The following is a 144179-nucleotide window of genomic DNA, read 5'->3' on the forward strand; positions in this document are numbered from 1 at the left end:
ATGTATTCTATCAACCTTACTATGGTTAAAAAAACAAACCTGTAACATTTCAAATTAAAAGTATTTGAGTTAATATTTTTTCTTAAAATCTCTGCATAAGATTAAAGCAAGAAGTGGAAGAAACATTTCCTTAAAAATGAGGCTCTTGTGAATATATATATATATAATAACAAGGCAGCCAAAAAGAATAGAAAGAGGCCAACAATAATTCTATCCCCCAAAATCACAGGGAGTTGACCCGAGCAGATCATTCTAAGAACATGCAGTCCTTCTTCTATAATGTTATGGACCAAATTGCATTGTTTTTGTATGTTTGTGTTCATGTCAATAGGGTAACCTGGTTTATATCAGCTGAGGATCCAATCCAACAAACTTAAGTTTTGTATCTGGGTGTGGTTAAATCCTGTTACCCGTAATTTATGAAGGGACTCCTAGTACCAAATCTGTGTGAGTCCTGTTGCTGGATAAGGCCTACTGTTACCATTTGTCCAGCTGTTGAGAAAGCATGCATTGCTTCTTGCCTTGTGCCCACTTCTGTTTTAAACACCAAAATAACTACCAGAGAAGCAAAAGGGTCTCACACTTGTTAAATCACCTTCGTTTTTTTCCTGCCAATGCAGGATATTTTCCCTATTGAACTAGATTTTTTTTCCAGTTTAATTTTAAATGTTCCAATAGATGTGCTTTTCCAACACCTTCCAAAGGAAACTATTTCACACTCTAATAGAGCTCTCAATCAGGAAGATTTTCTGCTACTTGTCTTATTTATTCTCTTAGTTACATCCCATACATCATCCTAAAAAATTATTTTCTGTTCTCCATGTTTCTTTATCTGAGTGAATCTCAACTGTGTTATTCTCAAGATGCCCCTCATAAAATGCCAGCTCTAAGTTTTCATTCATTTTTTGACTATGGAAAAATGATAGAGCAATTCTCGTGTTGCAACAAACTCAGAAAGACCACAATAGGCCAGAATGGTTTTGATACTATGGATTCCTATTTGAAATATCTAGATTTATCTTGTGAATCATGTGTAGGTATTTTCACACCAAACAGTGCTAATACTGCATGACACCCTTAAAAGAATTTCAGAACCCTGGGTGCTGCAGCACCCTGGTTAAGAGTCATTGCCCTATCATACATGGCCCATATTAGCACAGTCCCTGAGCGTCTCACAACACTTCTCCCATCACCCCTGTGAGCAAAGGAACAGACAGGTTACATTGCCCGTACTACACAGGAAGATGTAAAAGTAATTGAAGCAAGGCCTTATCAATCTTATACTTTTGACCTAGCAATTGGGCTCATCTTCCTCTTTCATTTGCACCCTTCAAAGTTTTGAGGATTCTGTTATATCTCCTTTATTGCTTACATCAGTTTTGTTGGTATAAGCAGGAAGTCAGTTCTGTTCTTATTATTGTAAGTGCTGTTCAATGGTACTATTAGTACTATTAATGGTGGTGATGGAGGCGGAGGATGATGGAAGGCACTCTGTACAAATATATAGTAAGTGACAGTCCCCGCCCCAGAGATTTTAATAGTTTTCTTTACTCTTTTCTGAACCCCATTCACTTCCTCTCCAATATCTTTCTGGCAATAAGACACCCATAATTGCAATTAATTGCAGAACCATTCTTTCTCAGGACCTGCTTTTTGATTTCATTGGACTCTGCGGTGGGCTGCAGTTTAAAATGTACATTTTGGATGATTTCCTTGAGCTTCATTTTTCCTAAACTCAATGCATTTTTCTATCAATATTCCTACTCTTTCTAGGCCCCTTTCTTTCTTTCTTTTTTAATCCTCCCTGCTGTTCACAGCTGTGTAGCATCTGACAGTTTTATTTGCCAGCTACTCACTCTTTTTATTAGGTCACTGATGAAATTATTAAAAGACCAGGTCTAAGCAAAGATCCTCTGAGTGCCCTATAAGATACCTCCCACAAGAGTAATACTTGGCTTACAGCCCTTCTGCCTATTTTCAATCCAAAAAGTACTGTTCATGTTGCTGTTGTTGTAACCAAGTGACAACTAGATGCCTGAGCCAAAATCAGTCTTGCTTTGCAATGTGGTACCCACACTGACATACATGCATACACATGTTGCTGCTGTTATAATGTGTAGGAGCCTCGGTCACAAACCGACACCCCTGTTGTCTGGGTGCTGTACAGACACGGATTAAGACGACTGACAACGGCCCAGAGAAGTTAGAATCTACACATACTATAGTCAAGGAGATGGCTGAGGGTGGAGCAGGGAAGGGAAACAGGAGAGGTGAGTTGTCCATGGTGTCACAGGTGACCATGTGGTAGAGCCACAAAGACAGCTCAGGATTCCTGTCTCCTAACCCAGTCCAGGCCAATACTTCCTCTCAGACAGACAGCGCTCGTATCCAAGTCTCATATCCAAATCTATTTCAAATAGTTTTTGAAGTAACATTTTGTGAGTATCAGATGCCTAAAAAAATCCCAAATATGTCCTGTTTGAGACCCATATTCACCAAGTTCATAATTCTATTTAGCAAAAAAAAAAGCCTTGTTCTTTGCAATCCCTTACCCACTAGTTTTATTATTTAAAAAAAAAAACTGAGTACATTTGTGAAGAATTATATTTTCTTTGTGTATTAGATTTATATGCTTCCCTCCCTAACAAAGTCTCGGCGCAGTTTGAAATAAAAAACAAAACAAAAAAAAGCCAGTCCAAGAGAATATACTTTAATAATTTGTTATAAATCCACTCATTTAAAATTCCATTATCTGGTAGATGGAGGTATTGAGCTTAATTCAAAGCTTTAAAATTAATAGAAAGATTCCCATTGGCTTCAATAGACTTGGGAAAGTTCCCTTGGTGCTTCCCCACCGCCTCTTAAAACCTGAAATATTACTAAGAATGGACATCAAGGCTGATTTTCAAAATTTCCTAATAGATTTCCAGTTCCATAAAAAATAAGGAAAATAGTCAGATGGTTCCCACAGCTGATTGTGAAAAGTCAGAGAAAATTAGAGAGTTAATAGAGGATTGGAAAATAGTAAATGAGGAACCATTTTTCAAAAAAGGGATGGAGAAATGAATGAACTTAGTAATTAGCATTCCATAATTTTGGATTGAATTTTTCAAAGCTACTTACTGGATTTGGAGGCCCAATTCTTTAATAAAACTAGTGATTTTAAGGCTTAAACATGAAATGTATTTAATAGATTTTTAAACAATACGCATACATGGATACTGAAGTTGTATATGGATACCTATGTGTACATGTGTGCATATTTAAAAAAATGTTTATGGTTAAGATTTAAGGTCTTTGGCCTTGTTCTAGACCAGTGGTTTTCAACCTTTTTAGATTTTGGGGCACCCCTCTAAAAATCACAGCTCTTACTCACACTCATTTCTTGACTATGGAAAAATAGTAGAGCAATGTCTTGTGTTGCAAAGAATGTAGAAAGACCCAACAGGTCTGAATGTTTCTGACAGTGTGAATTTTTATGTGAAATCTCTGATTTTTTCTTGTAAATCATGTGCAGATATTTGCACACCTCACAGTACTAATATGGTGTGGCACTCTGTGGCTTCATTAAAGCATCTCACAGCACCTCTGGGTGCTGTGGCACCCTAGTTGAGAATCACTGTTCTAGAAGCAGAACCCTCCTGGTTGTGTGCATGTGTGATGCAGTATGATGCGTGTTTGTGTTTCTTCTCTCCAGGTGTCCTTCCATAATACACGCACATATAAACACATATGTGTGCATGCACCAGAAGCCTTAAGTCTCACTGCAAACAGAAAACAAAGGCATCTCAGTCTGAGTAATTTTCAGGGCTTTTTTTTTCAGATTTCCCCTACCAGGCAAAGCTGTTTGCAAACTCTCCTCTCTAACTCAGGCAAAAACAAACAGGAGTTCTTTGGGAAGAAAAAAAAAATGTGTTGGGGTTGGGGGGGTGAGGGAAATGTCTATTGAAAAAGAAGTTTCTGCTTATGTTGGTTTTATTGGCCTGGTGAAACCCTATAGATTAACAACCAGCAGCACCCCCACCCCCACCAGGGCCTAAAAAATCCAGTAGAAGGTGTGACTTCAAACTTGGTGGTAGGGATAAAGAGAAAGGAAGCCGGAATGTAGGCATTTGTGTGATGTGATTGTTACCAGAAATACCTCGACATATCCCCGCTGTCCTGCAACTGCTGCCAGTGGTCCCGTGGAGCTCAGAGCTAAGGTGCTGACCGCGACTAGAGAGACACTGTGATACCTTATCAGCAAAACTCAGTGGGTCCCCTAGTATACAACCGGAAACGGGGCCAGTGGCCAAATGAAACTGTTGTCAGGGGAAGTGCAGTACTTATCATCCACGGTACTTCTCCCAGGGTGCCGACTCCCTGCACAGCAACACTGTTTCTAAGGTAATATTCTCCCTCCGGGGGTCCTTGATCCTTTCCAAAGGAGACTGGCTGCTTACCTGAGTCGTGGGCGATGAGTGATGGGCTGGCAAGGGGAAGGGAGGGAGAGTGAAATCCCAGTCGGAGGGGAGAGATGCTGGCTGGCTGTGCCTTGCCCCTGGCGAGAGCGCTGGGGGCCCGGTGAAAGCACGGAGTGGGGTGCGTGTCCGCTTGCGTGTGGCCGCACATCTATCTCCAGCTGGCTATAAACGTGTACCTGCATACGTTTTGTGGGGGCATATTTTCATGGGTATACCCGTGCCCGATGTTTGCGTGTGCTGGGGGAGGGATTCGTGCGTGGACCTGAATCTGTGCAGGGTTTTTCTGTGTGTATTTGTGCTCGCTGCATTCCTGGAGGCTTTTCCAGGGCTCCTGTCTCTGTGCAGTTTGCGGGTGGATCTGTCCGTGAGCCTGGTGGTTTCAATGCATTTGGTCCACGAGGCAGAAGGTGCCCTGGTAAAACTCCCACGTTGGCTTTTATAATGTCTGTCTATTCATTGATTCGCTTTAAGTGATTCACCGCTCTCCAGCTCTTGTTTCCGCATGTCCGGGGAGAAAAACAACACGCTGCTTCTCCCTCGTGTTTTTTTCCCCCCAATTTATTTATTTAAATGACTTAATTTACAAGCAGGAGCATAATCGAGAACAGGTGTTCTGATTTAAGCTGATTCCTTAAGAGGCACAATATGGACACCTTTTTTCCCCACCTCCCTAAATTGGAACAAAACTTATATCCCGAGTGCTTTGGTCTAAGGGAATTCATCAAGAACATTTCTTTTTCCTTCTCATACCCATTCAGTGCTATCCGTCATCCGGTACGATTTTTAAAAAGCACAAAGGTTAAAAAAAAAAAAAAAGAGGAAGAAGAAGAAGATGCTAGTTCACGAAATACATTTGCAAACACCGCAGCCTTGTCACTGACTCGAGTGATGCTGTATAAGGTGATTGGGGAGATTGGCTTTCAAGGCTTGAAGACATCTGAAGCTTGAAAGAGACGGGGTGGGCAGGGGAAAGGGTGTCCTTCCAACACTGTAGGAAATCAAAGTCCTCAATGGGAATTCCAGGAGCTCGGGGATATTCATGACCGCATGGTGTCTTTCAGGCTTGAAGCATAAGGTGCTAGGGCTTTAACTCTGCATGTACTGCAGTTTGCAGCCTTCCGCGTTTCTAGCACACGCACTCCTTTCTCCCTTGCTCTGATCTGGAGGTCAGCAGGGCTGGGCGGGCAGGAGTGTCCAAGTGTGTGGCCTCAGGTTGGTCCAGATCCCTATCAGCAAGGGCAGATTTGTACCTGGGAGGGGGACGATGCAAGTGGAGACATTGCTGCCTTTTGCTTTATTACTGAAGTGGATCATTCATAATATCATACAATCATGGAAAATTAGGGCTGGAAGGGACCTCAGGAGGTCATCTAATCCAACCCCCTGTTCAAAGCAGGACCATCCCCAGCTAGATCATCCCAGCCAAAGCTTTGTCTAGCTGGGTCATCTAGATAGGAACTATAGAGAGGCAGAGTATTAGGGCCAAGAGCTGCACATGTGGCAGATGTTTCTGCTGGGACTATAATATGGTTGGGATATAATGGCCAGCCTCAGTGTGGTTTGATCTCTCCCCAGGAAGTTCTGTTGTTGGCTTCGCCCAGTATCTAGACTAATACATAGCACGACAAGGAAAGGGCGGATGTTTTTCTGAATGTAATGAACGCCATTATTCATCTAAGCATGGACCCGGCTCTGCAGCCTTCACTGTGCCGATCAACCGATCAGTTAAGTCAGAGGAGAGGAATGATACCCGGGGAGAGGCTGCAGCACTGGGCTTATACTTTGTGCAGAAATACGTAAATATAAGCATATGTGGGCAGGGTAATGTGAAATGCAGGCAGAAGACGAATGTGTGCTCGGGGGCTAATCTGGAATAGCAGCAGCAATGTGCTTAAGGTGAGGCAAAAAGAAAATAAACAAATACAACGTGATAAACCGTGCTTAGCTTTAGACACTGTATGGTAACTATGTAGGGAGAAACGCTATCACACGCACGCACATTCCTATGACTGGGTGGACAGACAGGGGATAATATGCTCACGTGCCATACAGGATTCAGACACAAGTCTAGTGGGAGAAACACGTGAATACACCCGTTCTTTACACCCATTCAGCTCTGTTAATATTGGGTGCTGGCGTCCTGATACGTCCATGCACTGATTTTCTTTACGGACACTGAATATAATTTAAGCGAGAAGTGCCCTCGCTTTCCCTGTGACCTGATTCCTGGGAGTCGAGGGCGCTTCGGAACATGGGATTCGGGCTCCTAAATTCCTCTGATCTTTCCACAAATGTCACCCAAGGGCTGACGGATCAAGAGTCCGATCCTGACACCTAAACCCAACTCCTAGCACGCCTCTGAGGCAGAAGCATTTGCAGAATCGCGTTGCTGGTTTGTTCTTGCTCTAGGTCTGCAAACCACAAGCAAACAGCCCCGGTTTGGTTTTTTTGATGGCGTTGCAGCGGGGCAAGGGAGGGATACATTTCTGGAGCATCCCTCTCCTGCTTCAGTTGACCAGACTAGTGAAATCGGGGCACTTGGAACAAACGCTTTTAATTTTCCACGTTAACGAGTAAAACGTCCACATCTTCTCCCTCTGCTTTAAAAGTTGATTGCAAGCTGCTGGTTTCGAGGTAACAAACCTGCCACAGGCTGATTGCGATGCAGCAGCGTGGAAAGGAGGAAAATACAGCTTCCAATGCTGGTGGGGGGACCCTGGCGGGTTCTCCCCAGCCCCCCAAAGACGTCCAGGGATCTGATAGCCAAAGGCACATCCATCATGACTTATGTTAGGAAGAGCAAATGCAGTGCGAGATCTCGCAGGCACAGATAATGTCGGTGTTTTACATTAGAGGATAATAAAAGAAAGGGCTTTTTTTTTTTTTTTTTTTTTTTTCGCCTCGCCGGGAAGGCAGAGGGAATGAATTTCTTGGAGATAGAAGCGCGTTTGCTTTGGTGAGGAAATATCGTAAGTGATCTCTCGGAAACCTCTGAACTCGTTGAGGGACCTGGTCACTGTTACACCTTAGAGACGGCCTGAGATGAGGGAGGTTGTGTACCTGGGGTTAGTTTCAGGGCTTTATTCATGCTTCCACATAAATATAATACTTAAAAAAGGAAAGAAAAAACAGCTCCATTGCTCTCTTAAACTCTTCCAAAATACGGTTTCACAGATATTTTAGGGGCACTCGAACAGGAAGAAACCCCCAAGATAAAATCCCATGTAGAAAGTACCACGGAAATCACTAATGCTGGATTTGCCAGGGGAATAAATCGATCATCGGGAAGGTCCAACGGGGCCTTCCCACTTTTCCCCCTTGCCCTGAGAAACTAGCCTCCCTCCAGCCGCCCCGGAGCACGAGCCGGGGGGGATCGCCCTGGGTGCGGGTCACAGCCAAAGATGATTTCTGTCGCTCCAGCCAATAGGACCAGATCAGCGAGATGGGGATCCCAAATTGTCCGACTGGGGTGGGGGCTGGGGGGAACCACAAACAGGGGTGTTTTTTGGTAACCAGACAGAGCGGGGACTCTTAGCGAGAGGGATCCGCAGACATCTCGCCAGAACTGCTCCTCCGTGTCAGCTAGAGGAGAAAGGGTGAGATATATTAGCAGAAGATACGACCTAAAATTACTTCCTCGGCTCCAACGTACTGGCAAAGACAACTGCCTGATACGCTCCTGACCAGATTTCTGGAGTAGATCATTTCAAGTTGGTTCCCAAAGCTCGCGGGCTTTCCCTCTCAGTTTTAAAACCCTTTCATCTGCAAAGCAAGGAAATCTCTCATACCATTACAAAGCAGCCCTGGTCTCGCAAGCAAGCCGCACCAGGTGCATCCGGGGTATGTGGCCCCGATTCTGCAAGCACGTTGGCGTGGGGTAAAACTATTCAGCTGCGGGATTTTATGCACAGGTGTGAGCAGTGTCTCCAAGATCGGGTCCACTGGTGAATGCAGTGTGTGTGTGTCTATGTGGACGTGGACGTGAATTACCTCCCAACAGGGACACGTCCTGTTATTCCAGCTTCTTTGTGGATACCCTATTCTAAACTCACTTCTGAGCTCCCCTGCTACCAGCTACTCTATAGAAGACCGCTCTGCCCACAAGGGTCTACTTTAAAACAAACCCTCCCAAGTTGGACCTAGCTATTCTCTTTCTCTGTGTGTCCAGATACTTTGTATTCATACTTGGATGGCTTTCTCCTGTTGGACCTCCCAGCAGAGACTGGTTACCAGGGCGATTGCTATCTATTTAGTTTTTTTTTAAAGCGCCGTAAGGTCTTGTAGCCTGGCCAGCCGGCCCCTGGACTCTGCTAACTGGCAGATCTTCCCTGCCAAGTGGATAGAAACCGCCAGTATAAAAGTACAACCGCTGCATGGGTCCTTGCAAAGGGCTCGGTAGTGACTGATGCACCACACAGGGCGTTATTACTACTTGAGTAAATCATGCTCAGTGTTTAGTGAGTCCTGCGAGCTGCTATCTGCTGACATTTCAGAGAGGCGCTTTCCTCTATTTCTTGTGTCTCAACATGGAGATTTGCGAGGTAGCCCAGGCAAAGCGAGAGGTGTCGCTCGCTCCTGTCTATGGGAGGCTGGTGGGCTCTGCAAGTTGTTCTGCACGGGGGCTGAGGCTCTGCTGCATTTCAGATATAACGGACCTTACTCAGGCCCGATCCTGAGCCCATCTGAACTCATCAGAGCCACTTTGGTCCTGTGAGCGATCCCACCGGCTCTCGGGTACCGCAGTCACGAGCTCCGCTCCTGAACCTGCTGGGGTGGGGGCGGGAGTTGCACGGGCTTTACTGGGCTTTGGCTCGGTCCCGGATCAAAGTGTGGTGGAATTGGGCCCTCAATTTTGTCAGGGTTATACCCAACCTCTTCCATTTAACCCACTCAATAGCCAGCATGTAAATATAAATCGCACCCCGCTCCCCCCCCGCAGTTGATCTTCAAACGATTTTACACTGAACAACACGAGGGTTCTTTTTTTTAATTCTCTTTCAAGCTGAATTTATGTTTGCGTGATGAAATGCTCCTCTGTGTTTAACATTTCCAATGATCATTTGTTTCATTTGCTACATTTCGCCTTTATGAGCTTGCCTTTCTCCTGGGCATGGTAATCATAGTCACTTACGTAATATTTTCTTTGGGATAGATTCACTCAGCCTACTACATATCAATTATTTCCTTACAACTTCGTTCCACACCAGCTGCCTTGTTATCTGACCTTACCCGCAATCTTGTGATGGGAGAAACTGTTTGTTTTTTCTAGGGTGGAGAAAAAAAATGCATATTGAGTTGAAAAAGTTCCCTGAGCCGGTCTGGAGTGTTCCTAGGAAGCGGCGTGTGTGAGTGTCACTGAAAGATGGGGGTGATTAAAAGGGTCTGGAATAGCCTTCCGATGAGAGAAGTTGTGTTTGCAGGATCGGGTCCGGAGATATGCCATAAGCCTGGCAACACGGCTGATTAGCTTTTCCAACCGCAGCAGACAAAGTATTCCTCCCCCTGCACACCAGAGAAAACAAGATCGCCACAGATTACTACCGAGAGCCCTTCCTCATACCAACAGCTCCCTGCTACCCCCTGGGATTTACTCTCCCGACAGGGATCACTCCACGTTTTGCAAGCGACAGGCCTTCCTAGAGCGGAGTGGACCCTGGCCTGAGATGGACCAGGGGCGAGCTTCCTGCTCCAGGAGCTGTCCCCGGGCAGTTGGTCTTGCTCTCGGCTCTGGGCAGTTTCACATTAACAGAGTCTGTGCTTCACAATTCCCCAGGCCCTAGAGGACATCTGCAGACAGACACCCTTCTGCATGCTCCTCTCAGCATCCGCTCCCAACAAACCGCCTGGTTTGGAGGGAGGGTCGGGGTCAGAAACCTTTTTATATTTGAAATAACTTTACTGTCATTTTTATCAGGATCTTAAGTCGTAAACACACTGCCGCCAGAGCTGGTTTCTATCTGCTGACGTCTCAGAGAGGCTCTCTCCTCTATTTCTTGTGTGCAACGCGGTGATTTTCCCCGCAGCCTGATGTGGGAAAGCTCCCGATGCAATGATGGTACTCATTCACTATTCGTATCAGATCACTACGCAGGTCTCTGCATTGGGTCTGAGCCCGAAACTATTGTTCCCGGAGTCAAACGTTTTCTCCTGTTCTCCGAAAACTTGAGGGTCAGTCCGGCTATCACCTATTTTGTGCTTCCCAAGGTCCGTGGGGACTTTGCTTTGAAAGGTTGTCGCTACCGCTAGAGAGGGCAAGAGAGAGCTGCAGAGGGGACTGGAGACGTGCGGAGAATCCCAGCCTGCAAGGCTTGAGGGGAAGCTCATCGGACCCTTTCATGTCTCTGTCTGGCTCGGTCCACACTCTGGGCCCGGGCCCAGATCCACTGTGTCTCTCTCTGCCTGTGTTCACCTCGGCCCACGCACACGGGCTGTCAGGACACGCACTCCCGCCCCTCTGCCTGCAGCCCTCGCTCCCACGCGCGATCGCCCTGGGGCACGTGTGTGCGAGGAGCCCCAGGCACTCGCCCTCGCATCCACATCTGCACCCACCCGACCCTCCGCCGCCGCTTCCCCGTGTGCTCACGCGCGCTTCTGCACATGCATCCATGCTCCTCCCGCCTACACACCCGTCGGCACAAGTGTTCACACTCACACCTGCAGCTCCGCTCGCTTCCGCGCTCCCCCGCCGCTCTCTCGTTCACAGACGCGTGTACGTGCAGTCACACACGCCGGCACGAGCAAGCACACCTGGCCCAGACGCCTCCCGACACGATTCATCACTGCAGGGGCATGCAGCGCACGGGCCCGCCAGCTCCTCGGGAAACCCTGGGGCAAGGGGCTTCCCACGACCCTGCACAGCGCCTGACACGGTGGGGGCCACCTTGAATGCTGGGCGCCACAGCAGTACAGCTCGCATCAGTCCCAGGCGTCACCCGCAGCATCTCCTGTCATGCAGCGCGCCCCTTTTCGAGGCTGAATGTTGCAGAAGTGCCACGCACGGGTGAAAGTGCCTGGGCGACTTGGCTGACCCATTGATCCCAAGGCCGGACCTCGCTCTGTTACTGTTCTTCAGCGCTCAACTGGGCCATCATTGTCCTAGGCAGGCACAACAGGGGGGCGCGCTCCTTATGGCTGTGTGGCGGACCAATCTCACTCAGGGCATCTCTAGTGTGATGCCCCAAAGGGGCAACACTACCCAAGCCTCGTCCGGTTCATGGCAGCAGAGCTGCTCCGAGGTTGGCAGATTCGAGGCCCTTTTCCTCAGGGAGCCCTGTGATTGCGTGGGCTGACGTCACTGATACCTCGTCACATGTTTAGCCTTTGGTGGCAGATGACAGAGCAAGGAGCAACCATCCCAAGCTGCAGCGGGGTAAGCTTAGGTTAGATATTAGGAAGAATTGTCTCACTGAGAGGGTAGTAAAGCACTGGAACAGGTTACGCAGAGAGGTGGTGGACTTTCCTTCCTTGGAGGTTTTCAAGACCTGGCTGGACAAAGCTTTGGCTGGGATGATCTAGTTGGGGAAGGTCCTGCCTTGAGTGGGGGGGGTTGGACTAGATGACCTCCGGAGGTCCCTTCCAACCCTCATTTTCTATGACGCTGTGATTCACGTGTTACCTACCCTTCCGCGGTGCAGAAGTAGAGGGGCGGAGGAGGGCAGCTGCTGCCAGGTTACCCGGCCTGGGTCCCAGCTCTGGGGTGTTCAGGTCTGAAGGACCTGGTTGAAATTCGCTGATTGAAGATATTCCTTTATGGGGAACTAAAAGCTTTTATGGGTACTATAGTGTGTGTGAGAGAGAGGGAGGGAGTCCAGCGTGTACTTGCGTGTGTATATGAAATAGAGATGTGAGTTAATGATCATCATTGATTTAAAACCATGCCAGGGAAAGGGCTCGATCCTTCCGTTGTCTCTTAATTCAACCCCGACAGATTCAAGAGGCAGAAGCGGCCGCAGGATCGGAGAGCCGCTGTCCAAGTCAACACCCGCTGTTTGCGGTCCGGTCGCAGCCGTCGGTTTTAAGCTCGTGTCAGCCCCCGCCAGCCCTTTACTTGTCAGGAATCCGCCGGATTTAAACCGCATCCATTCGCCGCACAGCGATCAAAGCCCAGCAACGCCGCGCGGGGCCGTCCAGCCTCGTCTCCGGCTCTCCTTTTTTTTCCTGTTGCAAAAGATCGGTGTTTGTGTTCCCTGCCTTTTGCTGGGGGTGGGGAGGGGGGGTCGTCTCGCCAGCATGTTTTAACCCACAGGCACAAACACGCGATTGTATTGGGGAACAAGTGGCCTGGCTCGAGTAGAGCATTGCCTGTGTCCCTGGCGCGTGTCATATAAATATATGAAGGTAGCGCGTGCCAAGGGTAAGTTTTTACTGAGACGAGGTTACTTGATCACAAAGCCGGCAATGTGCGCGAGTGTGTGTATATACATCTGTCTGCCTTTGATCTTACTGCAGAAATAAAAGCCTAATGTTGGGGGGGGGGGGTTGTACTTGGAGAACAAAAGCCCGACATTAAAACGTCCCAATAGCGAATGGGAAGCGCGTGGCAGTTTCCTCTGGTAGCTTCGGCACTTAAAACGGTGACTTTATTGGACGTATATAAATTGCAGCTCGGTTACCACTAACAGTCGCATTATAAAAAGAAAAGGGAATCCACATAACCCAGGCCAGTTCCTGCTCGAGTCCCACCAGCTGTTAGATACAGTCTCCAAACGTGGCCCGTCCGGGCCTTAACACGAGATTGCAAGGAGCGCTGGGCTGCAGATAGCGCTGCCGCCGGCAGGGACTGGAGGAGAGATGTTTATTTTTCAATCCGTGTTGGCTCCCCTCCATGCCATTATTTTATAGCTCTATTTATCCTCATTCCTTGGCAGTGCCTTATGCAAGCTCTTGGGCTCTGCGATTTCTCTTTATCTCGTGGCCCAGGGTGGTGAAATTACAGGGTATAATGGGAATGTGTAAATTATAGATTTATTAAAATGTAGGCAACGGAGCTCTCTACGAGCCCTATCCAACGGATGCAGGATGGCTTTGAGTCAGCGCCCTGACATACTGCAGAGCACAAAGGCAGTAGGACCATAACAAGGGCATCCCCGCAGGGAGAGAAGCAGCTACTTTTTAGACTGGGGGTTGGGGTCATATAATAAGGATGAAGTGGGGCAGGCTGCTCCAAAGTGAGTTTTTCCCTGTTTTCAGTGCCCATGGAACAGCATTCTGCAGGGGCATAGAGGTCTGCAGAGATATCTGGAGAGAGGGAAACTCCCTGGCTCTTTTCCCTAGTCTTAGAAATAGCTCTCGATCTGCTTCTCTGAGTGAAGAATCGCCTGTCAGAGCGCACAGGATCTGCCCAGAGCTTTTTGTTCCTCTTTTCACTAGACCTACCCAATCTTTTGTAATGTAAGAATATCATGCACTCTGTTCTTCCTATGAAGTTATCTGATAGGTACCAGCAAAAAGTCCGGGACAGAAAAGCAGGGGAAGGATCTCTGTCCTCCTTCCTCTGAGGCTGGCGCAGTGATAAGGTGCTGATTTATTTAGGCTAGAACATAATTCTCACTTCATAGTTTGGCTTTCTCCAGAGGTTTTTGTGGTAATCACAGTGATGGTTAAGGACTTTTCTATGGCTACAGAACATTATTGAAAGTACTTTGATTTTAAAACCCAAAAGAAAGTTCCTTCCTTCCTGCCTTCCTTCCTCTTCCACCCTACCTTACCACACCCAGGGAAATAGGACAAAGTCTTATGATTTTAATAGACATAAAGATAGGGAGGGAAACTGTTCTGGGAAATGGAAATTATTGGGAAAATTGTGTCTAAGAAGGAAAGGCCCATGAAAACTAGTAACTCCAAAACACATCCTCCTTTTTGGGGATAGCTCTCATCTTGCTTTCTTGACATAACATCCATTAAACCAGAGGTACAGGAAATACTGGCAATCCTAAAATTCATGGGGCAAGTGAATGTTCATGAGTTGCCCTGATCTTAGGTTGCTGCTCTGCATCAAGGAGCCACCTGGGGAGGGAGCTGTGTTCTTTCCCACTGGTTTCTGGCATTGACTGGCATTCAATATGCAAAATTACCTTTGTTTATTGGCTGTAATGCCACATCTTTCATCCTTATCAAGAATATTTTAAAGCACCTATCAAATGCTACATTACATTAGGACATGCAGCTTTTGGTTGCATGGCAATCAATGGAATCTCATGTTTATACAGAATGGTCTCTGTATCCCTTCTGAATCTCCCTTTCCATTGCCCACTGCCACAAACATGGTGTGTTTTCTACTGTCATTGGCCCCAAAATAACATAGCTCCCCAGCATTCACCATGGGTTGTATTCCCTGTGCAAAGAATCAATGGCAGGGCAAGTCTTTCTTGGGGGCAATTTTGAAAAGTGACCTCAGGAGTTCCCATGAGGCTTTGACTCCTCAGGTAACTCCTCAGATCAGTCAGTAGGATTTGAACTCTTTTGAAGCTTAGGTATCTATGAAAATGTCAAAGTTAAGCATGCTGCGGTCCTTATTTAAATAAATCTATCGACTGGTAAAGTATTGGGTACTAAATTAACAGTTTTAGCCAGTAAGAACTTCACAAAGAGGGGTTGGGCCCCTAATTCCTGCCCTTCAGGGCTAGTCAAGCACTTTTTTATCCAGTAAGTGGAAGCAGGCCAGTGGCCAAAGGAATACCTGGTTTTGGAAACCCTTAAGAACTAGACATAAAGCATCTCAGCAGCCTTAGGACTTGGGTGGTTGCAGGTCTCCACAGCACCAGAAGTCTATCTTCCATGGAAGACTTGACTTGTTGAAACTGAGGCACTTAGGGGAGTCAAGTGCCTCCAGGACTGGGCATTAGTTGAGTGGGCATTTGAGGGTGGGGGGTCTAAATTGTGGAGCTAGGCATTTAAAATAATGTATACTGCACTGGTCTTCCTCCTGCCAAAGTATGTGACCCACAGAATCCAGAGGGATATGTGCTTCTTCTTTTGGGGATCCAGATGGGAGAAGGTGATGAGGAAGACAGTATATAAGACCGAGCAGACTGTGGACAAAGGAATGCTAGACAGCCTTTTGTTCCTAGGGGACAAGTACAAAACCCAGATCTGCAAGCTGGTGTCTGGCCCGGAGATGAAAATGGCCTGCTTCATCAGATACTACACAGAGCACTTGCTGAGACAGCAGCAGGTATTAGGCCTGTGTGAAGCGGCTCGTATTTGCTTCGTATTTGGATTCGGATTCGGCCGATTCGGGGGATTATGATTCAATTCAGTGATTTGAATCACTGTCCCAAAGCAATTTGGCCAGTTGTGATTCAGATATTCGATTGTTGCCAAATCTCTGAATCATGCAGGCCCATCCCCCACCTGCCCCAGCTCCCCGCACTTTGAAAACAGAAGTCCCAATTCGCTTGCCCCAGGGTTTTCCTCTGAAGCCTGGAGGCTGCTGCAGGAGCTGGTGAGCCCCTGGGTTTTTTTTCATTTTTTTTTTCCTTAAAGAGCCAGAGCTGAGGTGGCAGGGCAGCCATGGGGGGCTGGGGGAGTGGGCAGGGGTCAGGGGGCTCATACAGATCCCCCATGCAGTATAGGGCAGTGGGGATTGCCCCCCAGCCCAGCAGTACCCGCTGAGTAGGGGCTTTTTATTTAAAGCACTGGGAGCTGGAGCAAGTAGGGCAGCCATGGGGGGGGGGGAGGGGAGGGCTGGGGGAGTGGGCAGGGGTTGGGGGGGCTTGGGGAGCAGGCAGGGGACGGGGCCTGGCAGGGGTCCCTCCATGGTCCCCTCACCCTTTCTCCAGCCCCCACTCTCCTACCCCCTACTTACCAGCTCCTTGATGCAGCCACCGGGGACTGCCCAAATCATTGAAGCTCTCCCAGTCCTTTCCAAAGATCTGGAGAACTTCAAATCAATTTGTACCTTTCTATTGGTCCCCTGCTTCAATTCAGATTTGGAGATTTGGCCTTCAAATGGGGCTGAGTCTCCTCCGAATCAAATCAGCACCCGAAGCTTTGCACAGCCCTAGCAGGTATACATGCCACCCAATGAGAGGCCATGGGCCATGCTGCAGCCATGGTTCTACAAGGTCCTGGGCAAGTTCTGAATCAAATACGACATGCTCAGAGAAGCCCCTGCAACCATGACCAATGACCAGAAGATGCAGGAAGTGTCCAGAGCCAGAGACAGACTGTCTGTCAACTGTGGACTTACTCCCTGGTGATAGGTGCCAGGCCATGTGGGAGCGAACCTTCCACAAGGGCCTATGGAAAGAGTAGAAACTTGAACCGGCTAGCAGCCCACCGGGCATTCCCCATGAAGGCACTGAAACACAGAACAGGGCAGAGAAGCCAGCCCAATTGCCTCAGGGAAACCTGCCAAGGCAGAGCAAAGACCATTGGCCACCTCTTATAGTTCTGCCCATACACCAAGGTGGTGTGGAGGAAGGAAACTTGGCTCCACTAAATGGCAACAGGGGTCAGGACTATGACCAGAGAGGCTGCAATGTATGGGCACCTGACTAAATAACAGAGGTACCCATCAACCTTTGATCAGTTCATCTCCTACATCAGGAGCACCCTGTGGAAGACCAGGAACCTCCTGATATACCAGCACACAAAGCTCTCAGGGCATTTATACACGTAATTTTTTGTCCAGTGACATGCCGGAGATCTGCCACTTCGGAGCAGTCTCGATTAATCGAGTCTGCTCTGCATGCAAGCTGACATACACTGCTCTGCACCGCGTGCAGTTGTATAAGTGGCAAAATGCGCATCAGCACACAGAAAATGGCAGCAGTGTGCTTTTGACCTAAAGCACCTCTGAGGTGTTTTAGTTCAAAAGTGAACCGTTCCCTTTTCCTTCGCGCTGACATACATTTTGCCGCTTATACAACTACATGTGTGACAGGGCCAGGCACTTCTCAAAGTGCCCAGCGCTGTGGTGTTTACTCCTGTAAAAAAGTCCCCAGTTGAGGACTGTGTTAAAATGGGACTGAGTGAGCTGAGACCTACTACCAGGATGGTAGGGGAAGATGTAGAAGAGATGGCAAACAGCATCTGGCAAAGGAACCACTGGCACAGACTGTTCAAGGCCTGCCCCCCACCCCCACAAGTGAGCAACAGAAGAAAGTGAGGGCAGTGAAGAAGCAAATGGATCAAGCAGCAACAGTGCCAACAAGGAGAGAGAAAACAACAGCAGCAACAACAGTGAAATGGACTAAAAATACAGAATAGACACCAAGGAATGTAACGGAGGAACAAAGTAATTGTAACAGTGAAGGGAATGCAGATGGGTGCACAGTTCAGAGTTTTGTAATGGGAGCACAGGTGCTTATCTTGTAATGAGTATGTGTTTCTGTAATTATGTATTTGAAGACTGTTAGGGTTGTGTATCTATCTATCTAGAAACATTTTTTTTAAATAAAAAAGGGTGTTTAAAGTAGTGTTAGTCACCCAAGACTTTTTGGGATCTGGCCCTAAGTTCTGTGGTACATGAACCATGTTTTTGTTCTCTGCTTGTACAGTTCCCTGCACACTGGGGTCCAGGGTACTAAAGGGCTCTTTAAAGTAGTGAAGAATCTATGACTGTTAGTGAAAGCCAGACCAACTCAAAGAGGAAATAAGGCACACATTTTTAACAGTGAGGGTGATACAATCAGTAGAACAAACTACCAAGGGAAGTAATAGATTCTCTCTCTTGATGTCTTCAAATCAAGACTGTAAGCCTTTCCTTAATATATGCTTTAGGCAAACACAATATGTGTTTTAGCTGAACACTGAGCTATTGTGCTCAGTTCAGGGATAACTGAGTGAAACTTAAGGACCTGTTATACACAGGAGATCTGACAAAATGATCTGATGATCTCTTCTGGCTTTAATTTCTCTAAAATTACAACAAAATTATGAGTGGAGCACCAGGGCACTACAACAATATGTCCTCTACATCTTCTACCTTTTCCTCCTCCTTCTCATCAGTAGTTTTCTAACTTGCATGCTGCAATTTAATAGATCAGCTATCTTGAAGCTAGTTTCTCACCCATTAATGAGCATATGAACCACTTCCTTGACGTTCACAATGATGCACATCCCTATAGGAGCTATACTACTTGTTTCCATGGAAACACAACATTAGGAAAGTATGATATTCAGTGCATTCCTTGCTGCCTGTATAATGCAATTTAGAATCTCTTCAGGCTCCCAGTAGGTCCTCCATGGATCATGAATTGTCCAAAGAAAACAGTCTGAGAATTTCTAGGCTGCATCAAATCATCATGGGTTTTTAGTTCTTCTGAGAGTTCATTTGTCCCTACCTTGCCTTAGGAAGCAAGATACTGATGTTGGCTCTGCAGAAAGCTGTATAAAACTGCATACAGAGAGATACTACCATTTTTCTTGGCTCCAAGAGGCGCAAATATTTGAACTGTTATATTAAAACACAAACTGTAATTTCTAAGAGACCTGAGGAAAGGTACTTGGTACCCAAAAGCTTGTCTATATCCCTGGTTACTGCACAGACATTTAGTACTTGTATAAACAAGTGCTAAATGGCTGCACTGTAACCTGAGTTACTGCAAAGTAGCATCCTTGAATGGCTTTTTCATGATGCTGACTGCATAGTATCCCAAGACTACTGCATAGCAGCGTTGCATCACAGTTGCTGCCATGCAATGCTACTACACAGTAGTCATGGGATACTGCTATGTTAGCATCTTATGTAGATGCGGTCAGTTGGTCCAATTCATGATATCATGGAATCATAGACAATTAAGGTTGGAAGGGACCTCAGGAGATCATCTAGTCCAACCCCCTGTTCAAAGCAGCCCCAGCCCCAACTTGATCATCCCAGCCAAAGCTTTGTCTAGCCAGGTTTTGAAAACCTCCAAGGATGTAGCTTCCACCACCTCTCTAGATTACCTGTTCCAATATTTTACTACCCTCCTACTGAGCAAATTCTTACCTAATATCTAACCTAAATTTTCCTTGCTGCAACTTGAGACCACTGCACCTTGTTCTGTCATCTGCCACCACTGAGAACAGTTTAGCTCCATCCTCTTTTGAACCCCACTTCAGGCAGTTGAAGGCTGCTATTAAATCTCCCCTCAGTGTTATCTTTTCTAGATTAAATAAGACCAGTTCCCTCAGTCTTTTCTCATAAATCATGACCCACAGCCCCCTCACCATTTTTGTTGCCCTCCTCTGGACTCTCTCCAATTTGTCCACATCTTTTCTGTAGTGGGATGCCTAAAACTGAACACAGTACCCCAGATCCATATCAACCACGAAAAGCCTTGCCTTGCATTCTCCCAACACTATCATCATTCCAGCACTACCAAAGTTTTAATTTGATTTCAGTTCATACATATTTGGTAAAAATGTGATGCAACTGTTCCTTTTTATGCCTGGCCTATAACAACACCCCTTCAAGTTGATGATGCCTTTTTGACTGACTTAGTTGCAGACTTGATCAGAATAGTTGCATAAAGCAGGTAGAGAAGAGGCAAAAAGACACTCCATGTGAGTATATTTGATAAGCCCATCTCCTGAGTCCATCAGTAGTTCTGAAGTAGACAGCACTATGCTGAAGAAGCCTTTGTGATTTCAAAATAGCTTCAGGTATTTGCCCAGTTGTTCTCTGAAAGTCTGATACTGGTATTTTATGTTCCCCTTGTAATTTTTGCATCTAGTCTGGCTGATTGAATAGCTTGTTTCATGTCAATTAAATAGTTAGAGAACCTGTGTGTAAACCCTTTATATTTCACTTGCTCTGCAGCACTGGTCATCAAAGTGTAGTCTTTGCTGCCAGTGGTCTGCAGGGAATTGTCTGATCATATGATGCTCTCTTCGTTTCCTATCTACTTTACAGTGAAAGACACATTAGCCCCCATTTTAATCTTCATTTTAAATGTAATGAATTTCTGTAATTGACACAAACAGCAGAGGAAGTCCCACACAACCATGAAAGAAGGGAGCCAGGATAGCAACTAATCAGTAATGAAAAAGTAGGTGGGATTTGGTGGTGGGAAATAAGAGGGAAAGTAGGGCTGACTAAGAATGGGTGAGGGTATGGGTTTTGGGTGATGAGAAATAGAGGGGTGTTGGGTCCTAGGCAGTGGAGTACACTAGAAAGTGAGATGCTTCATGAAACAACATCTGTGACAGTGATACTCAAACTGTATCTCCCAAGCCACAGATGGTCTTTCAGTTTATTATGTGTGTGTCTGTTGTGACTCATTTGTTGCTCATGTGGCTTTTGAGACGACCAGGATTGACTGCCATTGCTCTGTGTTGTGTTATAGGAGGGCTTGAGAACCCTTGCACCTAAAGAAAGCAAAGATTGGTTTTAATTAACTGAGGTATGCTATGTGAAAGAACAGGAAATGATGCATTTATTAGTATAGGAATATCAGCACAGGTTCCTGAATTAAAATGTTTATCCTTTCCTTAATGGAAGCAGAAAGGAGTTGATTAGTGAATGAAAATTGCCCGGATACTGTATAAGTGTAGTTTAGTCACTGAACACTTGCATTTTCAGCACAAACAAGGTCATTTAACTGAAATTGAGAATAAAGCAAGAGTTTTGGAGGAGAGGTGTGCCTAAGAGATCATGTGAAATGAAACAACCACTACTAATATGTGAAATTCAGCAAAAACATGAATTATGAATTTCTGCTTAATCTAGTAAAGAGGGAACATTGTGTGGCATTTGTACTACATCCAGAATCATGACCCTAAATTTCTTGATTGGGGTTTCTAGATACCGTTACTACTCCTACTGCTAGCATTATTCACTTTGTATAGCCAGCTACTGGCTTCTTTCCAACGTGACTCATGTACCATCAAATGTACTTATGTTAAAAAGTCAGAGGTGCTCCAGCTGAGCTTACGTGGTCCACAAGACCAGCATGGTTAAAGCATGCCAGTTTCTGTAGCCAGTGGAGCAACACAGGTAGCATCATGCCCAGCTACATCTGATCCCTCAGCCTAAATTACCAAGTACCCTTTTAGAGCTGGGTCTGCTGGGGGTGGCTTCCATTGTGAGTCTAAGATGAAGCTCAGATCCTTAGTGTGATGCCTTAGCCATACTGCTGTCACATCTGGAACTGGCTGTGCAATGCGGATGACTGCACCATTGCCAATGTATTTCTTGCCATCAGTCTCAGCCTTTGCTCTTATCTCATCAGCTTCTCTGAATCTTTCCATGCTCCACAGGTTTCTCACTAGCATACAGTGCATTGGGTGACATATTCATTTCTGAAAGTGGAGGGAAACTAGGGAAACTGTAGCGTGAACCTACATGTTTAGAAACAGCTATCCACATAGGTTTCTAAAAACAATCTCCCAAATGGCTACCAGTATAGAAATTAACTCAAGCAAGAGTATGAAAGAAAAGGGCCCCAATTTTTACATGTCCCTTTCTGATTCCATCACAACCTGAAGTTTTGCTCATGGTGAGCTCAAGACATATGTCGTCAATGATGCATCAGGTGGAAAAGAATGGTTGTACATAAAGGATCATGTGGAATTTGTATTACTCCATACTAGAGAGATTCAGCTTCAGTCTTGATCAGACCTCATGTTACACTAGCAAAGGCAGATAGCTCACAGACAGTCACCTAAGCTTTAGAGTTGCTTTTATATTGCACAATCATTTTTCTTGTGCCATAGATGCATCTGGCATTTGTTGACTTTTGGTTCACTCCTATGACAAGCTCACTTGCCCAGTCATGTGACTGGAAAGTAGAAAGGTCACACACTTTTTCATTGTCTTTCCCCCTGTACATGGTGCCTCTTTGAAGGTCTGTCTTGCATTTTGATCACCATCCAATAGAGGCCACTTTTGTCACAACTGTAAATATTTATGGCATCAAAGTCTCATAACACCAGGTCTGTTGTTACAACAGTATCTTGTCTCCATGGTATGGAAGCAGTTGTCTCTGCCTCCGTTTCTTTTGCAAATGCCATTTCTTCCCCAACTGAGATAGGCTTTGCGAGCAGGGTAATCTGCTCTCTTCATAACCAGGACAAAATATGATAGGTTATGCATCAACTAAACACCAGGCAGAAGGATGTATGTGTGCACGTGTGTGTAATGTAACTTCTGGTTAATAACTTCTCTGTGCAGTTTAACAATCCATTCTCCAACTAGGTATCTGTCTCTTTTTTGCTTCTTGCCAGGGTTTCATTCACCTTGTAGTCACTGATGATTTGATCTCTTTATTATATACAAAGACAGCATAAACCGAGGGATTTTACTATGTGGTCCTGGATTCCTTTAGAGATACATTGAGGGAAAATCCAAGACTCTTAGTAGCCAGAGCTGATACATAGGAGAGGGGGAGATATGACATGTGGCAGCATAACAGACAGTGGCTTATTGGTTATTTGTTGGGTACTTGAAATCATAATCATGGCTGGATCTAGGATTCTGAAAAGGGGGTATTTACACATCATCACATATAGCACAGCATATTTTCTCCAATTAAAAAGAATCTATAAGCTTTACTAATATGCCACAGGGTGAGCACTACATTATTCAGTTTAAGATCAAAGTAAAAAATATAACTATTAGAATGTACACTAATTTTCTAGATTATAGATTAAATTAAGAAAAAAAACACAAAGTAAAAAAATAGTAAAAAGATATTGTTTCATTGGTCCTGTAGTCATTATAGCTAAATGTACATCTCTTGTTCAGATTCATAAAACAAAAACTAGTCTTCTTGAGTGTTTTGACAGTGCCTCCAGTACTTTAGTGTTACACATTTCTATAACTGAGTTAATATTACCACATCTGAAATAAGGTTTTTAGCTGGACCTAAAACAGTCTTCAGAGTTGTGAACAAGAAGAGAAACATTACCAGGAATGGCTAACACACAGCAAAATTGCAGAAGAAAGTGTAGTTTGAATAGTCAACATCAAGATCATTAAAAAGGAGAGAGGGTTATTAACATCTGTGGAGTGAGGAGAAGTTAACAGAAATCAAGCAGATTATAATAAGCCATGAAGTCAATTGACTCCCTCAGCACTATGTGAATAGAAATGATGCTACCCCTCCCAGACAGTTGGTTTTAAAGTGGGGGTAGAGCAGGAATTAAAAGGGAGCACCACTGCACCCCCACCCCCCCTCCACCCCAACTCTGCCCCTGCTTGCAACAGTGATTTTGTCTTCCACATTTGGAAAGCAAGACATGGGAAGAATATACAAGATTTGGTAGGGAGCAGATAAAAAGAATCAGGCAAAAGAATTAAAATGTTTTTGTACTTAAGCCTTGAATCAATCTTTGCATCACCACTGATAGGTTGGGACACTATTTCAGATACAGTCAGAAATCCACTTTTCAGTGACATTGTTGACCTGCCATCTGATAGCAGGGTGAATGAGTAAAATACAAAATGCAAAGCACTGAGCAGAACTTTTCAAAGTGAACAAGGAAAATAATCAAGTTGTTCTGTACCAATTATGCGAACAAATGAAAACAACCCCTAGGGGCACTTCTACACAAGACGCTATGGCACAGTAGCAATCAGCTACTGTGTTGTAGCTCATTCCTGCCACTCAGTAGCATTGCTAAGCACTAACTATGATATGATGCTACTGTGCAGTAGGAATGAGCTACTGTGCAGTAGCTCATTGCTACTGTGCAATAGCATCGGGGAAAAAGCGTGCAGCGACAGTACTGTGCAGTAACATCGGTTACTACACAGTAGTTTAGTATTTGCTTATGCAAGTACTAAATGACTGTGCAGTAACAACTGCTTAGTCCTCCACACTTGTAGACACAGCCCTAAAGTGTGAAAATTGGCAGAGAAGTAATAATTACACAGCTGTTTCCCTTTTGTGCTAGCTAGCTAATCACTGTGCTTATCTGTCTATCTAACTAGCTAGCTATCTGTCTGTAAGATAGACACAAACTGTAAAATACAAGTCTATGTTATGAATGTTTTGTAAAACTATGGATTATATTTTACCTATTATAGTTATGCCATGAGTCTTGTACAGACAGATAGAGAGCAAGACTTTTTCTAACCTTAATTATAAAAAATGTTAACAGCAAAAAATATAAGTGCAAAGGGCAGAGCCTCTGCCAGGGGCTGAGCATGGAAGATTCTTCAGTTACAAACTTCTGTTACAACCAGAGATTAAAAACCTCTCCCCCCTTCACACTATTCATATGGTCACACTTTTAGGCTTGGCTGTCAGTCTTACCATGCAGAGCCCCCCTCATGGCCCAGCATGACAGAAAATGGGCTAAATTCTATTGTAAGGTGAAGTGTCCAAACTCAAAAAAGACAAGCACTCAGACCACAAACTAGAAGAGGTGAAGGGTGTTGTCTAAAGCAGCCCCTGTGAGCAGGTTCCTGCGGCTTCTCAGGGTCACCATTTTGGCTTGGCCCAGCAGGAAATCGGGTAGATCAGGCTGTCCTCAGCCACTCAGCACAGGACAGAGAAAGTTCTTGTCTCACAGAAGTCCAGGTCTGGAGCACCAAGAGGTTGCTGAGGGCAGCACTTAATGCAAGATATAAACTCAAGCTTCTCTAGAGTGGCATAGCTCAGGGTAGTAGTTAGACCAATTCCTGGCCACACTCCTGCAAAATACTGAGCTGTCTCCACCAAAGGGTGATGTCAGTGACTGAAAAAATTTGGACTTCTAACTCATGCTTTGAGAAACTGGTTAGGCAACACAGGGTTGAATTTGAGACCAGGCCTTCATAATACACACCTATGATCCCTCTTGACACAAACGATCTTGTTCTCTATGACCTTCTTGTTCTTTACAAAGCTACTGAGAAGCTTTGACTGCCATCAGGACCCTTTGGTGCTAGGCTCTGCACGTACATGTGAAAGACAGTCTCTGCCCCTACAATAAGTCTAAACAGACTTGGTTGACAGCAGATAAAAATGGAAACTGAAATTCAGAATGATAATGAGACACACAGCAGGTCAGGCAAAGACAAAAAGGGAACCTACACTTCCTGGCTCAGTCTTCCTTTCCCCACTACCGTTTTGGATTATAACTATCACAATTCAAGAGACGAAAAACAGAGATTTCACGTGTTACTATTACTAGATTCAATTCCTGCCACTGAATTCTCTGCCAAATGCCAAAATCCAAAGCAATTACTCATGGACTTGTCACCATCATCCTTTACAATGTGCCAAAAGTGTAGTAAATGCAGAAATAATAATACAAAGAGACTAGTTACCAAATATTCCTTAGTGAGTTCAGTGATTCCAAATCATTTGGAGTTAGGTGCCTAACTGAAGTGCGCTTGGAACACTGTCTCTGCTTTTTAGCCACCAACATGAATAAAAATCTCCCTCAGGCCTAAGTTACATTTACTAGGCAACTGTAGGGATTTTTGTCCAAAGTCCTTGCCTAAGAAATTTAGCCAACCCTTGAAATGCAAATCACCACTGACTTTACATGCTAGGCTGGCACTGGGCATTTTGGCTTCTTAACACGTATATTTCAGGTGAAACAAAATTCATTCCTGTTCAGGGGCTTACAGAAGTCCAAAGCACCATTTAAGTCCCACTTAAAGACATATTCTCCAGTTTGCTGCAGTCCCCACCCCATTTTCCTTCTTTCCTTCCATAACCCTTCTGATTTGATGTTTCACAGAAACTCAGGGTGAAGTGTGCAATTATTATGGCATGTAGTCGAACTAGAATTTAGATAGGCAGATCAGGACTGTAAGGAATCAATGCACAAAGTGAGATGGTTGCTTGATGTTGTGCCTATAGAATAATATAATTAGCTCTATTGTCAGTTATATCCTGTCTAACTGATTAAAAGCATGGTTATCTGACCAACCAGACAGACAATGGATGAATGGTCAAATATAAGGCAATGTTAATAGCTTTTATTAAATGTATAATACTGAATCTATTTGTTTATAGAAAGCTGGTGAATTCACAGCTCTAGGTCTATAGAAACACATAGCAAAAGACAGTTATTTTATAAATAGTCTCATTCTCCAGAATAAACTGGGAGATTAAGGACCTGTTTGCATGGAAAAATTATCAATACCCTCAAAGATGCCATGCTGCTATGCGTGAGTTGCCTCCTAAACTGGAAGCTATGTAGCTGTGTTCACTCAGCTGCAGGTGACCTAATTAGTACTGCTGAACTACAGTGCTGATTAGCATCCCTCCTTGCTAATTCACCCATCCACAACACCATGCAGACACAATTCTATTGCTTCCAGTTTGAGACAATAGCCACTTCTACACCTGTGCTTTAAAGTGCATTAGCCTATTTTAATGTGCATTAATGTGCAGGTAAAAAGTACTATTTAGTTAATGTGCATTAAAATAGGCTAATAAGGATTTTCTTAGTACCTCACAATGGAGGGTGCTTATGCACGACGGGAGGCTGCTCCTACACATCGAAGCAGACTCAATTAAGCAGGAATTTAACATAGATCACCTGTAGTCCAATCCAGTGACCATTCTTCTCCCATCAAGTTCTACCTCATCCCTGCTTCAAAAGGGACTTATTAGACAGAGAAGGTGAGTCAGTCACCAATGTACATTCAGCCTCCAAACTAAACTTGCCAGCAAGTGTGAGAATTGCTATCAACCCTGAAAACAGACATGAGTAATAAGGACAGTTTTATACTAGGGTTTGTACAGAGGCCATCAAACTAAGCTCACGTAAGCTATTAAAGGTGGCAGTGCCAACTTTCAAAATGGGCTGCTTGCTACATGGGATCAGGAAGGAATTTTCCTCCCTCCTGTTGCTAGTGTCAGGAGTTTTTCTTCACCTTCCTCAGAAGCATTGTGTGTTGGCTGCAGCCATGGCTGGGAGTTTTGACTAGGGTGTGCTGATACTTCTGTTGGGACTAAAAAGCCAGAGGTTTCTGGCTGGAGGGTCTTGCTCTTTGGCTGAGTGTCAGACTGATCATCACATTTGGGATCGAAAAGGAATTTTACCCCCAAGCCAGATTGGCATGGATGTGTGAGGCAGGGTGGTGGGGGTGGGGAAAATCTGCCTTCCGCTTTAGGGAGAGGCATTGTCCTCTTTCTTGGATCTCTTGAGCCTATTTTAATAACTACTCCTGTCCTTGCATTTGCATGACATTGACAGCATCCTTAACTCTCTCCTTTACCTGTAGGAAGTTAGGGTGTTTTTGATGTTTTCAAAAAGTGTCCTTGCTAACTGTATGAGAGGGTTATCATGAAACCAGATGCAGATTCAGAGGAGTTCCAGTGGTATTGTCACATCCCCCCTCAGTTCCTTCTCCACTTTTGCTATCTGTGGGACCCAAAGGTTCAATCCTGTCAGAGTCAGCCTGTCTAGCCCCTCTTCCTGAGCTGGGCAGGCAACCAGCAGTGCTTGCCATGTCCTGCCATCATCGGAGGCAAAGGGTCCAATCCTGAGTCATAGATTCATAGATGCTAGGGTTGGAAGGGACCTCAACAGATCATCGACTCCGACCCCCTGCCTAGGCAGGAACAAGTGCTGGGGTCAGATGACCCCAGCCAGATGCCTATCCCGCCTTCTCTTAAAGACCTCCAAGGTAGGGGAGAGCACCACCTCCTTTGGAAGCCCATCCCAAATTTTGGCCACCCTTACCGTGAAGAAGGTTTTCATGGTATCTAGCCTAAATATGCTCTCTGTCAGTTTGTGACCATTGTTCCTTGTTACCCCAAGAGGCTCCCTGGTGAACAGAGCATCTCTGATCCCTTGCTGCATCCCCCTAATGAATTTGTAGGTGGCAACAAGATCACCTCTCAGCCTTCTCTTGTGGAAGCTGAAGAGGTCCAGGTCCCTCAGTCTCTCCTCATAGAGTTGCCCTGTAAGCTCCTAACCATATGAGTGGCCTTTTTGTGGACCCTCTCGAGTCCATCAACATTGTTCTTGAAGTATGGCACCCAAAACTGGACGCGGTACTCCAACTGCGCTCTGACCAATGCCACATAGAAGGGAAGCATCACCTCCTTGGATCTATTTGTCATGCATCTGCTGACTCCACCCCCTGCTTCTCAGAATCCTAGCTCTACTGTTCCATGAAACGTTAAGAACAGGTCAGACAACTACTTGTCCAGGGTGGTTGAAACAGGGATGAGTCTGCGTTAAGCAGGGGGTTGGATTAGATGACTTCCTGAGGGCCTTTCTTTTAAGAACAAAATGCCCAGACCCTACAGAAACTGAGTGGAGCACCTAACTATCCTAGACTCAATTGAAAATCTTTCCCTCATATCTCAACATGCAGGATCAGCATATCAGTGGATGACTGACAAACTTTTTAGGCCCTGCAAAACCCAGGCTATTAACTGACTGTATAAATCACTAGTAGAAGAACAAACTGCAAATATGAGTGGCTTGAATATGGTCTTCTCAATATATTAAACAACCCACTGTCATAAATTATAATTCTACCTGATCACTTAACTGTCTCTTTGGGATTAGGGGAGGAAACAATAGATGGTTGTGAATATGACTAGCTTAGTACTGTGCCCTGCTTTGACTGAAACCAGTAGCAAAATCCCAATTGGCAAAGAGAGCAATCATGGCCCAGAGTTGTGATAGTTACCATTGGAGTGCCAGTGATTGTTTTGACAAACCACATTGTTCAAGTAATGACATGTCTCCTCAGTTATTTCTTGGCCTGATCTTGCTCCCCTTTGAAATGACTGGCCAAATTCTCATTGATTTCAGTGATAGGAGTATGAGGCCCATTTCCACCCCTACTGATGTCACTAGCATTCTGGCTGCTGGTTTTCATAGTAGCAGGGGTCAAATCATTCCTGTTCTTACTGAAGTCAGTGGAAGCTTTTACCAGGGATTTTAAATGGGACCAAATCAGGAGCATGCCTGCTCCAGTTGAAATCCAGTTGATATTAATAAGAGAAGGTTCTGGTATCTGTCTCTTTCAGTGAAGTTAATGTTGTCATTGATTTCAGCTGGTAGATGGATATGGTCTTCCATTTAGCAACTTCGGTAGATCACAAGGACTTGCCTTTCCAAGAGAATCCACCTACTCCACCACAGTTATAAAATATGATTTAATCATCCTTGACCTGTTAAAGTTGATAAAGATCCAGATGCCATTAAAAGTGTTTTTATTTCCCCCATTTTATGGAGTGGATTATGTATATATATTTCATGAGAAGCAGGTTAAAAGCAAGTGTCAGAGTTCAGTAAAAGCTTGCATTAAAGAAATAAAAATAACCCCAGGAAGACTAAGTGAGGGGATGGGGAGGTTACACCATTTCCATTAAACATGACATTTAAATGGGGGTTGAACTTGAAACTTTGACTGGACAGTGTATGACCTACTTCAGCTATTGCTTCTGCAAGAACAATGGAGACTCATAACTCCTCTGCAGATTGCAGCCAAACCCTGCTGCAGTCCAGACAACCCCTGGCCCAATTGAAATACTTAAAGCCAAAGAAATACAGAGTGGAATGCAAATTGAAACAAAGAAAATAAAACCAAATGTGGCAAATTGTGTGTGTGTGTGTGTGTGTGTGTAAAGCCACACACAGCTCCCTTGTTTCCCGGGACTCATTATTTTTATTGGATAATTTGAAACAGTAATACATTTTTTATTTTAAATGACTACTTTAAACATTAGAATTCTTTATAAAATAGCAACAAGTGGAGCAGATTCTGGCAGGGGAAAACCACACCTGAACAGTGCCTAATCCTGATACCATGAGTATCAATGAAAGTTTGCCATTGGTATTGATCATATCAAGTATTTAGTGGGCATGAGAAAATTACTGCAAAGTGAATTCTCTCTAAAGAAAAATCCCCAATCCTGTGATTTTCAGAGGAACTGCCTGAGCTACAACAAGGAATTTTAAGGATTCTGACTATGTGTGTGTTTATCTCTGCTTGTTCTCTGTGGATACATGTGTTTGTCTATCTCTTTGTGTGTGTGCATTGTATATCTGCCTCTGCTTATTTCCATGTATGTATGTGTGTATCTCACTTTCTGTTTGTGTGTGTGTCTGCCTGTCTCTGTGTATATGTGTATATTTGTCTCTCTTTTGGCATGTGTGTGTCTCTCCCTATGTATGCCTGTTTCTGTTTGTATGTGTGGGTATGTATATCTGTCAGTCTGTTTCGCTCTCTCCCCTTTGCTCCTTCTCTGCAGAGAAGGGCATAATTTTTCAACAAACATAAGTATAAATAGAGAGCTTGATCCTGCAGAATGGGCCCTGAAGCACAGAGTCCAGGCACTGGGGCTACAGAAATCTGGCCTATCTTAAAAAAAGAGGAAACATCAGAGGGTGTAACATTAAACCAAACAGACTGTGGAGTTAATTCCAAATTCATTAATAAGCCTATTACCTGCCTGATAGTTTCCAGGGCAGTGGGAAGTGGTTCTAGCTGTCTGGAGCAGGCCCCTGTTGCCTGGGTGCCCCCAAGAAGCATTTACTCAGTAGTAGGGGTCAAGCTAACTTTACACTGGGCTCTTTGAATTGGTTTGATTCATGCGCATACAGCAGTGATAGGTCAGATAGACCATTAATCCAGCTTTTCCCCATGAAAAAAAATAGGGGGGGGGGGCTCAGAAATTAGTTGAACAGGAAATTTCCAAGATGTCTCTGGGGTTGTTACATGGATTTGTGTGTGGGGGGGGGGGGGCAGTGAGTTTTAGGGAGTAAACAAGCTGGCATTCCAAGAGTGTGAGGGTTTCCTCTTCTTTTGTCCCATTTATTAAATCGGGAGACAGAGAGGGAGAGAGAGACAGTCTCTAATCTCTGCTGTGTTCTTTTTAAAGAGAAAAATAACAGAGGGATAATGAATGATGATGATGGCGAGGATGATGATGATAACAGTAGTAGTAGTAAGAGTAATAATAATAAAGAAAAACCCACGTCGAGAGACAGAAGAGGCTGGAGCTTAGCCCTCTGCCCACCGATTGGCTTCGCGACACGTGCTTCCTGGTGTGCGTGTGTCCGCCAGTAACTCCGCGTGGCTGCGGGTAAGGCGGGCGGGGGATGCTGGGGATGATCCGGGGGCGGGGGCGCGTGTACACGTGCTTGTGTACTCGGAGCTGAAGGTCAGGGGCGCTGAAGCTTAACGGGCCCGGACAAGTCAAGGGAAGGATGAGGCGGGGGAGGAGAGCGACTGCCCGCGGGCGGCACAGGCTCCTTAGGCACCCCCGGCCGAGGGGGGGATGCAGGGCGAGTCCTCCGAGCCTGGGGCCACCTCTTGCCTTTTCTCCACTCCCTCTGGCCTGCGCTGCTGAGCTGGATGGGACCAAGAAGCTGCGGGACGAGGGTTGGATGTGGGACAAGCTGCCCATAGCCCCCAGGTTGGCAGGCGCGTTACTGGGGGTCGGGCCGGGTCCCTCGGGAGAGCTGGTTGGGTTTGATCCTTGCCCCGAATTTGCCAGCATCTGCCCTGCTTGTTCGGCCCCGGGAGAGACCTAAGGAATGACTGGTGATTCCGCATTGCTTGTGGCTTCATACATTAACATATATGACAGCACGTGTGGGCATTTACTCAGGTGCACGTGTGTATGTATATGTGCATTACGTATGGGCATTTTCATTATTTATATGCACATGGGTCTATGCAAATATACGTGTATATCTACTCACATAGACATGCACACATATATACATGTGTCCATGTTTGCACAAATATGTGCATATGTATAGGTATATAAGGGAACATTGTATGCTATTCTGTACTATATACTCATACATATTTACATGATTACATATAACTATACTGTTACATGCGTAGTATGTGTGTATTATAAATGATGTATAATACACCGGATCTAGTATATGATGTAGAACATACATGTTCTGTTATACGTAGTGAATAGCACACCCGCATATAATTAAAGATACATAGTCTAGATCAAATCATTGTGGGTGATGGGCAGAGTTCAGGCTGGTTCGGCAAAGCAACAGGCATTACAGATGCATGTGCATTTCGGGGACAAACAGGATGTCTTGGAGCCCAGACCATCTGCAGAGAAGCAGCCCAGCTGGAGATGGAAAGAAGACACCATTTTCATTATGGTGCCACTGAAGTCAGTGCCTGCCTGCAATGATGGAGGCTGAGGAATCCCTGCCTGGCTGTGCAGTGACTTGGAGGCAGCTCTAGGTAGCGGGGGAGTCGGGAAGGGCGGTTTCAACCCGCCGCAGGAAAGACTTTTGCTCCTTAGACAGTCCTTAGGGATCTGAGCTGTATCATGGATCCCACTTTTTCTCCTTTCCCTCTCCCAAGCCCCCCGATGCCTCCCTTCCCCCCACCGACCTCAGGAATCTCTCCATGTCTTAACAGCAAAACTTTTTTTTTGTCTCCCATGGCCATGCTGCATAAGGGATATCACTAATGAGAGGTTACGGGGTCAGGAGTCAGTAAAGCGCTGGGAATAGAAGCTATGAAGAAAACAATGTGGACACTTTCCCGACAAAAGTGGAGCAAGGGAAGATGAAAAGGAACCAGTCTGAAATATTGTCCCTGGGGGAAAAAGACCCAACCTCATAAGCTAAACCATGCAATCCGTTTTACTGTTATGATTTTAGTGTTCCAAAAGGCCATAAACGGATTTAAAAGACTGCCGAGTGTGGACTATAATACACTTGGCATCATTAAATAGCACGGGAGGCCAAAAGTGTCTGTCCACCACGCTCGAGAACAAGATGAGGGAAAATGCAACACGACCGGGCTTCCAGTTTGGGAGGGAAGCAGGGTAGAGGGTAGGGTGGGGTGCGGGGCCTTTTGGCAGCTGGAAGTAGCGTTTAAGGAGGATCAGAGCTTCAGAGACTGTCCTGGGCAAATGACCAATTAGGGCATCTTTGTAAGACTCAGCAAAGACTTGATAAGTCTGCTTTATCAGCCTATAAAAATACCACTTTCACTTATCTGTAGCTACCTTCGCCACACAGCTGCAAAAAATAAGGAGGGGTAGGCGAGCCGGGACTTGGCTAGAGGAGGAGTTATGGAGTGTATTTGACATCAAGGTTTTGGAAATCAATTTTCTATTTGCAGACAGAGACAGTTTTCCCCTGATCAACGTTTCAGGATCTTAGCTAGCGAAGGCTCCCACTGTTGGTGAGTTATATGCTTATCAGAAGGACTCCCCCAGCTGTACGCTTCTGTCAGGTTAGAAATGTGTCCTTTTCTTCTTCGCTTTCCCTGGTGGACTTGGCCAGTGTAGGGAAACTATTTGATCCCCCGTCTAAAATCCACATACCAGACTGGGAATCAATCAGATGAAGTAGAAGCAGGTGAAGTTTATAGGCAGTAGAAGTGTACGAGATGGACGTGTGTAAGGTACAGCCATTCTATACATAATGTGCACATACACTTGGTAGCAATATATTTACACATACGTGTGCCTGCGCACACATGCCTCTATGTACGTGTGTACATACTGCTCCTCATACAAAATGACACGTAATTATATACATTTGTGGCTAAATATGTATGTTGATGTATGTATGCATATGTACCTAGCTGTATTTACATATACATATACACATTTATATACACACACTTACATGCACATACACATACAAGCAGATATACGTAATATTTACAGCTATAACTTACCTATATACATTTATATACATACACGCACGGTATATGCACAAATACATGCTTATACATTTGTAAACCTCTCTATATATGTATGTATGTACGTATATGTATATGTGGGTGGGTGTGTGTAGAAAGATAGATATATAGATAGACACACACACACACACACAGGTGTACCGTATATGCACATAGCGAGTGTGCTAGTGTGTATATTTATATATATATGGATAGGTATGCAAGTGTGTGTGTGTGTATATGCATGTGCACATCTACATGTATGTGTACATCTACACATATAAATGCATCTACACATATATTTGAATTTGTGTGCACATATATATGTATGTGTGTGTGCACCCGCACTTCTCTCAAAGCCAAAATATGGGGATGAGGCTAGCGTGCATTTACACGGGGAGAAAACACACGTGTTGCACGTGCTTTCTCTGGCCGAGTATTAAGAAACGGATCAAAGCCTGTTTGTCGGCGCTGCCCATTTAATCAATCCTTCCACGTATAACGCCAAGCGCAGAGAACAGAGAGGACATTCCAGTGCCGGGGAAAAATACCAGCAGGAGGTAAACCATTGCTGGAAAATCCAGGCCAAGCTAACATTTTCATTTTAATAACCAACCTATTTGCCCACGTGATGGCTTGTGGTGTAAGCAACAGGAATAATAAATGGGCGAGGGGGTGTTTCGCCGTGAATGCTGCATCCTACCCCTTCCCGGGGTCTCCTGGAACGGACCCGCGGCACCTTACAGGTTGTCAGCACAGTAGCTGGAGAGCTCAGCAGTTGCAAATGCAGGGAAAGGGGAGAGAGATTTTTTCAAAGTAATGTGTCAAACGCTGCTGTGGACTTCTTTCTCCAGCGTCCAGAGTTTATGGCTGAAGTAAGTCTCGGGGAACGCTGAAAAGGGAGAGCTGGATGGAAAATTGAAAGCAAGGTAAGTCAATCTTTCGAAATCCTGCCTCTGCTCTGAATAAAGTCGAGTCTTGATCCCCTCAGGCTGACGCTTTGCTAAATGAACGTCTATTCTGTTGAACACACTGGTGGCCAGTAATAGAAGGAAACCTCGTTGCTCATAGTTTCTTTTTATGCAGAGGTTCAAAGTAAGTAAACAGGGCAAAGGAAGAGCTCGTGAGAGGTGTTAAGGACCGCAGAAAAAACTCTGAAAATCTTTGGCCCCTCTCTGTAATCTAATCCATGAGATTTCAATTTATTTCAGGAGCTCTGTCTTGGGAATCAGGTTCTCTTGGAATCACGGAGAGGCAGGCTAAGACTGGGGGAGATCTCTGTCTGGGCAAAGTGTGTGTAAGGAATCCGCAGGAACTGGAACATCTTTGTTCTAAGACGAAACGTCCCCTTGGAGACGGACAATTGCCAGGGTCCCCTCCCAGGGGGAGGCAGCAGCCCCCGCACGGACGCCCGTGGCATAGTAGGAGCTGCATGTCAGTAAACGCAGCCCATCAGCCCCCTGGCCTGCCTGTCAGAAATGCCCGGGTACCTTTTGCACAGTTTGTTGGAAGGACTTCTAAATTCTTTTCCAAATATAGACCATGAGAGACCCTCTTCCCTTCCAGCCCTCCCCGTGCAGTGCCCTTCACAAATATACATCGCCAGCTCTTGAGGCAGGCAAGGCAATGAGCAATTAGACATCTAATAATAACAGCAATAATCATCGACAAGCAGCTCAAGTCACACAATAAAGATTTAAGTACTGCTGCTTGCTCGGAGAATAGCCTGACCTCCGATTGCTGCCCTCCATACTCTCTTTCGCCAGCAGACATCCACGCACATGCACACATACCCCCCCCCACACCCATCCCCAGCATATGCACACAACACATATACCCCCACAGCAACCATACACACACGCGCAAATCAAACACGCACAAATATCAAACACACACACCATACTATACACATCCAACGCTCTTATCCTCACACATCAAACACATATATCCACACACTATACATACACACACATGCATAAACACACCAAGCATCAAACGGGCGCACCACACATGTACACACATCAAACATACCCACACACCCACCAACTTTGTGGATATACATACATACATATATATATATATATATATATCTCCACCCATCCACCCAAGAGCACCCCCTCCCTCCCACAGAGAACACTTTCCTCCTTTTGGTGCACTGGGGTAAAACTATCCTCAGCTGCTGCTAATGGGGCTGCAGAACTGATTTAGACTCCGGTTCGCCTTTCCTGTGAAATCCGATTTTAAATCTAGGAGGAGCAAGAGCTTCTAAAAAATAGCCCTTGCAGCACTGAGTGAGAGAAGCCTAAAGAGGACGCGTGATCTCAGGTGAAACATAAGGTTTCTTGGGGTTAATGTACAAACATTCACAACTATGACATGCTCTTGTTTTTTTTGCAAAAGAAAATCATTTTAGGTTCATTTATACTGGAAAGCTTCACGCCCTTAAAACGGCCTAGAGCTGCCTTCTCCAGCCAGGCCTCCAGAGTTTGCCTACCTGAGACGAAAAGTCTAGCACTGACCGTTTCTAAACACATTTAAAAAAATTATCTGTAACTTTTCTCCTCCCTGGAAAATGAAGGAAAGGGGATTTGGGGCTGAGTATTTTTCGGAAATGGCGCTTTTATTTCTTTGCGGTCCCCGTTGCTGTTGGTTCAGTTTTGGGGAGACTTTCCTCACATCTCAGATAATTCTTGCAAGGTAGCAAGAAAGGGACATGGTGTGAAACAGGTCTAAATGTCTCCACTCATTCCGACTGGCGCGGCCTAACATAAATGCAAGGGTTGCCACTGCCTACAGGCGAAGTAGGAAAGAAAGAGAAGAGGGAACCAACACATTGCTGGACATTGTGTCTGGGTAATAGCACCGCAGCCTAAAACTCGCTGCTCGCGTTTTGCCGTTTGTTCATGCAGACACACACGAATCGCGGTGTTTCAAAAATCCGATCTGATCTGTGTTAAGGTGGGGGGAAATGCCATCCAGTAAATCAGATCCACGAACGCTTTCAAGTGAAATGAATGGGCCAGGACGCCGAAAACGTCCGTGTCTCTGCAGACCGATACACGCGGTCTTCTCCCCACATTGAGCCGGATTCTCCCCTTTTGCACTTCGGCAGCGGCAAAACACAAGTGGCAAGTTTTAGACCGCGGTGCAATTAACACTGCGCAGGGCCATCGTGACAGTTAAAGTTGCAGTGCTCTCTGTCTTTGGCTTTTCAAATTGCAACGCATCGCAGGCTTTTTCCCTGTGAAAAAGGGAGCGTCTTGTGCTGGGAGGAGAAAGCACAATTTGGGGCTTGCAAAGCAAACAATAAATTGGGTTCTTTTATGTAGCTCAATTTCCAAGGAGCTTCTATGTTAACAATCGTGTTTTTATTTTTCATTATAAAATTATTAGCCTGCATTATTTCCCCATCGCATCTTATAGCCAGATGAAGGGCGAGATTTCTTTTTTGTAAGAGGCCTTCGGATTCAGCCGCTAAGAACTTTGCAATTTGTTTGGTGCAATTAAAAAAAATAGAGAAATATTTGATTGCTTCCATTAGTAATGACCACGGCTGAGTTGGGAGTGGGGGTGGGAATTGATTCTAGATTTCCCTTTTATGTAGGGTCTGGTTTCTGGTGATTAAATTTCTCTCTTATGTGTACTGGACCTATGGACAATTGATTAATAACATGCCAGTTGGCGCCAACACAGAGGCTGCTATGAGGTCCAAGGGCTTTAATCCGCAAGATGCTCAAAAGAACAGAGAAACACAGAGCAGGACGAACCTACCTCAGCCTGCTGGTCTCTGGCTCTTAGAATTTTTTCATCTCTTCAGTATTTCCTGCTAAACTCATAAACTTTATTTGATTTACAGCTATTCCATGAACCCGCTTAAACGAACATGTGTTCCGCCTTGTCCAACTGAACCGTAAAAACCAGTCTGGGATCCAAACGCGAATGTTTTTAATGGCTTATTAATGACAGAAAATAAGCATTGTCTCGAAAACTAGCTACCTCAAAACTTGCCCCTTGCAGGATGAAAGCTCCTGGGTTCTCCAGGCAGGCAGAGGCTATGGGGCAGGGTTGTGTGCGTTGCAATGAAGAAGTGTTGGGCTCAGTTTTTTGCAGGGAAGTGTGGAGGGGTTTTGGTTTGATCCTCTTTTCCAAGACGATATTTTTTCATTAGGAATCGCGTGTGTAACACCCGCATGCATCTACCTATTCGGATGTGCACAGAAAGAAACTCGCACGGGTACGCACAAGTGAATCCAGAAGGCGACCGCCTGTGTACACTTGCACTCTTAAACAAACACACTCACTCACACGTATGCCATAAGCCCACAAAGCAGATGCACACCCATGCACAAACATGCCCAAGAACCCGAACACCTCCGTACAGGCGAACACACGCTGACACATACAGTTACGCTCCCCAGCAAACCCACACATGCACATGCAGATTCTCACACTCAGCTACACGTGAACACAACTATCTCAGTACACTCTTCCGTTCACCTATGTATTCATCAGCACTCTTCTATGTACACACAAGAAATACACGCGAAAACAGGAGCATGCACAAACACAAATGAAGCTAAGTTGAGGATGTTGCCTTGATTGAAAACAAGATCGACCCCCCCCCTCCCCTTAGCCATTGTCCCTGAACGTTTTGTAATTGATTTTTCTTGCACAGCTACTGCCCAGATTTGAGTGTCTGAAAGCGGAAAGTTCACAGGTACAAATGCCCGTGTAAACACCAACAAAAAAATCAAAAACCAAAACCATGAGACAGAGGGGATGTGACTGGTACAAGGAGTGCCTGCTTCTTTAGTAGAACTGTTGCCATCGTGCTCCAGATATGTCTTTTCTGAAGGAAAATAACCTGCTTGGCAAAAGGAAAGAAACGTGATTCCCGCCCCCCCCCCCCCCGCATATAAGTTGCTCAAGGTGGGGGGGGGAGGAATGTCTCTTCAAACGTGAAGGGAAAATCGGCCTTTCCAGAAGGAAATCAGAGGCCAAAAAGAAAAAAATGCCTGTTTGTTGAAGCCGTGAGGATGCCTTTAACGCAGAGATGTTCCGCAGACTGGTATATTTATACAGAAGGAGAGATCACTGCATACAGCTCGGTGTGAGAGAGCACGGACCAGAGACTCCTTCACACGTGCAGGAGACAGAGACATCCCGGGTCCATCTAAGGGGCACCGATCACAAGGGAATAAACTAAACCCGTTTTATTCCCGGGGCAGCTCGCTACACGGACATGTCTGTGTTTTAGTTAACACTGATCGGGGGGAAGAAAGTAAGTTTCCTCGGATGACAAAGTTGCTTGAATGACCTCCCGCTCTAAGTGCCTGTCTTTCAGACATAGCTGTACCGCAAGTGGTATTAAGAGCCGTTCCTGACTCGAGTTATGGGAGGGCGGGGGAAGAAAAATTGCAGGTGTCACTTGGGCAGCGTTTTTCCGTGAATGATTCTGACCGTTTGGGTCGATCCCCTCCACACCCCCCCCCCTCCAAGGTCATTACAGCAGAGATCACTTTCAGGAAAAGGCACAGGGCACTAAAGACTTTACCCTCTCTCGCCCCCTTTAACTTTCTTTCTGGAGCTGGAGTGATGGCCTTATCTTATTTTATTTTCTCCTTTGGGCTAAGATAAACCCCTGATTGACACTGTGTTTGGCAATAGAAGATTAACGTTGCTATTCTGGCATCAATAACATGCTTTTATCCAGCAGGAGCATTAGTAATTGATTAGGAGTGTGTGTGAAAGCAGTGTGTGTGGGGGGGGGGCGGAGGGGAAGAGATGGACCCTGTGCGAGCAAACCCTTCGAGGACTCCGGTGATCCGGGCGCCGGGAGCTTGGGACACATGATCTGTGCCCAGCACTGAGCCTCTGTGGGTTCACGGCATGTAAATATGATCGGCAGGGGCAAAACTCTCGAGTCATGGACAGGAGGGCAACAGGAGCCTCTGGCTTCAAACCAGACCTTTCCTCTTTTGGATTCCGGCTCGTGCACGCGTGGGAATTTCATTTTTGGGAACCCGGTTTCGTAAGAGCAAGACAAAAAATGTTCTCGTTGCGTTGTTGGGTCCGATCCTTTGCCCTGCAGCCCCTCAGCTCTGACTCAAAGAAGCTGCTCCAGCCCCCGCGTCTGATCGCGGCGTTTCAACTGCGAAGCGTCCAGCAGAGATCTTAAAAATCCTGCCATCGATCTTAGGGACGGGTATCTGAACGATCCCTCACCGGGCTGTGGCTGTAAGAAGCCCAGTGGCTTATTCTGGGTGCCAACAGCCTGTTGCATCCCTGTCTCCTAGGTAGATTTCTAATATGGACAGAAGAGGCGACCGAGCTACATAATCAAAAGATATTCTTAAGGGCTGATTGCTGATACCGGAGGATCCTGGTCTCTGGATCTGTCTGTCACTACAGTGAGCATGGTCTGAAACTCCTCATTTTCAGGTTATTAACACAATAGCCCTAGCACTTTATATCATTGGGAGTTCATCAAGGCTTGAAAAATTCTGCTGCCTAAACCCCATTTTAAGCCCTACCACGCATGTGCAGAGTCACGAAAGTCCTGAGAAAGTAACTACTATGTCTGCACAATACGCTCTTTTGAAACCCCGGTGCATTTGCTATTCTGTTTATTTTTCATTTTCGTGACCATTTTAAAGCCTTTAGTTCGCAGGGGAAATTAATGGGCTGCAGGGGGAAAATGTTTTTAAATGGAAAACTTTTTTTTTTTACAGTAACAAGAAGGCAAAAAAGCACCTGAAACCGCAAAACTGCTAAAAAATGGTGTCCACCTGTAATATAAAACTGACCAGCTCCAGAGTATCCCCAGAAGTTTCACCCAAGAGTAGCCGAGTTAGAAAGCAATGCAGTGAGTCAGTGCCTCCTTAACGGTGAATTTATTAAGAAAAAAATGTGTGTGTGTGTGTATCAAAAACATATTGCCATTAACATGTAAGCAGGCGGCTACAAAAGAAAGGCAGAAAGAATAAAATTGTCTCTGACCTTTCGAAAACAGTGATTGTTTCGGGGAAGTGGAAAGAAGAAGAGAAATTGGAAAGTAGAGGGGGAGTTATTTTTCTGGTAAACTCCCAGTACTTTCAGACGGACTCTTTTTATTTCCTGTGTATAATGTTGTTACTGAAATGATCAGCTGTCCTCCTCGAAGTGCCCTGTCTGTATATTTTATCGATTGTGTAAAAACTCACTGAGAAATTCTTTAGCAAAAAGTGAATTCCCAGCCAGACGCTATTTCTTGTTGTGACATCTTGACCCATTGCAAGGCATCACCCTTGCTATCTTTCCCTACTCCCGGGAGTAAATATTTGCTTAAACAAGGAACTGATGCTGATGGACACGGTGCAAAGTTCTCAGAGTTGATGCGGGGAGGAAACCGCTTGTTTCCAGTTAAAATGTATCAACCCATTGTCCAATCCCAGTTGGTATTCTCTCCAAGGCAGATCCTCCAAAGACTGCCTGTTCAAAGACAGTATTTGTGGATCTTATCCTAGTTTCCTTCTGTAGGCAAAATTCCCATGGCAATCAATGGGTATTGGGAAAGAAACTATAAGGAAGGAACCCTGTATATTAAGTAAGAACATCGGTGTGTAAGTTTTGGGTACTCACACACAGAAACACATACATCCACACACACGCGCACGCACGCACACACACTCAAGTGTACATAAAGTATGCACCTATGCATGTAGATGTGCATATTTGCGCGTAAATACAAGTGCGGGCTCCATGCATAAATGCAATACAAGCACGCAAGAGAAAGGATTTCCTATATGTATGTGCATATGTTTAAGTGCGTGAGTGGATGTGTCCACACACATCTAATCTCTCTCCCGTTGCTTAGCATTTTTAAGCCTATGTCGCGTTATTTGCAAACCCCAAAGGAAAATCATCAAAAATCTCCAGTTCTCCCTTTTCCCAGTTCCTAGCTTGAATGAAAAGGCAGAGAGCGATTTGTGCCTTGTCAGGAGCTGACCAGTTCATTTTGATTCTGATAAGAGGTTTAAAAAAGAAGCGGGGAAAAAGTTACTGAAGAGTATCCCCCTCATACACCCCCCCCCGCCCCCCATACCCTTCTGTTGGCCGGAGAGGAAGGCTGGCTAATGGAAATCTCTACATTTCAATCGACTGGAAGAAAACATTATAAGCGGCGCCATGTGTGAAGAAGGATTGATTTTTATTTTAAATGAAGCAGCTTCAAAAGGCTGCAAAGTTAAGGTTAAATCTGCCAAGTAAATGTCAGTCTGCAAAACGGGAGGACCCATCCTCAAGAAAAAAAGAAACCTCCTCGCGCTGTTCCTCTTAGGTTGCTCTGAGGTGGATCCCAGTAAGAAGGAATTAAAAGGCGCTCTAGGAAAACGAGCGATTGTCTATTATCGATCCGTGGCGGGAGCTGGGAGGACGTTTGACGGGTGCTGGAAAGCTGCACTTTCCATGATGGGTAGATTTGAGGGGGGTGGGGGGCGCCCTATGGATTCATGCTTGTTCATAGGCCCTGATTCCAATAAGAAAATATTAGTTCACCCCTTGTTTATTTGCGATGCTCCGGATGGAGCTGGAGTGCAGCCGCCTGCATCCTAGGTTACTTCAGTGCAGAGAGCATCTGGGAAGCTCTCGCCCCACTGAGGCTCCCCAGATGAGCACTGGATATAGTCCTCCTATATATATAAACACACACACACATTCATACATAGAGATACTGTATATGCAAAGTATATATGCACATACATGCATATATACATATGTATATATAATACCCCCAAAACAGGTCACAACCACAAGAATAAGCCATGCCACTTGCTCCAAATGGGAGGATCCGAAAGACAGAGCTTCAGCGAGACAGTAGCCAGGAGCTCATGGGGTCACTCACCATCCTTGGAGTCCACAGATCCTGGAGTCACTTCTTGCTGCTCCCGTAAGGCGTGGAGGGGGTCCTGAATAGTCTCCCTCTGGATGCCCCTCGGCGCTCGCCCTCTCTGGTTGAGGAGACAACAGCTGCTAATCTTTTTTTTTTATTTGTGGGGGGGGGGGTATCTTTGTGGGATGAAAAGCAGAATCACTCCAGGTTAATAGAATTATTTTTATGTTAAGGGGTCTGGCTATTGATCTCCAGCAGGTTATTAGGGCTGGAAAGGAGATGCGATTTTTCGTGTTTTTCATTTGGCAAGTAGTCTCCTCTATTTACTTTTCTTTACCCCTAGCAAATAATTGGCTCCCGAAGCACAGTCGGATCTGTGGAAATAGCCAGGTTATCATTTACTAAATATAGCTCAGCATGCTGGCTTTCCGAGGCGCCTGAGCATTCATTTGACAAGTTTACTGCTCATAATAATAGTACATTTAATATACATACATACATATATATATATATATATATATTTGTTTCTCAAGCTGCACACTGCCAATACCACCGGATTAACTGGCCTGATCTTGGTGAACCAAGGACTTGGCTAATCACTCCCCGCTTCCATTCCAAGAAAGAATTGAACTTCGCTTGAATTTCCAGTTCTCCCCCTTTTAGCTATATTTAGTACATGCTTATTTGGTTATATTTCCGCCACCCCCACGACCCCCAGCCTTTTGCATTGCACTCAGTGGTTTCTTTGCACGGGGAGAATCTAACTGGTAGGGCTTTAAAGAAGAAGAATACAAATTAACCTTCCATTACTGCTGCAGTCAACCATGAGAGAATGGGCCAGTTGCGTGTGTGGTGACGTCTCTGAGTCTTATAGGTGCAAGGGCTGGTGAGATAGCAGCTATCGCCTTGAACTCTCTTTATTTTATTGGAGTATGGCTGGTAATAAACAGTAATATTTAATTTGTCTGAGACCACAAATCGGCTTCTAGCTGAAAGGCTCCTTCGCCTGGCTATCCACAGAGTCCTATAGTGCCTGGACTGGAGATCCTTCCTCCAGTATTTTTTTCCCTGCAACCTGCAGAAGGAAATAATTTCCATTTATTTGCGTCGTTTTCAACTCGTCTTCCAGATTTTCGCCAGCTACTTTGAAACCCAAGAGGTGAGTGTTTCTATTGTCATTAGCAGAGTTTAGGAGCAGAGCATGCCACCCCACACTGTTGATTGCAGCTCCGAACAGATCCCTTCAGCCGCGCATTTCTTTCCGAAGGGGAGTGGGTTTGTTATTTCTCTGTCTCCTGGAAACTCGTCTCCGGGTGCAATTTTTTTTCTGTCGGTGTTTTCAAATTTCCAATAGCATTTCTGAGCCTATTTCTGAAGGCGCGTGTAATTCTGGGGATTTTGAGCAGAAGCTAATGCTTAAGAACAGGGCATGAAACTTGGCGAATTCTCTCCAAATGATTTAGCTTGGAATTCTCACTACTGAGGACGGCTCTTTTGGAGGCTGCAGAGAAGAAACCTCATTCTCTGCTGCCCACCTCTGACAATTTGAATTGATGATTTTTGCACCTTAAATAGCACTCGTGTTCATAGTAAGGCCAGAGATGCGGGTTGGTTTATCCTGGCATTTACAGTATGCATGGGACACGCACTTCACCCCCACCCCCCTTCCCCGCAGCGATCTACAGAAAATCAAATAATGAAAAGGAGACGATATATAAATAATACATATAATACCCGTGTCTATTTGAATGTCTTGTTCGTGACTGAGGGTGCAGCGGGGTGGGTTGTTTTTGCAGCAGTTGCTTCGCCGTTTCTTTTCAAGTTGCTGTGAGGCTGGAGTGCCCGGAGTTAGAAGTAGAAGGCTCCCACCCTCCACCCCTCCATATGCAAACACAGGCTCCCGCTCGCAAACATTTTGCATCACGTTTGGCTAGTACCACTTCGCCTCCAAATTCCCTGGGAATCCGCAGCGATCACTCCAGGGGCTGCAGCCGCTGCATTGGGATAGTTGCTGACGGGACTCTTGGTTGGTTTTTTTTTGTTTTTTTTTTAAGCTTCAGGGAAATCTCAGTTGTGAAAGAAAGTAAAGAGAGAAAGGAGAAGAGAAAGAGGGGCTGGGCAAGGCAGATCTAAGCCATGCCATGTATTCCCAAGTCTTATCAAAAATACAACCCCCCAATCTGGTTCTCTTCAGCCAGAATGCGACAGGGCGGCTGCTTGCCCTGCATTGACCTATTCAACTTTACCCTCAAAATAATACATTAAAAAGAGAGAGAGAGGGAGCGAGAGAGAGAAGGAAGATGCAGATAAAACCACATCCCCGCTCCTCACTGACGGCTTGATTATTTGAATACAGCAGAGCCTCTGAGCTTTTGTATATGTTTGCGCCCTGCCAGGGGAAGGGTTCGCAAATTCCTGGCAAAGGTGGCGGTGGCAGGGAGTTGGGGAGAAGAGAAGGGAGGGGGGGGTCTATTTTTCTTAAAGACCTTTGATCTTCCTGCAGATCCAAGACAAGAAATGCCAGGCTCCATCTTCGCGGTGTTGTATCCCCAGCTGGGTTGAAGGAGGCTGGGGAAGGAAGCTTGCAAGGCTCCTTAGCTCCGGGGATCCCTTTCATCCAATCCAGCTCCCCCCCCCCTCCCCTGTATGTCAAAGGCCCCCAAGAGAACTAGCAGATCCGCACATGTGTATTTTGGGCTGAAAATGCCTACCTTTCTGTTCTGGGCAGGGGTGCGCATGGGGGAGGGGGCTGTATGGAGCGGGTCGCTGTATGGTTTGTGTTAGGGAAGCCAGCGGCTTCTTCGGGGGATTCTCAAGCTTTGACTTTTCTCTCTGGCTGGGAAAGATGGATGGAAGACGGAGGGAGTGGGAAAGGAGGGAGGAGGCGGAGGGGGGGTGCTGGTTAGTTTGATGATTGTCTTTGTGCCTTGTTCTAGTTTGCCTGCCAGAAAAAATAGGAGATGGGGGGGCGGGGGGGGCGGGGAAGGAGGTCTGTTCTGAGAGAGGAGCAGGATCGGAGCTGGTTGGACAGACGAGCTCAGCACTTCGCGAGCAAGGCTGAGCCGCCCCACGTCACGGCCCCCGCGCGGCGCTCCGGGCTCCGCGGCTATTTCCTATGTGCAGCGCGCTCCGCTCTCCAGAGGGAGAAGGGAATATCCACCACCACCAACCTGCTGGGGGAGGCTGCTCTTGCTACAGCTACCGCCCTCTCAACTTTTTTTTAAAAAAAATATTATTTTCCCACTGTTTTCCTTTCCCTCTCACTCTTTCCCTTGCTTTTTTTTTTGGGGGGGGGAGAGGGGTGTGGGGAAGGGGGGAGGGTAGAGATCATCTTCGAGATCAGGCTGAGAAGGGCAGTGGTGGGGGGGGAGGACTTTATCTTGGCCTCAGGAGTCTTTCTGGTGCCTCTGACAACCTGGAAGTGTTTGGAGGGAGAGAGAGAGGGAGAGAGGAGGCAGTGTTGCATTGGAGAGCTTTCCTCCCCAGCCGCGCTGTAACATGCTGGGCTGCGAAAAATAAATAAATTAAAGGACCATGCAAAGGAGAAGCCCGATCCCGCTGTAATCTCCATTGCAAAGGGACAAAACCCGAGCCCCTGGAGATGCACTGATTGCATGGATTTCGCCAAGCAAGGTAACGGTTCTGCTTGTGCTGTGTGTGTCCATCCCTGCCCGCGTGTGCGAGGCGGCGAGGCCGGGTGCTGGCGGGGGGCATTGTTACATCTCCACGCCGAGGCCTGCGCGGGGAGATGGAGGCGGTGGGCTGGGGCGCGGGGTCTCCCCGGGTGCCGGCGGGGTGCAGGGGAAGGGGAAGGCGAGCCCAGGCTGGAACAAAAGGAAGGTGCTTGGGAGCAGCGCAGGATGCGTTTCCAGCGCTCGCGGCCTGGTTCTGTCAAGCTCCATTTCCTCTCCGCAGCTCTCGGGGGGAGCGGGGAGAAGGAGCGCGGATCTCCAGCTGGGCTTCGCGGCGGGGGTCTTCCCCCTTCTCCTCCCTTCCCCTCGCAGTCCTCGCCGCTTAACGCTGCAGCCTGCTGGAGACGTTGTCCCCTCCGCTGGCCTTGTCTTTGTTTTAATAAACGTGCCGACTTCCACATCCCCGCCTGTGCCTGTGCCAGCGCAGGGGGCTGCGAGATGGGGAGAGCGGGTGAGAAAGGGACAGCGAGGCTGCCCAGCGCTTGCCTAGAAGCCCGAGGGAAGCTCGCCCCGGGAGGGGGGCACTGAGAAGAGCGTCTGAGTGTCTCTGCCTCTTGTGTGGCTCGAACAAGGCAAGTGCCATTAGCCTTCGTGGCTTCTGAATGGGCTGGAGAGACATCAAATCCCGCAGCGGTGCATCAGCCCAGGGACGCAACACACAGCTCTTTCACACACCTTCTCTGCACTGAGACCCCCCCCCCCCCGCAAGCCCTCACTACAACCATCCGCCTTGCGTATTGTGGCCTTGGAAGGGGTGGGGGCGGGCGGAGAAAGAGAGATCCTTTCTTAGAAATGATCTTTGCAGTCACATGGAAGGCGAGTCCCTTCGTTTTCATTCTCCCTTTAGATCCTTTTTTGACTCGCTACTGGCAAGACAGCCCCAGCCCTGTCTTCCTCTGCCTTAAAGGGGAATTGCCTTTTTTTTAATACATAGGAAAAAATGCCGTTTCAAATATAGTTACAAGGGGCGAGAGCTCCTTTAGAGTCCTTTTTCTTATATTTAAAAATGGTGTGATTGTCTCCACCTGGCATGCCTATGAAAAAAGGGATCTGGGCCATTATTTTATACAAGCAAGGGATTTTTTTTTAATGCCACCCATGTTGTGGATCCGTATTTTCAACAGGGAATGTGGTAGTTTCACTGCTGTCCTGGTCATTCAGGATGGGCCGAGATGCTTCTTAAATTGCACTTTAAAAACATGCTGTGAAACTCACTTTGCATTTGATTTAAGGGGTTTTCTTTCCCCCTCGGTTATTTTTAAGTAGACTTCCTCCGAGTCCCAGTTCTGCTCCGGCGTTCGAGCTTCGATCAATTTCAAGTGCAAACCACACACACGTTTAGCACTGCGCATTGTACAATGGGGCGATTATTTTGTGCACTCTCCCTGCGAGCGGCTCGCTGCGTGCCATTTGAACTCTCCGAGCCAGTCTCAACAGCCGCTAGCAACTGAGTGGCGAAATCACTTGTTTCCGAGAATACTTGCGGGTTTCGTGTCGTGCATTTGCAAGGAGAATTTTTCGGTGAACGCGTGGCTATATCATTCGCATCTCCTGTTGTGTCATTAAAAAAAAAAAAACTAGGAGGGGAAGGAACAAAATGCAAAGGGCTTCGGGAATCAATTTAACCAGCATCAGCTGGCTAGGAGGCCAGAAATGGGCCGGGGTTAGAAGACTCAAAGTCCAAGGGCAATTATCAAGCTTGCAAATGTTGCTTTAAAAGAAGAGGAAAATTTGGAGATGAGCTGGTCATTTCCCACCCCCTTAAATATCCTGATTCTGATCCACGCTGACCCTTAAAGAAATCTTTATCCAGCAGCTTAGTGTGACTGCAGTTCAACTACGTTGTCAGCCCTTCTCCTATCTCTATATTCAATAAAAAAAATCTATCACCCCTGCGGGATGCAATAATAAGTCTCATATTTCTCCCCAAGAGTTAAAGGCTCCAGAGTTGATTCCCAAGCAGCTGAAGTTGAGTCGCTCCCAGAGGGTGTGTTGGGCTAGGAGGCGGCTTGTCTGTATGCTCAGCCCTCTCCATACACTGTTATTAAATGTCAACTTTGACTCACGTCTTTTTTATCTCCCTTCTCTCCCGTGTCTGCCTGCAGTGGGAGATTCAGCGAAGGAAGCTCGTAACATGGCGGATACCGAGGAAGGCTTTGGGCTTCCAAACACGCCAGTGGATTCGGAGTCGAAAGAGCTTCAGTCTGAAACCAAGCAAGACAGTCAACTCGGGGCCAGCAGCAAGTCGCCTTCCTCTCCCCAAGCAGCTTTTACACAGCAGGTAAAAGAAGGAGAGAAATATCCGCTTCTGTCCTTTCTCTTATTGCCTTTCTGGATTGCGCTGTGCCATATAGACGAGTAATTCTAGTTGCTAGGCTCTAATAATGGGACTGATGATCACGGTCTAATTATACAAACTGTAACTCCTCTAATAATAATAATCAACACCGATATTCACCCAGAGACATACAGCTAAGTACATACATTTATGGATACAAATACACGCATTTCTGTCTGCAGATACACACTCTTACATATGTGCACACATCTATTGACATACATACATTTATAGATATACCTAATACATACACTTACATGTACACAAGCACCCACACATTCACCCAGATATGTGCACATATACATAAGTACAAAACAGGTATGTATATATAGACATGCACGCAAGTAAACACACATAGAGCTGTAGACATTATGTACGCTTATATATATAGGCATACGTCTGGATATAAACGCACACGTGCATAAAAATACATGTACATAACTACACACAGGGGTGTATGCAAATACTTATGCACACCACTATGGGTGTATGTCTGTGTGTGTGTGTGTATAGACATTCAGATACCTATATCTGTATATATCTATAATTTGCATACACATGTGTGTGCGTTTGCATAGAGGTGGCTGTATACCTAAGTGCTTGCATACATTCCTGTGTGTAGCTCTATGGATGATCACGTATACATATATACACACGCACGCCCATCGATTTGCAGGCACACGAATTCGTATGTGTTGAAACACACATGCACACACGGAGCCCTCGCGTGCACACGCGGTCACACACAGGTACAGGAACATAACCCCATCCCTGCAGCGACCGCCTTGCCCTGTCTCCTGATCCCTGTTCCCAACCTGGGCGCGCTGTGCTGGGAGAGGGCGGCTGTGCCTCTCTCTGCGGCTCTCCGGAGCAGGGAGCTGCCTGCGGCTCGCTCCCATTTGCACCTAACCCGGGAAGAGAAAAGTAGGCCAGGGCGCTAGGGTACACTCCGCATATTGTTTTGTCCTTTTAAACTATTACTTCCATTCAGGCTCGGGTCGTGCGGAGTATCAATCACTCGCCACTGCTCTTCTGAAATAGGGAAGGGACTGAAATACCCTCCCGCTATTCGCTTCTAAGGGCGATCTTGAGCGAGTATCGGCTTTTCCCTGCCCAGATCGGCGAGGCTGCTTACAGCATCAGACCTGAAGCAGCCCTCCCCTCGAACCGCTCTCGCTAGCATTGCCCCTCAAGCCGTCGTGCCGAGGAGTGGACAAGGAAACCCCACCTCCTGGGAATATAGAATTGGAAAGGTTTCTTTTGAAACGATCGTGAAATGCCAGGGGAGCATTTCCAGCTAAATGTATGCACGCGTGTGTGTCTAGTCGGCATGTATGTATATGTATATCCTGTGTACAGATAGAATATGGACCATGGTAAGCAGTAGACATGTCTATTTGAAGATCATCACATGCCCAGAATTACTTCTGACAAACACGTGTGCCTGTGTGCGTGTACGTTCATGCATACAAATATGAATGTCTATATAGTGCGTTTCTACACACGTACGTAGGCGTGTGAGTATATATGTGCGTGCGTATGTATCTATAGATTATTCTGCAACGGGGAGTAGATTTGGGGGGCCCGATCCTCGGTTCGTGCTGCAGTCTGGAGCGGGTCGAGGCACGCAGGGTCTAGCTGTGGCCACCAGCGACCGGTGCTAGCACTCCCATTGCAAGCACCCGGGATCCATAGTGAGCTCCGTGGTGTGAATCGGCCCAGCCGGTGCCTGGGCCGCAGATCGGGGCTGTTCCGCAGACGATCATCCCCCTCGCAAGCCCCGCTCCACTCAGGCCCCGATGACTCGCACCTGGCCCGAGGCGCTCAGCGAGGAGTCGCGCTCGGTTTGCAGCAGCCCCCAGACATCGCCGGGCTCAGGGTCTCCTTCTCCCTCCCAGCTCCGCCGGGCGGGGAGCTGCCGGCTGGCGCTGTCCTGTCAGGGAGGGCTCCAGACAAAGCAGAAGCGCTCGGTGCTGACGTGCCAAAGTTCATTCCCTCTCTGGGCTTGCTCTGGCGTTTGAAGCGGGGGAGCCCAGGCAGCGGCTTCTGGGCTCTCCACTCACACACGTATTTATTGATCTCATTGCAGGGCATGGAAGGGATCAAGGTGTTTTTGCACGAGCGAGAACTATGGCTAAAATTTCACGAAGTGGGGACCGAAATGATTATAACCAAAGCTGGAAGGTAGGAGTAAAACAAAACCATCGGCTCGTGTATTCTGAAATGGACTTAGTGAGAGATCAGATGCTTCTGGATATACGTGTTTTTAAATGGAATGAATGGAATATGCACGGATGTATATGTCAACAGATGTATAGCCGTGTGCGTGCATACTCGTGTGATAATGTGTGTGTGTGAATACATATGCATGTGTATGTCCATATGTATGTGTGTATGTGAGAGGAAAAATTAAAATCAAACTCTTTTTCTCCGTGTGTATATTCATATTTATCTCTTTATGCATGTTTTAGGTCTCTCTATATGCATATATATATATGGAGAGAGAGAGAGAGAGACAGAGAGTGTCACAACACCCCTTATGTATATGTGAATGTACAGAACTATGCTTGTGTGCATTGTATGACACATGTGTATTGCTATGTGTCACAAATCCGAGAAAGTCACAAAGCATTTCGGGTTGTAGCCAATATAAATGTTTGCTGACAATAAAACAAGTTACCAAGGCTCTGTCACAAAATAGAATGAAAATAAACAGCAAGCCAGGACCTAAAAATCAGATGATGGTGTATTTGAAGCTGTAGAGCCTTATATGATTTTGACCAAAGACTCAGTAGAAGAGCAGGAAAGAGGGGTTGGACGATTTACAAAAAGAAGCCTCCACTGAAGTATATAGATTTAAAAATGTGTTTCTTTTGGTTTCTTATTTACCCAGGACAGTGTTATCGTTAATCCTAGTTTCAGTCCGTTGGAGTCTTTCCAGACTCATGCTGGTTGCAAAGTGTAGGCCAAAATGTTATACTCTTTCATGCAGGTCCCTGGACGATTTAGCTTATTTTTTTTCACAAAAGGAGCAGTTCAATGCCTGCAAATTTCGAAACATTTTTTCGTCTGTTTCCAGGCTTTGCTTCTGCGAACAGATACAGGCAAATACACACCCAGGCAGAGACAAGAGGCTCCTCGTAGTTAGGCTATTAAACGCATACATGTTCTTGAACTACTATTTATGCAGATGTATATAGTAGTTTGCAGGCTTGCAAATCTAAGTTTATTCCGTGTGCGAGTGTGTGTTTATGATCATTGCCATAGCTGACCTGATAAATCGAATAACTAAAAAAATCTCTTTTGAGACTTGTGCAGTTTAGCATGTGCCTCAGTAATTCTGCAGTGCGGGATCACGAAGCCCATTTAGCCAAAGGACCACTAAGATAAAATTTGAGGCATGGGTCAACCACTGAGACTCAGTGAAATCTAGCCCTGTGCCCAGTCTCAATAAACAAGACCAGGGGAACAGAAATATATTATTTCCATTGCTCTTTTTCATTAAACAATGTGAGTGTAATTTCCTACATTGGATATACGATGAGAAAGCGTGCACTCATAGAAATACTAGTAGTTCAAGATGAATATCCAAAGTGAAATCAGATTTTCCCTACCAACAGCATAGAATCAAACTTCATTCCGTCCGGCCAGGCAGTAGGTGGTGGTACCCCATACAGTGGATGGAAAAAAAAACCATCTACTATATAAAGCCTTGTACTGGATGATAAATAGATTTGTATAAGGATTGGTTTCCCTTTGACCATATCTATTATTGAAATGACGGGGTCCTTTTAAAAGAAGAGTATTTCCCAAGTAAAAAGGCCTGATACAAACACTGAGCTCAAGCATTTTAGAACCATTAGGAAGAGCTCTTTGCAGAGAGCAAAGTTGACTACACTCCGTATCCTACTGGGTGAAGGCAAAAGACCAAGTAGAATCCAGGGCGGTGATATTATCTTCACATTGATTCCTTTCAATATGTAGGGATCACTTTACTTTCAGCTAATAGGACTGTAGAGAGGAGAGGAGGAAGAGAGACATAACACCTCTTGCCTAAAAGTCAAAACAAAAATTAAAGCCCAGGCGCGGATGAGCATCTCTTACGTATAACCCTAAAAAGATCTTTACAATAAGAGTCTTAGTAGGAATGTTACTGTTTACATGTATCGCCATAGCATAAACTAGGCCATTCGCTTATTTATATAAAGCTTAATGTTTATGATGGTATACTTTGTTTCGTGCGCTGTTCGCGATATATTTCTGAACATAGTTCTGGTTCATTGCTCGGTTCATTCCGCCCCCCCCCCCCTTTTCCTCCAACATAGTAAACGTCATCTTTGCTATTTTTCATTATTTTCCTACCTGTCTCCTCGTTTTTCAAACCACAAAACAATTCGAACTCAGAAATAGCCTTTATTTCCTATTGCAAAGGCAGGAAACTGCCATTTAAAAATAAGTACATTTAGACTGTTTTGTTTTCAACTGAAAGACTACACGTCCATAAGCTCATTTTTAAACATTTGGAAGATCAAGCTAAAATAACATTAACGCTTAAGGTCACTAACTTGTAATGGAAAATATTTCTGAATTCTTTTTTCCCCTTCAAGCGTGTGTTTGAATGTTTCAAAGAATTGGTCAAGCGTGTCACTTTTGCGTATGTACATATGTAGTATACTTTTGTGTGTGTATAACCGTTCATATATGTACACACAAGTGTTATACATACAACATTTATACATACTTACACACATACATATGCATTTATGAATATACAGTATGCCTTTTATGAAACAGTCAGCATTTTAGTTAACACCATCCTTTATACAATGGCATGTAAGGCACTTTGTGAAGTGCTATCAGTATATTAATATTCCTGTAAAGTAAGGAATATATTACATGCTGCTGTTTAGTAAACGAATGAAGAGTTCAACTATTGGAATGATTAGAGGCAAACAAGCAATCAAAATCCTGTAACTACAATCACTTCTCCATACATTAATTATTTTGCCTTAGATAGGAGCTATAGCAGCGGAACAATGCCCAGAAGCACCAAAATCAAACAAGATCAAGGGAAAGTTTCATCCTCTGTGTATATTTTTGGAGGGGTGTGTGCGTGTCTGTGGCTCTGTAGGTTAATATGGGTGAATTATCCCCTCGTATAATTCCTTTGCAAATGTTTTAGTTTGGAAACCCTTTTGTAATTTCCCCTGTATTTATATTTGTTTTTTTACAGGCGTATGTTCCCCAGTTACAAAGTGAAGGTCACTGGACTCAATCCAAAAACTAAGTACATACTGCTGATGGATATTGTACCAGCTGATGACCACAGATACAAATTCGCAGATAATAAATGGTATGCATGCATGCCTAGGGGGAGGGGAGAAGAAAAAACTTTGTGTCTGGCCTGTACAGTGAGCAAAATCTAGTTTAAAGGGGTTGTAAAATGCAGTTTAGCCGTCGGCTTGTCCTATTAAGAGCTACAAGGAGTTGGAAAAAAGTTTGAAGGAGTTCAACCGACTATCTCAAGATGGTTCCAATTTGCCAGACTCCTCGACAGAGGACCAGGAAAGAAAATCGATTTTAATTAGCTAACACTAACTTTAATCCTGTTTGACGACCAGATTATTGGTTATGGTGGGCCCAACAACTTAATTGTGTTCAGGGGAGAAAAATGGCCAGGACTGGTGAATGTTAAGAGTTACCACATGGTCCTCTCTTGGCTCCCCGCTAATTAGGAAGGAGGGAGGATGGGGTTAAATAGAAAAAAGAGAGAGAGAGAGGCGCAGAGATCCGACGGGAAATTTGCCAAAGATCTCAATTAATTTTCAGAGCAGTTTGTGTTTGCAAATGTCTCCTTCCCCTAAAATATGACCTGGCCGTCCAGCGCACACTTCCTCCGCAAATGCAGGGAAATGGATGAAAGAACTTGGATGGCCAGAGGGAGGGATGGGCAGACAAGGACTGGACGGATACATGGATTGATAGATACACAGATAGACACATACATACATAGATGGGTGGGTAGGTGAATAGACAGAACAACCGCTCTAAGCCTGTTCTCTCCGTGTTGCACCCTCGCACGCTGCATGGCCTCTGATGCCTGGAGCTGGTGCGATATAATCCTGCTTTGGGTCCTGAGGCTAAGCTGGCTTTGTGTCCCTTTGGTTCAGGTCAGTGACAGGGAAGGCAGAGCCTGCCATGCCAGGCAGACTGTACGTCCACCCAGATTCACCAGCCACCGGGGCTCACTGGATGAGACAGTTGGTTTCTTTCCAAAAACTCAAGCTCACCAACAACCACCTTGACCCATTCGGACATGTAAGTACCTCGGCGAGCAGGGGGCAGGGGCAATCCGCTGGCTGTTCCCCGCTCCCCACGGGGAAGGGCTGGAGGTAGCCCGATCCCTTTAGGGCAAGCAGCATGAAGCACTTCACGTGCAGTCAGCACTGAGCTCCTCCGCTTGGCTCTGCTTTGATTTGAGGGAAACCCACGTGGTTCTTGCCAGCTCCGCGCATCATGATTGCAACAAAAGGCTGTGCCAGCACAGTGCGCAGCCGCCTGCCCGCAGCGCGAATGGGCAGGGGCGCTGCTTTCTTGGCAATCTCTTGTTAATGTTGATTGTCAAATGAAACAGAAAGTCAGAGCATGGATGGGGGGAGGGGAACAACCCCTGGAACTGAATGGGAATAAAGTTACTAGGACTTCAGTTAAATGGACTTGAGAGCAGGGTGGTGGCTGACAGCCGCCCAGAGCCGGTGTCAAGCGTTTGATGGAAGGGAGCTGGGGGCTGAGCGGTGCATTTCCAGCATTCCTGCGCGGCCCGGGGCGGGGGAGATGCAGGGCACGAGTCCGGCTCCGCACAGCGCGGCCAAGGGCTGGGTCCGCTCCCCTCCAGTCCCGGTAACCCCGCAGCTGCGGCGGGGAGGAGCGCGGTGCTGGCGCGGGGCCCGTGTAAAGGAACAGTGCGATGAGATTCGTGGGAGAAAAGGGTGCAATGCAATGCAAACCTTGTGGGCTTGGAAGGAAATTCAAGGGCAGTGCTAGAGGGAGGGCGTTCATCTCCCTCTAGAAACCAACAACCAGCCGGGTGCGTTTTGTGTCAAGGTGTGAAGGAAACACACGCGCGCGCGCGATCTCCCTCTTTCTCACCCACAGCAAGCATCTCTCTAACGCTCATGGCATACACATCTCTGCCTCTCTCGCACCTTTTCTCCCTTCCGCACGAACACACGCACAATCAGCCCCCTCGCACGTAATGTAGCGCATATCCCCTCTTACACACAGGCACACGTCTGCAGCCACGCATCTTTCCATCTCTCTGAACACACGGACACATACTCCTCTCACACATGCAACGTGCGCTCTTGCTCTTACCCAGACAGTTCAACAAGCAGTAGCATTAGCAGTTCTCTTCCACCTGCGTGCATTAGTCATCTCTCTCACTCTTACACACGCACGCGTACACACACACGCGTACACGTTCCCACTTGTGTGCACGCTGCATTATGTTTGCCGGCTCTGCAGATGTGCCAGGAGTGTGCCAGTGGCAGGGAAGCCAAGGTCATTTCAATGTGATCGGTTTAGATCAGGGGTCAGCAATGTTTTTGGGCAGAGCGCCCCAAACACCCACAACCTCGACTTGTAAGATGTTGCTGTGCCAGCGGATGACAGCTGGGGAGCTGCGAGGGGTCTGATCCTGGTTGTGGCAATGCAGCCCCATCCTTTTTCCCGCTGTCCACCCTGAACCATATGTGCCAAGCAAAATGCCTTCATGTACCGCACTCTGGCACCTGTGCCAGGGATTGCCTACCCCTGGTTTAGATGATGATGATTACTCACTCTTCAGATCCCCCTTGAATGAAGCGTCTGTCTCAAAACTCTTGAAGGATGCGCAGCCTCCCTGACTCGGGGCTAACCACACAAATCCTTCCCCAGCCACGAGCAGTGACTGTCTTCTTAAAATAGGCTAAATACGCCGAAGGTAACTAAGTAACTATTTAGCTACCTGGTTTTAACCTCATGTGGAGTCTGAGAGCTTTAAAGTCTGCTTGCTGCCTCAGTGAATTTGGTTAACAGTAAAGTCAATCAGGCATAAGGCAAGGAAATACAACCGAACCGTGTTTCCTGTGCTTCCATCCAAAGTGCAACAACAGCTACAGGCCTAAACATCCCCAAAGCTTCAGGGACACAAAAGATTTTGGCAAAACTCATGTGTGTCCATTCGGGGAAGCAACAGCTCGTGTGAATCCTGCAGCCAGCAACAGCAGTCTTCCAAATCTCCTAGGACAAGTCTTCCCTCGAGCGAATGTACATGATTAGACGGGGGGTGGAGGGGGGGTGTGGATCCCATGCCCCAGGATCCGTTTCCAACAGCATATTTTTCAGTCTTCATTTCAACACTTCGATTTCACGTTTCCCAACCATTTCTCTAAACACGACTTTAAACGACAAAGCCGGGCCATTAAATCCCTGCCCACGTGGTCTCTAATAATAGCACCGATCTGACACGGGGTCCGCTAGGGAAAACAGCAGAAAATGAAGGGAAAGCAACATGGAGAGAGAGCTATGGGGTAGATGTGTGATTATAACCCGGTCTGACTCCAGTTTCCTCTTAAGGGTCGTCCTCACGCACCCTCTGAGCCCTAACATCAAGCATGTGATGTTTCTTTAGGGTTTTCGTGACACGAAAAATGGGTTGAGAAATATGTATTTCGGGACTCCAGATTCTTTTCCAGGCTCCACTACGGGGGGGGGGGGGGTCTGGGGGTGCATTTGAATGCTGAGACTCCAGAAACAGCTCTCTCCTCCTTCAGCTCTCCCACCCCAAGGACACAGACTCCCGGGGAAGGATGGGGGTATGCATGGTGGATATGAGATGCCCTTGCAAGGAAGGGGCAGCCATGCCCCTACTGTGAGCAGGCGGCTCTATGGAAAAGTCTCTTTAAACAAACCTAAGGCGGTGCCAAACAATAGGGACTTCAGAGGAGAAACGGCACCAGCAGACTCTCAGCCAGAGTCGCTGTAATGAAATTAAAAATCATTAGATCGTTCACCGTTGATGTCTGCGACTTCCCAGGACGTCAAAGCAATTTGGCTAAACCTCCAGGATGAGAGGGGCTTGCAAGCAAAGATGACTTCCAGGGGCCGGGGATGGCGCGGGGCTGGCGGGACAGACTGCGTCTCTCTGTCGCCATGTCCTAGCAGTCATTATCATCACGGAACACAAGGGAAGGGAGGGGGAAGGCAGAGCGAGAGGGAGAGAAAATCCCTCCTTTCCCCAAAGATTAATCCCACTTGAGCGCCAAGCTTTGAAAAGAGACGGTCTCCGGCTTTATCTTGGTCACGACCTCAGAGAAGGCTTTGAAAGGAGGGGTAGGACCCTGGTGGGTTGTCCTAGATCACCTCTTCTCCATGTGGGGATGACCTGCTTGGTACAGAGCGATCCAGTCGGACCTGGGTAAGGCTGTGTGATCCTGTAGGATCTCTCTTGACAGCAAAACCAAGCAAAGATCCATTTCAGATCCATTTGTTTCTGGGAGAAAGAGCTCAGCTTCAAAGCCGAGCCGGCCACAAAGTCCATCAGACAGGGGACCCTGCTCGGTTGTTTCCATCTCCCGTCAGACGGGGCAGCCCTGCGCGGTTGTTGCTGCCCATGGATGGGGAGGGATGGAGAGGAGGGGGTTCCAAAACGCCGGGCTTCCTTGACCGCGGGAGAAAACTTGAAGATGAAGGGAAGTAGGGTCAAAGGATTAAGGCTGGAGGAAAGTAGCCCAAGAAATTGAGACCTCTCAGTATCCAGCCAAGTGATGTCTTCAGGGCTGTTTACACTAGCCCCGTGTTTACAACGGGAGGGACATACACTCTCCTTAGTGTGAATGGCATCGGCTTACGGAGCACAGTTTGGCCATCCAGGCTAAGCAGCTGCTTCCAGTCCGCACGGCCCCCCCGGGCACCCCAGCCCCGGCAGCGCTAAGGCAGGCCGCGTGGTAGATCCGGGACCGCTCCAGGGCAGGGCGCCCAGGGCAGGCGGGATGGATGGGGCAGTCAAAACACGAATAGACGGGGTGGGGGGACTTTCCACCGACACACCACGAGGCAGCCAGATCCTGCCGCTGCATTACACCAGGGAGACCGTCGGGCTCTGCGCCTTTTGAAAGGGCACAATACCCAGGCGCCCCCCTCCCCCCTCTTTAAAGCGGTGCTATGCGAGGGGCCGGTTTCCTGCGGATTCGTCGCGCGGGGCAATGGTGGGACACGCGGGTCCCCGCTTGCCGCGGCAGAGGGAGCCGGGCTCAGCATAGCCGCACCCGCCGTGTTGGCTTCGGCCGTGGCTCCAGCTCCTTCTCCTTCGGGGACCCAGAAGGATGCACACGCAGTTTAGAGGGACTAGGAGGCCGTGGCTCGTAAAACCCGCTCGCTGGGGCCTCATCAGGTGTCTTGGCTAAGGAAAGCCCCCCCAGGCCTGCAGGGGAGCGTGCAGCAGCGGGGCTCCAGGCCTGACCCCGCCGTGTGTCTGCTTCTCTTCAAGATCATCCTGAACTCCATGCACAAATACCAGCCCCGGCTCCACATCGTGAAGGCGGACGAGAACAACGGGTTCGGCTCCAAAAACACGGCCTTCTGCACCCACGTCTTCCCCGAGACCGCCTTCATCGCCGTGACCTCCTACCAGAATCACAAGGTAGGGCCTGCCCCGGGAGGCGCCTCGTGCCCCGGCCTGTGCCCCGGCCCCGGGCTCCTCCCCGCCTGCCCCCCGGGAACCACACTTCCTTCCTTCTCTTTTTCCTAGACCCACGCATCTAGCTTTCTTGCTTGCTTTTCTTCACACATCTCTCCTTCCTGGTTTTTCTTTCTTCCTTCTCTAGAATCACACTTCCCTCCTTCCCCCTTCATTTATTCATTCATTTCTCCCCTCCTCCCTTCTGTCCTCCCTTCTTTTTCTCCATCCATCCTTTCTTCCCCTGTCTCCCCCCCCAACTCCGCCCGGACACTCCGAGATGTGCTCCGTTTTGTTCCCTTGGTGTTGTTGTTGGCCGTGGAGCAGATAGAAGTATCTCGCGTTGGGATGCAAGGGAAGCCAAGGGGGAATTAACTAAACAGGATGGTTTGCTCAGAAAGGAGACGACCAAGCAAGGAAGTTGGGTGTTATCTTCTTCCCCCTCATCAGTCAAAGACTTGTAATCTGGCCCTGGAGCTGGGAGCCCCAGCGCTCCCCTTTGCAGCTAGTCTCTGATAACCCAGTCTGGCTCGGTGCAGCGGGGTTGTTTGGAGAAGGGCTCCCTGCTGACAGCTCCTCCCAGCAGTCTGCTCCGCTGGGGGCTGCGGTGGTCGCGGGGTGAAACAATAATTCAGAGGTTTTGTGCACAAGGAAGCCACAGCTGAGGGTGGGATGGGGGTGGGGGGTGAGTGATTTATATGTGCGGGTGTGTGTATGAGGCACACATATACACGTGTGTGTCTGAGCACGTGTGCATGAGGCGCACATATGAGGCGCACACGTGTGTGCATTTGCACGTATGCGTACACACAGGTATACGCACACCCGCACCAGCCTGTTCCGCATTCCCCATAGAGACAGACAGCCTGACACCGAGATGCCGAGCGCATCATCCGCATGGCCTTGCTTGGCTGGTAGGCAACGACACCTGAGAGTCAGACACTGGCAGTCGCTTTTCCAATACAAGATAGATCTCAGCTAGAACAGCTGTGAGTTTTCTTTCTTAAGCGCATGTGATCCTGTTTCTAACCCGTAAGGATACTTTCCAGGGACATGGGGTAGCAAATAGCATGCATTTTTCTCGTAGTAGCACAGTGTTAGGGGAGTGAGAAGAATGGGAAATTGGGTGTAAAGGGTGAAAGGCAGAGGAGAGGGAAACATATCTTTGAGGGGATGATTTTTTGGTGGGATCGATTACTACAAGTTCACTTACAGGCAAAATCTTTCGCCAGATCATCTTTAATTATGAATGCAAATATATACATGGAGCAGAAAAGAGCGTATATTAACATAGAGGCAAACAGAGTATTTCTAAAGTGCAAAGGTCATTTTATGGAAAAATTGCATTCCTTTAACAATACGCCCCCACAAACTGTTTATAAATCAGGTTTAGGACTTTTAATTACAACTTCGGGATGTGTAGAATGGTTTCATTGTGTTTAACAAGTGAAATCATGTGGTTAATCTCAAACCAAGAAAGTGTCACATTAATACTCTGGCTAAATTATAGATGTTTTCCTGGAGCTGTGGTTAGGAAGTGCCAGAAAAAACTTTGCCATTTTCCCCTTTATTCGGTCTCATCGGTCTATTAATTAACTAATTAGGTGCCAGCAACAGAGATAGCCTTGAGAAGAGGCAATCTGCTGTAAGGAGGGAGAAAAAAAAGTAATATACCTCCACATCCTTTAGAAGAGGAGCTGTTGGCAGTGGTAGGACATAACTGCAAACAAACAGAATTTGAGTCTGGGCCAACCTATGCCATAAATTATAACTCTGCTCTGGATGCTGCAGAAAATAATATTAGTATAATAAAAAAGGACAAGCCAACCACTTTAAATGCATTGCCTATAAGTAAACAGACTTAGTCTTCTAGGTCCTTGGATTTAATTGCTTTCCTTGTAGAAACTAGGACTGTTTTGTAAACAAATAGCCTCCTTCTTCCTCCCCATGTCATAAAAAACAAATACTCCACATTGGCAGGAATGGACATATTTCATTATAAATCACCTCTGCCTGTCTGATAAGAATAGATACCTACATATCTGTCTGTCAAAATGTACACACAAGTCACAAAAGACACACACATCCTATGCAGTTTTACATATACCCACCCACACCTAAAGTGCATATCCCCATACCCACATACTTTACACACCCACCCACAACCACACATACACATACACACTTCTTTTTTAGCTGCCCAAATCCAACAATTAAGGGAACTGCTATAGTTCTGAACCCAAAATAAAGAATCATTGAGGAATATATAAACAAAAAATCATGGAATGATCTACCCTGAATGGCATCTCCCTCCAGAAAAGAGAACAAAGTCTACAAATTGCCCAAATGCTGTTTCAAAGTAAAAACCAGTATTCAAGACCACATATAGCTGACATTCTGAAATTCTGATATTCTTATGCTCTGTATGTGTGTGTGAGACAGACAGAGACAGAGAGAGTTTTACACAACATTTTGATTATTGTGAAAAGGAAAGGCAAGGATATGTATAAATGTACATATGTTTTTTCACAAAAGGACTGAAGTTGACTGACTGATCAGAATATCTTTTAATAACACAATATTTGTTAATATTTGCATTTGTTAACATAGTCTGATATATCTAATCTTCCTACCTAGACAGTGTACATATAAACTCCATACTAGTTTACATATATATGTATACTCACAGTTATATTTATGCATGTTTCATAAACATGGCCCCATGGGCACTCTTATATTTTTTCCAGTCTTTGCGCTTATTGCCTATAGAAGGACTTGCCTGATATCAGATCAGTGGATTTATTTCAAGAGCACAGCTGCAATCCCACTGTCGGATTTTGTGCTTATTTCCCCTGATATTTTAGGAGGACTGAAAAAGATATTTAAACAAACTATCTTCACCCCCAAAGCATGGGTTAAGCTATGAGGATGGTTTTTGTAAAATTTTCAGTGCAGTTGTCAATGACTCAGAGGAGATAAAAAAAATCTCCAAGAAATATTTAGGTGTTAAAATAGGTCACATGCACATTTCATTTCCTTGCCATTTACACAATGGATGCATGCAATCAGGTTGATGCCCAAATATTAACTTCCCTTGCATTTTGCCTCAGTTTAAATCATTGTGTGTTTCTAGCTCATATTTATTAGGTACTAGGCTCTGTGCCTAGGACCAGGAAATGAACCCTAATAGACAGAAATAATTAAGGTTCTGCCCTCATGAGGGTGCTTTCAAAAGCAAGAATTCACAACAATTATTCTCATTAATTTTTACAACCTACTGCTCCCTTAGCTCTACCCAGGCTTTATATTGGTCCCCCGCCCCCAAGGATATCCGGTTTTATGCTTATTTTTGAAAGTTATTTAACTTTCTTGATTGCTCAAGCCTTTCAAAGTATAGCCCTAGCTAGAATATTGTACACACACTGGAGTTTATAGATAGAAATGGAATAATATCCAGCCATACACAATATATGTACTCACATGTATTACATACATTGCAGATAAATGCAGAAACAAGTTACATGATAAGTGACTGTATATCTCACCAACACGGCTAAAACCTACACCCCTGTATATGTCTCACACAGTCACAAAACACTATTAAAAGAATCCTATTTAGGTTGCAAAGTCAAGCACACTCAAGTTAGGGTGCCTTTATGACTTTCCATCAGCTCCATTGTGCTTATGAATCTTGACACAGTCTTTAATTATTTGATCATACTATTTTTCCATTGTAGCCCCAACCTATGCATTGTTTTTGATGGACAGTGCTTAGTTTATGAACAGCTATTCAATATACTGTTTTCTCCTCCTTGTTCTGTATGTGGCCCCATGCTTTATTACCACATCACGTTCAAGCCCTACTCTAAAGATAGTGTATATCTTTATTTTATTGTTTGGGAGCTGAAGCATAGAAAGCCCCTCAAAATTGTATTATGATCTTGGATGCCCATCTGATATGCCAGAGAGCTGATTTTTCAGAGTGCTGTTTTCTAGAACATTATATCATACTCAGTGAATAAATCATAGCTCCCACTGACTTTAGATTCATCAGTGAGTCCCCTGAATTTCTGCAAATGTATCCACTTGGGTACCTAAACAATGAGGAACATGTGGTTACTGACTAGCCAGGAAAAATATAGTTGAAGTCACTTGCCAAGTATCTCATGGGAACTCTAGCAGAGGAAGGGATAAAATGCAATTTTCTAGGGCAGTATTGTCTTGCCTTAAATGTGAGACTGTTCTTTCTCTTCCTGCAGTCACTGCACGTTCTCTGACTTCTACACCGTAGAATCCAAGGGTTCCATAGGCATTTTTTTTTCATTATGGTTTATTTCCAGAGCAAGTCTATCCTGTGCTCTTCCTTAAGGCATGGGTCCTGTGGGAAAAAATCATGGAGGTACCACTTCTAGATCCACTACACAGACCTCTGTCATTGGGCACAATAATTTGTTGCCCTCAGCTCCTTTTTCAAGTCTTCTTTTTCCCTTACCCTCCCACTCTGTCCCCCTGGCTCCTTTACCAGTCTCTTTTCCCATTTCCAGCCAGTCCCACTTCTCTCCGGCAACCTGACTTCTTGTCACATCTGTCTCCCTTTCCAACAAGTTTTGTTCCTTGTTTCTGTCCAGAGAGCCCCAAGCTTCCCTCCCTACCTTTCAGGTCCTGTATGGTGACAACATCCTCGGCTCCCAGCTCCCCAGCTTCACTCAATGGTTTAGTTCCAGCATCTCCTTCCTCCCTGTTCCCATATCCCAGTCTTCTTGCTCAGTGAGTCACCAAATTCCTCATCCTAATCTACTTTCCTTCTCTCTGGATTTGTTTTTGGCCTTTTTTCTCCACACAGGTCTGTAGTGCCTAAGCTCACCATAGCCGATTGGAGCAACAGTTTATAGGGAAAGTATTAGTTTTCCTCTGTAGCCTTGCGTGGAGCATTCTCAGATGCATTATGAGAAAGATGCTAACAGCACTAGCAATTGGAGAGGCTCAAGTGTGCTCAGTGAAGATTTTATCTTTAGAAGCTTTAACTGATAAATTTGAAGAAATCTTTACTGAGCAGGTGCAAACTACATTTGTTTCAAACTCATATAACTGCCAAATTTAGCTACATTTTCCCAAGATAGCTAAAAACAGGTGCCTGATACAAAAGCTATCCTATCACCTTTTCTAAACAATGGGGAATGAAAACCTTTCTCAAAAGACCTCCATAATTTTATCATGGGCAAAAGTATTGCAGCTTTCCCTAGATTTATTCTCAGAAATCTCCACCTGAAGCAGACACCTTGCATGGAAAACTTCAGCACAAACAATCAGAGTTTAGCAAAGTTACAACCAAATATAAATAGGATCATATTATTGGAAGTGTTCAGAAAACTTAATAACACATGATAACACCTGCCCCACCTACAATAGACATAAAATAAAACATATAAAAATGAGTGGCTACTGGGGACAGGGTTAGGAGCAATGACTTCAAACTGCAGTAGAGTTAACTTAGGTTTGGAGATTAGGAAGAACTTTCTGCCTATGAGGGTGGTAGGCTACCTAGGGGGATTATGAACTTCCCATCCCTGGAAATTTTCAAGAGCAGGTTAGACAAATACTTGATTGGGTTGATCCTGCCTTGAGCAGGGGACTAGATAGACTACATGATTCCATGAAGTCTGTTCCAGCCCTATTTTCCTATGATTCTTTAAATATCAAAAGGTATGTGTATAACTACTTCGCTGTTCTGGCTGGCTTCAAACATCTAAAGTTTGTAAACAATGTGTGTGTATGGACACACACATACATAGTATTAAAATGACTCTACAATACATACCTAGTTCTAAAATGATATTTGCTTATTCACTCACTCTCACAAACACATACAAATATTCACCTGCAGCCTTTGGAACTTGTGTTCAGAAATACTTTGTTCCCAGTTGGTTGAAATACAAGTCTACAAGAGACCTGTTCACTTAGAACGAAGAGGTCGGGTGACAGACTCAGAAATTTGTCAGGCATGTTTGTGTTGATTTAAATTTACTTTTGAAAAAAAACCAACTTCTGTACAAAGAAGGCTTCTCTCTCAGGTTTGGAAATCTGTTTGTAAATGCAAACATGGACATTGATTTCCTTCAGCTACAAAATAAGTAATATTAAAGCTCTATGTTTTTATTCCATCTCTACTGTAGAGAAACAACTCTGGGGATTTTTCAAGGGAGTCATATTTTTTTAATGATGTAATTGTCACATAACTTTGTAGTAGAATCTTCTACCCCTTCCCTGTCTAAATGATTTATAGTCAATTAGACTGAATTTCATTATGGCAAAATGGATAAAGAAGAAGGAAGTTCCCATCTGTTTGCTTGCTTTCATCCTTTAAAAGGTTTTGCAAGTTAAACAAAACAACCAGCCCCAAAACTATTATCATCAGTTCTCAAGATGCTTCCAGTCCAGTACATCTGAACCACACTAAAGCACTAAGGCCTGCTGCAAAGCTTACTGAAGCTGATCAAGAGACTTTCATTGACTTCAGCATGTTTCAGCTCAGGCCCTTAAAACACACATTAAAGAAAGAGGATCCCAGGAGCTTAGTTTCTATCAAGGCTTGATCCTGCTAACACACATATTGATACCCCTGCTCAGGTGAACATTCCCTTTGAAGGCTTTTACATGCTTAAATGTTTGTAGGGTAAAGGCTCAGTGGGTGGGTGTGAGCGAGTGATAGAAAGTGAATGAATGAAACAGTAAAGAGCATGAGTTGGTCCAAATACCTTGCTGACTAGAGGACTGTACTCATGCAAGCAGAGTTCAGTAAGTAAGCACTTTTCACACTGGTGAGCCATAGCCGGCTGCAGCTAATGAAAATAAACTTTAGGGACATCAAGTAGTAGGCCTTATATATTACATAACTGCCACTACTTTCCAAGTAGAAATTGTCAAGTGATTTTCCGCTCCTCAAAACACATCACTTTAATGCTAATATATTCTGATTGTAAATTTTTTCCCTGTCTTACTGCTGAGCAATAGCTCAAAAAACAAACTAGACCAAACAGGGTGTTTACATTTTTCTTTGCAATCTGAAATGTGAGACAAAATGATGCTGTGTCAGGGTAGTAAGTTAGGCCTTGACTTAATAAGAATGAGCAGGGCTGCAGCAGCCTCTGTGACTGGGTTCCAGTGCAAAGATCAGGGCCCTATTCAGGGAAAATTAATAATGTAAGCAAATGGACTCAAGGAATGTTTTACTTTTGATGACTAGAAGAAATGCCATAGTAAACTGAAAGAGTGAATTCCTGACCCTGCTGCAGTCAATGGGAGTGTTGCTATTGGTGTGGATGGAGCCAATATTTATTTCATGGATACTAGCAGAGGCCCTAATCCTGAAAAACTGCACATATGCTTAACTCTATGTAGATGGCTAGTCCCAGCAAGCTCAAGGGGTCTACTCAGATGCAGAAAGGAAGGCAAGTGCAGATGAAAGGTCAGCTCCAGATCCACAAGAGATGTAGGTGCTGCAACACTGAGTATCACAGTGCATTAGCTTCTAGGCACTTACCTCCTGTAGTGAAATTCATGGCTCTGAGTTAGGCTCTTAGGGTTCCTACACAATGCATGGGGAGATTTAAGGATGGGATGCACAAGAAACAGCACAGAAAGTGGGTAGCTGCCTAAGCTGTCCAGTAATGAAATGCTAAAGCAGTGGTGCTCAACCACTGCCCCACGAAGCCTTGTCATTTTTCCCATGGGTTTGGAAGTTTGATGGTGGGGGAGCAGTGGAAGTGCAAATAACCAAACTGCTGCTAAACTTCTGGACCTGTGAGGAGCCCCATGATCTGGATAATGTGGTACTGTGCGCTAGATTGGGTCACTCTGGAGCCAGAGTAAAGTCACATGGAGTCACTCTGCAGCCAAATCCAAGCATGTGGGATCCAGCCTGTGGATCAAGCCCACACCATTCATTTAGCCCACGGGGTTGGAAGGTCGGGCACAACTGTACTCAAGAGTCATACTCCCTCTTGCACATGCTCTCCTTCTTACATTAGCTCAGTGACTCTTGCATTTTTTTCTATGCGCTATTACAAATTCAACAAGAACAATGGAGAATACCCAGTAGTCCAGAATACCCAGTGGCTTGGTGGGTAGGGTACTCTTATCGGCGATGTGGCTTTGGATCCCCTATGGTAGATGCGGCAATTGAACTCAAGTCTCCCATTTTCTGGATAAATGCTCTAGCTCCTAGGCTGTCATATAAAAGGATGTGGGGGTGGAACTACTACCCCCTCTAGCTGCATTAAAAGAAGCTTTGTGCTGTCTGCGTACATTAGGCCTACTCTGAGAATGCCTACCAGACATAATCCTTCAGGAGAACTGGGTTGAGGACCATCTGCTTTCTGCAGTGTTGTGTGGTCTTGATGTGAGTTGGTCATAGAGCAGTGCTGGGAATGTACAAAAGCTCTGTACATATGGGGGCTTTAAAGTCAAATGGGGAGGGACTTGAGTTTAGACACCTCCAGGGATAGGTGGCAGGTCAGTGGGGGTCTTTTGGATCACAATTGTGGACTGAAGAAGCTAAAGTCCTATGCTAGTTGTGCTAATTGCCCAAATTCAAAGTCTTTTGTGAATTTGAGCTCAGGGTCTAAGTAATTACCCAGTTCAATGAGGTTTTGCACTTTAGGGACAGCTTGGTTTAGTTAAGATAGGAAGCCTGGGTTCTGTCCTCTGCTGTTAACAGTGTGTGTCCTTTTAAGCAACTCTTTGTTTTTTGTGTCTGAACTCACCCACTTATCAAATGGGATTAATATTACCCATCCACACAAAGCACTTTAAGAGTCTTGGAGGGAAGGCATGGTAGGAAATTGTTAAATGAAATAAAGGAAAACATTTCCATTGAGCTCAGTGGTACCTGATCAGCCATAATAACAGTAACTTTTGTCAAAGAAAAAAAGCCATTGTCATGAAGATCTCAGTCTGGTAAGCACTTGCTGATGTGTAAGAGCTTTATGCAGACCAGTGAATACTAAATGTTTTGAACTATTGGACTGCTGTTAATTATCAACATTTCTTGTGGATTACCATGCAACCTTATCTTCAAATCTTTAATTGAGCACTGGGTGCGTCTATGCATTCATTAATGCACCATAGTTACTGCGCATTTAATTTAGTACTTCCTTAATGAAGTACTAACCGAATGCACAGTAACTACATTTACTGCGCAGTAGTGCCAGCACACATTTTTTTGTGACGGTTACTGTGCAGTAGCCTAATAACACTGCACAGTGACTTATTAGCATGGCTTTTGACTGGCACACTACTGTGCACTATTACTAGGCTACCACGCAGTAAGCGTCTTGTGTAGATGTACCGTGTGTGTGTGTGTGTGTGTGTGTGTGTGTGTGTTGGAGTGTCAGTACAGACCACCATTGGTCAGGGGACAACAATTTGGAAGCACTGTCTCACTTAAAAGTGTTTCAGGATAAACCCTAACCATGACGGGGGTTCTTGGGAGAGGTCTTTGTAACTCTGTAGTAGAATTAAGGCACTCACAGTAAATTGTTTGTGGTTCCTTCCTTCAGATCACCCAGCTAAAGATTGAAAACAATCCTTTTGCTAAAGGCTTTCGAGGCAGTGATGATATGGAGCTGCACAGAATGTCACGAATGCAAAGGTAAACTATTTTTAAATACCGCGTTGAACAATGTTATTGCCATCAGAACTATGTGCCTCTCACATAAGATGAAGTTATGCCGACCAGTTTAGATCTCAATCCTGCAAGCGCTTAGATACATGCTTATCTTCATGTTTTTTACTCAACTCAGAACTACTCCCGTGTGTAAAGTTACTCGCATGTGCAAATGTTTCACAGGCTCAAGGTTTTACTAGCTATGCAAATTGTATCTGTAGACAACAAATAATGTTTGTGAGCCTGCAAGCTGTTTAGCATGTGAGTAACAACTTAAATGGACAAATGTCCCTTTGTATAGCCTGCTCATGTGAACTCGTACCCAGGAGTGCCAAAAGATATTATAAGAACACTAATTAGTCTTATCCTAAGTCATCTGTGATAATTAGAATGTGTTCTGGGTAGCCCTATCACACACCTTTTCTAACAGCTATACAGAACCTAGCATGTGGCATAAATATTTTTTCCAGCACACAAAAAAATGAAATAACTCTCCCCCACATATCTCCACCTCTATTTATGAATATCCCAACATTTTTATGTTAAATTACCCTGTAGGTTTGGTCCATGGAAAGACATGAAAGTTTATATTTATTACAATTTTTCCCCGGTGGGTGAAACACTGAAGACTATTAGAAGAACTTCATGCCATATGGAGATTATGGCATGTAGCCATGCTGAGCTGGTGCTAAAAATTATCTGGTATTTTAATGCAATCCTGTGGTCATAGTTGTTGACATGGAAAAAATATGCACAGAATTTAAACACACATATGCAAACGCACACACATGCACACAGAACTGGAGAGGTGAAAGGGTTAAAATACATAGAGTGGGTTTGGCAGCATATTTTCTGATGTTCAGTTTGGGTCCTAGATAACTTAAGTTATATCAGAAATAACTGTACTTTCACAAATAAGTTATTTTGAGGGAGAGTAGGACAAGAAATAAAGACCCAGTTCCATTCCATATTCTTGCTTCAGTGAAATATTAGTAAGGAGTATGCTTTGGCATTTGTGGTGTCTGCTTGTCTGTCTGTCTGTCTATCTACCATTTTTATGTATATAATGTGTTTGTGGTATAACAAAGTTGTTTTTGAAATGATGGACCAAATCTTGTTATACACATCAAAAATGTAGCTTGATATTTATTTAATTTGGCTACTTCAGTGTAGGAAAAATAGATTAAAATATTTTTTTTAAATTCATATGGCCCTTGTACTAGAATTTGGCAACTGAAGGCCATCTTGGTCCAATGATCAACTCAGTAGGAAATATAGCCATGGATATAAATAATAAATCATGTTAAAGCAAAGTCATGTTGACTTGGATGGCTGGAGATTCTGGAGACTGCTGACCATTCTGGAAGTCAATGAAATATCTGCTCCTTGGTGAGCAGCAGGGGTACACGGAGATACAGAGTGGGTAGATGGAGGGAAAGGGTTGTCTTTGAAAGTCATTGTTAGGCCACTGTCAGTATACACTGGGATCTTTGCAGATCTCAGGCACTTTCTGAGAAATCTCTCCCTCTGCATTGCTCCATGTGCTCCATGCAGCAATCACAGCATGGTAGGCTTTGTTGGTTTACTACTATTGTCTTCTGTACAGTTGCATGCACCTTGGTGAATCTTCACCTCCAATGGGAGCTGCAGAGTACACAGCAGAAGCTTATCCTGCCCAGAGCTGCTTTGATATACAAGGGATTGTAGTTTACAGATTCACTTCTTGTGGATTAGAGTATGCTGGGAGCTCTTCTGGGGTCCTTTCCTCAAGTACCTGGACTTGCTTACTTTTCCTTACCAGCCTGGAAGTCTAATGGATGTTTGTAGAGGCAGGAATTGCCAGCAGATGTACATGTGAGTTTGTGAGAACATTTTCCAGAGTTGCTTTCCCAACTGAACAGCACCTCTGTGGTTTGACCTACTCCCCATTTGCAGCAGAACCAAGATTATAAATATGCCCAAATTGAAGACTTCAGTCAATCCTGGGATGGTGTTAGCATCTTTAGTGGAATCATAGAAAACAGCGATACAAGATGCCTTGGGTGTATCGATACAAGATGTCTGCTGTGCAATTGACTAATTCACTGTGCAGTAAAAATCTCAGCATCTACTGCACTTGTAAATACAAGTACTATCCTGCTACGGAGTAAAAAACTCCACAGCAGTACACACGTAGACACTGGAGGGCTAGCTGGGGTACAAAGCTGCTTCAAGGCGGGGGCTGCCTGCTGGCTAGCTCCATGCTGAAGTACCCTTGTACCCCAGCCAGCTTGCTTGCAGCACACTGAGTTGCGGGGAACATGCCCAAGCTGGCAGGCCGACCCACAAGCCTCCTGACATCTGGGGATGCTCTGTCCTGGCTCAACATGCTGCTCATGAATAAACTGCGGAGCTTATTGCTCCAGAGTTTATTGCTCCAGGGTGCATGTTCAAACAGCACACCAGGAGCAATTATTCATGCACCACAATTGCACATGTAGACACGCCCCTCGAGTGGTCATCTAGTCCAGGGGGAGCCAACCTTTTTGGCAAGTATGCCACAAGTTAACTCCACCCTTTCCCCTAGTGCCACTCTGATACCCTTCCTCTGCCTAATCTGTGGCTCTGTTTTCTTCTTCTTTCTTTGTTCTCCCTGTTCAATTTGCTGCTTTTCTTTTTGCTTGCTGCCACTATACTGTCTGTCCCTTCACTTGTCTGCCACATGCCCCACACAAAGGCTGCCCATGCCATTTGTGGTTCATTTGCCACAGATTGGCCACCCCGATCTAGTCTATTTTGTTGCTCCAAAGCTGGTTCACCTATACACACACCATTCCTGATAGACACTTGTGTAACCTGCTCATAAAAAACTTCTAGTGATGAAGATTTCACAGCTTCCCTAGGTAATATATTCCAGTTCTTTGCTACTTTTGCTGTGAGAAAGACTTTCCTGATCTCAAGCATGAATCTCCCTTGTAATTAAAGTCCATTATGTTTTGTCCTATTCCTGGGGATGTGGGGAACAGTACAAAATGTTCCTCTTTTAAGTAACTTTTGACAGTTTTCACAATTATCCTGTGTCCTCCTCAGCCTTCTGGGACAAGAGAGAAGATAATTAACAGCAGATCATTTTCATCTGAAAAAATAGACTAGAATTGAGATCCAAATTCTAGTCAAAACTGGCTTCCAGTTTCTTTCTTTCCTCTCCATAAGCACATGGAACATCCATTAGTGGGCACTGCGTTGCATAAGCATTTTATGAGCACATACCTTCAGTCTGCAAGCTTCCATTTCTGAGACCAAATATACTGCTGTCTGATTAAGGAAAAAAAAGTGTGAAAGAGGTTGTGTGGGGGCATGTGTGTGTGTGGGATTCCTTGTTTGCATGTTTTGCTGATCTCTAAAATCAAATAGCGGAAATTTGTGTCATTGTCATGCCTAGAAATTTAAGGAGAAATGTTCCTTTCAGATTCATTTGTCATCTATCCCCATGAAAGGAATTGCTGCTAGATATTTTGTCCTGGATCTTGGACTACAATTCCCATCAGTGCCAATAGGAATCTGGCATGGAGATCAAGCACAGGATATGTGGCAGGGATCCACAGAGGGTGTAATTGATACGGAGAACTGAGAAAATCTTCATTGAGGATTCTAGAATAGACATTTCCCATTCATGCCAGCCAATGGAATTATATTAATACTTCATAACTATTCAGAATGATTTGGAGGGAGTGTAATGAAGAGTTAGATTTTAATGTTATATCTGTGACAGAAGGTAGGCGGAGGGACTTGTGAGTACTGTGCTACTACACAATAAAATGATCTAATTAACCCCTTTCTTACCTTGAACTTGATTTTTGCTCAGCACTTGTAGTTCTCATTGTCTTCAGGTAGGGTAATATCTATTCAGCACTTGTAGCTATCAGGCTTTAATTACTGTTCATCTAAATTCATCGGATTGTTTTGCGGTTTTGCATTTAAGAAACTCTTGTTTGGCAAGGCAGTTACATAAAAGCAAAGCTGTCAGGTCTTCATGATTTTATTGGATGCCACTTTGTGGCATATGTCATGAGGCATATACCAAAAATCAGTGGAAGAAGCAGCTTGCTATTATGTGCGTACTTTTTTCTTTAATGGAGACAAAGGGTCCTATTTGCTCTCACGGTGTAGCTCTACAGAGCTGAAAAAGGAAATTACTCTGGCTGTGGGTTAGGGTAACTGAAAACAGAATCTTGTTCAGAGTTTTGTGAGGTTTTTTTTAGCATATCAGGGCTTAGAGTTCACCTTTCAAAAATAGTTTACATGAAGAAATAGAGAGATGATGCCAGGCTTCCACAGGATGGAAATATATCAGGATATAAAATTAGTTCAGTGATTCAGATGTGGCACAATCGAGAAGCATATGCTGGTGCTGGGGAACTAGCTGTGTGAATCTGTGGATTCAGCAGTGCCTGTTCACAACAGCTCTGTAAGATCATGTCCATTATGTCTAATGCAATTGGGTTTCATTCTACTGGAAGTCACCGCTATAATCCTATCACTGCATTTCTATATTCATTTGGATTTTCCATGCTCTGTCACACAGAGAAATCTCACCAGCTCCATGCATCGCTTTACACATCCATGTTATAGCCTGTACTGGAGAGATACTATTTGGTCCTTACTCCAGCAGGCTGACCCTACTGGAAAGTTTCCTGGGTAAAGACAGAGTAAAAACTGAAGACCTGATTCATAGTCCATTAATTTCAATGGTATTTGAATCAGGTCCAAATTAGGGCTTTACGGGTTTGGTCCACAGGTATTACATCCTACATGCTCTGCATATCATAGGACAAGGGTCAGCCAATACCAGTTAGGGAGGCACAATCATTGATGCTTTCTCCGTTTCTCATGTGCTCATTGTTAGAAAGGAACTGTCCAACAGAACATCTCCAGAAGATTAATGGAGTGTCAATGAAAATTAATACCAACACTAATAGATAGCACCAAGGTCCCATCATACCTTCCCTGATCCTCCCATTCCCCAAGCACACTCTTGGTAACTTTGGGCACATCTACATGAGATGCTTAATACTCAGTAGATCAAGTCTACTGTGCATTAGTGCATCATGGCAAAAGCCATGCTAATGCACAGTAGAATTAGTTTACTGCACATTAAGCTTCACAAAAAGACCATGCGCTGGGGATACTGTGCAGTAGCACTGGCTACTGCACATTTAGTTAGTACCTCATATTAGAGGTACTAAACTTAATGTGCAGTAACAGCAATGCATTAATGCCCACTAAAGACTAAATATTTGCTAGGAGACTATGTGCCTAGATACATAATTTTCGAGAAGAGGGATATGCCCCCTTACACTTCAGCTTTTCATGATTCTGTTCACCCCCATCTCCAAATCTCCTGTTTCTTTGCGGCATATTTTTATTGAGTTGCTTTTCTTGCAACAGATGCTGCATATGGAAGCACTAATGATACCCATATTTGTCAAAACTGGTGTTATTATGCCACCAGGATAGGATAATGATGGAGACAGTGACAATGTAGAGATGGAGAAATCCCCTGCCATTCCTGTAGCTCATTATACTAGGTATACCATAGGGTATACTCATTTCTTTGGGGAAAGCCTGTGGGCACTAAGAGGAGGCATTTTGCATGACATCAGAGTCATCATGTAAGTCAGGGATTGTCAACCAGGGGGGAGTACCTGAGAAGGCCCTAGGGGGTACCTCCGGGTGGGTGGGGATGGAGTGCCGCCATGCACCATGCTGTGCTGCTGTGCAGCCACTGCTCGCCCGTTTGGATGCAGGGGGTGGGGAAATTCGCACATGGTGGCTGCTGCCACTCCGCATTTGGCCACGCGCCACCCTTCTACCCCGCTCTGCATCCAGTCACCAGGAGTATACTGCTCTGTGTCCAGCCACCAGTGGTACACTGATCCAAAAAGGTTGAAAACCCCTGATGTAAGTGAAGAAAGCATGCAATAGTTCCTTTCCTCCGACTTCTTCAGTAACATAGAATGTCCAAAATCGGATCCCCAAGACTGTCTCCCAAAATGGTTTCAGGGCACTTGTTTTTATTACATTGCACTGGAACATATACTAATAGATCAAAATGCTTACAAATTGTCAGTCTATGGTTTTTTAAAATTCAGGGTTGGTAAATTAATATCAGCGAGTTTCTGTGTCTTTCTCTTTCTGTTGGGTCTAGTCTCCATTCTCGTCTTCTCCCCTGTCCCTAGTAGTAAACAAAACATTGGCCTGAAATAAAATCAAACACCTTTATGTGAACTTTGCATATCTGGACATAAGTTCATACTCACTTCTGGCTCTGCAGTGTTGTATTAGCAGGTGTGGAATTGATAGAGAAATCAAAATACTGACAAGACAGTAGAAGAGTACTTTCTGTCTCTGTATGCCTGATAACCTTTTTGATAGGCATGCCCAAATTAAACCTGCACTCTGCCCAAGGGCCACTCTGATCTCTTTCTCCTGCCCAGTTTGTTGCTCTGCTTTCTGTTTCCTGCACAGTTCCTGCTGTGCTGCCTGCCCCCTCCCTTTTCTGCCATATGCCAAATACAGAAGCTGCCCATGCCTCTTGTGGCAGCTGTACTGCACGTTGGCCACCCCAGACCTAATAAAAGTTAAAGACTTGGAGGTAACCTCAGTGTCTGGGCCAACTTTCCCTAATTGTGCCTTTCTAATTGTGTAGGGCTGTGTACATGTGATAATTCAGTACACATTTCAGGCATAGTTACTGAACTTTCAGTTTATATCTTCAGAATATAGAAATTGTCATACTGCAGTGGTTCCCAAACTGTAGCCCATGGGCCACTGGTGATGCTCTGCAGGGTTCTGGTAAGTAGTCCATGGATTGCACCAACCTTCCACCCTTTTCAGTTGAAAGTTTGGTGAGACGAGGACATGGTAGTCCATGACAACTTTAGTGTCAGCAATGGTCTGTTGGTCCAAAAAGCTGAGAAATCCTGCCATACTAGAGCAGATCACATTAGATTTATCTGGTACTTACCTTGTTTCAGCAGTGGCCAGCACAAGATGATGCGGGGGAAATTATAAGAACTCCTGTGGTCAGCACAGATAGGACCATCTTTCCCCTAGATTAGGTCTCATCTAGGTGTCCAAGAGTTAAAAACTGACTTAAATAATAAAAAAGGACACTTAATAGCCCTTCCAGAATTTTATTATAATAAATTGCAATAATTCTGGATGGTCTTGATACACACTGCTTTGTGGCCTTCAGTGTAAGAGGTACTGTATAAAACCAAATTTTACTTAATGTTCTTCAGTTGGCTTTGCTTAGGATGAGTGGGAAGCAGATATTTTACAGTCATTAACATGACTTGATACCATATTGCAAAGTTCTATATTTATTCAATAGCAGTTTACCAAGTCAAATGATGTTGTCCCTAGTCCCCGGTGTGGCAAACCCTACACTATTCTGAAAATCCAACTGTACTCTTCCTACCTCCTAAATTCTTCAAAGTAATATAAATTCTGGGCCAGTCCTTTACCATGCAAATGATCTTCAGGCTTTTGTGAAGTGTTGCTTGTAGTACTGGTGAATCCTGAGCAGGTCGCAATGCTTGTGTCGGGTTTGAGAAGAGATAGATGTTACGAGAGTGATGCACTCTGTTAATTTCCAGCTGGTGGAACGGTCCTTAGGGCACCATACAGCAGATCTAAACTAGATTAGCTCCATGGCTGCTTTAACTTGCACTGCCTTCAGCTGTCCTAGGTTGAAGCCAGTGTAAACATGGCATAACATATTTTTCATTTCTCAACACTCCAGCTATCCCAAGCATGAATTTAGAGTAGTTGAGAATTGCAGTCTCTGAGCCAGACTTTGAAATGTTGGACTCTATAATCTGTATGTGTCCATGAATTTATATGTGTTCAATGCAGTGCATAAACTGGGCAGTGTCAGCACCAGGAGTACACATGATTTAAGTCCCACTTCACCACTATTTTGGAGATTTAAATGATAGGCAGACAGACCTTGGACTGGCTCTCTATACAGTAGGGAATTTCATCCTGAGTTTGCATGAAAGACATAAGCCAGGTGGTCTGCAAATGTGCACATGTCTTCAGGAAAACCCAGCTCTCTGCAGTCAGAACCTTGTTGACAATTCCCTGATGATGCAGGAGGCAGAATGAAGTGTAGATACAGTGATGACATATGCTGGCGGTTAAACAGGCAGATACAACCCAGAGATGCAGAGACATCAAAGTGAGATTTCCAGAGAATCACTCTTCTGATTTTCTTGATCAAGGAAGTCTACAGCACCTTGGAATAGAAACAGCACCATCTTTCCTCTGATTCTTCTTTCCTCTTGTCTCGCTTACATGTTTGTTTACCATTTCCCTGCCCCTCCGACAGTGATAAATTAAACAGGATATGGGTTGGTAAGCCAGACTAGCATTTTGGATTTTAAAAAGGTAGCAAATCCCAGTGAAATCAAAGCCAGCTCATTCATATGTTTTCCTTTGTTTCGCTCATGATCAGAGGCATTTTCTGTAATTTATAGAGAAAGCCCAATATGTCTTTGAGGAGCAGTTAGCTGTGAGAATGTGTTAAAATGCAACCTGATTTGACTTCATGTGATGAATGAACCCATAGTTGCCCCAGTCTGCAGCGACACTCTTGTACCACTAGCCAGGGAGTAGTGAAATATTTCAAAATTCTCCACTGATTGGCATAGAGCAGGCACCCTCATCTCCTTACCGCTTCTGCTGCTTTTGTTGAGGGCCAGGGGCCATGAAGGAAGACCTCTTCCTCCAGTCTCTCCTTCTTATCTTTCTCCTTCACCTTTTTGTCCTCTGTCCTTCTCTGTCAAGGAGGTACATTTCCACACAGCTTTGTAGAAATCCAGCCAATGGCTTTAGGAGAGGGAGTGTGGCCTTGTGGGTAGGGCACTAGACTGAGACTCAGTCTAGTGCCCTACCCACAAGGCCACACTTAATTCATGAGCTTAATTCACGAGTCTGCTTCAAGCTTCCTGTGTGATCTAGGGCAAGTAATTTAGTCTTTCTGGGTCTCAATTTACCATCTTTAAAATGGCCAAAGGTCTACAAGGTAAAGGCACACACAGTAAAGGCACACCAGTTTGTGTAGCAAGTAGCACACACGGGAGTGATGTGGCTAGCATTGCATCGAGCCACTTTTGTCTCCCAAGCCAACCAACGGGGTATCTATTTGTCACTAGGTCAACCATTGGGTAGGTTGCAGGAGTGGTGGTGTGGCACCCATTGATGCAAGACCAGAGCAATGCTTAAGGTTGCACCTCTGGTTCCCAGCAAGACACCTTATGTACTCTGCCACCCAGTCTGTAATATGGCAGTAAAATAAAATAATGCTCCCATCTGGTTGCCTTGGTCTGTCTGGTTTATTTAGACTGGAAGGTTTGTGTGGCAGAGATTGTCTCTCACTGTATTTCTACAGCTCCTAGCAGAGTGCAATTCCAGTCTTGGTTGGGGCTACAACATAGTCCTGTAATACATCAAACACGGTAACTAGATGTATATCATTAGCCCTATCAAGTGATGTAAGTAGGCTGGTGACACCACATCCCTCCTTGTAAATTCTTTCAATCTTTTTATATTACCATTCTTTAATGTGAAAAAATGTAACACGTTAATATCCTAATGTAAAAGTATAACCCCGGCATTCTGGCTTTAATGCAGTGATGTCCCATTGTTGCTCAAAAGGTTGAATATATTTGCCAGACCTATTCAGCCTTCCACATACTCCCAGCTGCTCATTATGCAGTTATTTTGAAAAACAAATTTCCTAGGCATGATGATCTCTCTGTGCCAGCAGTAAGTAAATGCTTTCATTCCATTAAACCTTAGCCTAGGATTACAACTGGCTATTTTTAGAACAGTGACTTTTAGGCACTGAAAAATATCTAATATATTTTTAAAGAGCAATCTGAAGTGATAGCTGTACACAGTGTACTAAGGGTACTCTGCAAGCAATATAAATGTTTCAAGATAACTATTGCTTTGGAAGGTGCCAGAGAAATCTCTTTGTTAGAACTCAGATACCCTGGTGAAGAATATGGTTGAAATATACCTCTGCATCTCTGCAGAAAGGCAAGTGGGCAAGAGGGAACAGTGGTGTTTTGTATAGACTTGGCCAGAAAATAGAGGTTTTTTTCCCACCAAAATAATGGAGAGGTTTTTTTGGGTATATATAAAAATAAAAATAGTTCAGCTGAACACTGAAGTAGTCAAAATTTGACTTGGCACTGTAGAGCACCAGAACTGTACTTTAGCACCTCTTGCTTCCACTCCCTTTGCAGAGCCTCCTGAGGGTCCATCTCCCAATGGTGGACCCTGGTTTTCTGCCCCTGTGAGGGGGGGTTGTGAATCACAGCAGCCACATGATCATGGTGCGTTATTCGGAAAACATCTCAGTGGGAAGCAGGAGGTATCTGAACTACCACTCCCACCCAGGCATTATACTGAATTTAAAAATAAATATAGTTCAGTTTTCTGGCAGTCAGATTTTCAATGAAAATTGAGTGTTTTCTGTAGACAGCAGTTTTCCATTTTGACAGAATGTATCCATATAGGCTAGAAACTCACTGGAGCAGGGAGGGTCCCTCACTGCATATTTACCCAGTGGAATCATGATCGTGACTGGGGTACTCTTGTGGTATTTTAGTCCATAAAGTACCATAACTAACTTCTGTCTGAATGGGAGCTATACACAGACAAATCCCCTACCTCAGGGATAGCCAACCTGCCACAAGTGGCAGGGGCAGCCTCTGAGCATGACCGTATCAAAGAAAAGATAAGCAGCACAATGGCAGATAGGGCAGGAAATAGAAAGTAGAGGATCCTCAGGGAGGATGCAGGGCTAATTTGTGGCATGCCTGCCAAAAAGGTTGTCCTCCACTGATGTCCCCATAGGAAGATACTGGAAACACTTTGAAAAGTCATCTTCCTGTTCCCCAGAGTGGCCACAGGGATGGAAATTAAGTAATTTCCATAACTTGGTAGCACCGTGTCCCATGTCTCACTCCATATGAATATGCATAGTTGGGTTCTGTGGGTTTGGGAAAGGTGAGCTGGAGCAGAGGAAGAAAATAGCCTGCAGTTTGCCAATTCAAGGAAAAATTTGAGGGGAATTTCTAAGGTAGTATCTCCCTCTCTGCCCATTTCCTCAGTGAAGGAATAAAGTACTGATGTAGCTTTGGGACCTGGTGTCTACAAAATCTCCTCAAGGACTCAGTGGAGAGGTTAAGCACAGCACCAAATGGCAGCTTCCCCTAATTTATAAACTAGAACCTCAAGGCTGGGAAATGCTGAGCTCCATACCATTTATAAGCCATGTCCTCTGCCTCTACATAATACTGCGTAACCTCTCCTGTAACAAGAGCAGAGGTTAGAAACTCCACAACTGAATGCACACAGAATTGAAAGTATGTCTCTGAGTCCATAATACATGTAAAACATCTGCTGACTTCTACAGAACTCATATACTTATAAGTATCCAAAGACTGAGCCTCTGGTTTCATTCCACTTCCTTTCTTTCTTTTTCATCCTGTGGAGTCTGGGTCCCAGACCTCAGACCCCAAACCCATCCCTGAGCTCCTGCTGTCCCTTCCTGTGGTCATTCTCCTGGGAGGAGCAGCTATGCTTCCTCAGGGGAAAGACCCCACCTTTGGACTAATCTCTGCTTGGCAGAGAACAAGAACCCAGATTTTGGCAAGCTTTGTGGCATGATGCAAGACGCACTTATTTGTTTTTGAGCTCTTGGTTGACCCCCCCACCCTCCGAATGACATCATGGCTAGTAATATTTCTGGCAATTACTGAAGTAGTGGTTTGGATAAACACTGCCCACTCTGGGTAGTTTTATACCAATGCTATTGCTCAGTTTTGTAAATAAGTTCCTTGTTGCCACAGTGATTGGTTCTCTCTAAGGGATCTCATAATGGAAACATGCAGGGCTAGATCCTACAAGCTGTTATGCCCAAGAGGCCTTTTCTCCACATGCAGAATCCCATTGATACCTCATTTAAGCAAATTTACCTAGGGATGTAAATGTCTGCAGGAACCAGTCAGTCCAACATGCTGTTTGGGCTCATATGCATGATGTCTGTGATCACAGAAGAGGCAACAAGGTCCAATGGACACAGCACAGGAGAAAGAGATATGAGATCTCAATGCTAGTCAGGGCTCAGTCATGTAGCTTCTATGGGAGTTTGGCTAATCGCATTACTTCCCCGAGTCTCAGTTTCCTCTTCCATTCTTTGTCTATTGTACTGTTACCATGTGGCAGTGGCAGCATCCTAATCCCTGTGATCACGGTAGAATCCTCTCAGTCCCGCTATAAATAATAGAGTGGGCACAGCTGGACTCAATGGAATTACCTCGGTTTCTGTTTCTGTAAAATGGAGATGATAATGCCCAGCCACAATCTAAAGTGCATGGAGAACCATGAATGAAAAATCCCACAGGGCTTTGTCTGTGTGGGATTTGTAGCTAGAATTGTAGCTATAGAGGTATTTCAGCCCTGGTATAGCTTTATGGGAACAAGTCAGAGTTTACACTAGAGCATTATGGGGGTGCTAACTATGCTGGTACAGGCACACCCCCTATTCCCTCCCCATTATGGACTGGTCCTAAGTGTTTGACTAGACCAATGCAGGCCATTCTTTTTGGCAGGTGCTCCACACATTGACCCTGCATCATCCTTGAATGCCACTCTGATCCCTTTCCTCTGCTTGATCTTCTCTTTGCTTTCCACTTCCTGATTTGAGCTCCCTGCCTGACCTCCTGCTCTGCTTTCTGCTTCCTGCCCTACCTGCTGCTGTGCCACCTGTGTCCTCCCTGATCTGCCAAGTGCCAGACAAAGAACCTGCCCATGCCACTTGTGGCACTCGTGCCACAGGTTGGCCACCCCAGACTATACCATGTATAATTGATTGGCTATTACTTATAGACACCAAAGTACCATGTCTGCTTTGAGGGGTTCAGCTTCCGAGGACAGAGAAACTTGTCGAGGCTGGTAAAAAGCAATGGGAAACAACAGGCAAAAGTGATGTATAATTTATATCCAAGTCAGCTCAATTCACTGTCAGCAGGATAGCAGAAGCAGGTCTTCTTATATAATAGCAGTCTTACTGGCTAAGAGGGCCATGTAAAGAGGAAGAGACCCAATGGGAAACATATTACAAGGTATGCTAGTCTTTGCGGAGTATCATCGAACAGACAGCATGAATGGAGCATAGATTCTTTGACAGGATGGCTTCAGTAGAAATTGGAGCAAATCCATGACACTAACATGCTGCATTTTTTGCCTGTGTTTTTCAGCAAAGAGTATCCTGTGGTTCCTAGGAGCACGGTGAGACAAAAAGTGTCTTCTAACCACAGCCCTTTTAGTGGTGAGACCAGAGTTCTTTCCACCTCCTCCAACCTCAGCTCCCAGTACCAGTGTGAGAATGGGGTCTCCAGCACCTCCCAGGACCTGCTACCACCTGCCAACCCATACCCCATCTCCCAGGAGCACAGTCAAATCTACCACTGTACCAAGAGAAAAGGTCAGGCATTGGCAGTTTTCTACCTAATTGTCTCCTTGTTTTTTTCTCTACCTAAGAATGGTCAGCAAAGCCATTTTTCATTCCTCATCCTTGAACAGATACAGCAATTTCCCAGCTCTGGTTTAAAGTTAAGATCTTTGAATGGGCAAGAGCTTGTCATTGCCTTGGGTCAGTATCACCTTCACTAAATCCACTGGGCCAAATCCTCAGCTGTTGTAAATCACTGTCATTTCACTGACTTCAGGAGCTGTGCTGACTGCACCCAGCTGTGGAGATGGCTCTGCCAAGTTAGTATAAACATTATTGATTCAGATGGATGAGAAAAGAGAAGTTCAGATGAAGCACAGAGGTGACAACAAAGTTGAATCCACATCCAGAAAGATAGCCAGTGATGCAGATAAAGATGACTTATCTGTCTTTCTAGCTCTGAGAAGGTTTCAGGGTTAATCTGTAAATGTAAATAACAAGATAGTCTGGATTGCAGGTGGCATTTGGCTAATGCAGTCTTACCCTTCTGCAGATATGCTGTGTACAGACTACACTTCTTTTGAATCCCTAGTCTAGTGACCATGAAACCAGACTAGAGTTCAGGTGATCTAGCTTTGTTGTTTCTTCTTCTTTTTGTGTCTCTATACCACATTTGACCATTTTGTTACACATGTTTGTGCTGGTTCATCATACTTTGTGAGATCTTTCATTGTACATGTTCCTTCAAGCAGGTGTTGCAGCAGGTATTACAGTAGGTGTTGTATAGTCTGAGGCTCTGTGCTGCAGTCACAAGTGATTGAACCAATGGTATAGCCCCACTTCTTCATTAGTTCCTGAAATGTCCATCTTCAGTAGGTAGGTGGTTGAGACATCACCACCTTTGCCATGGTTTGTCAGACCCTGGTGATGAAGACTCAGTTGCTGGAATGTCTATTTTTTCACTGTCAGGTATTTTCTTCAGTCTCCCATTCTACATCTGTAGTGGATGTGTTATAGGTGGGGGCCATAACAGAAGTACTCACATCATGACCCTACAAATTGATCAACTATAACCAATCATAATGCCTTGTGACCGAAGTTTTGTTGCTTACCTCCTGTATGACCATGGCCCAGCCCTGCCAGAACTTTATGGACCGCACTGTAAACTCTACTTAATCAACAGTTACAGGTATAAGTAATCTCATAAAAGTCAATGAGTCCACTTTGGAGGGCAGCTGCTCACCAGGAGGAGTATGAGGTTTGCCACCTGTCCCTGTGTGATTAGCCCATGTTCTCTGCAGTTAGTAGGAATACTTGTATGAGGAATACTTGTGGGAGTGGCCCATAAGGGCATTCAAGAGAAAAGAAGATAGTGACATCCCCAGCTGCTATAGATAGTTACTTATAGTAACACTCAAAGCCTTCCATTCCACATGGGCAGAGTCTGTGACTCTAGGCCCAGATTCCTATATAGGATCATAAAAGCATAACAACTAGTGGTCCCAGCTGAGATAAAGTCCCCATAATTCTAGATGTTGTACATGCAAGTAAGTAGCAAGACATTGGGAAATGCATTATATTAATCAGGGACAGCAGCAACTTGGACCTGCACCTCCACATCCATGGGGAATGTCCTACCCAAATATTATTGCAGGAGAGTGAATGTGGGTGTTGCATGTATGTACGCGTATGTGTATTTCCATGAAAAAAATCTGAGAGGACTCAGTTTCAGCCTAATGCAGAACAAAAGCAAAATCAGAACTTTTCATACAACAGAACTGTTGTTTTCTGGCCAGCATATTAACTGCACTGTACCTATATAGTTTATTTAAGGTATGTCTTTACTATAAGACGTTGTCAGACTCGATGATCTACTAAGGTCCCTTCTGACCATAAACATCTATGAAATCTATAAGTCAAAGATGTGACTGAACTTCCTACAAATCTGAGAAAGTCTTAAACTAGGTGTAGCCACCAAGTATTTATGCAGGGTCCCAGGTAGTACTGTAGCCCCCTGCTGCACCAGTTTACATTGTTCCTAGTGACCAAGATAGCTAGCTTAAAGCCAGTTTAGGTATGACTGTATGAGCTGTAATCATGTCTTCAGATTATAGTGCAGACATATGGTCTGTGGGGAGAAAATAGCACTGTGCCACCCTTCTTGTCCTCTTCAGTTTAGTCTATGTCGCTGATGTTTCTGAGACCAGCTCCAGTGGCCACCATGCTCTATTTCCAAGTTAGTTTAACCTTTGTCAGATCCTCTTCCCTGCCAAGCTCTTAAAAAAAAAGCAAAGAAGGCCTGAACGACAACAAACCCTTTGGGCAATCTCTGGCTGTGGTGTGTCCTGGCAGCACAAAGCAATTCATCATCTGCCTCCACATTGTAAAGTGATAAGGAATCAACAGAGGTTTCCTTCCAGTTTTGGGATTCCCGCTAAGTGGTGTCTCCATGGGTGGTTTCCCTCAATCCCCCAATTATCTCACTTCCTCTTATTGTCACAGAAGAGACGACTATCTCCTCAGCAATAAGTTCATCAGCCCCTTTCTGCATGCATGGCCCTGTGAAAGTGTAGGGGACTGGTAAAGAGAGGCCTTGTCTGTGCCGCCAGTGTCTCCTCATTATCTCTCCAATGGCTTGAGTGGCACAAGCAGTTAAGGGCCTTTTATCAAAGCCGCCAAATGCTTTAATCAGAGAGTCGGCGTCCTGTCAGATACCACTGGCTTCTTCCGTCAGCCCAGAACTGTACGTTTCAAGAGTCTAAATCTCTGCTGCCTTTGCTTTGCTTTTCTCCTCATGCTTCTAATAAATCGAAAACAGCCACCATGGCTTAAAGCAAAGAAACAAGAAGTTAATGAGAAACAGAGAGCTAACATAGCTGCCAAGTGGCTCCTTGCAAAGGGAGATTAATTAAAAGGAAAAGTAACTAGGGATGAGCAGACATGTTCAAATAAATCAGAACCTGATCTAAGCTTTCATCCTGAACTCAGACTGTGCTGGTCACATGACAATGGAAGTCACTTTCCCATAGCACTGATCAAGGACCGGTATTACACTAAGGAAAACCATATCACCCATAAAGCAGGCTTTTTCTCTGGTTCACCTGGAACCTTTCTGTCTCCTACGTGACTTTCTCAGATAGTCTGAAAGAAACAATACATATCTCATCCTAACTGCCTCTGTTCACACACACACACACACACACACACACACACACACACACACACACACACACACACACACACTTTTCTTTTTGAATAATTTTTCAGGAGCATTAATTGAATTGTTGGCTTCACTATGAAGTCAGTTCTGGACATCTTCTGGCCTGGGGCTGGAGTTTCCTTAATTGATTTTCTTGGATCATCAGATCCAAGACTGTTGACTCCTATTCAATAGTTTAGCACTCCTTGTCTGCACTACTTCTATTCAGGAAGGCTGCAGCAAGAAAACCACTGCTCTTAGGGTCAAAGGGCAAATTAGGTTCAGCTGTCAATACTGCCTGTTTTTTATTCCTGTATTAAATTGATCAGTCTGTACTGTGGGGGCTGTCAAGGTATGCTTCCTTAAGCTACAAGAGCTAGTGATTGCCACTATTTAAATAGGAACAGGTCTCTGTTTAAGCATGGGTAAACTTTGGACTGTATTCTAACAATTAAAATGGAAATCCTGAGACATCTCAGTTAGCACCTGCCAGCTGTTCAGGCACTTAAGACAAAGATTTACCTCTGTGGTTGATACTAGTGTTTCTATCTGTCAACCCAAAATGGGTTTAGTCTCGTGACTGAGCTAGAAATTATCCTATAGATGAGCCACAGGACTAATAGGGGGCATTATCAGTGTAGAAGTCTCTGAGCCATCTATATTTACAGTTCAACCTGTCTATCTAACTGTGGCTGATGAGAGCTGGAAACATTAGGAAGAACTCTGTAGCCGAAAAGCTTGGAGTTCAAAGTTTCAAGCTGGGTGTACTTAATCTCAGCATCTGAAAGCCACGTGAAATGATATACTATACGTTTCCATCATAGTGTAACAGATCTTTGCTGCTGGCATCTTCTGAAACGCTCCTTGACTTGGAAATCTCCTAAAATACTAGTTATAGTGATGAGCTCAATAGTTTCTTCAGATCCTGCAGTGCATTCCTGTGCCTTTATTTGAGGTCCTGAAACAGAATCTGTTTAAAGCAGCTCATAAAGAAATCCATCTTCAGAGAACGTTAACTCCATTATGTTATCCTACCAAGGAACTATCTTCAGTTTTTGTCATGATATTTTCACTGATGACATTTCAACTAAAATTTTGTCTTTTCTTCTTATCTGCTCTCAACCTCTCTTTATGATTCAGAGAATGACAAACAGGTTTTCCAGATGATATTTTTTTCTCTTAATTTTAGTTTCACACCCCTGATTGCCTTCACAACCTCTTTTGATCTGGTGTGATGTGCTTTCTCAGGGGTTCCATTAACTAAAATGTCACTTATATAGACTTATATTCCTCTGTCTTTACACCCTTTTGATCATGTGGTGGATTTTTAGGATGCTTGTGACACTGTATGGAAGGTGATTGGCACTGTATCTCCCCAAGGGCATTATGGAGTTGTCACATTAGCACTAATAGAAAGGAGAGGATTTGGCAAGATCCATTAGCCATATCTATCTAGGCAAATCTTGTATCACTTTGGAGCAAATACCTCCCATAGTGGGAAGAATAAACCTTTCTTTCCTTACTGCTTCACTGAACTGTGTTAGGTTTTTAATATGTGGATATACCATATCTTCTTCATAACAGGCTCCATACATGCACATGACAGGTATTTCAGTAATGAGTTCTTGCTATACTATTCTTCTCTATTTAATCCAGGTCTTCTTTCACTTTGGGAAGCACTGAGATTGGTACCCCCTTGGCAGTGCTGAACAAACAGGGAATGGCCCTCTTTTTCAACAGAATCCATATGAATATGAAATATAAATAAGATCTAGTTTTTCCTATACGCATCCCAATTTCTATGAATGTTAAGAACCTGTGGTCAAGTCTAAGGATATAACCATGCTGTAGTTAAAGGGGTAATAACAACCTGTGTCAACATATGAAAACTACCTTTAAACTTGGGTGCTGATAACAGCATGGTTTTGGCAGCATGTGTGCTGCAAACCTTGCTTGGGAACCTGGGGAAATATATGGGCAGCTAAAACTTACTGAGCTGTGCTGCTGTGCCTACAGGGCTATCAGTATCTGAGCTCACTTGTTTCAAGCTTGCTTGGGTGTGACTACTGTAGGCACAGGTATGACTGCAGCTCATGTAGAGTCAAAGAGGTATTACTAATGCCCATCCCACCAATTCCAGAACTAGCAAACTTTGTGGGATTAACCTGATCCCAACAGCTTGATCCCTGATCTATCTCCCTTGGGATGCTCCAATTTTGGACTAAGGATCCTCTACAGATTATATCCACCTCTGCCTTGATTCTATATTCAGTGTAAGGAGAAGCAGTGCAGATCTTGAAACTCTTGGGCCGGTGGGGTAAGAAGATTTACACCAACTAAGCAACTGGCCATACCTCTGTTCCTGCACCCTTCCACTGGGTTAAAAAACAATAATAAAACACAAGCCTTCAGTATAAACTTAAATTGACACCACCTGAATGCTTTTGAAGCAAGATGGATGTGGGTAATTTTTTTCTAAAAATCAAAATAGGGTCTAAATCCTCCTTTCCTGGAATGCAGTGGATCAGATACTTGTACAATTGAAAGGGACAATCTGATTTATGCTATCTGATCTGAGGACCTGGCTAGGTAGTCTATATAGTTTACGTTGTTCTAATTAACTGGATAAGGATGCATGATAGAAATGTGAAAACACCATTTAAAAACAGGTCTTGTGGTATGTATGATCCAGCTGGAAGCAGTATATACCAGAAATATTGGGTCCAATTATGTTAAGTCCCTTCAATAGATGAACATGAAATTCCTTGTGAAGAAGCCAGTTTGTGTGATGTTTTCAGCCAATTTTGCAGTCTTGGTTTTGCTTGGATTCACTTTGAAGAAGCTTTTCCCAGGTGTTGGCTGTTTTTCCACAGTCATCAGACCCTTCAGCTTTTTGAGGTTTGCGTAGAGTTCAGGGATCCACTCAGTGAGGTGATCAACCCCTTTGCTGCAAATGACAGCAGCATTGTTCCAGACTGAATCCCAAAAGAACCACTACAATCAAAAGCTGTCAGGTTATGAGCATCAAAAGAAAATCACAGATAGCCAGACAGTCCACAGTGAAATTGGGCTGATTTATACAACAGGCAGGATTCTCTGCCCTGTCCAGTTTACGGTAGAAAGAGTCAAGGAGAAGAGCATGATGGCCTCTGGATTCTCTGTCCTGGCTCCAGAGCTGTTAGAGCAGTCTGGGGATTGCTCTAAGCTGCATTGGTTGGCAGCAGTTCTCTAGGAATCACTGATGGGGAGTGTCAGAGTGCTTTGAACTCTCCACCTCTACCCATGCCGGATGTCTGCCCCGACACATGCTAATTAGCACACTCCAGCAGCCTCCACATCATGTGTATTCATCCTCCCCACATTTCAAAACGACAGCTAGGGCGCTTTAATTACAGCTCATATAACAAGCTTTAGTTGAAGCACCCTCACCACCATTTGGAAGCATGGGATGCTGAATACACATAATGCTGTGAGTGCTTTAATTAGACCAGTTCTCAGAGCCACTGTAATTAAAGCGCTCCCACCCTGGAGCCCATGTAAAGACACCTCTGCCCACTGCCTCTTTCCACCTTGGACCTGCTTCTGCCCTGACCTGACCCCTATGCTATGAGATTTGTGGAAGGGAGGCACAGGAACAGACTGTCAGGTCTATGTCAGATGGCCGACCCACTTTCACAGAATTTGCCAATTTATACTAGCTGAGGATCTGCCCACCAGTTTGTACAACCACATCTGCTGGTATTTTCAAGATGAGCCTAGCATTTTTTCTCCTTGTTCAGAACTTCAGAGAACAGATATGTACTGCAGGTTGGGAAGAAGGGCCAAAGGGCAGATGGAACAGCTCTAGAACAAATTTTAGCCCATCAATAACCATGCAGTTCTTTCTGAGGACTGGTATAAGATCTTAAGGGAAATGGAGAACTAGAATATACAGCCAATTCTTCAGTTGGAGCTAGATCAGCACAGATCGAGTGAAGTCGCTGGAATGATGGCAATTTACATTTCAAAGAATTTGGCCTGTGCTACTTTGATTTTTCATACTGGAAACCAGATTTATGTTTTATCTTCACCTGACAATAATTTTGGAAATGGATCTGTAACTTTGAGATTGCTGCTTGATTGTGCTGCGGCTGCGGGAAATGTGCCCCAACTAAATGGAAAAATCAACAACCTAGGGTTGTAATTCAGACAGATTTTTAGTACAATGGAAAAACATAAAGTTAAACATTCTTTCAAAGTAAAATAAACAATAAAACAAAGGGCTGATGTTTTCTGGTGCCAGCAGAGCGTGTCTGGGGCTGCGTTGTAATATAATGCTGAAAAATGTATTAGCAGAACAATGGTTTATTTTATGAAGCATTGTTTTTCAGTTTTTGTTACTTAATGGTGACTTCTGCATCCAGACTTCGAAGACATTTGGAGGAGGAGCAAAACCACAGGCTATCACTCGATATTCAGCTCCTCTTACAGGCCCAGATTCCATAAAGCACTTAATGATGCACTTAAATCTTGCATTCCATAATAATGTGTAAAAATGTGTCGTGCTAAGAAAATTCATCAGATCAATAATAGTAAAAAAAAAAGGTTTTACATTCAACTTAATAACTGCTTAAACTGTTTTCAGATGCCATCACTTTTCTTCCAAAAATTGCTCTATTCTCCTTTCTTTCTCATTTAAGTGCAAAATATAAATATCCCCTGAAGTACTGTAGTAACAAAACTGAATAGGAAATGTTGGTGTTATGCCTAAGACCTGAAAACTTTTCCATTTGAGGGCATTCAGTTTTTCAATTAAAAAAAAAAAATTCTGTGAAAAATAAGCACTTAAAAAAATCATTTGTGAAATCCAGTTTCCTGTCACAAAACCCCAAAACAATTTAAATACAAAGTTTTTGAATAGCCCTGATCTTTGCATTCTCTGCTGAAAACTTGGTTCTGGAAAGTAAGTTCTTTATAGCTTTCATTCCTTATTTAAAGTGTTGCGAGTTCTCTGACATTTGGAGTCTTTAATGCAGGGCTGTGTCCTAGCACAGGGGTGGCTAACACACAGCATGCTTTCTAGGCCTGTGCGAAACGGCTAGTATTCGCTTTGGATTCAGCTGATTTGGAGGACAGTGATTTGATTCAGTGATTCGAATCATTGTGCCGATTCAATTCGGCCAAATCTGATTCAGAGATTCGGCAGCTGCTGAATCTCCAAATCTTGGAATCACCCAGGCCCATCCCCCATCCGCTCTCCCAGTCTGGCAATGGCTGCCCTGCCCGCCTCAGCTCCAGCACTTGTTAAAAAAAAAGCCCCAGCTCAGCTGGAGCTGCTGGGTGGGGTGCAATGCCTGCTGCCCCCCACTGCCCCACGCTTGTTCCCCCAGCCTCCCCACGAGTGCCCCACCCTGGCCAGCTCCGGCCTTTTAAGAACAAAAAGAAAAAGAAAAAACCCCGGACTCACCACTCCTGCTGGCGGGCACGATCCCCACTGCTCCCCATTGGCCCATGCCATGGGGGGTGCTGTGCATGAGCCCCCAAAGCCCCGAGGCTGCTGCAGGAGTGGCGAGTCCTGGGGCTTTTCTTAGTTTTTTTTTTTTTAAAGCTTAAAGCTGGCCCGGGCAGGGCACCCATGGGGGGCTGGGGGAGCGAGGCGGCGGTCGGGGGGCTCGTGTAGAGCTCCCCCCATGCAGCATGGGCCAGTGGGGGCAGCAGAGCTTGCCCCCTGCCCAGCAGCACCAGTGAGCACCAGGGGTTTTTTTAAAGTACCGGTGAGCCATGGAGGGTGGGGGCAGCCATGGGGGGCTGGGGGAGCAGGCAGGGATCGGGGGGGGCTAGGGGAGTGGAGGGACTCAGGGGGCTGCCAGGGGTCCCCCCATGGTCCCCTCCCCTGCCTCTACTACTTACCAGCTCAGAGTCAGCTGCAGCTCCCTTCTGCAGCCATGGGGGACTGCCCAAATCATCAAAGCTCTCCGAATCTTTTCCGAAGATTTGGAGAGCTTTGAATCAATTCAGACCTTTAAATTTGTCCCTTGATTCAATTTGGATTCAGAGATTCAGCCACCGAATCAGGCCGAATCTCCTCCGAATCGAATCACCACCCGAAGGTTTACACAGCTCTAGTAGTTAGCCATGTTAGCCTGAAATCAGGCAGAAGGCAGGACAGGGTGGCATTTTAGAGAGCCACCCTGCCACCTGTCCTTTAACCTACCACCTTTAACCTACTGCCCTGCCCTGTCAAATCCCACAGGAGAATCCCATAACCAAGGAAAAGACCCAAAAATACTAAAATAAAAACTTCATTGAAAAAATGTTTCTGACTTAATATTTTGATTATATGCACCAAAATACTGTCAATACAAACAACAGGACTGTCAGGGGGCTGACTATGGTTCAAACCCTAATATAAATTAAACGTGATATTTTAGTATTCTTGTGGAGGAAAAATAAAACAGTAGACTTAATATTAAAACAATACAGTAGTCTTGATCACAGTAGCTGATTTTGTCCCTGAAATCTCTGGGTGAAATTCCTAGCCCCTTTGAAATCAATGGGAGTTTGACCACTGATTTCAACAGAACTAAGATTTCACTCAAGTCTATGAATGAATGAATGAATGAATGTTTTGCATCACTCTTGAGATTCCCACCTAAGGGTATGGGCTCTTGGGCAGATGAACTGATTACTGTGGGGTAAAAGGAAGCATTGCTTTACTATACATTAGCTGCTCTGTAGTAACTGTTTGTGTGCATGCTCTAACTCCAAGGTAAGTGGAAGTTAACCTGTGACAGCTAGCTCTCAGTGATAGAGGGATGGTACTGTGTGCTATCTTTCAGTTACTATGGGGTAGGAGTGTACACAGAACAGTTGATATACAGTAAAGCCCTGACCCATTTCACTCAGCAGAAAGCTGTTTGTGCCTCAGTACCCTAAGTGATTTTCCAGTATCTTATTCCTCTTGCTTGTATGAACAGAGAATGTTATTTATTGTTTACTAGTGACACTTACTTTTACTTTTTTCATCTTTGACTTAAGGGCATAGGCTTAGGTCGTAAAGGCATTTAGGAGCTTAATTCCCTGTGAACAGTTAAGGGTCTGAACTGTTAACCCTGAAACTAGACATCTGAATGCTGCCACAGCTAATGTAAATCCAATGTCATGTTGTAGGGGGGCTTTGTTTTGTGCAGTTAATATTATTATTTGAATGACAGTAGTACCTACAGACCCTGCCAACTGTGACGGCAAACGATTGTGCTAGGGACTGTATATACAAATAGCAAACAGCAGGTTTTGAATCAAAGAGCGTGCAGCCTAACCAGGCAACCAGAAAAAAGAGGGATGTGGAAAAATTAAGTAAAGATTCACAGTGCCTTGTTCAAGGTTACACAGGGGTTAGTGTTAAAGTCAAGATCAGAAAACCCATTGGACACATTGCCTCTCATCAGGTACATAGGTATAACATTGGTTCCTAACTGCTACTGTCCTTTTGTCCATCTGGCTTCTTTAGAGTTTAATCTCACTAGGGCACAGGTAAAGTGACCTGTGGGCATTAGCTATGGAAAATCTAGCACAACAAAGAATTTTGAGTGATGCTGTATGGTTCTGTCCTTAAATTTTCCTTGTAGCCAGTTTCCCTTTCTAGACTTGGGAGTCAGGAGACCAGAGGCCAGATGCTTCCTTCAGTTTCAGGATGTAAATCCAGTCATTCCCTGGTCCCAGGTTCCAGGTGATGGTTCTAGGTAATGACTCTGGATTTGCATCAGTGTAACAGCAGAGTTTAGCCAAGATCTGTGCACCTTGGATAAATCAACACTATGTGCCTTAGTTTTCCCCCCTGTGAAATGTGGGTTCTAATATTGACCCCCCGACCCGTGCAAAGCACTTTGAGATTGATGGGTGGGAGCCTCAACACAGAGCATAGTTTTGTTATTTATTACAAGGGATTTTATTTATCAGCAGATGAGGAATGTTCCACCACTGAGCATCCATACAAGAAACCCTACATGGAAACCTCACCAGCAGAAGAGGATCCCTTCTACAGGTCCAGTTACTCCCAACAGCAAGGACTGAATACCTCATACAGGACTGAATCTGCCCAGCGCCAAGCTTGTATGTATGCCAGCTCCGCTCCCCCAACGGACCCCGTGCCCAGCCTAGAGGACATCAGTTGTAACACATGGCCCACCGTGCCATCTTACAGCAGCTGCACAGTGACTGCCATGCAGCCTATGGACAGGTTACCATACCAGCATTTTTCTGCCCATTTCACCTCTGGTCCTCTGATGCCCCGTCTCACCGGTGTGGCCAATCACACATCACCACAAATAGGGGACACACATAGCATGTTTCAGCACCAAACATCTGTTTCTCACCAGCCCATTGTCCGGCAGTGTGGACCTCAAACTGGCATCCAGTCTCCCCCAAGCAGCTTACAGCCAGCAGAATTCCTTTATTCCCATGGGGTGCCTAGAACCCTTTCACCCCACCAGTACCATTCTGTTCATGGGGTGGGCATGGTGCCAGAGTGGAGTGAGAACAGCTAACAAGGAAATAAGGGAAATGCAAGAAAACAAGCCCTGAAAAATTGAAAACCAACGTATTAAAGCAAAATGAATATTTTGCAAGACTCCTTTAACTGAATGTTCACCATTAGCACTCCAGAGATGGACACTGATCTGATGAGCTGTTTGAAACCACAGATTAAATAGTAATCAACCTCATTGTGACTTTTTTCTTTTATTTTGTTGCTAAGAAAATCAACAAAAACGCACTTCCCCCACACCCCACTCCCCAGCCCTCCCTAGACACATGCACACAAAATTTGTTACTGCCACAAAAACTTGTGCTCTCATTTCTTCTGTTCTTCTTGCTTTCAAGTGAAGACACAATTCCTGATGCCTTTTTCAACACAATAAGAGTGCTTGACTGAAAACAACTAGGATGTTCCTTTTTTGTGGTGTTGATGTTAACATTGTTATAAAATAAATAATATATATATATTTTTTCTTGCGATTCTCTTGAAAAGACACTGTCCCTTTTCACAGAGACATAACAAGATGGATTTCAGAGGTGGGCACTGCTTTACTTATTATTTTTTTAAACAACAAATATTATATTCCCTCAAATAAGAAGACCTACCTCAGTTATGGGTTGCTCCATAATTGAAATTAGTTGCTGCATTACATGATCCATTTTATGTGCAACACGTGCCTGAAATGAGTATCTAAAGGAATGGGCCTTGTAAAATACTGTATTTTCTTGCATACAACATGCCCTGGAATATATAATATGCACCTTGTTTTTGAAAGGGAGAATGAAGAAAAAAGATCTTTCTTTGTAATAACTACCTGAGTAGCAGCAGCTGGGGAGCTGAGCCTGCTCCTTGTTCTGCTCCCTGTTGATTGATGCAATTTTACTTTTGGTATCACCTGGCAAGCTGCCCAGAGACAACTGGAAATCGCGTTTACCATATTTATTGCTTATAATATGCATTTCAATGTCCAGCAGTTGCGTGTTGCATTTAAGACAATATGGTTATTTCCTTGCCACACTGGGCACTGCATTTCTCTCTTTTTCCTTCCTGCCTATCTCTCCTCTTCTTCAATTTATTTTCTTTTAGGCAATTCAAGCTTCTGGGGTACCTTTAAAACAGTGTTTCTGAACCTTTTTAGACTCAAGGCACCCCTTAGACAATGCAGCTCTTAGTTTTCACTTATTTTTTGACTATAGAAAAATAATAGTGTGATTCTTCTCTTGCAAAAAACTCAGAAAAATCACAGCAGGTCAGAATATTTTTAAGACTGCAAATTCCTATTTGAAATCTCTGGATTTATCTTGTGCTGCACACATAACAATGTTAACATTGTGTGTCAACCTATGGCACCATTGGCAGACTCTCAAGGCACTCCAGAGTGCCATGGTACCCTGGTTGAGAATCACTGCTTTAAAGCCTGAAAGTTGCCAGATTGGTCACCTACCAAACTCTTAAAAGACTACAGGAAAACAAAGTCCTTGAACCAATGGGGGAGGGAGCGGTGTGCAGACAGCAAAAACAAAATCCCGTGTTCTTAAAGAATGTTGAACACATTTATTTGTAAAATCAGCTCTCTCTCTTCATTTTTTATTCCTCTTCCTCTATAAAAAAGAAAGAAAATAGAATCCTCTTTCATATATGAGATGTTAAATGCATTGTGTTTAAAAAGTACAGGAAATAGTAGCAGGAGGGGAAGAGAAAAAAATGTGTGCAAGTAACAAACTTCTTTTGCAGGGTTTTTTCAGATGTAATAATTTACTGGTACTATTTATTTATAAAATAGGAATTCTAATAAGTAATAACACACAATAAAACCAGCAGAGTAGCTGGTTGAGAGCGTTTTATTTTATTGATGCTCAAAGTCAAGTTTGGTTCCTTTTTTTCTTTTCTTTTTTCCCTACTCCAAACTGTGTGAGTATGTGTGTGAGTGTGAGTGTGTGTATGCGCACACACATACACACGGCAAATACACACACACTTTTAATGGAAGGTGACCCTCCATTAAGAAAACAGGGTATATGTGAGTGTGAAGAATGAGAATGTGAATATGTATGAATGTTGGGGTGTATGTGAAAGCGATTACAGAAATACCTAACTATTCTTTCCATATTCTTGTGTGCCAATTTATGTTTAATAAATACCACATGCTATGAAGTACAAGGTACCTGGGCACCTATCTTCTTTTGTTCTTTGTACTAAATGACCATAAGATAAGCTGTTATTATTTGTTTGTATTACAGCATTATTTACTTACTCTGATTGAGACTGTATTGTGCTAGAAACAGCAAGCATGTACCACAAGGCAGTTCTTATCTCCAGTGTGCAGTCTGAGCTTAGGAGAAGGGAAATATGATCAATCCTGTTTTACAGCTGGCTCTAAAAGTTTAGCAACTTGCACAGGTGGTTGGACAGTGTGTAGGGCAAGATGGCACATGCATAGAAGGAGGTGAGTTCAGAGGACTGGAGATCAGATCCCAATCATACTTTATTGCTGGTATAGGGGGAACCTGGGTTCTCCCTGCACAGCCAAGTAGCAAGCTGGATGCCCAGTGGGCCTAGGGCTGGGAACGCCAGTCTGCTGATTAGAGCTCCCAGCCCTGGGAGCCCACCGGCCACATCTTCAATTTAAGGTGCAATGGGAACCAGCCACAAAGTTATTACGCATTAACTGGTTAATCATTTCTTCAGTATACCATCTGCCAGGGCCTTAAGAGACCAAATGGCTCTGAGGCACGTGCTTTTACAGACTACATATTTTGTCAGATGCTAGGAATAGAAATTGAACCCAGATCTATCAAGTCCCATATCAGTACCTTAATCACAGAACTTTCCTCCTTTCAGAGTATAAAAGGAGTTTAATAGCAAGGGACATTGAGTTACAAATCACTTTATGTTGCTTCTTACCTTATTTCCTTATCTTTACCTGTTCAAGGCTGAACCAAATATGCATTCCTAACCTCAGACTGGTGGATGGCTAGTAGTGGAAAGCTATCCAGAGGGTAGTTTCTGCCAGTCTTAGTTTGTAGAGCGATCCTATTGAAATTAATGGTACAACTCCTGGAATACAGTGCTGTTCAACATGATTAAGGCTTCCACAATCTGACCCAGTGATATTTATTAGGTGATGGCATGATCTCATTAGAAAGGGAATAGAGCACCATCTCTTGGCAGATTTATAACAAGATAGAAGATAGCACTAGAAAATATAGCATAAAGAGTAAGCTAGCATTATGGCCCCTAAATGGTGATGGATTGAGATGGCCAAAAGTTCTCCTTCATTTCTGGTCTAAGGTGGGCCTTGTTCTGCTCCTGTTAAAACCAAATCAGTAGAAAAGATCCCATTAAATTCAATGGAATCAAAGCCATTGATTCCTTGGTTTGCTTAAAACCTGAACGGGGTTTCCCTATCTAATCTAGAATAGATTCCAAATGATCTATCTGCAATGCAGTCAATATTTCCTCCTATATTTAACTTTAATCAATGGTCAGTCTGTTGCAAGCACTGAATGGTTCCAAAAATTGAAGGTTAAAAGGTACAAGAAAGTCTTTTATGGGCCAAAATTCTGCCTGAGAGTTGTATTTGCATCTCCAGTGATTGGGCTGGGAGCTGTGCATGGACATTATCACTGCATAAAGGGCCAGTTTAAGATCTATACATCATGTAAACCTCATCTGAGACCAATTTAAAGCTATACATAAGGCTTTTATCACTCCTCCTCACTGTGTGCTGAATTCTCCCGAATTACTGACTTTGTACACTATTTAGTAAACCCCACAGTATTTCCTCTAATATTTAGTAGTCCAAAATTAATTACTAAATCCATTGGATTCTGGGTCAGGCAACAAAAATTACCATGTATTTTCTTCAGTTACATTGTACTTTTCAACATTGTTATCCCTACAATGCCATTATCTCACCACTAATCTTATAATCATCTTACCAGAATATGGTAATTTACATATAATTCAATGAGTAAAGAGGACTTAGAAGCAATTTTTTCCATACATCTTAAAGAGCATTAGAGAAAATAAAATGCATGGGAAAATTATTTCTCAAGCTTTAGAAGAGCAATCTCAGGATTCTGACTTGATTAATTATCTTCATGCTCCCTGTTTTGGTTATCTGTCTCCTTAATAGAAAATCTGAAGCTTGGTCGGGAACCCTAAGAAACTGAGATAGGTCGTGCTTTTTATACTCAGTGTTCCATTGGCTCCGACCAATGTATGGGCTATTAAATGTATGGGGGATTTGCTTTATGTTGCGACATTATACTTCAAGTTCCTTTAAAAGTCCATTAATTTATTTCCTTGAAGGGCTTAAATGAAGGCAGGGAAATATTATATTTAATATTAGGAAAATCTGCTTAGTCAAAGTGACAAAAGAGGGAATAGAGTGGACCACAAGCTGAATAGGAGTCAACAGTGTGCTCTTGCTGTGAAAAAAGCCAATATCTTACTGGGATGTATTAACAGGAGTGTTGCCTGCAAGTCAAGGGAAATGATTCTTCTGCTCTGTTCACAATGAGTGAGGCTTCAGCTAGAGTACTGCATCCAGTTTTGGCACTGCACATCAGAAAAGATGTAGGTAAATTGGAAAGAGCCCAGAAGAGAGCAACAAAATTGACTAGAGATCTAGGAAACATGACTTGGGAGGAAAAATTGGAAGATCTGGGATTATTCATTTAGGAAAATAGAGGACTGGGAGGGGAACTGATAGCAGTCTTTAAATACATAAAGAATATCTATAAAGAGGATAGTAATAGACTACTTTCTGTGCTTGAAGGGGACAGGACATGAAATAATGGGGTTAAATTGCAGCAAGGGAAAATTAAATTAGATATTAGGAATAATTTACTAACTATGAAGGTGGTTGAGCACTGGAACATATTACTAGAGAGACTAAGGAATCTCCATCCATCAAAGATTTTAGAAGCAGGTTAGACCAACACTTGAATGAGATGGTTTAGACAGGGTTGATCCTACCTTAAGTAGAGGGTTGAACTAGTTGACCTCCTGAGGTCTCTTTCAGTTCTATTTTTCGATGATTTTATGAAAAGGAGCGCGTGGAAATCTTTGTATTCAGGGCCAGATGAAATATTCAACAAGCAGAGTGCCTGAAACATCATGAAGTTCGCCCTGTGTTGGTGCAACAGATGGACAAGATGCCACAGCAGAAGTCCTTCCCAAATAAATTATTCCATGATGAATGTCATGATTAGCTATTCCAAATTTCTTTGAATCACAATGTTTTCTAAATGAAAATTTCTTTGAATACAACATGTAGTCACTAAAAGCTTTGGTGTTGCAGACTTTCATTCCTCAAAAGATTGTTTGAGGAGGTATAATGAGCTCCTTCAATGCCTTTAGCATAGTGGGTCTCAGGCAGCGGGGAAGGAGGATATTATGCTGACTGCTGGAGAGTGGGAAGTAGAGTTTTACCTGCCACAGTCTTCAGCTCTCCAGAGCCACTACTGTGGCATCACAAGCATGGGCTGTTGTGGCTGGGAGACAGGTTTCCTGCACACTGGCTGCATCAGCCTCATTGCACAGGTGCCTTGTGAGGCACCAATGTGGTGGCTTTCTAAATGGACCCTGCCTGCCCACCAATAGATACATTACTGCTTGTGTGTCACATTTTGTCCAACTTAAGACTACTTGTCCCTTAGCCACCCAAACCCCATTGCCTCCCATACAGGTATTCAGCCCAAGTTAGTGGCATCCATGGTTATAACTCTTCAGAGCTGATGCAAATATTCACTTCAGTTCTAAGTATTTTTTGTGCAGCTCTTAAACCCTGCTTCAACAGTTAGGCTTATAAAGCCCCCTGAAACTCAGCCAAAGCTGCTGAAACTATGAATTTTGATGTGAGCCCATAACTGACACCTGAAAAATAGGTTGTGCTCATGAGAAAACTAGAAACTTGGTGAGTACTGTGTATCTTGGGTTTTATTTAGAACATATCCCAAACCCACTGTCTGTGGTGATAGATAACTGGACAGGTTTGCTTTGATGTACAGACAAATGTTTTTCAGTTATATGCTTTGATTTAGTAAAATTAATCTTTTTATTTTCCCAGAAAACTAGAGTTGAGCAAAAAAAATGTTTTCTCTTTTTAACTAATAGAAAAAGATTTGGCCAAGTTGCTTCATGATTTTTTGTTGAATTTATCTTGTTTTTTTATTGCAAAAAATGAAAAAGTCAGAACATTTTTATAACGCTTTTAGAAGGAAAGGTATCAATTTTTCATTCTAAAACAATGTTTCATTGGTTAATTTATTTCAGATTTTTTTTTAGAAATGCTGAAAACTCCCTAAAAGGAAAGAATATATATGTTTTGGAAAATGTTAAAAGCATTCAGTTAGGATCAACCTGAAATTAATATTTTTCCTCCGTTTTTGAAGTTCTGGCAGTGAAATAAAACATAGATCATTTGCATAGCTCTGTAGAAAACATGGACATAAAATGGAACACAAAAGCAACCATTTTAATGACTAGTTCCTACTATCTCCATTCCAGTTATACACAAAATAGTGTGACAGTTTTTCAATTTGCCCAGAAGTCCCTGTCCAGATGCAAAAGTGGGTAATGGAAGAAGTTCTTGATTGTTAAATCTCAGGATGTAACACATGTATTTAAATGTTTGATTTGATACTGTATAGTGCATAATCATATCTGATGTGAAAAGAGAGTGGATGATACATGTGGAAGTGACAGGAAGCTTACAGTAATAGAAAGGGTGCAAAAACTAGCCTAAAGGTAACATTTCAACTATCTTAATGGTACAAGAATCCCATAGAAATACATTGCTTTTTGAAGAGAGGGCAATTATCACCATTAAAAGGGTGGAGTTTTTATGTAACATTGAGGAGAATATTCTATCTGTCTCCAAAGCTGCTGTATACCTGGCTAAATCCTGATTCGTCAAGCTGTCTAACCTTGCATTGAGTTCCATGCGAGTTTTGGCTGAATGAGGACTTTAGACGTAAGTCCATGGATATTCGGGCCATGAGTTATATTAACTTGAGTAGTGGTTGTAATAGTAGGATGGTATTGCTGACCGCAACTATTCAAAATTCATGAATCAGCCACCTACCCCAAAATCATGATGTAAGTTTTAAGAAGCATAAAGCCCTTTAGTGGCCACTTTCTTAACGTTTTCATGCTTTGCTCTCCAAACACAAGGGCTAGAAATGTGCTTTCTCCTAATGCAAGCTGGGATTCCCAGGTAATCACTTGCCTCTCTGATTTGCGGTTAAGAAAAATATTGAATATTGTGAGACATATGGCACCAATTGCTGTCAATAGCCTGCAGGATTTGTGAGCAGCATCTTCAAATGGACATAGTGTTGGCATAACTGGTCTCCCACTCCATAAACCTCTACTGATTTAAATGGGAGTAGGGTTTACTGATACTAAGAGCTTTTGATAATCCCAGTCTGTTCCTACATATGCTGAGCTGTATCATGAACAGCAAAGAAGAAACATCATTAAGATTTTATTCTATGCATATTCACACACCCCCTCACCTTACTGAAGGCTTACTGGGGGAGCATAATCAGCGTAGCATTAGACTCCTTGCATCCAATAGAATCATACACAAACCAGGAATTCATTGATGAATATTTTATACTAACTCCCCACCTTTAGTTTTCACATTACCCTCAGGCTGCAATTCCAATTAAACTCTAATGTACTAGGTTCTCCTGCTTACTGTGACAAGTTCATCATTATATCAGTAAGTTCTTTCATATTATAAGGCATTAGGTTATCTGGAGTTGGACCATGTTATCTTCATCAGTCCAGCAAGTAAAGCATGATCTCTGTATTGATCCCCTTGCTTGTTAATACAATTTCTCAGCATTGCAAGGCCTTAGACACTTACAAAGAGAAATATTGGGGCTACCATACTAAAAAATGTACCATTATTATAGGCTGTCCTTGACCTGCCACACTCAGGATGATAGATCATGATCAAGATGTTAAATCACTTGGAATCATTCAACTACAGCTAGCAATGTCAAAGAGCTTTCACCATTGGCAACTGCACATAACAGGTATATTCAGTAGAAGTATTTCTTTATTTTATTTTTATTTTTTCCGTTTATATACCACCCTTTCCAACAAGGCTCAGGGCAGCTTACAATGAAAGAAACAGAATACTTGTAAGGCAGGAAAAAGATAAAACAACTTAAATGGGAACTAGAATATCAGTACAAGACAGAGACCTCCTAAACAATATCTCGGTTTACCTTTGGTTGTTAAATGCCTGCCCAAATAAAACAAACTTTTACAGCACTTCTGAAAGATGTCCAGACTTGGGCTCTGGTAGGCCTCAAGAGGGAAAGAGTTTCAGAACTGAGGAAAGACTGCTGAGAAAAAACTCCCATGTGTTTTCACCAAGCAGCCTTGGCATATTGATAATACTTGCATGAGATTACTCTCAGCTGACCTTAGGGATCATGGTAGGGCATGAGGTTTTCTCTTAGGTATGTAGGGCCCAGACTGTTTGGAGCCTTGGGCCGTGTCCAGACGAGCATGGATGCAGTGCTGCCAGGTCTGAAATATGAAATTATTATATTGGAAGCTCAGAATTATTGTATTTGCTGAAAAACTAGCATACACTGAAAAAATATGCAAACAAGTATGCAAATAAGTATTTTTCTTATTTACTTTAAATTGCTTGCTGTAACTCACTAGTGAGCAAGAACTGGGTCATCAAAGATGAAGCACTTCTTTATTTTGAGGCAAAAAATCATAAGACAATACTGATAGCAAGCCCAAACATTAGTTAAAACCCTGAGAATGACTTGGGTTTTACATATGCTGAATTATTTAAGTGCATCAAAAATTATTGTATGTTTTGAGCAATTTTACTGTTATTGATTGCACATTGTACAAGGGCTGAAATTATCATACAAATATAATAATTATTGTAGACCTGGCAACACTGCATGGACATTTAGTTCACCAGGGACAAGAAGCAGCAGCACACCTCATGCCACTGCTACTTGTTCCCAGGGAATGCCCATTGCCGGGCATCCTCTGGTGTGCAGCAGTTTAACCTGGGTGGGGTAGGGGAGGCTGGGATCAGCAACTGTGCTGGCCTCAGCAGCCTTACATGGGGTCTCCTGGGGGGACACTCTTGCAGCTTGGAGCCTGGTTGGAAGCTGGAGCATGGCTCCAGCAGGCCAGGCTCTGGTTTTGGATGGAGCGCTCTGCAGCCATGTGCACTGCCCCGCTTTTTTTCTGCATGGATTTTTTTGGCTCTGGGAACTCCTGGGATCAACTCCCCCTGCCCGCCACCACCACCACACTGCAAGGTAGCAGTATGGGAAACACCTGAACGTGTGGTGTGTGCTGCTGCAGACAGGTCTGTGGTGTCACATACCAGACAGCCATGCTCATCTGGACATGGCCTTATAGGTCAAACCAGCACCTTGAATTGCACCCAGAAAGCTACTGGGAGCGCAAGCTACATTTGAGCACTGGAGTTATATGCACGTTATAGGCTGGAGTTATATGCTCCAGCTGCAACTTCTAGACCAGGGATGGGCAATTATTTCACCGGATAGAATGGCCTGGCAGGCTGGATCCAGCCCGTGGGCCGTATTTTGCCCGCCCCTGTTCTAGATAGTCTTTAAGGAAAGCCCTATGTAGAGCGCATTGCAGTAGCCTAGCCTTTAAGTTATGATGGCATGGGTGATGGTGGCCAGATCTAAATCTGAAAGAAATAGTTGCAACCTTCTCACTGGATAGGAGTGGTGAAAGGTACTCCTAGCTACCACCACCACCACCTGAAGATCCAGGTGCAGTAGAGGATCTAAGAGCACCCCAAGGTTTTGGACCCAAGTAACAAATAGATGCTGAACCCTATCAATGACAGGTGCCACAATCCTCCCCTGCCTCATCTCCTGTCTGGATTCAGTTTCAGTTAGTTCACCTGCAGTCAGTCAGAAACTGCAGCCAGGCACTAGGAAAGTACTGAGACCATGGGGTCAGGGTCAGATGAGAAAGGAAGGTAGAGCTGTGTCCCCTCAGTATACTGACAGCATTTCACTTCAGATCTCCACACAATCTTGTCCAGCAGCCTCTTATACACATTGACAGGACAGGTGACAAGATGAAGCCCTGATAACCTCACAGGAAAATCCTGAGAGGATGAATAGCACTTACCCATCAACACCCCCTGGGCTCTGCCTGCTAGGAAAGAGCAGCATGATATTAGAGTGGTCCTACAAAAACCCATCAGAGGTCACGTTTAAAAAAACAGCTTTATCAGCACTTCATGATCAACAGTACTGAAGGTTGCTGAAAGATCTACTAAGATCAGCGGGGCAGTTTCCCTGTTGATCTCCAATTGAGATAGTCGGCCAAGCTCACAAACACACTTTTTTTTGCTGCATCCAAAATGAAATCCGATTGACAAGGGTCCAGGAAGCCAGTGGCATCTAAATCCACCGGGAACTGGAACTGTCAGTCTCCCCTAGCTGGCTTTTACAAGCCAGGGGGCACAGGTCTAATTCACAGCTGGCTGCCCTCATTCCCCCAAGTCGAATGTCCTTAAGGCTGAGATTTTGCATTCTCAACCTTAATAGGATACTGCTTTGGTAAAATATTATAAAGATGGGTAGTCCAGGATTTATACAACACGTATGTATTTGTCCACATGCACATCCATCCCTATGCTCTATATATTACATATAAATATAAGCTCAGTGTGAGTGAGAATCAGGTGTTTGAGGCTGAGAAGGAAATTGGCTTTTATGAGTAGGGTTTCTATGTTACCAGGGCAATATTCTTACTTATTAAAAAATCAGGGGAAGTCTGGCCTCAGGATGGAACAAATGACTTTTAACCTGTCTTAAGGCAAAATGTCTGAATTCTGGAAGGAATTGTGAGGGGGGAAAGAGAGGAACCTTTATCCACATACAGAAAACCCTGTGATAAAATTTGGCAAAGCTTCTTCCTTTATTCATGGACATGAATCCTGTTATTTTTCACTGCTCTGTAACTCCATATGCCCACTCATTGTCATCATCATTCTGTTTTTAGGAACTCCTAGATTTCCCTTCCCACTCTGTCTGTTTTGCCTGTTGATTTTAAATCCTTCCACTGGAGTCACCTGGGCTCCAAGAAAGCACAGATTAAGAGGCTGGTCCTGTTACTGCAAAGATTTATTCATTTCTAGGATCAAGGCCTTAGGCTGTAAACCATTTGGGGTGGGAATGGTTTCTTAAGACCCTCTAACAACTAACCTCAGACCAGGTTAACAGTAGATAATATAGCAATATCATCATGATGATCATGCTGCCCCATGTATTCAACCAGGCCTCAGCTGGACTTACCCAAAAAATCATGCTTTCATTTTAATTCCTTCAATAAATGGTTCATGTAAATCATAGCAATTGGATGGTATATGGTACATCCTAACAAAGAGAGGGCTCCCAAGGGAAACCATTCACTAGTCTGGTGATAATTCCAGCCATCAAATGGGAAGTTGACATTAAGAAAATATTTGATCTCTTTCAGAGTAAAGGTTTAAAACAATGTGACCAGGCTTTCAGACCACGGTGCCAGAAACTGTCCTATTATACAATCTTTAACAAGCATCTTAAAGGGCCTCAAAGCAAAGAACTACAATTAGAGCTGCATAAATGAGTTTTCAGCTCACTTAAAATATTGAACGGTTGTTTAGCATTTGATAACACAGTGAACATTTCATTTTCTTTTCAGTGTTTTAAATGTAAAGTCAATTTATAAAAATAAATGGTGTTTGTAAGAGAAACAGAGCATGTCTACACATGCATTTATGCAGGCTTAAATTTACTGCACAGTAAGTTACTGTGTAGTAAACAAGAAAAGGCAGGCGTCTACACATGCAGGTATTAAAGTGCATTAACGCTGTGCGTGGACTGACTTGAGACTAAAGTTAGTCCCAAGTCAGTCCATACAGACAGTGTTACTGCACAGTAAGGCAACTACATGTGTGGTACTGCACAAATACTAATCGGTCATAAATTTGATACCTGCACGATGCAGGTATCAAATTTATGCTCAAATCAGCACAAGTCACCATATTTACTACACAATACAGGCATGCATGTGTAGATGTGTGCCCATACTGTGCAGTAAATGAACATGTGTATATGTGTCCACCCTGAAACTTGTTTCAAAAGGGTGGGATGAAACATTTATATTTTTTCCAGGAGTTGTGGAGAATTTTTGTTTTGCCAAAACAAAGCAGAAAATTCTACCTAAATTTGTAAAACTAAATATTTGATGGAACCAAATCTACATTTTTGACAAAATAAGTTTGTCTGAAATGTTTTGCCCAGCTCAAACTATTATCACTATTTTATAGAACAGGAAAATAAAAGCACAGAAAAGGGGCATACTAGGGTCTCATAGCTCAGTCCAGCTATTAAATGCCTGAAAAGAACCTAAAATATGTCCTACTTTCACTTTTCTATGGAAGCTGTAGCCACAGCTACCACTGTAGTTAAATAACAATTTTTAGGGGAGGAATAAATAAATGGAGATATCTCTGTGAAGCTTTTCTCCTTTTAGCTTTGCTCTGATTTATGAATAGCTACCAAACATAATTTGTAAAATATTTTCCCCTTATTTTAATAGAAAAAAAATCTCAATTTGAGCAGTAACCTGCATGTTACAACCTATTGTGATCTCCATACATGACATATAATTTATTTTTTAACAGAACTTTGTTAAGTTTTTTGTTATTACACATGTGTTAATAAAGGATACAAGAAAATCAAGACCTGCTCTGTAGTTGCACTGTGGTACAGAGAAGAAACTGCAACCAATGCCCCCTTCCACATGCTTATGACAGCTTTGAGGCTATCTCCACCCTCCTCATCATAACCACTGTTGTATTTGTCCAAGTCGAACGAAATAAAATGATCCAAGCTATTGGTATTGGTTAAGAGTGCTACCATGCTGACCCACACTGAATATATTTTGAGTATAAAGTAAAACTATGGATTAGCTGCTATCAGCAGATTCAATAAAAGTTAAGTTTAGATTTTCATGTGCACATTCAGCTAATACAGTCACATCTTGCATACCCACCTCTATATATTGTTATTAACATTATTTAATATTAGTATTATTACTACTACTCCTCCTATTATATGCTAGCACTGGATAGCTCTTATCTTAGACTGGCTTGCCAATGTGCAAGGCAGTGTACAAACATTTTTTTTCCCCTCTTATCTCATCACCTCAACCTGATCTAATTTTGGGTGAAATCTTCCCTCCACTGCAGTTATTTGCGCTAGTTTATAGGTCCAACGTTCTTGTCTCCCATAGCTTTTATAATTGACTCACAAATAATGTAAGAACCAGGAGAGAGGACTGACTCACAGTACAGCTAGTTCAGCTAGGAACACATCACCCATGTCCAATGTTAATAGAGGTTTAATGGGAAATAGGCCCTCATGCTTCAGAGCATACGTCTATCTGTAAATAATGGGATGAAAGGGTCATGAAGAATCTTTCTCTGTGTGCCTATTGTAATATTTCTTGCCTGTTCCTCTAAAGCACCAGAGACTTATTGGAGACAGGATTCTGGACTAGATGGACTACAGATCTGATCTGTTAGGGGAAATCTTACGTTCCTGTTAATTAGCATTATTACTAACAAATCTTAACTTGTAATTACCTACAACTTCAACAGATTTTGCTGGGTTTCTTGAGGAATGGATGAAAAATATTTATAGTTTTGCAACTCTTTCTCTCTCCAGCAGTGAAATTAAAGCAAAATGGTAAAATCTTCATGCTACCAGCCTCCATTTCTTGAAATGAAGAAGATGAGGGGAAATGGAGGAAAGCCCCTTACACCACTGTAATTTCTAAAATGTAAAAGCTTTCCTTTGAGAGTAAATCCATTTTTTTCCTTGTGGCATTAAGGCTAAAGAAATTCCTCAGAAAATAATTTGTCAAGGCCCCGACTGATCAAAGACATATATAAAAGAACCCTTTTTTTAGAGGAGGAAAAAATCCCCCTCCAAGCTCAGACTGAATTGGCAATTCATTTACTGACTGTCAGATAAAGTAGCTCAATCCCTATCACATCTTTAGCTGGAACTGTGGCCAGAAGGAAGCAATTCTCGGCCCATGGTGTGTACATGTTTGGGGTATGTTAGTGATTAGGGTATTCCTGCCTGGGGGATGCAGAAAGATATGACTCAGATTCGCAAAAGTGCCATAAATCTCCCTTCTTTTATTCAAAATGTGTGTTTTATAGCCATTTCCTGGCCAATTGCTGCCTCAAATAAATATGTAACATATCTGCGTGTTTAGCTTTTAGGTCCAGAATGGGACTCTGTCTTAGAAGCCAAAGTATATTCATGTTTGCTAAACTGAGGAGAGAATTAGAACAAGGTTCTCTGCTGTTCGTTTAGTTCCCATAAAAATACTCCAAGAACTTGTGTAAACTGACTCAACCTTGGTTTAATTGCACCTGTTAATGTTCTTTCTCCTTTCCAAGTGAAACTGCTGTCTGTAAAGAAGACAAAGCATCACTTAAGTCCTATCTTGAGGGTTGATGGAGGACTTAGGTTCCAAACTGATCTTTGTGGAGGATGAATTTCAACTTAAATTAATATCTAAGGGCATTTTTACACATGCTCTGGGGTGGGAGTAGGAGGGTGTTTTAATTAGAATGGCTCTCAGGAGTCACTTTAGTTAAAAAGTCTACAGTGTCTCGTGTATTCAGCATCCTGCATTTCAAAATGGCAGCAGGGGTTAAAGCGCCTCTGTCCCCGCTGCCATTTTGAAATGTGGAAATGCTGAATACATGAGACGCTGGGGTGTTTTGATTAATTGAGTCTGCTCTAGCACATACTAATCAGAATGCGTTGGAGCATATATATAAGTATCCTAAGGTGCCTACCTGAGGTGCCTTCCACCTAACTTAAATGATAGGCAAACTTCAAGAGTTTCTGTTTTAATGACTCAAAGTTCAAATGCTTGTCTAGTATATAGCTACAACCAACACTCTTGAAACATGGAAGATATCAAATTTTGCCATTTGAAATGGAAACTTCGCAGCACGCAGAAGAAAGAAACCAAAGTCAACAGCGCTCCCTATGCTTGAAGAAGGGTGTTTGTGCCCGAAAGCTTGCAAAGAACAATTTGTCCAACTATTTAGTTGGTCTAATGAAAGATATCACATTTACTCAAAGATCCTTGTCTGCCTATGTCTAGTATATAGTTGCATGAGCCTCTTTGGTCTAGAAAGCAGACTGCAGATCTCAGCAAAAAAAGTTTTGTTTTATTTCTTGGATGTATTTCTGCTAGCCTGGGATGGGATATGTATCTTCTTTCTGAGTAATACACTTTCTTTTTTCCATCAAAACAAGCCACTCCAGATGGGCTGGGAGAACCCAACAAAAAGAAAAGCAAAGGGATTCATTCAAATCCAAAGTGAAGGTGGAGGACAGTTCTGTGATTATTTGAACCAGGCAAACTTCACAGGCATGTTTCATTAATAAAGTACCAAGAAAAGGTACTCAAGAAGATGTAGCATAGTTTCTGGGTTTTGTAGAACCAAAAAACTTGTGCACTGCAAATACCTTCCCCTATGTAGCTCTTTACTTGGAACATTGCTATATAACACACACATCAACTTGTGTCCATATGCCATTTGCAGTTACTAGATTTTTCAACACTTTCTAAATGAAGATCTTTAGAGACATGCCAGATGCTGAGTAGACATGACTACTGTTAAGAACAAAGATACAGAAGCTTAGAGAGGATAGCTGGAGTCAAAATTAGCTCATCAGGAAATGGATGGTGTTGAAATTTGGACAAACTTTTGAAAGTTTGTCATTTTTATTTTTCATTGGAAGAATGTTATGAAAAGCAAATGTCAACCAAATTTAATAAAAAATAAGAAGCAAGTCAGCATTGCATAAGAAGAAATCACAGTAACTCCGGGAGGTGTAGACAGGCTGTACCTGGATCTAAAACATGAAGACAGAGCAGAGATTTGTGACATATTAATACAGTGGGTTGGAAAATTTAAAATGTAAAGATTTGAAATGTTGATGATTTTTCCCCAACATTTTGAATTTCAATGGAGCCTCCCCCACCCCAAGATAAAATACCATAAAAAATTTCACCAACCTGTTGACTTATTCTCCAGCCAGCTCTATGTATAAGTTTGGTTTGTGAATAGGTTCTGATGGGATGGAAAATACATTGTGAACAACTTGTTCACAGATAACAACAGTGCACAAGCTTTTTTAGCACAAAGTCTGGGTTTTCTAAGTCATAAAAAAGGGAAATCTTCTCAGGAAAGTAACAGCACAAAAGCAGGAATGCAGTAGACGTCTGAGACCCTATACTATTCAGCATGTTACTTTTAGTCCTTCCATCTAGCCTGGTATACTATGGTTCCTTTTTCCTTCCTTAAGCAAGGAACTAAAATAATTTTGGTTATGATCCAAAATTTTGAAATCAGTGGAAAGACTGGTGTTAACTCCAATGGGCTTTGGGTCAGTGGTTGATACAACGTCCAGGTGGTTATGTAGAATTCTCTCATTGATCCAAAAGGTAGTTGAAATCAACAGATGCCTTGTCGCTAACTTTGATCATGTCCTTAAACAAACCAGTTATTCTGGTCACCAGATTATTTTTAGCACAGATGTTTCTCTAAATGTAACACATGCACAGTTGAAAGAAGTTTAATACTCTTTGGCTCAAGATTAGAATTGCCCTCACATATGCACAAATAGTACCAAAAATTCAGGATAAAACATACCTGGGGAGTAACTGGCAGAAGGTGGCAATTGTTATTGAGTGATCAAACATAACAGATATCAAAACGTAGTGCAAAGATATTTATTGGCAGCAAAATATCTTTCCACACATCCTTCATAAGCACTTATTTTAAGATATCATGGAAAAGATCCTCCATATCAACCAGAGAATCCCACATTTTCTTCCTTCCTCAGTTTTTCTCAGCTGCTTATTTCCTGCCTCTCACTGAACCCTGCCATTCAATTTGCTGGGCTAGATCATCTGTGCCAGGAGGAGATGCAGTCTGTCCTTGGAGATGTCTACATTTAGGAACCCTAATGCCTAAATTCTAGGTGCTTTGTGTTAGATCCACCTTGGTTTTGTCTGAATGGGACTTTAGGAAGAACTTAGGCACTTAAGTTCTAAAGACTGATTCATTTTGGCCTTGCCTAATGAGTCAGGTCCTTCCAGAGACAAAGAGGATCACAAAGGAGCTTAGATGAAGTGAGGCAATAAGGTGGTCAAACTGAATTACTTTTGAGCGTGTACAAGAGCCAAAGTATAGGTGCCAAGTAAACTTTGCAGTCCAAAATGGAGGCATTGCCTGAACTTAGGTATCTATCAAACTTTGTATTTTGTGGACTAGGGATGGATCACTCTGCAACTGAGGTGTCTAAATTCTGCTTAAGTCTTGTGTAGGCACCTTCAAGACCAAACTGGATTTTGTATCCACTCACTAAAGACTCATTTCCTTGATTTGGCCTTCAGCAACCAGATGTTCATTCAGATAAACAAGGAAGCCTTTGACTTTCAATGCAACCAGCCTGGTTGGAAAAAATTGTTGTGAAACATTTTTATGTGAATTTGGCAATTCATTAACATAGGGGAACAGTGTTTTATTGTCGTTGCTAACTCATTATCAAGCAGACTGTCCTGCAGATGAGGCTTCCAGTAGTTCTGGGCAGAGAATGATGGTTTCATTTCATAGAGAACTTTAAAATTTGAGGTTTCCATTGCAAGCCAGAATAAAACTAAATTTTGAACGCTCAAACCACCAAAACCAGAACAGTTTGCCCATATGTAATCATATTTTCATTTTTATCTCCCTCCCCCACCTTTTTTCGTGGCTATGCTCAGATTTTCACTTTATCAAATCAAACCTTTCTGTAGCATGACCAAATTAAAAGGTCCACCTGAAACCAAACACAAAAGTTAAAACAAATCAAACATTTGCCCAAAATCAACAGACCATGATGAATCGGGGGTCGGACACGATGACCCATTGTGGTCCCTTCCAACTCTACAATCTCTGAATCTAGGAATCAACAAAACATGGTAGTCATGGCCATGGCTTCAGAGTGTCTAACAAGGTGCTGAATAAACATGGTGCCAAGATTAGAAAACAAGACACAATTAAAATACACTATATAAGAAAAAGTCCATAAGATATGTTAATAACCACTGAAAACACTAGACAGCCCCGTTTCCACCCAAATGAAAACTGCAGGCATTCTATAAAGAGTCCTTGGCTCAATTCTACTGCACTACATAGGGGGAGTAATACAAAACATACAAATATGGGGAGATGTCCCACTGCCTGCTCTAAGATCTTACCTGCTGTCATGTAGGAGACACTTGCTACTTGGAATTGGGCATGTTTTACTAACAAATCTTATGTTTAAGGCCTTTGAGCTTTCAGAGATTTTCAGAAGGCTCCTATTAGTGTTCACAGGAGCCCTCTTCATAACAGGGCTCGGGAAAAGAACAGGGGAAGGCTGGCTAATGCTACAGTATCCCTCAGGCAGCAGGAAAACAAATACTATCACAAATGTTTCCTGGTGTCTCCCAATGTATTTAGGCTAAGAATTTCAAAGAAAACTAGTAGACGTAGCAATACTGCCAGCTCCAAGCATTCAAAAATTGAGCTAGGCAACTAAAATTTCTTAAGATTGCCTTAAAAATCTTGAACTAATAACCTCTTTTTGGTTGGGGGGGGGGGAGGAGGGGGAGGTGTGGTGGTTATGTTTTTGTTTTTGCCTTCTGGTTTTTTTGAGACCTGAAAGCACAAAAAATTAAGCCAGTCTTCAGGCTTTTTCTTTGCAGCCATCAGGATTAGAAGCTTGTTAAAATGAAAACTGAGAGTCTTACATAAACACGTGATCCCAGGAGCAGGAGCTTGAAGGAAAAATACCAGATATTGTAACTCTTACAATAGGGTCATCAGAGTTAGCAACACCGTACTAGGTGCCCAAGTACTACTGCAGCTCCCATTTAAGTCTTACACAAAAACCAGAGCACTGTCCTCAACTAATGTAAATTATCATAGCTCTACTGAAATCCACTATCAACTTCTCAAATCTTGAAGCTTTGAGTTGCAAAGAGAGAATTTCTTCTTTAAAAAAAATCACATTTCCCCTTCTCTTTTTACCAGTCCCTGTAGGAAGGAACATTTTACCTTGGAAGAATGTTACAATTCATTACTTCTATCCAAACAGAGTCCTACTAGACCTTTTTTTTAGTGGTGCACAGCAAGAAAGACTCATTTGTGCATGTCTCAGTAACTCAGAAACTGAAAAAGGAATTTGTTTAGAACTGGAGACAGTCTAATTGGCTATCAGCTGCATTTGTGTCCAAGTCAAGCAGATCTTGAATGGACTTCCAGAGTAAAATATCCCCCCTCTCCCTGGCATAGTATTGGTAGAAATGTATACAGAAGCCAGGGAGGGGCATGGGGAAGATATTCCTTGTAGAGCCATTCTCCTTTATGGCCTAGGCTCTTGCAGCCAGGCTTTATGTACTGTGGCCATGGGTTCCAAGAGGAATGATCAGGATGCCTCATGAGAAATGCTGTCCAACTAGGAAGCCTATAAAAGAGAAAAGGACCACGAGGCATTCAAACTGCAACTCTCAGGAGGCTCTGTGGTGGTGTCCCCAAATCAAACTATTTCAGCTTAAATAATTCTGCTTTGGAAAGTATTTCAGCTTTTCAACAGAAATTAAAAATACCATATTTACCTGAATACAAAATGACCCTGAATTTAAGATCACCCTCCCCCATTAATACGATTCTATCCATGGAAAATGTATACATTGATATGATTTCCCATGTATCAAAACTACTTATTGGAGGATCATCTTAAATTCATTCCTACACCATTTTAGGCAATGGCGGAGGTGTGGGGGGAGATGATGAGGAGCAGCAATGGGGCAGGTTGTGGGGGAATAGACAGTGGAGGAGGCAGTGGGGAGGGACATGGTAGGGCAGGCTATGGGGGAGGCAGTAGGGTGCAAGTAGTCAGGGAGGCAGGAAAACTGGACATTAGGAAGAACTTCTTCACAGTTCGAGTGGCCAAGGTCTGGAACGGGCTCCCAAGGGAGGTGGTGCTCTCCCCTACCCTGGGGGTCTTCAAGAGGAGGTTAGATAAGTATCTAGCTGGGGTCATCTAGACCCAGCACTCTTTCCTGGCTATGCAGGGGGTCGGACTCGATGATCTATTGAAGTCCCTTCCAACCCTAACATCTATGAATCTATGAATCTATGAAGAGGGCAAGCAGTGGAGGGAGTGGGTAGGGACAGGCAGCAGGGGGCACATGGTAGGGAGTAGGCAGTGTGGAGGTGGTGGGGCAAGTCGGGGGGAAACACAAGCAGCTTGCTTCCTGCTGCCTGTCCCCTCTCACACTTACCTTGCCTTTTTACTGTCCTCTGAAGCCTCAGGCCCTACATCCCCCCCCCCCGACACTTCTGCCCCCCACAGCATTGGGTTGCCACAGCTCACTTTCTTCCCGTCTCCCTCCCTCTGCAATGTCTTTCCCCTATGCCTGCCCTTCCCTCTCCCCTTTACCTTTGCTCTGGTGCTGGCAGGCTCTGGCCCTGCAGAAGCCCAGGGACACTGAGCACGGCTCCAGCTTGCCATCATAGCAGCAGTGCAGAGCTGACACTGCTGTTACAGGGCTGGGCTGGAGCCATGATCCATGCTCCAGTGCTGAAATGAAAATGGAGCCCACCGGTGCAGACCAAAGGTAAGGGGGAATGCAGGAGGGTGGGAAGAGAGGGGGAGAAGTGGCACAGGGGAGAGAGGAGCAGCAGAGGCTTAAGGCTATGAGGGAGGAGTGGCGGGGGGCACAGAGGTGGCAGGGGGCAGGCAGCAGCTGCAGCTCTAGCCCCAACCCAGCACTGACTGGGGCCAGAGCTAGAGCCACAACAACTGCCTGTGTCCCCCTCCCCCCACTGCCTTGTACTCGATTCTAAGATGAGGGGTTTCCATGTTACATGAGGGCAGGTCATCTTTTAATCGAGTAAATACATGATTCCATTACATGGGGAGGATCATACTCTGACCAGTGCTAATTCTGAGGGATGCTGAGGGTGGTATATTTCCAGTGTTTTAAGAACAAATTAATGACTGACTGGTTGATGCAGCTGTAAGGTTTTGAATTCTTAGTCACTAAACACAGCAGGGGAAAAGGTGAACAGGAGACTATAACTGAGAGGTGCTGAGTCTTCACCTGATGGAATCACAGAATCCTGGTTAGAAGGTATTTCGAGGGTCACCGAGCTCAGCCCCCTGCGCAGAGGCAGGAGTTACTACTCCTGAACCAAGTCGATTGTTGGAAACAAGTAAAGTTTCAAAAGTTCTGTTTAGCTGAACACCCCATTTTTTACTTCAAAAGTTTCAGTGGAAAATTTCTGATCAGCCCTGGAGGCAGATATTAATGAAGAGCCACTCAAGAAGGGATACATATGCTTCCTGGTGTGTGATGATGCAGACGAATGATTAGGAGTCCTGGTTTATATAACATATATATTATTTTCAGATGATCAAATATTGAGGTAGAGAATCCACATCATCATCCATCCAGGATTTATGATGACACCTGCCATTTTAAGAAGGGCTCTAAGGACAGTTCAGCTTTCCATGAATGGGGAAAGTGGCAAACAAGATGTTATCAGGAAAAAAAAAAGTCAAAGGCTTGGAGTGTGGCAGGCAATTACCGTGTTGCAAGGAATAGTTTAAAAAACAGTTATGGCATGTTTTTATGAGGGGACACCTGGAAAAGACTGATTAAGAGACAGCCAGTATGCATGCCTGATTTATGAGGAGTAGGTCTTATTTTAGTAGGAGTTCTTTAGAGGTATTGCTGCCATGGTGCACGAGGGAGATGCCATATAGTTACTTGATTGTCAAGTGTCACTTGATAAGGTACCACAACTATGATTACCAGCTTAGTGAGAGAGAAACACAATACACAGTCAAATAGTTTTCTGAAAATGGGGAATATATGTCTGTCTACGTTCTTACATGGTGCCCATCAGTTTAGGGTCTAAGGAATTGCCTAGATCTGAAAATAACAGATATCAGTCTCTCTCTCTCTTCCTTTCTAAATTAGTTAGCTAGATTCATTCAGGCAAAATACAATCAAAGGGAGCACCTCCAGCAGACAGAAGGTTACAGCTGGGAACCTCCATTTGGTTTAGCATTCATCATATACAAGAAGGTAACTTGCATGGAACAATAATCTGTAAAATAACAGACTGGCTGATGATGCCTGAAGTAGATGGGGTTTGTGTTTTGAGATTCACCCAACATTAATTTTGGAGAAATTTAGATTTTGGTTGAGATCATAGAATCATAGAAGTCGGGTCGGAAGGGACCTTGCAGATCTTCAAGTCCGACCCCCTGCCTGGGCAGGAGGAAAACTGGGCTCAAATGACCCCAGCCAGGTAGGCATCGAGCCGCTTCTTAAAGACCCCCAGGGTAGGAGCCAGCACCACTTCCCTTGGAAGTTGGTTTCAGATCCTAGCCACCCTGACTGTGAAGTAGTTCCTACGGATGTCTAATCTAAACCTACTCTCCAACAACTTGTGGCCGTTATTCCTTGTTATCCCAGGGGGGCGCTAGGGGAAACAAGGTCTCCCCCAAACCCTTCTGGTCCCCCCTAGTAAGTTTATAGACAGTCACAAGGGCCCCCCATAGCCTTCTCTTGTGAAGGCTGAACAGGTTCAGGTCCCATAGCCTCTCACTGTAGGGCCTGCCCTGCTGTCCCCAGATCATGTGAGTGGTCCTCCTCTGGACCCTCTCAATGCTGTCCACATCCCTCTTGAAGTAGGGTGCCCAGAACTGGACACAGTACTCCAGCTGTGGCCTGACCAGTGTCACGTAGAGGGGGAGGATCTCCTCCTTGGCCCTACTTGAGATGCATCTGTGGATGCACAATAGGGTCCGGTTAGCCCTGCCGACCGTGACCTTGCATTGTCTGCCCATGTTCATCTTGGAGTCAACAATGACTCCAAGATCCCTTTCTGCCTCTGTGCTCTCAAGAAGGGAGTTTCCCATCTTATAAGTGTGCTGCCGGTTACTACTGCCCAAGTGCAGCACCCTGCACTTGTCCGTATTGAAACGCGTCCTGTTTTTGTTAGCCCACCCCTGCAACCTATCCAGGTCTTTTTGCAGTCTTTCCCTCCCTACTAGCATGCCCACCTCACCCTGAATTTTGGTATCATCAGCAAATTTGAACAGGTTGCTTTTCACCCTGTCGTCCAAATCACTGATAAAGAAATTGAACAGTGCAGGCCCAAGGACCAAGCCCTGGGGGACTCCGCAGCCCACTTCCCCCCAGGTCGAATATGACCCGTCCACCACCACCCTCTGAGTACGACCCTTCACCCTTCAGCCAATTTGCAATCCATCTGACCGTGTAGGCATTGATGCCACAGTCGTCTAGTTTTTTAATGAGGATGGGGTGGGAGACAGTGTCAAAGGCCTTGCTGAAGTCCAGAAAGACTACATCCACGGCGACACCTGCATCCAGTGCTTTTGTGACCTGATTGTAAAAGGCAATCAGGTTGGTCTGATATGACCTGCCCCTAATGAAACCGTGTTGGTTGCCCTTGAGCATCATCCCCAATGCCGGCCCATCACAGATGTGCTCCTTGATGATCTTCTTAAAGAGTTTCCCCAGGATTGAGGTAAGACTGATGGGCCTATAGTTGCCCAGGTCCTCCCTCTTCCCTTTCTTAAAGATGGGGACCACATTGGCTATCTTCCAATCATCTAGCACCTGGCCCGAGCACCACGTGTGCTCATAAAGCCGTGCCAACGGCCCAGCAATAACCCCTGCTAGCTCCCTCAACACCCTGGGGTGAAGAGCATCTGGACCTGCTGACTTGAACACGTCCAGCCCCTCCAGAAGCACTCTAACCCAGTCCTCCTCAACCTTAGGTCTTGAGGCGTTCCCCTTGAGTCCATCTTGAAACACGGTGGAGGAGTCCCAGTCCCTGCACAAGAAAACAGAGGTGAAGAATTTGTTAAAGATGTCTGCCTTCTCTCCTGGTGCAACCACCAGATTGCCCAGTGCATCTTGCAGGGGCCCCACATTTCCCGGTGCCTTCTTCATCCTCCCTATATATTTGAAAAAGGACTTTTTATTATCTTTGATCTTGGATGCTAGTCCTAGCTCTATGTCCGCCTTAGCTTTCCTAACAGTCTCCCTACAGGCCCAAGCAGCGGAGGTATACTCTTCTTTGGAGATTTTCAAAGGCAATCAAGGGAGTGAGGCTTCAAAATCCTACTGAAATTCAATGCAATTTGCAGGAGGAGGAGCTTAATACCTGATTTTCTAAGGTATGTAGTAGGACTGTGCGAAGCTTCAGTCCCTGATTCGATTTGGTGGGGATTCAGCCCAGTTCAGTGGCTGAATCTCTGAATCCAAACTGAATCAAGAGACCCTTTAATCTCTCGGAATAGAATCAGAAGCCTCCAAATTGATTTGGAGAGATTCAGAAAGATTCGAAGATTCGGACTTAGACACAGCTTTAAATGTTTTTTCTACATACCTCAAGGTACCAGGTGGCTCGTCAATGCTGTGATGCTGGGGTGGATGAAGCATCCCACAGAAGCGCAGGGGGGTCCCCAACAAGCTTGGCAGCAGACCTGGAAGTGGACGAGAAGCATGCTGGGGGGCATCCCCACACCCCCCAGCTCGGCGATTGACACCTCCTAGGTCTGGGGGGGCACCCGGGGTCCCCCTTCAGCCGATCGCTGAGCTGGGGAGGTACAGGGGGCCCCCCAGTGCACTCCCTGGTGGACTTGGAAGTAGACCTGAAGTATTTCCAGTCCACTTCTGGGTTCACCACTGAGCATGCTCAGGGGCAATCAGCATGGGTTCATCAAAGGCAGGTCCTGCCTGACCAACCTGATTGCCTTTTATGACCAAGTAACTAAATTCTTGGATGATGGTGTTGCCGTGGACGTAGTCTTTCTAGACTTTAGGAAGGCCTGTGACACTGTCTCTCACCCCATCCTCATCAATAAATAGGCGACTCTGGCATTGATGCCCACACAGTTGGATGGGTAAAAAATTGGCTGATGGGGCGCACCCAGAGAGCAGTGGTGGACAGGCCGTACTCAAAATGGTGAGATGTGAGCAGTGGGGTTCCCCAGGGCTCAGTCCTCGGGCCCACACTATTTAACATCTTCATCAGTGACTTGGACAAGGGGGTTGAAAGCACGTTGTCCAAGTTTGCTTATGACACTAAGATGTGGGGCAAGGTGGACACACTTGAAGGGAGAGAGAGGCTGCAACTAGATTTAGACAGACTACAAAAGTGGGCAGATGAGAATAGGATGGGGTTCAACGTAGATAAATGCAGGGTGCTGCACCTTGGGAGAAGGAATCCACAGCATACATACAGGCTGGGGAGTTCCCCTCTTGAAAGCACAGAGGCAGAAAAGAATCTTGGAGTCATTATTGAGCCACCAATGCCAGACCGCAGCCAGCAAGGCCAGCCATACCTTGTTATGCATCCAAAGATGCGTCTCAAGCCGATCCAGAGAGGTGATACTCCCCCTCTATGCGACGTTGGTCAGGCCGAAATTAGAGTACTGCGTCCAGTATTGGGCGCCACACTTTAAAAAGGATGTGGCCCTGGAGAGGGTTCAGAGGAGAACCACCCAGTGAGAGGGCAGCAGGACAGGCCCTATGAGGAAAGACTGAGGGACCTGAACCTATTCAGCCTCGGGAAGAGGAGGCTGAGGGGGGACCTGGTGGCTGTCTACAAACTCCTCAGGGGAGATTGTCAGGAAATAGGAAGAGCCCTATTCTCCCCAGCACCACCTGGGGTGATGAGGAACAGTGGTAATAAGCTGATGGAGACTAGGTTTAGGTTAGAGATCAGAAGGCAGTATTTTACAGTTAGGGTGGCCAGAATCTGGAACTAACTTCCCAGGGAAGTGGTCCTTGCCCCTACCTTGGGCAAATTCAAGAGGAGGTTGGATGATCACCTGTCTGGGGTCTTGTGAACCCAGTATTCATTCCTGCCTGTGGCAGGGGGTCAGGCTAGATGATCTGTTCAGGTCCCTCCTGACCCTAGCTACTATGAAACTATGCAGGGACTCCCCACACCTCACCCCCCGGCTTGGTGACTGTGCCTCCTGGGTCTGGGGTGGCACCCAGGGTCCCCCCGTAGCCAATCGCTGAGGATCGCAGCATGCTCCCCAACAGACCTGGAAGTGGACCAGAAGTACTTTGGGGTTCGTCACTGAGCATGTCTGTGGGATGCTCCATTCGTCCCAGCATCGCAGTGTTCACAAGGTGTGCCTGGTACCTCGAAGTATGTAGAAAAAACATTTAAAGCTGTGTTTATGGTCGAATTGATGATTCTTCAAATCAGCATCGAATCTTCAGATTTGGATTCAGCTTACTGGGGACAGTGATCCAAATCAACTAATCGAATCACTTTCCCTGATTTGGGCCGAATCCAAATCCCAATCAAATACAGCCTGCTTCACCCACGCCTAGTATTTAGGTGCCTATAATCTAATTCCCTTTTAAGCTGTTTTGGTCTTGTTTCTCCCCTGTCTTTAAGATGTTTTATTTTCTTATTGTAAGCCTTTGTTGGGAAGGGCTGAAGGGGATGATAGTATTGTTCTCCTTGATCCTTCCAGTCAGGGGGAAGGGCCTGGGCAGGAGTGGACACATCCTGCAGATCAATGCATGGCTGTGCAGGTCATGTCTCCAGCAGGGATTTGGCTTCTTCAACCATAGGATGCTGTTCCAAGAAGAAGGATTGCTGGGAAGAGACGGGATCCATCTGATGAAGAGAGGGAAGAGCATCTTCGCAGACAGGCTTGCTAACCTAGTGACAAGGGCTTTAAACTAGGTTAATTGGAGGCTAGAGACCAAAGCCCTGAAGTAAGTGGGGAAGTGGGAGACCTGGAGGAAACATAAAGAGGAGGGGGCAACAGGGGAGGCCTCCTCATTTTTACTGAGAAAGTAGGGCAATTGGCTAGTTACCTCAGGTGTCTGCACATGAATGCACAGAGCCTGGGAAACAAGCAGGAAGAACTGAAAGTCCTTGCACGGTCAAGGAACTACGACATGATTAGAACAACGGAGACTTGGTTGGATAGTTTGCATGACTGGAGCACTGTAACGGATGGATACAAACTGTTCAGGAAGGACAGGCAGGGAAGAAGAGGAGGAGGAGTTCTACTGTATGTCAAAGAGCTGTATGACTATTCAGAGCTCCAATATGATACTGGAAATAGACCTGTTGAAAGTCTTTGGGTTAAGGTTAGAGGGGAGAGCAACAAGGGTGATGTTGTAGTGGGTGTCTGCTATAGACCACCAGACCAGGAGGATGAGGCGTTCTTCAGACAACTAGCAGAAGTCTCCAGGCCACAAGCCCTGGTTCCCGTGGGGTATTTCAATCACCCTGACATCTGCTGGGAGGCAATACAGCAGGGCACAGGAAACCCAAGAAGTTTTTGGAAAGCATTGGAGACAACTTCCTGGAACAAGTGTTGGAGAAATCAACCAGGGGACATGTTCTTCTTCACCAGCTGCTCAGAAACAGATGTAGAAGTGGATGGCAATTTGGGCAGCAGTGATCACAACATGACTGAGTTCAGGATCCTGACAAAAGGAAGAAAGCAGAGCAGCATAGCATGGACTTCAGAAAAACAGACTTCAACTCCCTCAGGGAACTGATGGGCAGGATTTTCTGGGAGGCCAGTCCAAGGGGGAAAGGAGCCCAGGAGAGATGGTTGTATTTTAAAGAAACCTGACTGAGGGCACAGGAACAAACCATCATGATGTGCAGGAAGAATAGCAAATATGGCAGGTGACCAGCTTGACTTAGCAGATAATTCTTCAGTGAGCTTAGACACAAAAAAGGAAACTTACTACAAGAAATAGAAGAAGCCTGGACAGATGACTAGGGAGAAGTATAAGAATACTGCTTGGTCATGCAGGGATGAAATCAGGAAGGCCAAAGGACAACTGGAGTTGCATCTAGCAAGGGACATGAAGGGTAACAAGAAGGATTTGTACAAGTATGTTAGCAACAACAGGAACATCAGGGAAAATGTGGGTCCTTTACAGAGGGGAAGGCAACCTAGTGACAGATGAGGAGGAAAAGGCTGAAGTATTCAATGCCTTTTTTACCGCAGTCTTCACAGGCAAGGTCAGCCCCCAGACCACTGTACCAGGTAGCACAGTTTGGGGAGAAGGTGAGCAGCCTTCAGTGGTAAAAGAACAGGTTAGGAACTATTTAGAAAAGCTGGACATGTATGAGTCCATGGGGCCAGATTCAATGCACCTGAGGGTGCTGATGGAGTTGGCTGATACGATTGCAGAGCTGCTGACCATTATCTTTGAAAACTCGTGGCAATTGGGAGAGGTCCTGGATGATTGGAAAAGGGCAAATATAATGCCCATTTTACAAAAGGGAAGAAGGAGGAGCCAGGGAACTACAGACCAGTTAGCCTCACCTGAGTCCCTGGAAAAATTATGGAACAGATCCTCAAGGAATCCATTTCTAAGCACTTGCCGGAGAAGAAAGTGATCAGGAACAGTCAGCATGGATTCACCAAGGGCAAACCATGCCTGACCAACCTGATTGCCTTCTCTGATGAGATGACTATCTCTGTGGATGTGAGTAAAGCAGTGGATGTGATATACCTTGACTTTAGCAAGGCTTTTGATACAGTCTCCCAAAGCATTCTTGCAAGCAAGTTAAGGGAGTATGGGTTGGATAGAAAGCTGGCTGAATCACTGGGCTCAATGGGTAGTGATAAATGGCTTCAATGTCTAGTTGGCAGGCAGCATCAAGTAGTGTGCCCTAGGGATTGGTCCTGACAGTAAGGTGCAACCTCAGAATCAGGACTTCCAAGGGCTCTGAATGTTTGAAGTTGTAGGGGTAAGTGGAAGCTGAACTGTGGTAGCTTGCCCCTCAGTGACAAGTCTGTACCCACCATGGCTGACATGGCTGAAATGTCTGAACTAGTCAATTGTACTTGTTTTACAAACTGGATGTTCAGGAGATATCAGTACAGCTCATCAATTTCTTTCTTGGAATGAGGTGGTTTCTGTAGCATTTTAAATATTGAACTTACAAATTTGAAAAAGGAATTGTCAAAGCAGATAAAATATTCTCATCTTGTTCTGGCTGCCATGTGGCTGAAACTGCTTGAATTTGACATTTCCAATGCCAAGATTTGAAAGGAGAGACAAACAGACAGGCAGATCCAGCCAGCCTTACCTCTTATTCTTGTTCAAGGCAACAATCACTACAATGATCTTCTGTTCTACTCATCTTCAAAGTACAAATGTTAAGGTATTTTTTCCCATTACTGGACAAGCAATTCCTCTTTTTAGTACAAGCAAAGTACATACATATGACATCTATATGATATGGCATCAGAATACCTTCCAAAGTTGCATCAAGAAGCCAGCATATAAGGACAAAGGATGAAGAAAGAAAGAAAAGGACAGGATAAGGTCTTTTCATAAATCACAGAAATCTTTTGATGCCTTTAGCTTTGCCTAGGGCTGCAGTGAAAAAAAAAGAGGAAAGAAAATAGGCTATTGGGGCTGCTTCACTATGGGATAAGATGGAAACCTAAAGACAGGGTATGTTTACTGCATTTCCCTGCAAACTGATGGTTTGACCACATCTAAAATAATGACTGCATTCACTTGTGGTCATGAAAAGGATATTGCTACCCTAAGGAGAGGGGCAACTGGGATGATTGCAGGTTCTAAGGAGACTTTAAGGGGATCTGAACAGAAGTTTTCCAAATTAGGAAGGGATTGAACACAGCAGAAGAAGATAAAATTGCTCACACCAGTGCTGGGGAGGTGGGGGAGAAGAGGTTTAAAAGCCATCAGGACACAATCTAACTATTAGTGAAGAGGGAATTCCAGATGAAGCAATCCCCTGACAGGGCAGTAAAACTATAGGGGAAGCTGCCAAAAAGGCCATTGAAGCAACCGATATAAATATGTTAAAGGATGCAGCTAGACATTTTTATTAGAAAAAAGTAGTAGTGGCATGGGATGGGCAATGATTGAAAGAAACAGGAAGGGGAGGATGGAATAAGGTGAGCTGAACAGGGACATGTTTTGGGGACTCCAGACCCTTTTCTAGGGCTGCCTTTCACAGCTGAGATCCAAATCCCTGCTGGATTGATGCTAAGTGGAAATGGATTCTGGCAACACCATCTTAATTTTGCCCATTCTGTGTGGAGCTTTGTGTGCATATAAACTGATACCATTTGATTTTGCCTTAGCTGGCAGTTTCTGCTTTAAAGGGGCCCAAGATTGGATGTTGTGGAAAGAGAGACTGAGGTTTTGGCAGAGTACTATTGGGGGAACTTGCATCTGGGGGTGCTTGCATTGATACGCATTCTACCTAGCTGCAGCCATGAATTAATCTTGACATCCTTTCCCATTGTGTGTATTGTCTGTATACAGAGAAAACCTGACCTTTAAGTCAGATCAAAGCCAAGTTCCCTGGCAGCCAAGATTTTAACAGTGCCAGGATTTTGTCCATAACAGAGCATATCAGCAGCATATCAGAGCATATCAGCATTCAAAGCGTGAAAAGACTGGATCCTAGATACATCACACTGAAGTACTGCAGTGAGTTGTTCTCATCCCATGCTCATCTACCATGGTGAAGCACTTGGGGTCTGCACAGGTTACGAACAAGTTATAGAGAGTTAACAGGAAGCTGGCACTTCTCATATCAGCTGCTCTCTAATAATTGCTATGTGTCTGCCATTATAAACCAAGAGTGAAACCAGTTCAATTTAGCCTCCAGTGAAATAGGGTGTAGATAAAACTTAGATGACTGCAATATTAAGCAAAAATTTTCAGATGAGACAAAAGGCAGGATTCAGTAGGATTTATGTTCCTAATCCCTGTAGATTTTTTAAAATCTCAAGCTAAACAACCAAATAAGCAGAGAGAGTGAAATTGTAGATAGATCCCTAGGTAGATCTGTTTCTACCCTCCCACTGAAATGGGCATGGGCTCCCACTGAAATAACTAGCAGGTCCACGTACCAGGAGCGTACCTGATATGCATGGCATTTTGAATCCTTTAAAAATAAACAAAAAAGAATAAAACAGTAACAATCAAAGCATGAAAAACTAAACTAGTTCACAGTATTCCTGCTGTGACAAGAACTGGTCTTGTATACTGTCCCTTGTATACTGTCATACAATAATGTATGAATTTCTATCCTAATGTGCAGCAGAAAAAGCAAAAAGATACACATTTCTACAATGAATGATCAGCCTGAGGTTTTCCATTTGGCTGATTCTCCTTGCCATTTCAGAAGAATTCACAACACACAGGAGGCAAAGTATCATTCAGCAAGGGCAACAGAAGACCTCCCATGCATAGACTTTCGATCAAGTCTTTACTTAGGGAAAGATCTTTTCTATTTTACTTGAATATGATGAGCTCTGGATGTCAGTGGAACAAATGTTTCCCCAGTACAATTTTTTTTTGCTTAAAGCCTGATTTGGCAAACAGGTACTCCTATCACTACATATGTGTAATGCAATCTGGATTTCTTTATGATCCATGTTAAACATCTAGTCCTTTTAAAAATTCCACTGCACCTGCCATCTTGTGGCAACAAGTTCCACAGGTTAATTGGGCTTTCCAGCCATCCTTTGAAAATGGAGTATCTTTCCCAGAGCCATGCCATCCATGTTTGCTTTCACTCCTGGCTTCTCTGGTCCACTTCTGAACCTAATGCCCATTTTCTTATACACACCACAAAGATAACAAATCCCTTCCAAACCAACATCTGCAGGGACTGGCAAGGATGTTGGAAAGGGTGAACAGGGCATGGAAAGTTTCCTACAGCCTTGGGCTTGAACAGGCAAGATGAAAGCAGGCTGCCAAATTCTACAGTTTCTCTGCATTTGGCCAGGCACATGAGAAAGACAGCTGGCCTACATAATTCAGGAGAACTGGCTGGCCTCCCCCAGGGACTAGTATTAGAGACATTTCCACTCCAGAAAGTCCCAGTCCAAAGAAACCCTTAAAGGCTTGCTTAACTTTAAGCATGTGGGTAATTAAGAGGGCTATTCAGAGGATAGCTTCACAACACAGTGAACCAGTAATTGTAGCACTCACTAACAATGTTAGTTAGATCCAGCTAAAGCAGGTTTTTAGCATAGTCTTTAGCCACAAGAGTACGGATACTACAGAAACCCTGGAAAATATTCTGGCTGTGTCCCAGGCTACAGCCTGGATTGCCATATTTTATTCTTATTTTTGTCTATGCAAACTAGATTAAACTAAGTCATGTTATGCTCACACCTTCATTTTGCTGTCTAGCCATAATCTAAGTGCACTTAAAGTTAAGCATATGCTTAGTGTTTTGCTAGACCCAAGAGATCTGTAACAAGATAAAAATTTTAAGCTTGTGAAAGAACAAATAGGATAAAATGTTGCATATGCTCCTCAGTCATTAAAATTAGATGCTTCAACATGTAGAAAAAAGAAGACCTGCTTTCTCTAAGTACTGTACTGATTTTTCCTGGAAGCCTGGGAAAATCTGGGGAACTTTCTTGTCACTGTCTATAGTAAAGAGATGAAGGGAAAACCCTGTTAAATAGGTGTTTGTTGCAGGAGAACATGAAAAACAGTTCAATAAGGAAAGCATATCCATGTTTATATATACAGTATATAGAATAGTTCTGATATCTAGCACCTGATTCTCTCTTGTCCTACCCCTTAAGGAGTCATCAGTTTACAAATTAGACTCCAACTAGAGTTGTCTGTAATCAGTATCAATGAACACCAAGCCATAAGCCATCCAAGATTTAGAGGGCAATGTGGAGTCTATCATGGTGAAAATGGAGAGTGTAAAATAGGCAAAGAATGAATATCAGACCTGTAGTTAATGTAAATTCACACTCATCCCCTGATGGTGAAATGTTGTGCTCATTTCAGTGCTCGACTTCTCTCATTCCACAGGTAGGGCTTCTTCAAGTGGAAAAAAGGTTTGAAAGTTTTTTTAGAGTGGAAATCCCCGTATAACTCTAAGACAAGATCCTGGGGGAATTTACAGTGGAGAGTTCTGTATAGTGTCTTTGAAAGTGATAGAGTAAAGCAGGACTGGGAAAGAAACTGGTGACTTCAAATTCAATAACAAAGAGCTTCCCTTACCTGGCACCTTACCCCAATCATTGGAGAGGATCACAGAGAAGCTGTCACTTGAGGATCATATAACTGCTCAGGAAAGCAGGGTGTTGGATTAGAAAACACAAAGTTTGATTTGGAAAAGCAGATTCTGTGTTTCTAATACATATGTACATGCCCATAAGTTATATATACACCCTGCTTCTCTGAGCAATTAGTACATTCATATGTAGTATATATGTATGTATGTGCCCACATCTACATGAGATGCTGACTGAGCAGTAGCTTGTTACTACTGAGCAGTAGTGTCACGTGTCATGAAGCGTGACGCGAGGCTATTACACAATAGTAATGAGCTACTGTACAGTTAGCATCATCTAAAAGCCGTTTGGCAACACTATTGCACAATAATTCCAGTTACTGTGCTGTGATTTAGTACTTGTGTATGCAAGTACTAAATGAGTGCACAGTAACAACTGTGCAGTCAGCGTCTCGTGCAGATGCAGCCACTATATATGTATGTATGTATGTATGCATGTATTATGTATATCATTCCTCTGCTCCTGACTTCTATACTTTCCCACACCCCAACTTGCTCATTGTTTCCATAACATTTCCAGGAGTGTCTTGAAAGATGCCAAAGCATTTGCTGTCAAGACCCAAGCGCTCAAAGAAAATGCCTTCCTCTGGGGCTGTTTTATCTAAAAATCACATGTCATTTTTAAGTACATAAGAAGTGACATTCTGGGTCAGACCACAGGTACAGCCAACCAAAGCTCCTGTCTCTCATAGTTCTGGCTGCATTTTCCCCCACACCTTTTATTTTACATGCTCCCCTTCCATAGTCCCATAAAGTCCAGGGACCTTATAGTCAACCTCCTCCTGGTCCTGGCCAAGGTCTCCATCTGCCAGAGGGGGGACCTGGACAACCCTAGGGTTGTTTTCTCTTTCCTTGTCCAGTCACGGCTCCAGGCAGAGCTCCACTGTGTGGTGTCCACAAGCTCCTTAGATGTGTTCAAGGATCAGTGAGTGCTAGCTGGTGTTCTCTGCTTGGCATCCTCTCTTGGGACCCTAACTAACCTTTGACCTGCACTCCCATTCCTGTTTTTTCAACCTTTGTCCCAAGCATTCAGTTATTATACATTTAGTGGCTTCCCTCTCGCCATTGAGGGAGGCTTGCAATTGCTCACTCTGCCTATATAACAAATAAATCTGCCTCTCACAGTGACAGAGAGTGGATGCTAAGGGAAAAGTCTTTAAGGACCTGTCCAGACTAATCCACCCCCTGCCCTCTCCCATTACAACTTCCAATGTTCAGAGGCCTTGGAAGTCCTGATTTTGAGGTTGTACCTTACTGTCATCTTTAATATCTATTGATATAAAATATAAATATTGATTAAATATCTCCTCTTGAACCCGGTTAAATTATTAGCCTCTACAACATCCTGTGGCAACCAATTCCAAAAGTTAATTACTTATTGCTGAAAAAGAACTTCCTTTGGTTCATTTTAAACTTGGTACCTCATAGCTCCATTGCTTGTCACTTACTTCTAGTATTGCGAGACAGAGTAAATGGCAAATCCTTATTCACTTTCTCCAAGCCATTCAAGATTTTATAGACCTCTATATCACATCCTCCCTCAGTTGTCTTTTACCTAATCAGGAAAGTCCTAGCCTAATTAGTTTCTCCTTGTATGAAGCCTCTACCTAACGTTGATCATCCATGTTACCCTTCTCTATACTTCTAGTTTCACTCTATCCTGTTTGAGATAGAGGGAATCAGAACTGCATGAAGTATTCAAGGTGTAGACATACCACAGATTTAAACAGTGGTATAACAATGTCATTTGTTTTGTTTTCAATTCCTTCTGATACTAGCATCACCACTCCTTTCTTTAATGCTTTTGTGGTATCTATGTCCCACAGAAATGTCTGGGATGATGGCTTATTAACTGTCCCTTCTATCCCTTTTCCCTTTGCAGCTCCTTGATTTTTTTTTCTCATTTCACATTAACTAATGAAGTGGCAAGCGAGAGGGCTATAAAAGGGATGACCCTTCTTTTCCTCACTCCAATATTCTATGATCTCACATGTTTCAGTTGCCTCTGACAAGCTCTTTGCCTGCAGGAGGTGGCTGATCTCTATTGGCGAATGCTGTGGTCAGTCCCAAAGCCCCATGCTTTATACTGAATATAGCTGTATCACTAAGTTGTGCCAGCTTCTCTCTCTACCTAATACAGCCTTGTGAAGTCAGTCCAGGAATCTGATCTTGAATTATGAACCTGGCAGAAAGGATTTAATCTCCTGTACAATTAGTGGTAAAGATGTATCTCTAGAGATATAAGTAAATGGACAGGGCTTCCGACATTCATTTTTTTTTCAGTGGCAGTTCAATAATTCTCTAAATCCAACTTGGGATGGCTCTGCAATTATTTTGGAAATGGGGGGAAATTCAAAACTAAGTCTGTGTTGTCCCTTGAAGTGGACTCAAATGGAAATAAAATCCCTTTACAGAGTGTGCTTTGGATGGCCTTTCGCAATTCATGTCCAAAAATTCCTTTGAAAGCTCAAGTTAGCTGAAGTCCAGCATTGACTCTGCAAACTTGTGCTGCAGCCCAAGCACATTCAGATGAAGAAAAGGATTTTAAAATGTGGTTTCAAACCCTCCATTTATTAAATGGACTGAAAAAAAAACTACATAGAAAAAACATACAATATTGCCTTTGAAGAGAAGGAAAACTCTTGGATGCTGTGGCTTCTTGTGCTTACTGTGATAGGGAAGTGCCGTATGTGCCCTAGGAAAGCTACCAAAATTTTCTCTTGGGTTATCTTGGTTTATGCATTAAATGGGGCAGCATGGAGGGAGTGATAAGACAGTGAATTAAATTAAACTTGTTAAGGGAGGTCACAAGGTGGATGATGCTTTTATGTTGGAAATATAAACATAATTGTCATTTTTTAAAATAAAAAAATCATTTTTTGTTAGGCTCTCCAAACTGAGTTCGGATTATAACCCTCCCATACAATGCTGCTATAAGTTACAACAAGAAAAACTGCCTAGTTTTTCATTCATCTCTCTCTCTCTCTTTGTCTACCTAAATACAATGACTATACAGTATCTTTATTCTGACTCCATAGAGTTCAAATCAAGTCTGGTTTTATACACTTGGGCAGGAATATAAATGGGAAATAAGTGTCCTTTAAACTTCTAGGCAATTTCTCTAAACCTTTTATTATGGGAAAGTAGGGAGGAAGGGACCTCATGAGGTCATCTAATCCAACCCTTTGCTCAAGGCAGGATCATCCCTGACTAAACATCCCCAGCTAAGTCTCTGTCTCATCTTCTCTTGAAAATTTCCAGGGATAGTTTCCATAGTCCCTCTAGGTAGCCTATTCTAGTGTTCAACCACCTTGATATTCAGAAAGTTCTTCTTAATTCAACCTACATTTCCACTGCTGCACATTGAGGCCATTGCTCCTAGTTCTAGTCACTAAAGCCAGAGAGAACAATCTATTTCCATCCTCTTTATAATCACTGTTCAGATATTTGAAGTCTGTTACCAAATCCCCCTTCAATCATCTCCTGTTCAGACTAAATAATCTTTGTTCTTTCAGCTTTTCCTCATAAGGTATTTCCCAAGATCTAGGTGTATGAGGGTAAACAGATACTGCATGCCTCCTACCCCAGCCTAACCCTAACTGGACAGAAAATAGGTAGGATTTGACTTTTGCTCCATCCTCATCAATGTACCAGACTGGCTCCAGACTAAAGGCAGCAAATTACTTTTTTGGAGTAAGTGGGATGCAAAAAAGACAGCTGTGCCAAACTGAGGCACAAATCCCATGCTGTCCTGAATGGGCATGTCCAGATGAGCACACGTGCACTCGAGAACCCAGTGTCAAAAAAACCCACGCCTGAAAAAAGCTGGGCAGCACACATGGTAGTAGTGTGCACTACGTGAAATTGGAGCCTGGCCAGCTGGAGCCACACACCAACTGCTGGCCAGGCTCCATGCACTGGATCGCCACCCCTGGAGTCCCAGGAAGCCCCCAGAACCCCAGGAAAGGTTGCTGGGGCCAGCCCAGGTGCTGGCCCCAGCCTCTCCTACCCCACCCAGGGCAACTTGCTGAGTGCCAGAGTGTGTGTGCGCAAGTGTTTCCCTGGGGATAAGTAGCAGTAGCACAATTATGTGCCGCTGCTATGTGTACCCTGGAAAATGCATGTGTGTGCTTCTGGAAAATGCATGGACATGCTCATGTGGTGCAGTTACGGACCATTCCTTGCTCAAGGCAAGAGTGAATAGCACAATATTGCCTTTTGTAGAAAAAAAGAAATCACCTCTGGAACTCTACAGATGTTAAAAGATGTTATTCTGTGTGCATTTAAGAACTGAATCAAACTAACGGTAGAGCCTATTATGAAAACTTTGCCATCAATAGCTACAACCTTCCATCAGCCACCTAAGAGTTAAGTCCTCCCTGCACGTGTACAACTGCAAAAATACCCCAAGAAGCAGCAAAGAAATATTTTCCTCTTAAATTCCGATAAGGAGTGAAAATGTGCAACTCATTCCATATGATGGCTGAGAGCCATGAGCCAAACGGAAAGCGGCTGAGTCTGCCAATGTGTAAGAACTTGCAATCCTGATAAATGAGCATGCTGCTTTGGGAAAGCCAGAGCCGGATTCACTTTGGAACGAAGAAGAAGGAGGAGTCGAAAAAAGTTCGGAGACTCAAAAAAAAAGTTGCAAAACTCCAACCAATTTTTCATGTTTGCTGGCAGCAAGAATTTCTGGAAATGTCTCACTTGTCAAAGATTTAACCAAGCTGGGATGTTTGAGGACAAGACATTATGCAGGAAAAAAGCATGAGGAGGGGGTATCCCTTGTCTCCCTCTTTACATGGAGACAGCTGCAGTCTTTTAGGGCAACCACAAGGGCCAGGATGCAGTGTGAGAGAGCTGGGGGCAAAGTATTCTGGAGTCAGGGGATACGGCTGAACTTCCAGAAGACAGTCAAACTAAAAAAGTCTTTTTACCATAGCAAAAATGACATTTGCTGACACTCATCTCAGGAAGCCTCCCTTTCCATTCAAAGAAAAATCAGAAACAAATAAATCAGCCCACAACCCAACAACAACCCACCCATACTCTCTATCAGCTGGAAATATTACTACTGCTATTAATTTTACATGGAAGGAGCTCAGGATGATGAACCACAATGAGATCAGCACAGGTAGTGCAATTACTGCAAATCGTAAGTGTGAAATTGCACAGCTAATCATGCACTTGCACAAGTAACCAAGTACCTGATGTTGTATTAGCACACCCAAATACCCAATTTGATTACACAAAAAAAGCCAAAAAATGAGATCTGAATGCAAATACCGCATCACTTTTGTGAAGCTAAAACGTTTTTTAAAATGAAATCAATCACCAAGAGTCAGATTACATGACTGTAGTGCTGTTATAAGATGAGGAGGTAAATAGCAAGTTAACTGATCAACACTATCTGCCCAGATGGTAGAAAAGAATCCCTAAAGATTTCTACTTTTCCTAGATACTTGATTAGGTAAGTCAGAAGTGGGCATCTAAGGCCCCAGGGCTTCATCTGGTGCATGAAGAGTCTGGATCTGGCCCGTGGTGGCTGGGGGGATTGGTGTCAGAGATATTGGAGCATTCTTGTGCTGCATTCCACCTTTCATCTCCTCTTCCTGCTTTCTTCTTCCACTTACCATCACCACCGAACTTGTCTTTGGTCAGTGGCCACATGAATCTGTGGCACTTTGTGGTGACAGAAAGTGGAGATTGCAGGGCATGCATGAGCGAGCAGGCAATCAGTGTCCCACAACAATAGCTGGGTAGCAAGCACTAGCCTGCCATGTGGAAAGGCTGTCCACCCCTGTTCTAAGTATATACCATACACTTACATTTGTTTAGCTGCCAAGAGTCAAGTATGATCTCTCACAGCAGCTGCTGATAATACTCGCCTCCAAAATGGTATATGGAGCATTGGAGAAAAAATGGTCCTGGATGTGATTTCCCAATGTTTGTGTTAGTTATTATGGAAGCTTTCATTGCGGTAGGCACTGCATGCATATGTACTAGAAGACAGCCTGTGCCCTGCAAAGTTTGCAGTAGAAGTATAGACAGAAAAATGATGGGCAGAGAAGCCATAAAAGCAATGCCAATATAGCCAAGCTCCTAATAACAGGCACATAGCAGAGGCAGAGTCGAGGAACCCCAGTCTCCTCATTAATAGTTCATTACCCCATCCATTGGACTATGCTGCCTCTTCATGATTATTCATCTCTTTCCAAGTAAATTTGTATCTCTGCTGTAGCACAACAAACATGATGAAGATGCTTGGAAATGTCTCTCTGAATAAGCTGTTGACCTTTGTGGGGTTGGAGAAGGTCCATTCAAGGCTGACTTAGCCCAGCCATTATTATATGCTTCAGTTCATGAAACACTCAGCTTCTCAGTCCTGAATCCAGCAAAGACTTATTTGGCTTGTCCCTGACCTGGACCTTGTAACCTATACAGGAGCCCACAGTCAAGGGTAAGGGAGTCAGAGAATCAAGTGTGGGAGCAGGTCCAAAGAAAGCAAGTGATGTTTTAATATAAGAAAATGGTAAAAAGAAAATTTAGATATTGGCATTCTGGGAATTTGCCTCATTCCTTTCCATTCTAAATCACTCACCACTGAAAAACACAGGCACCAAATTTAGAGCCTTAGATGTCTTGCATTTACTTATCAGAAAAGTGAATGTAAAGTGGTCATAACATATACTCCATAAGTCACAGTGGCCCTATTTCAGGCCTACTTTAATCTCCTTTTGCACAATGTCTAACTCCACAAGCTCTGCCGATTCATATTTTAAAGGTATGCCTAGTCTAATTGGGATTAAGATGCCTACAATCTGCTTGTAGGTGCTTATTGCCCTCCTTGTTCTCCCTTCTTATCTTTAGCAACCTGTGGAGTCCCCAAGCTAGTGCCTAGAAAATTTGAGCCATGGGAACCTTCTGACTGAGCAGGATAGTCTCAATCAATGTTATTCCACAGTGAGGAACCAGTGAGAGCTTTGTAGTGCCAGTTGCACCACCGCTAGTATTAATCCAATCAAAAGCAACTTCAGCAAGGGAGTTCTAAGAGAACAGCCCCTTTCTCTAGTCTATCATTTCAATCAGATGAAATTCCAGGTCACTTAAATATGTTTGTAGGTCTTTTTAAAATGCCTTTCAATGCAAGTAACAAATCCATCAAGGCCCATTCAGGACGAGGATAGCTGTCAGCTCTGCTTAAATGCATACACGTGGTGGGCAGTAAATCTTCCCCCTTGTCCAGCTTTATCCCTTCAGCATAGCTGAGCAGTTTCATGCAGAAGTTAGTGAGCAGTCAAATTAATTCCCTCAAGAGGATTATACTTCAATCTGATATGCCGAAGAGATGTTGCAGGTCTTTTTATGAAGATCGAAGCTCGCAGTAGAGGTTCCCACTGACCCCAAGATAAAATCACCAGCTACTGTCCACCTCTGTGAAATGTGTCTTGGCCTCTTCATTTGTTTATGTTACTAGATTATAGGATTATATGATAGCAATGTTTGCATAAGCAGGGGACTGGATACCAGTTTCTGTCCAATAAGCAATGTCTCTATGAATAAAATCAGAACCGGGCATTACCAAGGATCGTCAACCTGCATCATCAGGCCAACACTGGAGCATGGAATTAAAGATAAATTTGGGGCTCTGTCCTCAGCTGGGGCAAATCGATGTACTATATATGTTCACATACCATGTACTCCTAAATAAAACACAAACTTTGTTTTTGTAAAGCAGAATATAGAAAAAAAGATTTTTCTAGAGTTGTGGCCTACTGTATAACATACGATGAGTCCTCCTGGAAACAAAGCAGCCGCTGACAGATGTGAACCCCTTCCCCCCCAACCCATGCCCCCCCCCCCCCCCCAAAAAAAAAACCCCAATGCTTTATTGAAAGATGAAGCATGTCAGTCTGACCTGGCTTGCCCAATGTCTGCATAGATCGCATGCTTCAGCAGGGCTTTTTGGTGCTTTTATCTAATTGCTGATTCAATTAGCTATTAGATAAACGTGCCAAAAAGCCCTGCTGAAGTGCACAATCTATACAGGCATTGGGAGAGCTGGGTCAGACTGATGCTATGCCTCTTCTGGCATGCACTGTGCTTGGTGATGGGGCATGCTCAGCTGAAAGTAGAGCGCTTTTTTGGTCGTTTTTTTCATGTTTGTAAGCAGCCTGAGTGTCCAGGACGTGTGGCATCCCAGGAGACAGTCTGGGTGAGGCAACAGGAACTTCTGGTGTTGCAGAAGAGCAACAAGGCTAGGTCCCAGGCCCTTGCAAAATTCTTGCTTGTTTACTGTAAAAAGTTATTTACATAATTTCCTGTAAATAAGAAAGTATTGTTTCCACACCACAAACCTCATCAAGATCTCACAGACTGTGCGCAGCAGCTCACTTGTTCTGAGCCAGGTTCTATGACCCCCTGATTCTTTCTGTGAAAAAAAGTCAGCTTCCACACTTAACACATACACTCCCATTTTGGAGGGCTGTTATTTGGGGGGGGGGGGATGGGGGGGGGGCGCGGGGAGGTGCAGAAGCCTGAGCCAGAGCACATTAAAACAGGACCTGTTTCAACTTGGCAAAGCTGGTGGCGGACTTGTTGAGTCCACGTAAATACAGTAGCTACATGTAGCTACATGCTAGAAACTAAAGATCCTTTTCTTCAGTGTCAGTCTAGCCCAAAAATAACTACGTGAAACCAGTGTCTTCTTATGTCACAGGTCTATCAAATGGAAAAGGCTCAATGCAGCAAGTGTCATTACTGTAATGCCATTGTACAGCTCATGAGAAATTGTCTTTCCATGTTGAGTCAATAAAGAAATGATTTTGAGAGGCAAAACTGGGTGTGTCTACCCATGTGTATTTTCTGCGCAGTAACCAAAATGACTGCACAGTATGGGCATGTGTCTACATGTGCACACCCATATTGTGCAGTAAATATGGTGACTTACACTGACTTAAGCGTACATTTGATACCTGCATCATGCAGGTATCAAATTTACGCCCAGTTAGTTAATGCTCAGTAATGCACATGTAGATGCATTACTAGGCAGTAATCCCAGGGGCCAGTCTGAGCCCAGACCCAGGGCTCCTGGCTGGCTGCCTCTTCTAGCTTCAATTTGGGACTAAAGTTAGTCCCAAGTGCTGGCAGCTGTCTCTGGCTTCAATTTGGGACCAAAGTTAGTCCCAAGTGTTGGCAGCCATGTGGGGCTGGAGCTCCCCACAGTGGCCACAGGAGCACATGGCAAGCTGCTCTGACCTGGAACTAAATTTAGTCCCAGGTAGCCTGCACGTGTAGACACCAGCCTATTCCTGCTTACTGTACAGTAATTTGCTAAGCAGTAAATTTAAGCTGGCATAAATGCATGTGTAGACACACCCACTCTCTAGTAAATGGGGCACTAGGTTAAGACTAAGAAGCCCTGGGTTCTACTGCTGATTATCCCACTAGCATCCTGCATGAGCTTGGACAATCTGCATCACTTCTCCGGGCCTCTGTTTTTCTTTTGTCTTGTTTATGTATCCTGTAAAATCTTTAGGGCAGGGGCAGCCCCTTATACATGTTTGTCCAGTGTCAACATCGAAGGACTCAAGGACCCAGTCAAGTAAGTCATCTTCCAAAAAGCACCTCAATGAAAACCTGGTGAATTCCAATAAGCAACAATTGGAGAAAGTCCACAGTGTTTGGAGTGTCTTTAAGTCCACTGTCATCAGTGCCTGTAAAGAAACAGTTGGATTCTCTTCCAGGAAACATCAAGACTGGTTTGATGAGAATGACCAGGGCACATGACTTATGAAGAAAGGCTGGGTTACTAGGCTCATTTAGTTTAGAGAAGAGAAGACTGAGAGGAGATTTAATAGCAGCCTTCAACTACCTGAGGGGAGGTTCGAAAGAGGATGGAGCTGACTGTTCTCAGTGGTGACAGATGACAGAATGAGGATCAACAGTCTCAAGTTGCAGCAAAGGTAGTTTAGGTTAGATATTAGGAAGAATGTTCTCACTAGGAAGGTAGTAAACACTGGAACAGGTTACACAGCACAGGTCCCTTCTAAGCCTAATTTTCTATGATACTATAACCAGGAGATCCAAGAGTTGATCAACCACAAGCACAAAGCCTTTTGTGCTTGGCAGAATGACATCAATTCCAAGCAAAAGAAACTGAATCTCAAACAAGCCAAGGAAGAGGTCCAAAGGAAGACCCACGATATGAAGAACAGACAGTGCGAAGACTAGGTGAAAGAGATTCAACATGTTTTTGAATGCCACAAAAGTCACCTACTGTCTGAACACTCAGGGACCAACTCCCTTGAGACCTAAGAATGGAGGAGACCTGATCAAGGAAAGGGGAGCCATCAATGCCTGTCAATTGACAAAGACCTTCTCAGTTGAAATTCTGTTGTTCATAAGAGTATTCTCAACTCCGTCCCACAACCCCCAGTCAGAGGCAAATTCAGAATCCCTCCAACCCTTGATGAGGTGAGGAAAGCCATCAAGCAGATGAAGAAAGACAAGGCATCTGGAGCTGATGGAAGCTCCACCGAAATCTTCAAGCAGAGGGGAGAGGAGCTGACATCACAGTTCCATACCCTCATCTTCATGATCTGGAATGATGAGAAAATCCCAGATGACCTCAGGGACACCATAATTGTAACAATATTCAAGAAAGGAGACACGTCTGGCTGTGGAAATTACAGAGGGATTTTCTCGCTGTCTACCAGAACACTCCTGAACTGTCTCCTTCTACTTGCTGAAGAGCTCCTCCTAAAATGTCAGTGTAGGATTAGGGTATCAAGAGACACAACTGACATGATCTTCACAGCTCACCAGCTGCAGGAAAAATTCCAGGAACAACATAAACCTCTCCACATGGCCTTCTGTGTCCTCACAAAAGCCTTGAACTCTGTCAACCGAGAAGTGCTGTGGAGGATCCTTCTGAAGTATGGATGTCAACCAAAATTCATCACCATTCTTTGCCTTCCCCATGATGGTATGTGAGCAGTGGTTCTCAGTCATGGATCTATCATAGATCCCTTTGAGGTTAAGACAGAAGTTAAGCAAAGCTGCATCATCCCTGTAATACTTTTCTTGATATTCTTTACCATGATGCTACATCTGACCACCAACAAGCTTCTAGTCTGAGTAGAGCTAAACTACTGAACAGATGGTAAATTGTGTTTAATCTCAGCACACTCTGAGCCAAAACAAGACTACTCCAACCTTGATCAGCAAGCTTCAGTATGCTGATGATGCTGTAGTCTCTGCCCACTTGGAAGCTGACTTTCGGGCAATTGCCAACATCTTTACTGAGGCATGCAAGAAAATGGAACTGATGCTTAACATTCAGATGACTAAGGTCCTCCATCAAGAAGCTCTTAATGAGCAGTCCCCGGCTCCGGTAATTCATGTTCAAGGTGAGACTCTGGAGAACATTATTTCCCTTACTTCAGAAGCCATCTCCTGCAGAAGGCTGACATAGGCAAAGAAATCCAGTATCAGATAGATGCACCAATGTTAGCTTCCTTTCACAAACAATCACCATGAGCATCGAACCAATGGTCATCTGACATCAACTTATCTGGGCCAGCCACATCATCTGAATGTTTGACTCCAGACTCCCAAAACAAGTTTTATTCTTCCAGCTCAGCAATGTATGTGCTCAAGAGGAGGGCAGAGAAAGCACTTCAAGGATATCCTCAAGGCCAACCTGGAAAATGCAACATCAATATCATCTCACAGGAGAATATTGCCCAGGACCACCCAAAATGGAGGAAGAGTTTGCTGCAAGGATCTCAGTACTTTGAAACCTTACAACAACAACAACAAGAGACAGAAAAAAGTGGGAGTGGCAAAAATAGTGTGTTGTGGACCAAATCAAGAATCTGGAGCCACCCACCCCACATGGAAACACATGCCTGAGTTGCAGAAGAGTCTGTTGATCCCAGATCAGCCTCATTAGCCATCTTCAGGCCCACAGATAAGCCAATCAAGAAAGACAGTCAACCTTGACTGTGAGGGACTGCTGAAGAAGAAGTGTCTAGCACAGTGAATCTTGATCTTGGGTAGGTGCACTAAGTGTTACCATGGCACTAACAACAGATGACAACTGAAGATTTTGTTGATTTATCTCCTGACTCAGCAATTCTTTAAATGTAAGTCTCAGGTTCTGATGCTTGAATTATTCATTGCACACCAAAGATTGTTTTGCTTCCTTTAAGAGGGATTCAGATGCCCTCATATGTTTTGTTAGATCTGCTGTGCTTGGTTTGTTCCTGACTAGAGGGAAAAGTAAGGGGGGGCCCTCTTTTTCCCCCACTCACAGCTGTCAATCATAGCAGACTATGATTGAAGATCTTCATATTATGCTTGCCTTCTCTCTTATGCACCTTGATTGCCAGTAAACCAACCATCAGTGCTCGCATTGAGTCATCAGCACTGAGCCTCTAAACTAACACCTTGTTGAGATGAACAAGACAGTTTCCATATCTCCCCATCCTTACAACACACATCCCTCCCTTGTATAAGAGGTACTGTTTCAGGAGCTTCACGAATTCAGAAAGGCATCACTTGTTTAGTAGGTCTTAGGTTACAAAGTCAAGGTTTTCTTCATAACAACAACAGTTAGGGACTTACTACTTTAAAGGAAAGCTCCAATTTTGGAGCACCAGCTTGAGGTTTGGGAGAGGTGCCCATTTGTGAAGCTAGTCACACTCAAATCCACTCACTCTCAAATCCAGACCTGATCTGGGATTCTGGCTCAGTCCATTAGATCGACAAGAACCACCCTTAAAGTACAGGTATTGATGCTATAGGTACAGATGAAGGTCTGAACTCTTCCACAGCTTAATTAGGGTTCCTGCCATAATAATAGCCTTTTGTCTAATCCTGGCACCAAGGACAGTCATAAGTTTACACCAAGAAAGGATACATTCTCTACCAAACGGCAGGGTATGCATATGACTGAGATGGGTGACTAGTGATCATGGATACTTCAGTCCTTGGGTGTCCAGCATCAGTGGCAGAGGTGCTGAGTATGTGGGGACCCAAGGGCCCTGGCCCCCCTCAGGAAGACAGCTGTCACCTGAAATGTGTAAAACTTTCCACGTGTCCATCCTCTTAGCCCCTGCCCCTCCTCAGCAAAAATAAAAGTTTCGCCTATGTTCAGCGGGGTGGATTTTCAGAAAGCACAAAGCACATGCTCTTGGTCTTCCAGTGAAAAAGCTTAGCCACCTTTGTTGTAACAGATAAAAGGCATTACATGTGAAGAAAAGTGAATTATAGAAACATTTTGACACAACTATTCATTGACTCATGATTTGTAGGCACACCCATTAACATTTTCATGACTGCTTTCCTATATCTAGCCTCCTGAATCTCAGAGGATCTGCAAAAAAGCTGTCTTTTTGCCAGCTGTGGAATTTTCTCTTCAACTTCCTACAGAGATCCCCAGTAGAACCACCAGCCAGGACTTCCCCGAGTCCCTAGTCTCCACAAAACCTACAACATATAAAGCAGTACAGAATAGGCAACATATAAAGCACTACATGCAAAAATTAATACTTGTCACTCATGGACTAAAACAGATAATGGGTGAAATCCTAGCCTCCCTAGAAGTTGACCCAATTTATACCTCTTCAGAGTGACACATCTCCAGGAATATCAGGTGTATTTGTAACCATGCTCCATCACTACTCAGCAATTAATTTAGGGATCACCAAGAACAAAAAAAATTGGTTCTGAAGTGCCTTTTGAGAAACAGTCTACTTATATGTACTGTTTGGGTGTGGCTAACCCTGGCACTACCAGCTCCTGAGAATTGGCCAGCGGTTGGAAGAGAAGAAAGGGACTTGATTGCTTAATCCTTTCAGCTAAGCAAAATCATCTGCACTGGCAAATTCATAAGGAGATGTAATTCACTGCTTGTCAGCCAAGGATATTAAATTAAGCAATTTTCATCAGATAACACATCTTCTGGTTCATGTAAAATGTCCAGCAAATCGCTGAGCTCATAATTCAGCCTGATTGAAAGTGAGCTGCTAATCCATTTCACTTTGTAGATATGCCATAGAATGGCAGAGAGGCTGTCTCTGCAAGATATTCCCATTTCAGCCATGCATATGCTCCTCCTAATACTCTCCTCCCTTCCCTACATCCTGCTTTCTCTCTCTGCCCGTATGCAAGGTCATGTTTTTATTCAGATAGTGCTGACCCTATGATGCCACATATCATCCTGGAAATCATGCCTTGGGCTATCTACTAACTGGGGAATTCTTTTAGGTGACACTTTTCCTAGTCTTGGGAAACCCTATATTTATGTTTCAGTTCTCCTCCTCACTTCTACTATTTATAAACACTGACTTAGGAAATCTCCAATAGGGTGATAGTGTCCATTTAGTTCCAAGGCAGGATTGGCAAGGCTTATAACCTGGCTGTTGGGGGCTTTAATGAGACTGCATGCTACACTGGGGGAGGTCCAGAGTTGCACTACCTCAGTCAGACCACCAGGAGGAATGGTGCCTTAATAAAGGTGGACTCCCTGCTTTGTTCTACCATTCTTGAGGAGAATGTAATGCCCTATACTCGCAGACAGCTAATTACACCCAAAGCCTTCTTTTTCAGCACGGCATGCAAACTGAGGGCACTACCAAGAACATCAGGAGAACACAGGAGATGCGACTGTGGCAAGCCCGTATGAGGAAGAGTATGTTTATGCACACATACGTGCATATATTTGTGCTCACATAAGTGGGATAGCAACTGATGATGTAGGTTATTGCCCACAAAAGCTCATGCCTTTCTGAACCAATTAGTCTGAAAGGTGCCACTTTGCCTGATCATTTGCATGAGTGCAATAGATGGCCTTTGGCAACAAGGTTCTTCAGGTATATGTGATATCTTTCATTAGACCAACTAAATATTTGGAAAAATTGGTCTTTGCAAGCTTTTGGGCCTGAAAGCTTGCCAAGAACAATTTTCCAACTATTTAGTTGGTCAAATGAAAGAGATCACATCTACCCATCAACATGGCTACAAGCAACAAGTCTAATAGATGTTTAACACCCTTCCTTTCTGACTATCTAGGTCAACCTCAAACTTTCATTTTGAGGGGAGCCTGACTCACGACTTTTGAAACTAAATTAAAAAGGTGGATTTTTAATCAATTAATAATGGACGATTCCTTTGACTTGCTGACTAGTGTTGGAACTTGGCTTGGTTTGTATTTTATAGTCTTTCAAATCTAGCAGTGGGGACCAAAAACATCCTTTAAAAAAAGAAAAAAAGAAAAAGAAATAAAACTGATATGATCATGTAGATGACATGGCTATAGAACCTGGAGGTAGAAAACTAAAGACATCAGACATCACAGAACTCATTTGAGTTGGCTATAGCCTTAGACTACTTATTTTCCTCTGTGAAGGCATATCAGCTGTACAATACAGCAGCTCTGAATGTAGCTAATTTTGATTAATTTTCCTTTATTCAGGAGAGGAATATACTATTCTTCAGAGGATGAGGCTAAAATTAAACTCAGTGATACACCTCTCCATAAAGATTAAACTAGAAATAAAGTGAATCAATAAATCCAAAACACCCTTATTTATCACTTGGTTATATAACAAACCAAAGAAACTCTACACTCTTATTGGGTAGTGAACATTTCAAACACTGCCAGTTCTCCTCCAGTTTTAGTGTATTAGCACTCTTCTAAGCCTGTTGACCTTATGATCTCTTGTTCATCAACTCTGGCTAGTTAGTGGCAAGACTAATGGTTTGTATAACTCACAAAGGGTTGCATTTTTATTTTCTCTCTCCATTTCAATGGGTATATTTAAAGCAAATCTCTCAAAATGTAACCCCAACTATTTTAAAAGGACTCTGAATCCAATAATTACATATGAAATAGTCCATCCAGCAGACTCTTGAGAGGTAAGTGTCCTTACATGGAGTAGCTTTTCACTCAAATGAATAACTGGATTCATCATTAAAAATAACCTCATTGAAGCATATGGGGTGAAATGTGTCAACTGATGTATGTGAAAGGAGAATTTTGATAATTAATTTTGCTTTTTGGAGGCAATTATTGGTTTATTTATACAAAATTGGAAAGTTCACATACATATTACAAAACTAGTGGTTTCTCCCATTTCCTCCTCATTGAATCCAAACATTTATATCCTGTCACATACTCATTAAATTCAAGGTCCTCTCCATTAAAACTCTTCACAATTTTGCCTTCACCCACTTCCCTTCTTACAATCATGTTCCAGATTGCATGCAACTTTTAAAAAATCACGTGCACTGAGATTCGACTATGGGTTTTATTGATCCTTTATTCACCCATCACTGATGAAATTCCCAGTGTTTGACATGTGGGGTCAGA

At 44.0% G+C, this 144179-nt stretch overlaps 1 protein-coding gene and 1 long non-coding RNA gene across 10 annotated transcripts; one reads left to right on the plus strand and one right to left on the minus strand.

Moving 5' to 3' along the window:
* The first annotated feature begins 4291 nt into the window (after window positions 1-4291).
* TBX5 (T-box transcription factor 5) lies at window positions 4292-96655 on the plus strand. Of its 9 annotated transcripts, none has more exons than XM_059713570.1 (9): window positions 4292-4386; window positions 48651-48826; window positions 50973-51067; window positions 54117-54236; window positions 55054-55201; window positions 59412-59564; window positions 69158-69249; window positions 82584-82810; window positions 93915-96655. In XM_059713570.1, the coding sequence occupies exons 2-9, from the start codon at window positions 48680-48682 to the stop codon at window positions 94499-94501; spliced, it is 1569 nt and encodes a 522-aa protein (XP_059569553.1). In that variant the 5' UTR covers window positions 4292-4386; window positions 48651-48679; the 3' UTR covers window positions 94502-96655. The 9 variants fall into 9 exon arrangements, with proteins under 9 accessions (XP_059569553.1, XP_059569551.1, XP_059569550.1 ...); XM_059713568.1 differs by lacking the exon at window positions 4292-4386 and adding an exon at window positions 34840-34913; XM_059713567.1 differs by lacking the exon at window positions 4292-4386 and adding an exon at window positions 43875-44012.
* On the minus strand, window positions 33643-43598 carry LOC132243558 (uncharacterized). The gene is made up of 2 exons (XR_009455183.1): window positions 42866-43598; window positions 33643-34890 (listed from the first exon to the last, which is right to left on the minus strand). It is a non-coding gene; the product is annotated as an uncharacterized LOC132243558 (long non-coding RNA).
* Window positions 96656-144179: the final 47524 nt, after the last annotated feature.

Source organism: Alligator mississippiensis, chromosome 10, assembly GCF_030867095.1.
Source record: "Alligator mississippiensis isolate rAllMis1 chromosome 10, rAllMis1, whole genome shotgun sequence".
Lineage (NCBI taxonomy): Eukaryota > Metazoa > Chordata > Crocodylia > Alligatoridae > Alligator > Alligator mississippiensis.

What these genes read in the sequence shown, in the direction of transcription:
- TBX5 (XM_059713566.1), top strand. An exon ending in ATTATAACCAAAGCTGGAAG is followed by an intron (nt 51,068 to 54,116) that starts GTAGGAGTAAAA and finishes GTTTTTTTACAG; the next exon opens with GCGTATGTTCCCCAGTTACA. An exon ending in AGAATGTCACGAATGCAAAG is followed by an intron (nt 69,250 to 82,583) that starts GTAAACTATTTT and finishes TGTGTTTTTCAG; the next exon opens with CAAAGAGTATCCTGTGGTTC.